The following is a 134,770-nucleotide window of genomic DNA, read 5'->3' as shown; positions in this document are numbered from 1 at the left end:
AAGTTTATGCCAATTTAAAATAAGCTACTTCGTATACACATACATTTACAGACTTATAGTTAGAGACAATCATTAGATTTACTCCTGGTATACAATACTTTTTTACAAATAACTTATTTAATAATTTAATGCCACACTGTTCACTCATATCTCACTATTAGTTACTGCACACTATACACACATTGTTTCATAACATTTCACTAACTACACACACACACACACACACACACACACACATTGGTGATCTCTGGGCCAATTTCTGTACCACAACTTCCCTTTTGCTATCCTGATAAACTGAGTTAGCATCCATCCCTCTATGATGAGTGAGATGTTGAGCTCAGAAAGAGGAAGAGGTGTTAGTACTGTGCTATGCATAGCTTGGGGGTAGGTATTTCTAAAAAGGAAAAAAGAATAAAAAAACATAATGTGAAAGTGTAATGTGGAATGCTGGATGCTTTATAATCGTTATTATTATTTATTTGTATAACATTTTTTATCAAATCCCTACTGTTTTATCTAAGTAATCCTTCAATGTATAAAATGTATTGCATAACAGGTACTTCTTAGCTGCCCTTTTAAATAAGTGTATTTTTGCAATTCCTTTAATCTCTTTTGGTAATTTATTGTATAGTTTTATTCCTTAGTAGAAAATGCTGTTTTGAGTTTTATGTTTATTTTTTCTTGGTAAATGTAAGTTGAGTCTAGCTCTTGTTGCATGGTCACGGACAGAGCTGTTTGTGCAGTAGTTACGAATGTTATTTTTGATATGTACATCTGACTGGTAAACATATTCACATGGAGCAGTCAAAATCCCTAGTGTTTTGAACAGATCTTTACAATGAGCTCGACTAGTGTTTTTGGTTATTATTGTTATGGCTCTTTTCTGGAGTTTGAAAATTATGTTCATATTTTGTGCATTTTTTCCCCAAAAAGAATGCCATAGCTAAGAACTGAGTGTACATATGAATAATATGTAACTAAAAGACACTGGATGTTAAACGCTGATGATAGGATTCTAAGAGCATAACAAGCTGATGACATTCTGTTTCCAACTACCTTTGTGTGTTCACACCAACTGAGAATCAATATTCGTTCCTAGAAATTTTGCAGTTGTTACACAGTCTATAAAGGTGCCATCTACATGTAATTTGATATTGTAATTTTTCCTCTTCCAACTGAAATTCATGGCATTAGTTTTCTTTATGTTCAGTGTCACTTTACTGCTTATTGACGAATCATAAACTTCCTTGAGAGTGTCATTTGCTTTCTCTGCAAGAAGTCCTCTTGTTTTCTCAGTGATTATAATATTGCTGTCATCAGTGAAGATAATTTTTTCACCGTGAGTAATACTACTGGGAAAGTCATTCATGTATATCAGGAACAGTATTGGTCCTAATATGCTACCTTGCAGAACCTCTATATTAATGTATTTTGGTTCTGATAAGTGTTTTACTAAATGTTGTGATCTATTTGAAGTGTGTGTTATTTCTACTCTTTGTATCCTGTATGCTAGGTAAGTTCGAAACCAGTCATTAGCTACCCCTCTTATTCCTAATGCTTCTAATTTATTTAATAGAATATTGTGGTCGACTGTATCAAAGGCCTTATAAAGATCCAAAAATATGCCTGTGACACACTCATCTTTATCGAGAGCATCAGGTACAACTTTTGTGAATTATACTATGGCTGACTCCGTATTTTTGCCACTTCAGATATCAAATTGTGATTCTCTTAAAAGATTGTATTTATTCAAGTAATTCATTAATCTGTCTTTCATAATGGCTTCTATTATTTTTTAGAATGGTGGCAGCAGGGAAATGTGCTAGTAATTTTCTACGTCTTTTGCATTACCTTTCCTGAGCAAAGGTACAACTCTTGCCTGTTTTAACTGCTCTGGAAATGTCCCTGGCCTGAAGGATTCATTTATTAAGGGGCCTTGTATAATCCCAATGCATTGATTCAGTACACACATTGGCACTTCATCTAAGCCTACTGACTTTTTATTTTTTAGTTTTTAAACAGTTTTATTGACTTCATCTCTGTGGTTGGAAGTAACATAATTGTATTTAGTGCAACATTATTTGCAGGTGTTATATTTCTTTTGGGGAATTTTTGCTTTAACTTCTCTGCAATACTTGATAAATGCTTGTTTACATAGTTTGCTAAGTGTTGTGGATCATTTATTACCCTATCCCTCTCCCTTAGCAGTATGTTATTCTGTGTTTGTTTGCCTCTCCCCATTTCCTTTCTTATTACATCCCAGACTACTTTGCTTTTATTCTCTGCACTATATATTATTTTGTCATTAAATGACTTTTTTGCAGCAGTCAGCACCTTTCTATACATCTTTTTGTATCTATGATAGAAATTTAAGAATTCTGGATCATTGTGAATATTTTCCAAGGAACAGAGGTGTTTAAGTGTTTGGGAGGACTTCTTAATACCTGCCGTTATCCATATGTTTTAGTTAGATGTTGAGACAGACATACCTACTTTTGGAAATGCCTTTTCAAAGTCCAGTTTAAACACTGTGGGTAATTTAGAGGATTTCATTTTCACATTAGTTTCCTTATACACTTCTTCCCAGCTTTGTTTTGCTAGTTCTTCTTAAAAATCTTTTATTTTGATTTCTGACAGATGTTGTATGTAGGTTTCTAGTTTAGGGAGTGATTCAATGCCTGATTTTACTTTGGTTATTTGACAGAGATGGTCTGATAATCCGAGATCTTTCACAGCTACATCACATTTTTCCCTACCCATATTTGTGGCCACATGGTGAATTACTGGTATAGTCATTGTACTAACCCTTGTTGCACTATTGACCAATAGGGACATGCCAAAACTTTGAAGGATATTTATGAAGGTGCTGCTGGATTCATTTATGATATTAGTGTTGATGTTAATGCCCCACACAGAATTATGTTGACCTTTGTACATGAGACTTTATCTAGAACTTCTGTTAATTTATTGAAAAAAATATCCACACTACCACTGGGAGATCTATACACACACAAAATGATTAATTTCTTGGTGATATCAAGACCTCTTAATTCAACAGCTGATATTTCAAAGTGTTTGTCTTCACTTACGGTACTGAGGTCATATCTTGATTTGTACTGTGTTCCTTTTCTGATATAAATGCATGATCCTCCATCCCTTGAAGCAATTCTGCAGTAAGAGTTTGCCATTTCATACAATGATAATACTACATGTTGGATCTCTGTGTCTCTACGCCAGTGCTCAGTAATACAAACTACTGTGCAGTTCAAAGATTGGAGCTCAACTTCTAATAGTTGTATTTTATTTCTTATTGATTGCATGTTTTGATGGAGGATTATTAAGTCTTTGAAATTCCCCATGGTTACACTTTCCAATGGTTTGTTTTTCTTTGTGACATCTGGTATGTGTGATATTTGAAGTGTTAAAATCTGTCTTCTGAGTGATTGTTTAAGTATTTTTTAAACTGCTGAAGATACTCTTTAGGCAGGGGAACCTGTTGTCTGGATTTATCCTAAAAAATACCTACTTTTCCTGCCCGACAACAGATATTTGACCATGTGTGACCTGAGTTCCACCCCATATACTTTCATGAATCAGCTGTACCAATCTTCCCTTCCCAGCCCTGTTTAAGTGCAGGCCATGCCTAGTGAAACCCCATCTGTTGATAGTCCTGACGGGCACCAGAGAAACGTGAGCAAAGTTGGTTGTCCTCAGAGCCATCCTTAAACCCACATTGATTCGCCTCACAGCTCCGCTAAGGTGTGGTCGCTCATGACGCCGGAACAGCTCAAAAAGTGTACGTTGGTGCCATGAGTCAGGGAAGCTATCTTGTCCAGGTCACCACCTATGTCATATGCCCCATCCCTGTCCAAACTGTTTCCTGCCCCACCCACCATCATTATATGGTCCTCTTTTGTAAAGTCCTTACATAAAGATCCTAAGTCCTCTATCACATGACTTCTCTGCATTTGGCTTGAAGATACTGGCGGCCTGCTACGCTGCCCCTAAACTTTCCTGTAACTGAGGGCCTACACCTCGCCCATGGCTACTACCTAGCAGCATCGCTTTCTTCTTCCTACCACTTTGTGCATTCCTAGGCTTCTTAGCCTCGGTTGAAGTGTGCTGCACATTTCCCGCTGCTCGTTCTACCTGAGGCTCTTCTCCACTTAACTCTGGTAGTGACATATACCTGTTTTTGGTGTTGATGATAAAACTGTCAGATCGCATTATCTTTCTTCCTGTCCTCCTACCAGCTGCCAGTTCCCAATCACCCTTCTCCCCTCTATCTCCCTTGATCCTTATCAGTTCCTTCCTTGCTTCCTCCAACTGTGCCTGAAGGACACAGATTTTCCTTTCCTGTTCCCAATCAAAATGTTCCTACTGCGTACTCTGCAGTTCCAGGAGAGAGCCTCTTCTGTTCTCCCAACATTATACCCACTTCAACCCCCCCTCCCTCCCCCCCAGTGAAAATATTTCCTACAAATTGGCAACAAATCCCTCTACTCACTACCATATGACAGCTTCCACATTTCTCATTCATGGTCAGTTTTGAAACAATAATTAAGTTTAAAGAATGTTTTAAATTTGTCAAGGACGCGAGACTGGCTGTGTGTAAACAAAAAACGACACAAAGGTCTTATGTGCGGTGGTTGTTGATTTTGTACTGATTTAGAGATACAATGACAGAAGAATGGATTTGTAATTACTTTGCTTTTAGAGAGTTTACGTTATCAAGCGTGTTTGATCAGGTTTTTACACGTTTATAACTCGGAAAATGTAGGCCTAGATCGCGTCTATCTAACTAGTAAACAATACGAAACGTGTTAGTTAAATACGATTTCGAAACGTTTGATTACAATTTTATTGCGACAATAGACACTGATGAAACTAGCATCTGAAGAAATTAATGCCTGTATCCTAAACGAATTTTGCACTATCAAGAAAACTTGAATAGAATTTTTTGTGTTTATGTCACGCAAAATTTCGGGCTATGTCGCGATTATCAAGATTTCAGATAACACAAAGTATTTTTCAAGAACAAGCTCTGCTGGGACGTTAATACTCAGTTGTGTGACAAGAACGGACACTACAACAGGTGTAAAAAACAAAGAAATTTTATATTTGACACTATTTCCTCTTAAATAAGTTCTTTTAGCGGACGAAGAAAATACCTGTTATCTCACTCGGCGGCCACCTTTAGAGGACTAAAGACATGGAAGGCAGGTTGAAGCCTTTGTATTGCTTGTGGAGCGAGTGCTTTTGCGCAAAAAGAGTTAGAAAAGGATTTTCTTATTCGGAGAAAGATCGTTCTGGAACAAATGATTTTCCACATTCATAAAGTCTCGATAACTGAAATATATTATGATCCGCTACCAGTTAACCATAATGCGACATTTGCATTCAACAAGTAAGGATCAGAAGCCAGGTGGAAGAGTAATGTTTGCTGTAATCCAAAGCAACAAAATTCAAAGGGGTAACTATTACTGCATTTTTGTTTGAACGTCATCAGTTCACTCATTGAACATTCCTATGCAAAGTTGTTAATTGGTGACGAGTTATACGCCTTTATGTTAACTTATTATAAAGAAATTAACGCCTGTACCATAACAAAAGACACATACTTGAGCAAAGGTCAGTGTGAACACAATATTTTGCGTTTTGTCGCTCAAAAAGGGTGTTGTGCATTATGAACTCCTCCGCAGGAGTGTGTCCATCGCAGCTGGTATCTGTTGCCAACAACTGAGACACCTTTTGGTGACAGCGTAAGAAAAACGACTGACAAAACTGCATCATGTGTTGCTACTACATGATAATGCAGTCTGCTGTAATGTGAGTGTGCCTATAACGGGATGAATTAGTAAGATATTACTCACTTTGGGCTTCGAAATATTCTGTGTTTACTTGTTGTCCTGTGTCATAATTAGTATGGAAATGTGGCATTTCATAAATAAAACTGTGTATTCACAAAAACTAAAAATTATGTCAGCAGAAGAGAAAAGAGACATTATCAACTGTGCAGCATCCTAAGCTTTTCGCACTTACACTATGAGGTAATGGAATTACCTCAGAGCTAGCGACTAGCTGCAGCATTCGTCTGTCATTTATTGCTCCAAGTAGTCGCTAGGTCAGGTAAATCACAACGCGAAAGATGAGATTAGTTGCAGTTTCCACATGGAAATGTGAAAATCTCTAGAGTTCTATGACTCAGACATCTGTTGCCATATTCCTCCCATAATTTACCAAGTACTTATGGTACCCACACCACACAGAGCAGCATGAGCAGCGATATCACGGAATGATAAATTTCTGTGTCGATGGGCGACGATCTTGCTGGTGTCGAATTTTAATCATGCCGGTTCATTCTTATTACATTAGTGGTTATACCATCTTCGCACAAAGGAAACAACATCCAAATGTTTCTGATTGAGAAACCCACTGCATAATTTTTCCTTGTGTATTGATTATAAATGGCATTTCTCCTTCTTACTTCGTACAGTTATGCTGAAATGCTAATCATTTGCATATCGAGAACTGAAGATTTGACGTTGTTGCTTGTCGACTTCATTGTGAGATAATTTTAACCGCCAGCAGTGTATTTACTTCTTTTGGCCAATGTGTTGTTCCTTCGCCACTGCAATAATTGTAACAGGGTGCGCTGTTCGAAACTGTTCACGGATAACACGATTACTAAGGGTACCGCGCAAGTTCGGTACTCCGAGCAGCGGGTGCGATCGCGAATGTGCTCTACTTCTTCTGCAGTGGGTGTTCGTCGACGGGAAATCATACGAGGCTATTACGACAGACTCCCTCGCAGTTGCATGCCATGAACTCTCCAAATGGCACCGCTAAACTGCCTGTGAATTTTCAGCACCAGTGCTAGCGCTTCATAAAGTTTCAGTACCACCGCCGGCGCTCTTCTGAAGCTTCAGTACCGCCGGTGCAAGGCTCACCAAGCGTCGACCGCTAGAGCTCTCTTAGTACACCGCACTTTCAACATAGAGAAAGGTTGTCAATAGGACAATAAGATTAGTTTTCAGTGATGATTTCATTAAAGCCGTTGTGTGGCGTGCATTTCGTCCTATATACTTTAGATCTAACAAATAAGAGCATTAGTCGGTGGAATAATCTGGTGCAACTGGCTCTCTCTATGAAGGTGAAAGCCCAGGCCGAATATATGTATGGGAAGAAAAAAGAAAGGCGCTTTAGTTAGGATGTGTACCCTGCGGCCAACAGCCTACAGGAAAAGGTGAAGAACTTGACTATCATAAGCTTGTATCCGCTGTATGTTTAGATGCCGCTTAATGTTAAACAAGGTGGGTTTCGTACAGTTTTGACAATGTGTCCATGAAAATGTGAAATAAGGTTACAGTTTCTTACCTCGGCGAATTTTTGTGGTCAGACTGCATTTCACCTGCGAGATTCGATAGACTCCAAATCAGTATTTGGAGTTTGCAGAATCACTGTGCATCACTCAAACATGAAAGGCAATTTCCAAACATAAATGCGCTTCGCATCCTATTAATAATAATGGTTTATGAAGATTTTTTTAAAATGAAAATATGGTCACTGATGTGACGTAACTAGTGATACTGCAGAACAGACTTCTTCCCAAATCAATAAAAAAAACTTCCGTTTCTTGAAGTTTCCTCCGTGGATCGAATATTCCATCATATTTCGAGAGTATATCCAGGATATTAGTTAACTCCTGAACCGACATTTAGGCTGATAACCATTTAGTCAGTCGCAAGGCGATTCACTTGCAAGATTTTTAAAGATTTTACAGTCCACAGTGTACAGTGCTTTAAAAATCTTGGAAGCGACTCACCTTGAGAATGGCTGAATTGTTGTATGAAATCAAATGCAAGAATTTATGTTCCACGTATAGCTCATGAAATACGAGCGTATGAATTTCAGTCCATCGTACTGAATCACACTGTACATGAAAAGCAGGCTTTAAAGGAAAGTCCAAAATTAAAAACTTTTGCGATTTTCTAAAAAAGGAAAGAATTACTGGCGTTTTTTCACTAGGGAATAGAGAAGCAGCAAATGGAAAGAATGGGAAAAATACGAGGAATAAATGAACAGCAAATACCAACTGAAAGAACAAATCATGAGTAAAAATAGAGATGGGGCCCCTCCACGCCCGCACCAACGTGGTGACCAAACCAAAAGTTCTACTGTCACCTCCGTAAAACATGTTAGTTATCTAGTAAGTGGATTACAGGATGCTGGGCTGTGATGTTGTCCGTGCGTCTGGGTAGGACTACGCATTAACACGGTCCATCAGGTGATAGATAGTGGACGAAACGCGAGTGAGGGTAGCGATTTCAAGAGCAGAGGGAAAAAAGTGCCATGGCTCGTGCCGTGGGAAAAAAACCTCTGCGACAGTGGGATGGGTAGTAAGAGCAGTAGTGGCTTACTAGCTGCGATAGCTCATGAAAGGTTGGATTTGTTAATATAGGTATCATGCATAATTACCGTGACAAGCGATGGCGATGTGTCGCAGTTGCTGCAACTGCTACGTTCCTGGAACAATCAAGATCGTTATACAGTAGTGGGAGATCGGCCATAGATCATCTCACTGTGTGGGGGATGTGTAGAGCTTGTTTGCATGCAGTGTACGGTACGGCTTCCCTGTGTGGTGCCAGTTATTCGGCAGTGTATTTCAGCTGGATATCCAGTAATGGCGTCTGATTAACAGGGGCTCGCCTGTGCCGTTATGTTTGCGTATGCTTGGCCATAGATGTTATGTTCTTAGAAGTATGTCTTTTGGTCTTTTATGTTTCCATCTATGGTTGTGGTTGTAGTTCCCCAGATTCAGAATAAACGGGTTCTGCGAATGTCTGGAGTTTCTGTATAGTCTTGTGGTGAGTTTGTGGATTACCTCCGTGAGAGTCTCAAGTCGGTATTCCCGGTGAAGGTCCGCGATGCGTGTGTATCGTGGAGCATTGCTTATGATTTTGAGTACTTTGTTTTGTATGAGGTGCAGACGGCGCAGGCGTGTAGGCGCAGCGTATCCCCAGACAGGAGCTGCGTACGTCATCAGGGGTCCGATAAGTGTCATGTACATGGACCTCGACACCCTTCTGTTCAGTGTGCTACGCCTGTTGAGCATAGGATAGAGCTGTTTGAGCCTCGCGCTAGCTCGGTTGGTCATGTGTTGTATGTGGTCCCCCCAGAGTAATTTCCGGTCCAGCCAGACACCGAGGTATTTGACTTCCTCGCGGAAACATATTGGACGTGCATGTAGAGTTATTGGTCTGCAGTAGCGGTGTTTGCGCAGTTGTAACTTCAAGATTTTCTCCATCCTTGCCGGAAAGACCATTGAGGATGGCAGTTCAAGCAACAAGTATTTCAGAGTACAAATCTGTGTGTGAAATCTTATGGGACTTAACTGCTAAGGTCATCAGTCCCTAAGCTTACACACTACTTAACCTAAATTATCCTAAGGATAATCCGAGGGAGGATTCAAACCTCCGCCGGGACTAGCCGCACAATACATGACTGCAGCGCCTTAGACCAGAGTACAAATCTCCCACAGCTACAACTGACTTATTTATTTATTTATTGTGCCGTAACTAGTTTCGACGCTGAAACTTTGTTTTATGTTCTTGCTAGTTAGGAATGAACGACACTCCCTAGGTGGCAGTTGGTGTCAGCACTGAGGAAGCGTTGCTTCTGTGCCAGAGCATCTGTGAAATTTCACAATTACCAAGCACAGCGCCACAATGGGACTAGGAGCAGCAGTTGAGTGACAGCGGAGTACGGGCTACGACAAGGAAGCTCCAGCAATTTGAGAGCCAGCATCTGGTGTCGTCGGCAGCAGTGGCATCAAGAGACTGGAGTGCCGGCCGTCCTGGAGTGGCTGGTTTAGAGACTTGGCCGGCGAGCAGAAGAGCCTGAGAGGATGGAGTCGGTTGGCTGCTGGCAGCCAGTGACAGTGGCCCCATGTTTATGGAGGGTAGGGTGGTTGCTGTCATCGTGGGTACTGGAAGCTAAAGGAGCGGAGATGGAAAGTATGCAGGGAGCCAGCGAGGAAGCACAACAAGAAGACAGCTGGACAAGATGGAGTGACAAAATTGCGAGGCCAGGATTGGGGTCAGTTCAGTTGAGTATGGGCCTGAACCTGCAGTGACTTGCTATCAATAACAGGTATCAGTTCCTGTTCCGGGTGAACGGACGGTGCCTGGCGTCTCAGCTCCATGATTCAGCTTGGGTGTGTGCTCTTGGACGGTGGTAAATGGGAAGAGTGTTACGCCAGTCGTGTTTGATGAAACACTTCGGTTGTGCAGATACCTGTGTCTGTCTGCGTTTCGTCTTGAGTTGAACTACTTATCATAATGCCATATTGGCAGAACTGCGGGAAGGCATACATCTATACTCCGCAGGCCAATTTGCGGTGTGTGGCGGAGGGTATATTGTGTACCACTGTCACTTCCACTATTTCCTGTTCCAGCCACAAATAGTTCGTGAGAAGGACAACTGCCAGTAAGCCTCTGTCTGGGTTCGAATATCTCTAATTTTTTCATTGCCTTTTCACGATATATACGTAGGACGAAGCAATATATTTGCTGACTCTTCTAGGAATGTACGCTCTTGGAGCTTTAACAATAGACCGTCGATCGACGGCTTGAAAACCCGCCTTCTCCTGCATACCGGAGGCAGACACTTAGTCTCTTCCAGAAAATGATCTGTTAAAACTACATATACCGTTCTACACTGAGGTGGCAAAAATTCGTGGGATAACGATATGCACGTATTAAGACTGCAGAAGCATCGCGTACACAAGGTATAAAAGGGCAGTGAATTAGCGGAGCTGTCATTTGTACTCAGGAGATTCATGTGAAAAGGTTTTCGACGTGGTGATGGCCTCACGAGGGAAATTAACAGACTTTGAAAGCGAAATGGTAGCTGGAGCTAGACGCATGGGGCACTCTGTTTCGGAAATCGTTATGTATTCCGCGATCCACAGTGTCGAGAGTGTGCCAACAATACCAAATATCTAGCGTTAGCGTTAGCTCTGACCACGGACAAGGCAGTGGCCGACGGCGTTCGCTTAACCATCGAGAGCAGCGACGTTTGCGTAGAGTTGTCAGTGCTAGCAGACAAGCAACAATGCGTGAAATATCCGCAGAAATCAATTTGGGACGTGCAAAGAATATATCCATTAGCATAGTACAGCGAAATTTGGTGTTAATGGGCTATGGCTGCACATGACTGAGACGAGTGTCTTTGCCAAAAGCACGACACCGCCTCTCCTGGGACTGTGAGCACATCGGTTGGACCCTAGACGACTGGAAAACCGTTGCCTGGTCAGATGAGTCCCGATTTCAGTTGGTAAGAGCTGATGGTAGGATTCGAGAGTGGCGATTTTCCCACACAGCCATGGACCCAGGTTATCAACAAGGCACCAGTGCAAGCTGGTTGTAGTTCCACAATTGTGTGGGCTGTGTTTATACAGAATGGACTGGATCCTTTGGTCTATCTGAACCGATCATTGACTGGATTATCTTCGGCTACTTGGAGACAATATGCAGCCATTCGCCGGCCGCGGTGGTCTCGCGATTCTAGGCGCGCAGTCCGGAACCGTGCGACTGCTACGGTCACAGGTTCGAATCCTGCCTCGGGCATGGATGTGTGTGCTGTCCTTAGGTTAGTTAGGTTTAAGTAGTTCTAAGTTCTAGGGGACTGATGACCACAGCAGTTGAGTCCCATAGTGCTCAGAGCCATTTGAACCATTTTTTTGCAGCCATTCACGGCTTTCAAGTTCCCAAACAACGATGGAATTTTTATGGATGACAATGCGCCATATCACCGGGCAACAATTGCTCGCCTTTGGTCTGAAGAACGTTCTGGACAATTCGAGCGAATGATTTGGCCATCCAGATCGCCCGACATGAATCCAGTCGAACATTTTACTATTACGAATAAATTCAAAATAACAAAAATCCATACCGAAGGAAAGAGGATATATTACATGATCTGTTTGTCAGAAGGGGACATTAAGGTCTGCGACCCTCTTGGTGCTATTCGAGAGCAATAGGCTATGTTGCGGCACCGGGTTTCACTCCCTCCCCTTTCTCATCATCATCCAAAGCGAACATGCCACCACACTGCTCACATCCTAACAGTCACCTACATTCGCCAGACACACTTAAACACATAGCTCTCACACTTCACGAAGGAATGATGCCACTGTATGCGAAGAGCAGACAACCCTTCCCAATTAGGCGGCTGAGCTTACCCTTCGGGGTTTCCCTGCCAACAGTGCTATACGACTTCATTTTTTATCAGTTACACGCCTGTCAACAATTAAAGGATTAATCCAAGGATATTCAAAGTATACATTATCTTCAAGCCATACCATTTTGCATACTTCAAATAGTTCAAATGGCTCTGAGCACTATGGGACTTAACATCTGTGGTCATCAGTCCCCTAGAACTTAGAACTACTTAAACCTAACTAACCTAAGGACATCACACACATCCATGCCCGAGGCAGGATTCGAACCTGCGACCGTAGCAGTCGCGCGGTTCCGGACTGAGCGCCTTAACCGCGAGACCACCGCGGCCGGCTTGCATACTTCCCAGGCTTTTTGTTTTCCATTTGTCATCTTTCGGTGGGTGGTCATATTCTCTCGCATAAAATATGTTGCTAACAAGGCTTTCGCGTTCATCCTGTTTGCACATGCTCCTGCCACCAGAATTGATGTACGCCTCACAGGTAACTGATACTTAAAATTTCCTTCTATTACATTTTTTAAAATTTTTTGACAGGTATACAATGCTCTGCGCACCGGTACTCTATTACAAATTCGGTTCACATATTTACTATTTTCGAGTCTGCTGATTTCCAGGTGTAATTTCACCCTTCATTACTCCAGGTGAAGCTTTGCCCTTCATTTCCAAATTTTATTGCATCTTTACAACTTTTAAAGCTGCATGATGAAGATGGTGATGATGATGTTGACGACGATGTAAGTGCTTAAAGTTTATTATTTAATAAAGCTTTGTATTTTATGTTAAACTGGGATTTACTCATTATGTATTTTTTATACAGAAGCGTTTGGTAATGAGATTATTTAGCTCGAAACTGTTTATAAACAAATAAAGAAGTGTGCTGTATACCTCGATTTAAATAACTTTATGAGTGATGTTTCAGCGAGCCTAATAACAGGGAGCAGCCATTTACCATTCGGAGTCCTTTCTCGAGCTCCATGTGCTTTTGGAGTATGCAGAGCCTCGTCTAGCGAGGCTGACTGCGTACCGTCAACAGCGCCTCCCGTCACTGCAATCTGTAAATCACAAAGTCACTCGTATTTTAATCGAAGTATGGATGTTGAAGTTCTATTCTTTGTTTTACAAGGCTACAGTTAGTGGGATTCCTTTACGAAGAACAAAAAGAGAAACGCGAGAGATGCTGTTCATTAAGAGAGATTCAGATGTTCGAAAATAACTCTGAACACGCAAGGAGACAGCAGCCGCAGATAATTTAGAGTGACGTCACCGAATATGTACCGGGGCTCACGACGAATACGAGCCTCGCAACGAACTTGAGCCGTCATACTAGTTGCTCTGCCCGACATACGAGGCGTGTTTTTTTAAGTAAGTACCGTTTTGAAATTAAAAAAAGATGGTCTAAGGTATCTCAATAATTTAATTTTTACATGAAAGCCTGTACCTTAATCTACGCACTGACGCCATTACAGTCTGCTTCTTCCTTGTTTACGTTGTGTGCTGAGTGTTTAAGATGCCTCCGATAATCGTGAGTCCCGCCGACTGTGAAGTACGGGCTGTTACAAAAAAATGGTTCAAATGGCTCTGAGCACTATGCGACTTAACTTCTTAGGTCATCAGTCGCCTAGAACATAGAACTAATTAAACGTAACTAACCTAAGGACATCACACACATCCATGCCCGAGGCAGGATTCGAACCTGCGACCGTAGCGGTCGCTCCGTTCCAGACTGTAGCGCCCAGAACCGCACGGCCACTCCGGCCGGCCGGGCTGTTACAAGATTTCTTAGTGCTAAAAGTCTAAAAGGGATCGATATTCATCGTAAGATCTGTGCAGTTTACAGAGAAAACGTTATGAGTGATGGAATGGTAAGAAAGTGGGTGAGAGCATTTAAAGATGGCCGCACAAATGACCATCATGAACAACGGAGTGGGCATCCTTCGGTCGTTAATGAAAGCTTGGTGCAGGAAGTGGAGAATAAGGTGAGAGAAAACAGACGCTTTACGATTTCCTCCTTGCGGGATGACTTCCCTAATGTTTCTCGTAGTGTTTTGTATGGCGTTGTGACAGAGCACTCGGATCACCGAAAATTGTGCGCACGTTGGGTGCCGAAAATGTTAACGGATGTGCACAAAATCAAACATTTAGACAGTGTATTGACTTTCCTTGAGCGGCACCACAACGACGGTGATGATTTCTTAAGCCAAATTGTTACGGGCGATGAAACATGGGTGGCCTACGTCACACCAGAATCAAAACAACAGTTCATGGAAGTTGAGCAAGGTCATCGTTTTGCTGCAAGACAATGCCAGTCCGCATGTGGCGAATCAGACCTAAGATCTCATCACATCTTTTCGATGGAAAAATCTAGATCATCTTCCGTACAGCCCCGATCTTGCGCCCAGTGACTACCATCTGTTCCTGCACTTGAAGAAACACCTGGGCGGTCAGCGTCTTCAAGACGATGACGAAGTCAAAACAATGGTGACGCAGTGGTTAACAAGTCAGGCGGCAGACTTCTATGAGGAGGGTTTTCTAAAACTGGTACAACGTTATGACAAGTGCCTTAAGATTGACGGAAATTATGTAGAAAAGTAGACTAAGGTGCAAGCCTCGTACATCGGACGTTCGGCTACGCCCGGGCCCCACAGAACATCATTATGTCAATAAAAAGTTCTTAACTTCGTCATGTGTTACCGAGAGCCCGAGTACATTTTAATACGCAGCTACGAAGTACCGAACTGGTCTGAAACAGGAACTCGCTCCCAGCGGAGACGGTCACTGCAGCTCGTAATACCAGCAGTGTCACGTGCTACGACGTACGCCACACGGCCCGTAGATCTCGTTGGCCACGGTATGTACGAGGGGCGTTCAGAAAGTAAGCTCCGATCGGTCGCGAAATGGAAACGACTATGAAACTCTGATAAAGCTTTGCACAGATGTGTTGGGTAGTGTCTCTAGTATAACCCCAGTTAGCATCACGTCGCTCTTCTCATTTCTGAGCTCGCAGTGAGTGCGTAAAGATGTCTAGAAAATAGTGTCTGCCGCCAAGTACGAGGGCCTGGTGAGAAATTTCGCCTGAAGCTATGCAGCTAACATTACATAACTGTCGTGCTGTTTCTTCTTCAAGACAATTCTCAGCCGCATTCTGCAGGGGCAATGAAGATGCTCCTGCATCGTTTTCAAATGGAAATGTGAGATTACCCACAATACAGTCCGCAATTGTCTCCCCCTGAGTTTCATCTCTGGTCACATGAACCGCTGTCTTTGAAGACAACATTTTGACACAGACAACGAGGTGTAGGCCAGCGTGGAGAATTGGCGGAAAGCACTGGCGGCTGCCTTGTATGATGAGGCTGTTGAAAAGTTGGTACAACGCTATGACAAAAGTCTAAGTCAGAACGGCGACAACGTAGAGAAGTAGCTGAAAGGTGTAGCTAATTGTTACAAGTAAAACATTTCTGATGTTCACTGTGGTTTCAATTGGGCAATCAATCGGAGCTTACTTTCTGAACAGGCCTCGTACGATGCGCATCACAGTGCGGCCATTTGAGGCACTAGGGACCACAGCGCGGCAGTTGGTTAACTTGGCACGGAGCCACGCATACGGGCCGCTCTTGTCAGGTGAGTTACTGTAACAGGGGCGCAGACATTTCACGTGACGTAAACAACACCTCCGCGGAGGGTATCTGCTCGTCGGGGGCAGTTGCGGGCGAGGCCGGGCGAGTGACACGTTCGAGTCGCGGCGATTGCACAGCTGCCCGCGGAGCCACCTACGGCGGGCGGATTTTGGCAGAGCGCCCGCGGAATCTAGGTCCCCACCAGGCTCCCTGCGGGAGTAATCGGCGCAAAGTAATCCGCGCCAAAGCGGCTGCCCCTGCATTAGCCTCCATGTGCACGGCAGCCGTGGCACAAGCAAGCGCCTCGCAGCACAAATAACTTTGAAATTAAGAAATAGTACTTAGGCCCAGCCTGTGATCACATTGCCAAACGAAAAATGACACGAATAAATCGCGACCTACAGGAATGTGCGGAAAAGGAGTTACGCTCACAGAGAACAACATAAATTTAACAAAAAAAAAAAAAATGGCTCTGAGCACTATGGGACTCAACTTCTGAGGTCATCAGTCCCCTAGTACTTATAACTACTTAAACCTAACTAACCTAAGGAATCACACACATCCATGCCCGAGGCAGGATTCGAACCTGCGACCGTAGCGGTCTCGCGGTTCCAGACTGCAGCGCCTAGAACCGCACGGCCACTTCGGCCGGCCATAAATTAAAAGGCTGGTTGAATACTTATTGCCATTGCCAGTAACATCTTTCCATTATGCCGGCCGAAGTGGCCGTGCGGTTAAAGGCGCTGCAGTCTGGAAGCGCGAGACCGCTACGGTCGCAGGTTCGAATCCTGCCTCGGGCATGGATGTTTGTGATGTCCTTAGGTTAGTTAGGTTTAACTAGTTCTAAGTTCTAGGGGACTAATGACCTCAGCAGTTGAGTCCCATAGTGCTCAGAGCCATTTGAACCATTTTTTCTTTCCATTATTTTTGACGTTGCTTCTCATTACCATTCTCTCCTTCACTCTCTTTTCTCCTGTCCTTCGAAACCACTTTCTTTTCAATAATTCTTTTTCTTCTTTTTAATTAGTTAAGTAGATTATTGTGGTGTTGGTTTTAAGAGCTGTACAGATAAGTATTTATAAAAGAAGGAAAGAATATACTGTATTCAAACATTATGAATCACCTCCAAGGGAACGATGTATTGATACGTAATCACCATGGTTTCAGAAAACATTGTTCTTGTGCAACGCAGCTAGCTCTTTATTCGCACGAAGTAAGGGCCGCTATCGACCGGGGATCTCAAGTTGATTCCGTATTTCTAGATTTCCGGAAAGCTTTTGACACCGTTCCTAACAAGCGACTTCTAATCAAGCTGCGGGCCTATGGGGTATCGTCTCAGTTGTGCGACTGGATTCGTGATTTCCTGTCAGGAAGGTCGCAGTTCGTAGTAATAGACGGCAAATCATCGAGTAAAACTGAAGTGATATCAGGTGTTCCCCAGGGAAGCGTCCTGGGACCTCTGCTGTTCCTGATCTACACTCCTGGAAATTGAAATAAGAACACCGTGAATTCATTGTCCCAGGAAGGGGAAACTTTATTGACACATTCCTGGGGTCAGATACATCACATGATCACACTGACAGAACCACAGGCACATAGACACAGGCAACAGAGCATGCACAATGTCGGCACTAGTACAGTGTATATCCACCTTTCGCAGCAATGCAGGCTGCTATTCTCCCATGGAGACGATCGTAGAGATGCTGGATGTAGTCCTGTGGAACGGCTTGCCATGCCATTTCCACCTGGCGCCTCAGTTGGACCAGCGTTTGTGCTGGACGTGCAGACCGCGTGAGACGACGCTTCATCCAGTCCCAAACATGCTCAATGGGGGACAGATCCGGAGATCTTGCTGGCCAGGGTAGTTGACTTACACCTTCTAGAGCACGTTGGGTGGCACGGGATACATGCGGACGTGCATTGTCCTGTTGGAACAGCAAGTTCCCTTGCCGGTCTAGGAATGGTAGAACGATGGGTTCGATGACGGTTTGGATGTACCGTGCACTATTCAGTGTCCCCTCGACGATCACCAGTGGTGTTCGGCCAGTGTAGGAGATCGCTCCCCACACCATGATGCCGGGTGTTGGCCCTGTGTGCCTCGGTCGTATGCAGTCCTGATTGTGGCGCTCACCTGCACGGCGCCAAACACGCATACGACCATCATTGGCACCAAGGCAGAAGCGACTCTCATCGCTGAAGACGACACGTCTCCATTCGTCCCTCCATTCACGCCTGTCGCGACACCACTGGAGGCGGGCTGCACGATGTTGGGGCGTGAGCGGAAGACGGCCTAACGGTGTGCGGGACCGTAGCCCAGCTTCATGGAGACGGTTGCGAATGGTCCTCGCCGATACCCCAGGAGCAACAGTGTCCCTAATTTGCTGGGAAGTGGCGGTGCGGTCCCCTACGGCACTGCGTAGGATCCTACGGTCCTGCATCCGTGCGTCGCTGCGGTCCGGTCCCAGGTCGACGCGCACGTGCACCTTCCGCCGACCACTGGCGACAACATCGATGTACTGTGGAGACCTCACGCCCCACGTGTTGAGCAATTCGGCGGTACATCCACCCGGCCTCCCGCATGCCCACTATACGCCCTCGCTCAAAGTCCGTCAACTGCACATACGGTTCACGTCCACGCTGTCGCGGCATGCTACCAGTGTTAAAGACTGCGATGGAGCTCCGTATGCCACGGCAAACTGGCTGACACTGACGGCGGCGGTGCACAAATGCTGCGCAGCTAGCGCCATTCGACGGCCAACACCGCGGTTCCTGGTGTGTCTGCTGTGCCGTGCGTGTGATCATTGCTTGTACAGCCCTCTCGCAGTGTCCGGAGGAAGTATGGTGGGTCTGACACACCGGTGTCAATGTGTTCTTTTTTCCATTTCCAGGAGTGTATATAAATGACCTGGGTGACAATCTGAGCAGTTCTCTTAAGTTGTTCGCAGATGATGCTGTAATTTACCGTCTAGTAAGGTCATCTGAAGACCAGTATCAGTTGCAAAGCGATTTAGAAAAGATTACAGTATGGTGTGGCAGGTGGCAGTTGACGCTAAATAACGAAAAGTGTGAGGTGATCCACATGAGTTCGAAAAGAAATCCGTTGGAATTCGATTACTCGATAAATAGTACAATTCTCAAGGCTGTCAATTCAGCTAAGTACCTGGGTGTTAAAATTACGAACAACTTCAGGTGGAAAGGCACGGGACAATACGTTGTGAATGTGGGTTTCGTGGGAGTCGTGCCAGAGATAAATCCCTGCAGTCGCACTATCATCTGTGTCCTCGGTGGCTCAGATGGATTATCCCGTCTGACTCCAGATCAGGAGGTTGCGTGTTCATATCACGTTGGGGTCATAAATTTTAGCCGGCACGGCAGCTCAGCGTGTTCGGTCAGAGGGTTAGGTGCCCTCTGTAATAAAAAACTGAGTCAACGGATCAACATTGAACTTGAACGGGTGTCATGGGACATCCGCACCGAACAATACAACGAACAAACAAAACAAAAAAAGTGAATAGAGCGTCTGCCACGTAAGCAGGAGATCCCGGGTTCGAGTCACGACGGGGCACACATTTTCATCTTTCCCCGTTGACGTATGTCAACGCCTGTAAGCAACTAAGGGTTTTCATTTCATTGTGATTTCATTCTAACGAGCTGCACGGTCACCGATGTCCGAAAGAACAGATACCATCTTAGTAGATATAAAGAATTTATTAATGTTTCAAGATATATCCGCCATTTGACTTGGCAAACTTCTTTATTTCACATTACTATCACGGTTTTAGTCGTAAGTCATAATCGAGCACAACAATGTTGGGTATAATTAGACTTCGTTACGTGAAGTCATCGTCAAGATCAACAATTGAGCCACAGGATGAAAATCAATACAGTTACATGTGCAGTGAATATGGTCTGAAAATATACTATGAAATTTACTAGTTGACTGGTAATCAAAGACGGTCTTTGTGTTGAGTATGCCAATACATTGTTTGCGAAGAGGTATCGACGAGCCTTTTCATGATGTTCCTGGCCCCCAGAATCCGATGACCAGGAATGTCCAGTACAGTGACTGGGGCCTGGAGCAGGGACTGATCTCTGACCAACAGTCAGCCAGTAACTTCCATAGCATGTTTTCATACCATATTCGCTGTAGATGTAACTGCTATATTGATCTTCATTCTGTGGCTCAATTGTTCTATGGCTGCTAAATATGTTTGCAACCTGTCTACTATATGTGTCGGTGATTTTGTACTTATCTACACGCTGGAACACCCAGTTCAGTAGATCTTGATGATGACTTCACTTAACAAAGTCCAATTATACCTAACACTGTTGTACTTGATAATGGCTTATGGCCGAAATCACGATAGTAAAATAAACAAAGAAGTTTGTACAGTCAAGTAGCGGAAAAATCATTCAAATACACTACTGGCCATATAAATTGCTACACCAAGAAGAAATGCAGATGAGAAACGGGTATTCATTGGACAAATATATTATACTAGAACTGACATGTGATTACATTTTCACGCAATTTGGGTGCATATATCCTGAGAAATCAGTACCCAGAACAATCACCTCTGGCCGTAATAACGGCCTTGATGTGCCTGGGCATTGAGTCAAACAGCTTGGATGGCGTGTACAGGTACAGCAGCCCATGCAGCTCGATATCACAGTTCATCCAGAGTAGTGACTGGCGTATTGTGACGAGCCAGTTGCTCGGCCAGCATTGGCTAGACGTTTTCAGTTGGTGAGAGATCTAGAGAATGTGCTGGCCAGGGCAGAAGTCGAACATTTTCTCTTTCCAGAAAGGCCCGTACATGACCTGCAACATGCGGTCGTGCATTATCCTACTGAAATGTAGGGTTTCGCAGGGATCGAATGAGGGGTAGAGCCACGGGTCGTAACACATCTAAAATGTAACGTCCACTGTTCAAAGTGCCATCAATACGAACGAGAGGTGACCGAGACGTGTAACCAATGGCACCCCATACCATCACGCCGGGTGATACGCCAGTAAGGCGATGACGAATACACGCTTCCAATGTGCGTTCACCGCGATGTGACCATCATGATGCTGTAAACAGGACCTGGACCCATCCGAAAAAATGACGTTTTGCCATTCGTGCACACAGGTTCGTCGTTGAGTACACCATCGGAGGCGCTCCTCTCTGTGATGCAGCGTCAAGGGTAACCATAGCCATGGTCTCCGAGCTGATAGTCCATGCTGCTGCAAACGTTGCCGAACTGTTCGTGCAGATGCTTGTTGTCTTGCAAACGTCCCCATCTGTTGACTCAGGGATCGAGACGTGGCTGCACGATCCGTTACAGCCCTGCGGATAAGATGCCTGTCATCTCGACTGCTAGTGATACGAGGCCGTTGGGATCCAGCACGGCGTTCCGTATTACCCTCCTGAACCCACCGATTCCATATTCTGCTGACAGTCATTGGATCTCGACCAACGCGAGCAGAAATGTCGCGATACGATAAACCGCAATCGTGATAGGCTACAATCCGACCTTTATAAAGTCGTAAACGTGATGGTACGCTTTTCTCCTCCTTACACGAGGCATCACAACAACGTTTCACCAGGCCACGCCGGTCAACTGCTGTTTGTGTATGAGAAATCGGTTGGAAACTTTCCTTATGTCACCACGTTGTAGGTGTCGCCGCCGGCGGCAACCTTGTGTGAATGCTCTGAAAAGCTAATCATTTGCATATTACAGCATCTTCTTCCTGTCGGCTAAATTTCGCGTCTGTAGCACGTCATCTTCATGGTGTAGCAATTTTAATGGCCTGTAGTGTATTATTAAATGACTCTGGATTATAACAATAATAATAATAATTTCTCAACAATCAAGTAGGATCTCCAACAAAGATCACCACAGCCACCTTCAGGTTGCAAAGATCATGATGGAACAACAGAAAAGACGTCCGCTGCCCCAGGCCCCAGTAAATGTACTAGGCCTTCCTGGTCATTGGATTCTGGGAGACCAGGAACATCATGAAAAGGGGGAGAGTCGGAGCTTCTCGAAACCTCTTCACAAACACTGTAGTGGCGCACTCAACACAAATCAGCTCGTCAAACTACACAAAGTTAAAGAGCTTACAAATACACTAAAAAATGATACCAAAATCCTTGCAATACATGAGGCGCTATTCATAGACGAAAACCACCTGGATAAGGAAAACTAGAGGATATAGAAAAGGAAATATGGCATCGTAATTGTAACACTGACATTGTTTGGCACAGGATTTGCAGTACACAGATCAGTCATAGACAACATCCTAGATTTCATTTCAATATCAGCAACAAAGTCCGAAAGAACAGGCACCATGCATTCATACAACTGATACGCCTAGCTGGGCAATGGATCCACCTTCTTCAGTGCGGATGCACAAATACGACCCACCTTCTGTGGGAATCTCAGAGTAGCGAAAATGGAGTCAGTGGACAGGGAGTGCGGATAGGTGGCGCTCGGTGGCAATGTGGATCGGCCGTGAGGCGAGCTGACAAACGTCCGCGCAGTTGCTCTAACGCTGCATCCCGGATGGCGCAGTGGTTGACGCACGTGTCTAGTAAGCAGGAGATCCTGGTCTGCAACACATTTTCGCTTGTTGCCACTGAGTCCGCTTAATGTCTCGCTGCAGCTGACAGCAGTGATCCCCTTCAATTTACATGTAATATCCAGAATAACCTTCAAATCAGGAAACAAGAGGTGCACATTCATCAAAGCACATGCACCTACGAATGATCAGAAAAGATAGAAAACGCAAGAAGTAGAAGACTTTTGGGAAGACGTGAAAGAAATAACAAACAAAATGCCAGAAAGACATGTTAAAATTGTATTAGGAGACCTCAGCGCAAACTAGGCAAAGAGAAGTAGTATAAGGAAATCACGGGCCCCTAAACAGCACAGAAATGTACGAACAACAATGGGGACCATCTCATTCATTAGTGTCAAAATGTCCGCCCCCAGTAGCTGAGTGGATTTTGGTCACAGAGGCGGTTGGCCTCTGTAATAAAAAACTGAGTGGAAGGATCAACAAACGAACTTGAACGGGAGTCATGTGACGTCTGCAACGACCAAACACAACGATCAACAACGAACAAAATGCAGAAAAAAAAGTGGTCAGTGCGACAGAATGTCAATCCTAAGGGCCCGGGTTCGATTCCCAGCTGGGTCGGAGATTTTCTCCGCTCAGGGACTGGGTGTTTTTGTTATCCTAATCATCATCATTTCATCCCCATCGACGTGCAAGTCGCGGAAGTGACGTCAAATCGAAAGACTTGCACCCGGCGAACGGTCTACCCGAGGGGAGGCCCCAGTCACACGACGTTTACATTAGTGTCAAAATTTTAGCTTAAAAATTTTGTCGACGCAGTTTCAAAAGCCAAGGCAAAAACGTGCCATTCGGAAAAAGTCCAAAAACATATGGGACGCATTCCAAGTAGATCGCATGCCCATAACAAATAAAAATACAAAAGAAATTCTGAACATGAGAGGAAGCAAAGGATTTTCGAAACCGACGATTACTGGATACAAATAAAGATTAGGTCTATCCCAAGAAGCAGAAAGACAACAAAGGGCAAAACTGATGCAACGGGCTCACTATACTTGAAGATAAATGAAGACAAAATTGTTGAGGAAATCAATCAACATACAACACAAAATTGGACAGACCTTGCGAAGACCATTCAGGAAGGAATATGTTGGAGTCGACCTCAGAGGAAACGCAAACATAGATGGTAGGACGCAACGTGAAATCAGGCCACTGAACGTAGACTCCAGGAAAGGAAGTAGTTTAGCAATAACAGAACAGAAACATGGCAGGATTTCCACAAAGACCAGAAACAATCCAAGAATGATGTATAAGAGTGAAAAGGGCATATGAAAAAAGAAGACTATGTGAAATCAAGGAAGACGTCAAGAGAAATAACATGAAAAATTTCCAGAGCATATTCAGGGAAAATATAAAGGGTTATCAGCCTCCAAATATCTGCTTCAAAAGAACAGACGGATCTCTAGAAACAAATACAGTAGAGCGTCGATTAACCGAATTTACAGGGGTACATGGGTGTTCAGTAAACTGGTTTATTCGGATAATCGAACTGTTTACTTTTGCTTACCAATTTACCGATAAAAATTACATAAATTTTTTTATGAATATGAATCTGTTTTATTACTACAAAGGCAAATATAGTAGGAATGTATGAAATGCTGGCACATTAATAATCGATGTAACCGCCAGAATGTTGGATGCAATTATGCAAACGTGCATGAAGTGTGTCGTACAGTTGTCGGTTGTTTGTCAGTGGGATGGAGTTTCCATGCCTGTTCTACTTGGTTGCTCGATACAGGGACGGTTAGTGCTGTTTGTGGATGACGCTGGAGTTGTCGTCCCACGATGTCCCATATGTGCTCAACGGGAGACAGATCTGGAGATCGAGCAGGCCAAAGCAACATGGCGACACTCTGTAGAGCATGTTGGGTTACAACAGCGGTATGTGAGCGAGCTTTATCCTGTTGGAAAACACCCCAAGAATGCAGTTGAAGATTGGCGGCGCAACATATCGAACCACTAGACTGACGTACAGATTTGCAGTCAGAGTGAGTGGGATAACCACAAGAGTAGTCCTGCTGCCATACGACTCACACCCCAGGCCATAACTGCAGGTGTAGGTCCAGTGGTGCGTCTAGCATGCTGACAGGTTGGTTGCAGGCCCTCAACTGCACTCCTAACCAAAACACGGACATCAATAGCACCGAGGCAGAACTGGCGTTCATCAGAACACACAACAGATCTTCACCCTAACCTCCAGCGAACTCTCGCTTGACACCGTTTAAGTCGCAATTGCTGGTAATTTGGGATCAGTGGAATGCATGCTACAGTGCGTCTGGCTCGGAGCTGCCCTTGAAGTAACTGGTTTTTGAACAGTTCGTTCTCTCATTGTGGTGCCAACTGTTGCTCAAATTGCTGATGCAGATGCAGAACGATGTGCCAGAACCATACGCCAAACACGATGGTCTCTGTTGGTAGTGCCACGTGACCGTCCGGAGTCCGGTCTAGTTGCGACGATACATTCTTGTGACCACCGCTGCCAGCAATCATGTACAGTGTACATTCCTGCTAAGTTTTTCTGCAGTATCGCAGAAGGAACATCCATCTTCTTGTAGTCCTATTACACGACCTCGTTCAAACTTAGTGAGGTGTTGATAATGGCGTCTTTGTCAACTTAAAGGCATTCTTGACTAACATCAACTCACCACGTCCAGTCTCAAGAGTAACTAACGCTCACGACCGTTTCAGAGAGTACTTAGAGCAGAGCTGATTTGCATCTTCACAGTGGCGCTACTAAAATGGCTCTGAGCACTATGGGACTCAACTACTGAGATCATTAGTCCCCGAGAACTTAGGACTAGTTAAACCTAACTAACCTAAGGACATCACACACATTCATGCCCGAGGCAGGATTCGAACCTGCGACCGTAGCGGTCTCGCGGTTCCAGACTGCAGCGCCTAGAACCGCACGGCCACTTCGGCCGGCTGGCGCTACTAGCACCCGTCTTATGCCACTGGTGCGAAGTTTGAATGGACATCATATTTCAGATGTGCAAAGACATCTACCAACTTCTGTTACGTCGCGGCCGGCCGCGGTGGTCTAGCGGTTCTGGCGCTGCAGTCCGGAACCGCGGGACTGCTACGGTCGCAGGTTCGAATCCTGCCTCGGGCATGGGTGTGTGTGATGTCCTTAGGTTAGTTAGGTTTAAGTAGTTCTAAGTTCTAGGGGACTTATGACCTCAGCAGTTGAGTCCCATAGTGCTCAGAGCCATTTGAACCATTTTTTTTTGTTACGTCGCGCAATTCCTTCTGGTGTTGCGATTTTTTTCCACCAGCGTGTGTACAGAATTGAAACAAAAAAAAATCCTGTTCTCGTTCGTCTAAGCAAGCATACCTGCTTACGAGCAGCGAAATCAGGCAGTTCTTTCAGAGAAGATATCAGATATGGTCGCTTTCAGCTTGAGCTTCAGACCATCACAAAGCGGTTACTAAACATGTAAACACTTCAGAAGCAGCTAGTATATTTTCATCTTCATTTTCAGGAAGACTAGTTGATGCGATTCTGGCGGTGTCAGTTTTAACAGTGACGAGGTCTACAATTTCGCAATCCTGCATCATTTGGTGCCCTGGGTCTGCATCGTCGACATTGAATCATTTTCGAACGTCTTTTCATCACATTCATGGCAATTGAGTTCTTTTGCATGTTGGCATTTCGGACATATAATTCTCTTCGTCGTTTTAAATTACGTTTTGAAAACTTTCCGCCGCTCTCAGAATTTTGTTCAGGTTTCTTTCATACTCTGTTCCTTTAAACTACGCCATGGTGCACCAATCACTTAGGACGCATCTTTCAAATCAATATTTTTATGATTTCTTAACAAACGTCCTTCTCCCTTCCCTTTCAAACAATAACTAACGTAACAACTCTTTTCTGCAGTACAGTTTGAAAACCTCAGTAACGCCTTGATCCATGGGCTGTAATAAGGAGGTTACAGTAGGTGGAACAAAGCTCACTTTTATGAACTCGTCCATTTACTTTAATAAATCACGTGATGGAAGAATTGGTGCGTTGTCAAGGAGTAGTAATGTTTTCTCCCATTTGTCAGTTTAGTGGTCTTTTACAAAGGTTTCAAAAACTTCCATACACCATTCAGTGAAAACCGCACTATTCGTCCAGGCACTCTTTTGTGAGATATAAGCAACAGGCATCGCAGACACACTAATGTGTTTGAAAAACTGCGGTTTCTCACTTGCATGAGCAATCGGCGGCTACCAGTAACATTAGCACAAGCTAAAGCAATAACACGATCCTTGCTTTTTTATGATCAGGTGCTGCTAATTCACGACGTGAAGCCAGAGTTTTTCTTGGCAAAGCTTTCCAATTGAACTAGTTTCGTTAGCATTGTAAACGTCTTCGAGAGAATAATCTTCTTCCCTCAATAGTCCCTTAGTTTGATTTTGAAAGAATCAGCAGACGGTTTTTCTCCTTGTATTTGAAGCTCACGAATGCTATCTATGTCTTGACAAACTGTTTAAACCAGTCCGTGCTTGCTTTAAAATTCGACAGCCCTCCAAGATTTTCATTAAATTGAATTGCCTTTCCACATAGAATGGGACCAGGTATACGTTCTCCTTGTGATCTTTTTTGTGTAAACTACTAGCAAGCAGATCCTCTACATCCATGTATCCATAATTGTCGATTTAACACCCCTGTGCTCATCAGGTAACTTATTTGCAGATTCACTTTCCTCTAAGCCTTGTTTAATCTCGCATTTATCTCTCATAAAAAGGACAAGGCGTATGTGTAGGCATTTTATATCGCTTGAGTAAAAATCTCTCGGTGTACATGCCGCGTCAATTCAGGATAAAACTCCAAGCTTTCGACCACTACCTCCATGGTCGTCGTCAGGGCTAAAACTGACTGTCGTGGACTAGCGAGGTTCCCACTTTTATATGCAAAGGACGGCTTCTGATTGGCTGGAATACGTCAGCGATATGGCGTGTAGTGAAGTGGTGCCCTCTACTTCCATAGATGTAGTTGCTATCCCGCGTTGCTTGCAGCGCCATCCCTTGAATCAGCAGGTAAAGTGCATGTACACCGAGAGATTTTTACTCAAGAAATACGTCGCGAAAGACTTCGTAGCCATATTTTATATCGCTAGTGTACTCTACGCAACAAAGTTGACACAAGTGCAGGACCGGATCGAGAACATCTTTCCGCGCACGCCCCCCTTTCCTCCCACACTTCTCCCTGGTACACATTCACCTATGTCTGTTTTCGCTACTAATTGCGATGAGCGCTGTATACGAATCGAATCCTGCACTTGGGCTATCTTTGTGACTTCCGTAGCTTAGCCGTTGACGCCCAGTATCACTTGGGCCGTATAACAGATCCTGTACAAGTGATCGTGACAGAGCGCAAGCGGTCACCAGTGTTGGCAGCTCGGCATTGGAGTCAAGACCTTAGCGGGAAGAGGGCGACACACGCGGGCGAGTAACAATTCGATTAGGCGGTCGTTCGACTGACCGACGTCCGGATTATCGAAGCACTACTGCAATAGGGAGACATGGCAGCTAAATGAATTGCTATTTTGTTAAGGACAGCACCAGCGTTCAAAATGTAGCTCATAAAAATATTACAATGACAAAGATATAAATTTATTGCTCAAGTTTAGTAGCTGCATTTCTTCAGGTAATTCAGTCTACAGCCACAGACCTCAACTACCATTAAGATTGCTAAATTAGTTATTTAATGATGTAACGATATATAATGTCTAGAACAAAGACTTCTCTGCTGCTTCAGCACAATGAACTACTTCACCCAAAGAAACGAAAATCAGCGTAAGGGAGCAATGAGAGAAGCGTTCGACAACTTTGAAAGTAAAATTTTGTCGATCGATCTCAGGAACAACCCTAAGAGGCTTTGGTCTTACGTAAAATCAGTAAACGGTTCGAAGTCTTCCATTCATTTATTCAGTTACCGAGTCGCACCGAAGGGAAGATAGCAAAGAGAAGGCCGAAATACTTCACTGCGGAAGATCATAATATAGTCCCTGCTTTTCAATCATCTACGAATCTCGGATTAGCAGGTACTGAGGTAACCGATCGGAGAACAGAAAAGCAACTACAACCGCGTAGCAGTGGAATGGTATCATATCCAGATGAGCTACCTATAAGATGCTACAAAGATTATGCGAAAGAACTCACTCCCTTTCTAGCAGCAGTTTATCGTATCACTGGAGCAACGAAGGGTATCCGGTGACTGGAAAGAGAGCGCAGGTTTTTCCAGTTTTCAAGAAGGGTAATAGAACAGATGCACATAATTATAGGACGGACTGTCTCGTTGGCTTCAGTCTGTTGTACAACGTGTTTCATGCTGAAGAATTATGACGTGTTTGGGGAACGAAAATCTCCTCTACAAAAGTCAACATAGGTTCCATAAACATAAATCTTGCGAAACTCAGTTCGCTCTGTTACTCCACGAGATCCACAGCGCTGTAGACAATGGCGCTCAGTTTCATGCTGTTCTGCTTGACTTCAGGAACACCGTCCCACACTGCCGTTTAGTGAAGAAATTATGAGCTTACAGAGCTTATCGGACCAAATTTGCGACTGGATTCAAGATTTACTTGCAAACAGAACTCAGCATGTCGCTCTTAATGTAACAAAATTGATAAATGTAATTTCCAGGTGAAGTTTGATAGGACCGTTGCTATTAACAATGTACATAAATGATCTAGTAGTAGGCGTCGGAAGCTCTTTAAGACTGAAACTTCCTGGCAGATTAAAACTGTGTGCCGGAACGAGACTCGAACTCGGTACCTTTGCCTTTCGCGGGCAAGTGCTCTACCAACTTTTTTTTTATTATTTAAGTTTGTTCGTTGTTGATCGTTGTCTTTGGTCGTTGCGGACGTCACATGACATCCGTTAAAGTTCGTTTGTTGATCCTTCCACTCAGTTTTTTATTACAGAGGCCAACCAGCTCTCTGACCGAACACGCTGAGCTACCGTGCCGGCACCAACTGAGCTACCCAAGCACCTGCGAATGCGCAGCAGAGCTTCTGTAAAGTTTGGAAGGTAGGAGACGAGGTACTGGCAGCAGTGGAGCGTGAGTCGTAGCTCAGTTGGTAGAGCACTTGCCCGGGAAAGGCAAACGTCCCGAGTTCGAGTCTCGGTCCAGCACACAGTTTTAATCTGCCAGGAAGTTTCTTATCAGCGCACACTCCGCCGCAGAGTGAAAATCTCATTCTCTTCAAGACTGTTTGCAGACGATGCGGTTGTCTATAAGAAAGTGACAACGCCAGAAGCCAGTATCGATTTGTAGAATGGCTTGCAGAGGATTAATTAATGGTGCAGGCTCTGACTCTTGACCCTGAACGTAAATAAATGTAACATATTGCGCATACATAAGAAAAGAAATCCACTACTGTACAACTACTCTATAGATGATGAATTGTTTGAAACAGTATTTACCGTAAAATACCTGGGAGGAACTGACCAGAGCGACCTTAAGTGGAATGACCATATAAAACAGATAGCAGGAAAAGCAGATGCCAGACTGAGATTCTCAGGTAGAATCTTAGGGAAACGTAACTCATCCACGAAGGAAATGGCTCACAAGGCGCTTGTTCCACTGAATCTTGTGTGTTGTTCTATAGAGCAGGGTCTATTAATCGTCAGCAGTTCAAATATACGGTGAATAATGGTACCCCTTAGGGAAATGGCAGCAAGGGATGAGAATAAATATTAGATACAGTCAGTGTTTATGCCTGGAGGCCTCATTCAGCATGCAGAAGAGGCTATTCTGGTACCCACTGAGGAAATATGGTGCAAACAACTACAGATTGTGGCGAATGTTGGAACAAATGATACCTGTCTTCTAGGCTCCAAGGTCATACTTGGATCATTCCAGCGACAAGCAGAGAAGGTTGAAAATACCAGCTTTGTTCACGGAGTTTCAATGAAGATCACAATCCGCAGAATTGTCACCAGAAAAGATTGTGCCCCTAGTTCTTTGTCGAGTGGAAGGCTTGAACCAGAGACTCCGACGGTTCTGTGATAAGCTGGACTGTGACTTCCTTTACTTGCACCATAGAGTAAAGTTTTAGAGTCCCCCTAAATAGATGAGGTGTGCGCTACCATCACAGGCAGCTGAGTGTCGGGTGCACACAAGGGTTTCTTAGATTAGGGGTATCTCCATCCAATACAGATAACGATAGCTGTGGGAAACCCAGAAGTATCAGTGTAAGATTCAAAGTAATGCCTCCCATAGATGAGAGTATCAAAATCCTATTGGTTAACTGCCGAAGCATTTGCAACAAGTACCACAGTTTGAAGCGCTCCTAAAATGCACTGAAGCTTACCCATTGTTAGAAAGCTAGTTAAAACCTGAAGTTGGCAGTAGTGAGATCTTTGGGGAAATTTAAGTGTATTCCGAAAGATAGGGAAATAGGATATGGAGGTGATATATTTGGTGCAGTAGACAAGAAACTGAAATCCACCAAGATATAAATTGGCGCTGCATGTGAGATTGTTTCAGAAAGACTCTGTGACAAGGCTGGGCAAAAAATTATAATTGGGTCTTTCGATCGACTACCAGATTCTCCTCCTGATTTAACTTAAAACATGAGAGAAAATCTCATTTCGCTTGTACATAGGTTCGCTAATCATATTGTAAACATTGGAGGAGACTTCAATCATCCAACAATCAACTGGAATAATAATAGTTTTGTCGGTGGTGAGCATAACAAGACATCTTGTGAAACAGTAATAAATCTCTGAAAACTACCTAGAAGAGATACCGTACTTCAGAACCTCACTGATGATGGAAATAGACGGAAAAATATTAGGTCTAATGGCAACAAACGGGCCTGACCTTATTGAGAAAGTCCGCATCGAAACAGGTATCAGTGACCATGAGGGAGTCTATAGCAACAGCGAATACCAAAACACAAAGAGCAACTAAAACAAGAAGAAAGATTTTATGTTCGGCAAACTAGGCGGAGAAACAATAGTTCATACCTCAATGAGCAACTTGAAACTTTCAGCTCAGGACAGGAGGACATAGAGGCACTATGATTCAAGTTTAAAAGATCAGTTGACCATGCACTGGAAAGATATGTACCCAGTATGACAGCTCATAATGGGCTAGATCCTCCATGGCATACAGTTGCTGTAAAGAAACTTCTAAAGAAATGGAGACTACTGCATGACAGGTATAAATCCAAGCCTAGGGCTATGGATAAAGAGATGCTGAATGAAACTGTTTGGCAGTCAAGAGAGCAATGAGTGAAGCCTTCAATGACTACTGCATCATAATACTGTCAAATGATCTTTCACAAAACCCAAAGGCATTCTAGTCATATGTGAAGGCTATCAGTGGCATCAAAGTTAGTGTCCAGTCACTCATGGGCGAGACTGGAACTGAAATTGACAGTAGCAAAGCAAAAGCAGAAATGCTTAAATCCGTCTTCATATTTTCCTTTAGAAAGGACAACCGGGGAGTATTGCCCCAAATTAAGTTTCATACCACTGAAAAAGATGAGGGAAATGAGTATTTGTGTCAGTGGTGTCGAGAAACAGCTGGAATCGTCGAAACTGAACAAAGCTACAGGGTCTGATGGAATCCCTATAAGATTCTACACCCAGTTCACAGCTGAGTTTTTCCCTCTGTTAACTATAATCAATTGTAGATCCCTCAAACAAAAAACTGTGTCTCATAGCTGGGAGAAATGATAGATCACACATGTCTACAACAATGGTAGCAGATGTGACCATCCAATATCCTTGACATGTATTTGTTGTACAATCTTAGAACATATCCTGAGCTCCAATTTAATGAGGTATCTCGAACAGAAAAACCTTCTCCAAGCCAACCAGCATTGACTACAAAACATAGTTCATGGTAAACCCAACTACACTTTTCTCACATGACATCCTGAATGTCATAGATCAAGGCAGTCAGACACTTTGCATGCTCTATCATCTATTAGTATACAGGGTGGTCCATTGATCGTGACCAGGCCAAATATCTCATGAAATAAGCGTCAAACGAAAAAACTACAAAGAACGAAACTTGTCTAGCTTGAAGGGGGAAACCAGATGGCGCTATGGTTGGCCCGCTCGATGGCGCTGCCATAGGTCAAACGGAAATCAACTGCGTTTTTTAAAAATAGCAACCCCCATTTTTTATTACATATTCGTGTAGTACGTAAAGAAATATGAATGTTTTAGTTGGACCACTTTTTTCGCTTTGTGATAGATGGCGTTGTAATAGTCACAAACATATGGCTTACAATTTTAGACGAACAGTTGGTAACAGGTAGGTTTTTCAAATTAAAATACAGAACGTAGGTACGTTTGAACATTTTATTTCGGTTGTCCTAATGTGATACATGTACCTTTGTGAACTTATCATTTCTGAGAAAGCGTGCTGTTACAACGTGATTACCTGTAAATACCACATTAATGCAATAATGCTCAAAATGATGTCCGTCAACCTCAATGCATACGTGTAACGACATTCCTCTCAACAGCGAGTAGTTCGCCTTCCGTAATGTTCGCACATGCATTGACAATGCGCTGACACATGTTGTCAGGCGTTGTCGGTGGATCACGATAGCAAATATCCTACAACTTTCCCCACAGAAAGAAATCCGGGGACGTCAGATCCGGTGAACGTGCGGGCCATGGTATGGTGCTTCGACGACCAATCCACCTGTCATGAAATATGCTATTCAATACCGCTTCAACCGCACTCGAGCTATGCGCCCGACATCCATCATGTTGGAAGTACATCGCCATTCTGAAACATCTTGTAGTAACATCGGTAGAACATAACGTAGGAAATCAGCATACATCGCACCATTTAGACTGCCATCGATAAAATGGGGGCCAATCATCCTTTCTCCCATAATGCTGCACCATACATTAACCCGCCAAGGTCGCTGATGTTCCACTTGTCGCAGCCATCAAGAATTTTCCGTAGCCCAATAGTGCATTTTATGCCGGTTTATGTTACCACTGTTGGTGGATGATGCCTCGTCGCTAAACAGAACGCGTGCAAAAAAATCTGTCATTATCCCGTAATTTCTCTTGTGCCCAGTGGCAGAACTGTATACAAAGTTCAAAGTCGTCGCCATGCAATTCCTGGTTCATAGAAATATGGTACGGGTGTAATCGATGTTGATGTAGCATTCTCAACACCGACGTTTTTGAGATTCCCGATTCTCGCGCAATTTGTCTGCTACTGATGTGCGGATTAGCCGCGACAGCAGCTAAATCACCTACTTGGGCATGATCATTTGTTGCAGGTCGTGGTTGACGTTTCACATGTGGCTGAACATTTCCTGTTTCCTTAAATAACGTAACCATCCGGCGAATGGTCCGGACACTTGGATGATGTCGTCCAGGATACGGAGCAGCATTCATAGCACACGCCCGTTCTTCATTTGGATCACAACAGCCATACATCAACAAGATATCGACCTTTTCCGCAGTTAGTGAATGGTCCATTTTAACACGGGTAATGTATCACGAAGCAAATACCGTCCGCACTGGCGGAATGTTACGTGATACCACGTACTTATACGACTGTGACTATTACAGCGCCATCTATCACAAAGCGAAAAAAGTGGTCCAACTAAAACATTCATATTTCTTTACGTACTACACGAATATGTAATAATAATGGGGGTTCCTATTAAAAAAAACGCAGTTGATGTCCGTTTGACCTATGGCAGCGCCATCTAGCGGGCCAACCATAGCGCCATCTAGTTTCCCCCTTCAAGCTAGCAGAGTTTCGTTCTTTGTAGTTTTTTCGTTTGATGCTTATTTCGTGAGATATTTGGCCCGGTCACTATCAATGGACCACCCTATATATATCTGTTTTTGTTGTGTTATTATTCAGTTTGAGATACTCTCTGGGCGGCATGCTACAGTTGGAGTTCATCGTCAGACCCCTTTACGTCACAAGTGTATCAAGCAACTTCCAATAGTGTTACTTAAACATCGATAGTTAACACATTCAATACTGTCGACATCAATAGAAAAAAATATCGATATATCGATTATTTATCATTTTATGCAGGTATATCAAACGAAAATTACTTTCAAAGAATTTTTTTATTGTGTAAAATACAACAATACGAGGTAAGTAAATTTGGTTTTATAAAAAGGAAGGTATTTAAATTCTTCTCCTTTACTCTGTTGCGTTTTCCATTATTTATTTCTCCTGTCTTGGAGAAAATCCTCTCTGCCGGAACAGGTCGCTGGACAGCACAAATATTTAGTGCCCATTACACGCAGCGTACCATTAGATTTTGCCCAGTATTCTAGTACACAATCATGCTTGTCTACTACAGGTTTTTCAAAATATTGTTTTATGTCAATTATCTAATAGCTGATTGGTGTAACGACATCGACACTGTGCTGTTGCTGATTGGGCAAAAAAAGTAGATCACCCGATTTCAAGCTGGTGGACATGTCAGTAGACATATCAGCACTACTCATGGATGCTTCCGTTTCAGGTCTTATTCTTGGTATTGATGCGATGGCAGCAGCGTACTCTTTCTGAAGTAATTGTGCAGCGTTGTTTGCCTCTTGAAATGTCCTGAAGCAAAGTTTTTCAACCTAGCATCTAATGATGTCAGAAGCAAATTAACAGTCCACGTGTGAAATGGTTTCAGTCTTTCATTGACCGATTTAATCAAGGTATCTAGAACACTTCGTGCCTCATTAGTTGTTAAGGTGCTTTTCAAGCCTGACAATTTGCAGAAATATCTCGTATAAAATGTATAATTAAGGAAGCAATGACGTATGACTCCCCTGAGATTGTTGTTGTTGCTACTTCAAAAGGCTCAAGAACACCTATTATAGTATGAGCTGTTCCATTGAGTCAGCACATCTTGTATGAGTTTCAGTTCTTTTTTGTCTCTTTTTTTAAATTACCCAGTTTGTCACAGGCTACTGTAGAGTTATGAAAGAAAGTCACATAGCCTTGTTATCAGTAAAATTTTGGAAAATGTTTCTGCTTTGAAACAGTCTTGTACCGTTAAGTGGGTGCAGTGAGCAAAACATGATGAATGTCTAATTCTTAAGATTTCGCCATTTTTTCGTAACTTGCAGCGCTCTCTGTTACCACTACTATTGTCTTATCAAGAATATTGTATTCTAGTAAGATTTGATCGATGACCTGAAAAAAAATCTAATTTCAAAATTAACTGCCAATGTCCGAAATTCTCAAATTTTTTCGCAAAAATATTTTTTTCAACATCTTGTTATCTGAAAAGTTACTTTCATACATTAAAAAAATAATTCTCAGAAAAATTGGGCTAATATATTACTTGTCGGTGCGATGTTGAGCTCCAACGTCTTAGAAGTACAGAGAAAGCAAGGAGAGGAAGAAAAGGATAGAGGAAGGTCACCACGAGGAACAGGGATGCGAGAGGGGAAATGTTTACTGGTCTACCATGTAATACTGCCGCCTCAGGTGAGCATGCTTACTGATGAACTGAAACTGATATGGTATAAACTGCGCATGGGAATAACAAAATTTATTGAAAGCACAATGAAGAGACCGGGGTGACTTCGTCGCTCATTATGTTTTTTCTCAATACAAAACAACAGGCCCATCTCGCTGCTACATTGCTGAGGACGGCAGCACACGTTATGTTACTTGCAGTGTATAGTTTGTAGAAGACTTCTTGGGAGTTTTCCGTTCGCCGAGGGAAGCACACGGAGCAGTATAAAAGGCATAATAGTAAAGAAGGGTAAGTAAAGGTGTGGGGAGAGAGCAGCACCTTCACTCATCATATCGGTGTATTCCTATAATATACCCGAGCCGTTCAAAGTCTGCACTTGACAGATCCAAGCATATAGTGTTTCGTCGGCTTCATCGTAGTTGCGATACACCACCTTCCATTGCAGAATAGCTGAAAGTTTTCCATTACCACTGGAAAGTTTCGATTTGGTTAATATTTGCAACTTGCTATTATTAGCATTTTTCGACGAAATTAATACTGACGCCATTTTACCGGGTGATCAAAAAGTCAGTATAAATTTGAAAACTTAATAAACCACGGAATAATGTAGATAGAGAGGTAAAAATTGACACACATGCTTGGAATGACATGGGGTTTTATTAGAACAAAAAAAAAAGTTCACAAAATGTCTGACAGATGGCGCTGGACAGCAAAACATCAGTGACTGCGCATGACAATCGTGTATAGAAGGAGCTGTAATGAGAGAGAGAATCAGATGTACCAGCAGTCACAGCATGTTGACGTTACCTGAAAAGGTGCTTTTAGTGAAGCTGTATTATCAGAATGGGGAATGTGCTAGTTCAGCGTTACGATCCTATCGCCATAGGAAGGGGATTAGAACGGGTAAAGGTCCGTTGACAAATGCAGCTGTGGCGAGAATGATTTCGAAGTTCGAAGCCACGGGTTGTTTAGACGATAGACCCCGTAGTGGCCGACCGAACACAAGGCGTAATGCTGCTGAGACAGTTCAGGAAGAAACGGAGACTGTAGCGTGCTCATCTATGCACGGGGAAGTCAGCACTCGTGCAGTCGCACGTCGCACCGGCATTCCATACACTACTGTTTGGTTGGCACTTAGGCGTACCCTCCGATGTTATCCGTACAAAATCCATCAGCATCATGAACTGTTACCTGGCGATTTAGTGAAGCGAAGTGCATTTGCGGTGTGAGCGTTTCAAAGATGGTGGAATATGACGATTGGTTGAGTAACGTGTTGTGGACCGACGAAGCTCATTTCACGCTCCAAGGGTCTGTCAACGCACACAACTGCAGTCTCTGGGGTACCGAAAATCCTAGAACTGTCGTGGAAACTCCATTGCACGACGAGAAAGTCACGGTATGTGTTGGATTTACCACATCTACCGTTATCGGGCCTTTTTTCTTTGAGGAAATGCGTGATTCTGGTTTTGTAACTGCTACCGTGACAGGTGAGAGGTACGCCGATATGTTACAGAATCGCATCATCCCCAGCCTGGCTGATAAATACCTGCTGGAACGTATGATGTTTATGCAGGATGGCGCTCCACCCCATATTGCTAGACGCGTGAAAGATCTCTTGCGCGCGTCGTTTGGTGATGATCGTGTGCTCAGTCGCCACTTTAGTCATGCTTGGCCTCCCAGGTCCCCAGACCTCAGTCCGTGCGATTATTGGCTTTGGGGTTACCTGAAATCGCAAGTGTGTCGTGATCGACCGACATCTCTAGGGATGCTGAAAGACGACATCCGACGCAAATGCCTCACCATAACTCCGGGAATGCTTTACAGTGCTGTTCACAACATTATTCCTCAACTACAGCTATTGTTGATGAGTGATGGTGGACATATTGAGCATTTCCTGTAAAGAAAATCATCTTTGCTTTCTTACTTTGTTATGCTAATTATTGCTATTCTGACCAGATGAAGTGCCATCTGTCGGACATTTTTTGAACTTTTGTATTTTTTTTTTTTGTTCTAATAAAACCCCATGTCATTCCAAGCATGTGTGTCAATTTGTACCTCTCTATATACATTATTCCATGATTTATTCAGTTTTCAAATTTATACTAACTTTTTGATCACCCGGTATAATCACAGGAAGTTTTAATTCTATTTCGATTCGCTAACACAGTGGAAACATTTCCGTGTAAATTGTACACCAGGGTACTTATACTCGGGACTCGGAAGACAGCAACACACTAACTGTAACGCTGCAACCAGTTGACTTTGCTAGGCTGTATTAATTTCGGTTCAGACGGTGTTGGGGTTTGCATTCGTTTCTCACTTGTTACCATGTTATTGTACAAACTCTTACATGTAAACTTTGGGTGGTCTGCTATAAATGTCGAACAGAAGTATCAGTGTAGGGGTGGGAGGGGATAATGTGTTGCTGTGGGAGTGAGCAGGGACATCGTGGGGACAGGATAGGTCTGCTGGGTACAGAGTCGGTGGCTGAGATGGGGGAAAGAAGATAAGAGATGTAGAGAAGGGCAAGACTGGCAGGTGCATTGGTGGAACAGAAGGCACACACACTGCTGGAGTGGAAGCAGGGGATGGGTTGGAGTTCAGGGACTGGTGAAGATTGACGCCAGGGCAGGTTAGAGAATGAAGGGTAAGTGGTAGAGAGAGTTCCCACTTGCACCATTCAGTTGTAAGGAGGATTCAGATGCCACAAATTGTGAATTAGTCATGGTGAAGTGCTCTGTGTATCAGTTTAGTGATGGCCGTTCAAGAAGACAGCCAGCTTGTTAGTTGTCTTTCTACACAAAGCAGCACAATGCCGGCAGCTTAGTTTGATCACATGGGTACTTTCACAGGTCACCCTGCCTTTGATGGGATAAGAGATCCTTGTGATAGGACTGGAGTACGTGATAGCGAGAGGATGTATGGAACAGGTCTTGCATCCACATGTATTGCAAGGATGTGTGTCATGAGGCAAGGGAGTGGGAGTGGAGTGAGATATTGTGTAGGCTCAGTGTGTGGTGGAATACCATTGTGGGAGGGATAGTGAGAAGTACATTCCTCATTTCAATTAAAAGGAAGGTCAGTGTTGGCCATAATATTGATGTTTTATTGACAGCAGAATCGATTTTCGATCACATGGTGATCATCTTCAGTGCTGTACAAATTAAACTCAGACACTGGTATCAAGTTATCAATAACCAAAACTGAGAAGTGATCACAATAACTCATTTCAGTTCACGACATTAGGTTGTAGAAACCATGGCAGAGTTGCTCCAGTCCTGGGGGTACTGTGTCATGAGAAGAGTGCTTCTCCAACGGATACTGGGCATATCAGAGTTGGTGGGTGACAGGAGGGACATGTCATGGGAGATCTGTTTCTGGACAAGTTGGGAGGGTCTTAGTGAGACCTTCGACATGTTTGGAGAGGAACTGCTTGTCACTATAGATGCAACCTCGATAGGTAGCTATGCTGTATGGAATGGATTTCATCAATATGGAATGGGTGGCAGCTGTTGAAGTGGAGGTATTGTTGATGGTTGGCAGGTTTAATGTGGATCGAGGCATTGAAATAGCCATCCTTGAGATGAAAGTCAACATCGAGGAAGGAGGTTTGTTGGGTTGAGGAGGACCAGGTGCAGTGAACGGGGAAGAAGGGGTTAAGGCTCTGCAGATATGTGGATGGGGTGCCCTCAAACTAAGTCCAGACTATGGAGAAGTCATCAGTGAATCTGAACCAGGTGTGGGCTATGGGATTCTGGTTGGTTAGGACAGATTTCTCTAGATAGCTCTTGAAGTTCCACGGATAGGTTGGCACAGACCGGTGCCATGCGGCTGCCCATTGCTGTATCAAGGTTTTGTTCAAAGGTGATGCCTTCAAAGGAGAAGTAATTGTGGGTGAGGGTACAGTTAGTCATGGTGACCATCAGGGTCTCCACCAGCTGTCAGGTATGTCCACCTACAAACCCCGTCACAGTGACCCCATTCCAGAAATCCCACAGGATCTCCAGTCCCTCCTCAAATACTTAGGTCCATCCCAGAGCCTCACTCCCATGTCCCTTCCCAACCCCACCACTCTCCAAACTCCTACCTTCTACATTCTGCTTTCTAAATTCCTGGTGACCACTGAAATATTATGCTGAAATGAAGTGTACATACAGGTACAGTGATCTTGAAACTAACCGCAACACAAAATGTCTTGGTTGTAATTTCTGACTACTTCTCTTTGATACTATACACCTTTGTCTCACTCCACATCACTTGTTGTTTTCCTTTCAGGCAGTATCTATGGAACTCGATAGATGAAGGAGTCTGAAGGTCTGCTTTCACTCTCATCCAAAAATGCATTTCAGTTCATTTCTCTTCATCAACCAAAATGTAGTGTTATATTGTGGCATTCTAAGGTAACTATTGCAGATTATGATGTGAAACTGGCAAACTAAGAGTTACACAATTTGTCTTTGCACCAGTATAAGGTATAATCACAGTCTCATCGTACATGATTTTATGAATGAAAACAATGTGATTAATTCTCAATCTTCACACTCACAAGAAAAATTACTCAACTTTGAGTGATTTCTTTGTGTTCTCCAAAATGAAACCCATTAAAAAAAGAAACTCAAAGATTTGAGACTGTCTTGCATATTCGGAAATAACTGCAAGCACTCTTCCTCAAGTTTGAGATAGAGGAATTGTGGGGATATCTGATTCACAGCTGTGCCTGTAGTGGATTACTTGATCCGTATGGAACTAACTAGACTCGTGATGTTAATAGATAAAGTACAAGGATGGTGAAGTTCTCTATGGAGAATACAAGATTTTTTGGTAGTACCTCAGATTTAACACAGAAGGTTATCCCTAGCCGATGCTGTCAATAACAGTCACAATAAATTGCCAGAGTTAATTTTAGATTAGTTTCTTTATTTTCACATAATACAACAAAAATAGAATTCATATGTTCTCTCTCTCTCCCTGTCAATCTCTTTATATTAATAACCAATTTTTATGCACAAAATATCACTGGCTTTTGTGAGATACTTAGAAACCCGTATTTAACTGGAAGACGTAATATTGCGCATTTGACGGACGGCTGCAACGAGTCGGGGAGCTGCACATCCTGAGCTCCGTGTCTGGTACTCATCTGGTGACAGGCGCAACAGAGACGACATCTGAGTCAAGTGCTCAGACAGTGCGAGACCAAGATCCTCCAGGACATTGCCAAGATAATCTGCCAGAAAAGATATATATTCCAATAGACATATAAGAATAATTAAATCAACCATTAATAGTAAATGGCACCTGGCAAATCATGACAATGTAATCAATTTACTCACTACTGAAATTTACTATAGTAAAATAAAATACAAAACAATACAAATATGGCACACATTCAGTATTAAAGACTACCCTGATATGTAGGAAAGATTGTCAACAAGTCACTATTCCCAATAAATTGCTGGCAGTTTGATCAATACTCACAGTTACAGAAACTGGAATAAGACTACTTTTGCCACCATCACTTGATGGCAGAACAATAACAAGCAGAATAGTAATTACAGAAATTATGTGACACTGAAACTTGATCAAAGAAGTGGCGAAAATGAATGTTTACTTATGAACCTCTTTGGAATCAATGATAAGTCATATCAATACAACATGTTTAGATGATCGAGTAGTGCTCATCCTGTTGAGTGCCAAGACATTTGTTTCTGCTTACTTCCATAATGTATAAGCCGTATTAATGTATAAAAGTCAACTATGAGAATTAGTGTCATGCCACATATTTTTATAGCTGTGTTAGGAGTATGGGAAGGAGTGTAATGTGCTGTTTAATAAAATGTTAGAGCCAGCATGTTTGATGCATACATAGCAACAAATGAATTCTTCATTCTGCATTGGAGTATTTTCAGACTGCCTGACAGATTAAAACAAAAGGCAAGGCTCTAGGTTGAAGTACTAGGCCAGCAAACAGTTTTAATACACCAAAAATTTTAAAGCTCTTGTTTTTCTCACCTTGCACTTTCCACTTCTTTGCTTTCTTGCCTCACCCTTTCTAACACAATGAATTGTTTGCCTTAAGTTGTATCTTTGATTATAATGCAATGCATTTTTAAAAAGAAACCTCTTCCCTTTAAGAAAATGCTCTCACGTAACATCATTTTTGTTTTCAGAGAAGAATACTTTTGAGGATCACATTTGAATAGCAAGATGTCTTAGAATAACATTTATAATGCACAAGGAGTAATCAGTTAATGATTTTCCAACACAAACTGGCAAGAAATAACAGTTGTCCAATGTAATAACGGTCCAGTGTATTTTTCTATGTTTGCAAAGATATTTTCAGATTCTTTTAATGTATTAGTACATTCAATCCAAATAAATGTTGTTCATGGGTTGCTTCCTTTTATATCTGGTATCAATTAGAAATGTGATTTTGGTTCTCATTATAAACAAAATGCTGCCAAAATTATTATACTACTCACCAATAGGGGAGACACTGAGTTGAAGACAGACACAACGAAAAGATGACCATAAATTTTAACTTTAAGCCTAAAGGGCTTCTTCTGAAGTAGAAAACCCATATACGCATTGAAAACACACACACACACACACACACACACACACACACAGTCTCTGAGCACTGTGGATGGAATGAGTCATTGGGTGAGCAAGGGGGTGGAGGATAGAAATCCAGTATGGGTGATGGAGGTAAGGAAGAGGAATGGAGTGGGGCAGGGGGGAGGGGGGGAATAGCAGGGCAGAGTGCGGATAGGTGTAGTGCTGCTTGTGGGAGTGTGCAGGAGACAGGGACAGGGTGGGCGGGGTGGGGTGGGGGGGTGGCGGGGGGGGGGGGGGTGGAAAAGGAGAGAAATAGAGAAGGGGAAAAGGACTAGTGGGTGAGTACATTGGTGGACAAGAAGAATGTGTTGGACTAAAGAGGGAGGAGGGAAGGAAACAGGCAAGTGGAGGACAGTGACTCGGGAAGGCTGAGGCCAGGGGGTTTACAGGAACATAGAATATCTTGCAGGGAACATCCCCACCTACACAGTTCAGAAAAGCTGATGTTGGTAGGAAGGATCCACGCAGCACATGCTGTGAAGCAGTAACTAAAGTGTAGCACATTGTGTCAGACAGCATGTTCAGCAACTGGGTGGTCCAGCTAGCTCTTGGCCCTAGCATATAGATGGACATTCATGCTTACAGCCAGCTTGTTAGTCTTCATGCTCACGAAGAAAACAACACACCGGCTGCAGCTTAGCGTGTGGATCACATGACTGCTTTCACAGATAGATCTGCCTCTGATGTGATAGGAGATGTCTGAGACCAGACTGATGTAGCTGGTGGTGGGAGGTTGTATAGGGAGGTCTTGCATATAGATCTGTTACAGGGATATGAGCCATGAGGAAAGGGATTGAGAGCAGGGATGGAGTAGGGATGGACAAGAATATTGCATATGTCTGGTGGCCATCAGAGCACCACTAGCCGGAGAGGAGGGACGGATAGAAGGTAGGATATTCCTCCTTTCAGGGCATGATGAGAGGTAGTCAAAACCCTGGTGGAGAATGTGATTCAGTTGCTCCGGTCCCGGATGGCACTCCTTTTGTGGCCAGACAGTACGTATGTGGGACATGTTAGGTGGTAGGAAGACAAGGCACGGAAGATCCATTTCTGTTCAAGTTGGGAGGGTAGTTTCAGTTGCGAAGGCCTCTGTGAAACACTTTGTTTATTTGGACAGGGACTACTTATCACCGCAGATGCAACAACCACAGGTGGCTAGACTTTATGGAATGGAATGGAATGGGTGACTGCTATTGAAGTGGAGGTTTCCCTAGAAGATGGTATGTTTGATATGGACAGATATACTGATGTAGCCATCCTTGAGATGGAGGTCCACATAGTGGAAGGTGGCATGTTGGGTTGATAAGAACCAGCTGAAGCAAATGAGGCACAAGGTGATGAGGTTTTAGAGGAATGTGGATAAGGTGTCCTCACACTTGGTCCAGACCGTGAAGATGTCATCAATGAATACGAATCACATGAGGGGTTTGGGATTCTGGGTGCTCAGGTAGGACTTCTCTATGTAGCCACGAATAGGTTGGCAAAGTATGGTGCCATGCAAGTTACCATTGCTCTATCATAGCTTCTTTTGCAGGTGATGCCTTCAAAGGGGAAGTAATTGTAGGTGAGGATACAGTTGGTAATGCTGCAGGAAGGAGGTTGTAGGTATAGAGTCCATTGGGAATTGGGAAAGGTAGTCTTCAATAGTGGCAAGGCCATGGGCATTGGGGATGTTACTGTGGAGGGAGGTGGCATCAACAGAGATGAGTGGAGTGTAATATGGTAGAGGAACAGGAACTGGGGAGAATCAATGGAGCAAATGGTTGGTGTCTTTTATATAAGAAAGCAGGTTATGGGTAACAGGCTGAGAGTGTTGATACAAAACAACAGAGATTCTGTCATTGGGGGAACAGAAACCAGCCACAATCGGACATCCTAGGTGGTTGGGTTTATGAACTTTATGAAGCATGTGGAAGGTAGGGCTGCAGGGGGTGAGAAGCGAGACAGACACAAGGGAGTGGTTCTGGGATGAGCCTCAAGATTTAAGGAGGAACTGGGGATTCTACTGGATTTATGGAATGGGGTCACTGTTGCAGGGTCTGTAGGATGACGAATCTGACAGCTGGCAGACTTTCTCCGCCAGGTAATCTCTACTGTTCAAAACAACGGAAGTGAAGCCTTTGTCGGTAGGTACGGTTATGATGTTGGGATCAGTTTTTAGGTAAGGTTAGTTTCCACATAGAAGGATTTGGGAAATAATCGTGAGGCAAGGTTTGAGGTTAGGAAACTCTGGAATGTTAAGAGGGAGTGATTTGGAGGCAGCTGTGGAGGATCAAAGTTGGATGAAGAAGTGAACTGAGTCAGGCAGGGTTCAATATTGGTTTTCGGTTGAGTCTTATTGGTAGGATTGTGGCAAAAAAAGTGTGTCCACTGTAAGGACTGGGAGTAGGTCTGTAACAAGTTCAGCATGATAGAATTTGTAGAATTTGGGAGTGGGACAAAGGACTGATACTTCTGTGGGACTACGGCTTTTGGAGGAAAGATTAATCACTTTGTTTTGGACAATATATTGTCATTTTTCATACCTTCCTGTGCCACATGAACTTGTTGAACCTCAACCGTATATACTCCCTCACTTTCTCTCTCTCTTCCCTTATTCCAGCATGTTTATTCTATCCTCATCTAATGCATTTACACCTGCTGTTCCTTCTTCAGGTATATTCACCCACTGACCTGCATCCCTCTATTATTGTCTTTTTATTTATTTTTCTGTTTCATCTCACTGTGTTTCCACAACATTTTAGTTCATTTTTGCCTTTCACTATCAGCACTACTACCTCACTTGTCACCTGTTTTCCCCATACTTCATTTGTCCCATCCGTTTTGTGAGTTTATCCTCACAAAATTTTATACACTATTGCAATTTTTTCACACTTCTTTGTGTATTTTACATATTTTTAGGCATTTTTTAACTCTCCACTACTATGGACCCTTGCTCCTTCCATATATGCCAATACAGAAAACTTTTCCTATCCCTACAATGACCCCTATATTTTTAAATTCCATCAGTCCATAGCCCTCACCAATACAGTCCACAGTTAACCATGTAAATCAAGCTCAAATCTCCTTGCAATACCTCCTCTCCATCTGTAAAATTCTCCTGCTCTGCAATCCCAAAACGCTGCACCCCATCTCTCACACAAACTCTTGCTCTCCAGAAACTAGGGCAGCATGCACAACACTAACTCGAAAAACTCTCCAACCTGTTCATGTCCCACTCCTGCCTTGGACCACCACCACCCACCACAGCCCTGAAACCTCCCTCATAGCCGACAAACACTACCTCGCAGGCCTATTACGTTTACTACACCCTCAAAACCTCCTTCCCACTGGCAAACAGAACCCAAAACTTAAACAGACTCAAACCACACTCATAAACTTTCAACGAAATGCCTTAGTCCCGTGGAAGTATCAGCCCTCTCTAAAAGCCTTATCTTTTATCCCTCTCCTAAACTCAATCCTGCTGGACTTGTTAGAGAACTTCACTCTTTCTACCAGCCCCTACAGTGAAAACAATTTCCTGTAGCCAACCCTACCGTTACACCTAACCCAAAACCAATACTGAGCCCTGCCTGAAGGAGTTAACTTTTCCGTCCAACTGTGACTCACTCCCAGCACCCCAATGTCATCCTCCACTAACATTTCGCAATTCCTTACCTCAAACCTTGCTTCTTATTATTCCCCAAATCCTACAACATGGAAACCAACTTTGCATCTGCAAAAAGAACAGCAATGCACCACCTAAAAACTTATTCCAATCTTACAAACATATCCACCAACAAAGGCTCCATTATTGTGGTTTTGAACAGCAGGGATTACCTGGTGGAGAAAGTCCACCAGCTGCCAGACCCGTCATCCTACAAACCCTGCCACAGTGACCCTATTCCAGAAATCCATCAGGATTTCCAGTTTTTCCTCAAATCATTAGGCCCAACCCAGAACCACTAAACTGAGTTTATCTCTCTTCTCATCCCTACCACTCCCCACACACCTACCTTCCATAAACCCAACCACCTAGGACACCCCATTGTGGCCCCCAGTGATGGAATATCTGCTCTCATGGACCAACATCTTCACCCTATTACCTGTCACCTACCCTCCTCCCAACAAGCCACCTTCCTCAGTGTTGACCATCTCAAAGATGGCAACTTAAATACCCCCACCCATATAAAATCACCAACCACCAGCAATACTTTTTCTTTGACAGCTGCCACCCGATACATACCAAGAAGTCCCTTCCATAAAGCCTAGTCACCTGTGGGCTTCACATCTTAAGTGATGAGCAGTCCCTTTCTAAATATACCAGAGGTTTCACTGAGGTCTTTGCAGACCAAAAGTACCCTTCAAACCTTGTACAGAAACAGATCTCCCACACCTTATCATCTCTCCATTCACCTACCATCTCCCACATACGTACTGTCAGGCCACAAACAAACACTTCCCTGATGACTCAGTACCACTCAGGACTGGAGCAACTGAATTAGATTCTCCACCAGGGTTTTGACAACCTCTCATTATACTCTGAAAGGAGGAATAGCTTACCCACTATCCTTACCACCCCTCCTCCAGTAGTATTCTGCCACCCCCCAAACTTATGCAATATTCTTATCCACCTGTACTCCATCCCAGCCCCCAATCCCTTGCCTCATGGCTCATATCCCTGCAATAGACCTAAACACAATACCTGTCCCACACATCTTCCCTCCACCTGCTATGCACACAAGTCTGGTCACAAGCTTATCCTACCTCATTAAAAGCAGGACTACCTGTGAAAACAATCATGTGGTCTACAAACTAAGCTGCAATCAGCATCCTGCTTTCCATGTGGGCATGATGGTTAACAAACTGGCTGTCCATATGAATGGCCATTGACGAACCGTGACCAAGGGCCAGTTGGATCACTCAATTACTGAACTGCTACCCAAAATGATGCGCTTCACTACACATGACTGCTTCACAACCTGGACCATCTGGATTCTTCCTACCAACACTAGCTTTTCTGAACTGCACAGGTGGGAACTCTCCCTGCAATATACCCCACATTCCCGTAATCCCCTGGCCTCAGCCTTTACTAGTCCCTGTCCTCCACTTACCTATCTCCTTCCCTACTCCCACTTCAGCACAACAAATTCTTCTGTTTTACCAGCACACCCACTAATCCTTTCACCTTCTCTCCTTTTCTACTCCTCACCCCCCCCCCCCCCCAAAAAAAAAAAAAAAAAAAAAAAACTACCTACTGCATCTAGCAGCCTTACTCCATTACCACAACATCCCTGCATGCTCCAATAAGCGGCACTACACCCTCTCCCACCCCAACTTGTTATCCCCCCTCCCTACACCATGCCACCTTCTCACCCTCATCACCCACACTGGATATCTGCTCCAATCAGCCACAGTGTGGCCACAGAGGACAGAGACAGTGGTTTAGTGTGCATGTGTCATGCTTGTATGAATATACACATGTGAATGTGAGTGTGTGTGTGTGTGGGGGGGGGGGGGCATGGGTTTTCTACTTCAGAAGAAGACCTTTTGGCTGAAAGCTTAAATGCGTAGCAGACTTTTTGTTATACCTGTCCGTGACTAAGCGTCTTGTTTATATGGTGAGTAGCAACCTATTTTTTTTTTCATAATATAGTTTTATTCCATCCTGGACTTTCCATTGTCTGATGCTGTCAAGAAAGTCATGTTAAGTGCCAGAACTAATGAGGAATCTCAAATTGGTTTTGTGTGAAATTTGTGCACACACGATTTATTGGTAGTTATAGCAAAATATAAAAACTAGCCAAATAAAATGTCAGCTGATGCAGTATTTGGTTTTTAATGAGAACCTAACATAATTACAGTTTTCCACTGACAGTGAAAAATAAATGAAAAAATCTATGGTCAGTCACTGCTTATATATACTGACTGACTCTCATATATGAAAAACAAAAACCTCAAAAATATTAAAGAAAAAAGCTTTTTTACCTTGTATTTTGCATGTGGGCAGTATGTTATCAGGCATTTAAATTATGTGAGACTTTTGACAATCCACCCCAATGCTGGAGACATGATGGCTGTGAGTTACACCAATGAAGAGCCTATTTCCCCTCCCACTCATCCAAAAGGCTGGCACATATAATGCATCCTGTTGTCACTCTGTCACCAAAACAAAAGCATATGCTGACAAGCATGGCTTCTGTGTCCCTCTGCTCATGTGAAAAGTGTGTGTGTGTGTGTGTGTGTGTGTGTGTGTGTGTGTGAGAGAGAGAGAGAGAGAGAGAGAGAGAGAGAGAGAGAGAGAGAGAGAGAGCACACTCTGATTTTTCTAAATGGCTGTCTACTATTCAGCAAACACTGCTTGTTCTCTTAGATTAATTTGATCTATCCTCATAAACATACATATTACAAGAAATATTTAATTTACTGACCAATATCAGTAGCAAGCTGCCTGCAGCCACTTGTTGACAGCTCACATATGCCCAGAATGTTCTCACAATACATCTGACATGTGCCACGAGCTATGATTCCAAGTAAGGCATCTGCAACCCCTGCTTCACTATTTTCATACATAGCTTGGTACTCTGAGTCAGCAACACGTAATGCCAATGTCAGTGATGGATTGTCTCGTAAAAGAAATGGCTCCAGGTGCTGAGGCAGTGTCATCAGATATTGGCCTATCTGAAAGTTTCATAAATGTAATAATAAATTGAACATCAGGGTTACATGCTACAAATCTACATTGCTACAAACTGACAAAAAATTAGGGCCTAACAGTCTGTGACAGACAAATAATGCACAGGCAATTTGCAAAACCAAAGAAAATAACACAAAAAATAAATGAAAACAGTTATTTTCTCTATTAAGCTAAAGGCACATTTTCACCATCCACGGTATACTTTTTTTTTTTCATAATCAATGATAAAAATGCACAATTTTGTGTATGGAAGGTGCTGATATTTGTGAAAGACACTTAAAAGTCAAGAGTCAAAGCATATTTTCAACACAGCTGCATAATCAACGAACCTCTTGCAACTTTAAAATGATAAATCTCACGAGTTCAAAAGTGGCACCTTTTTTTTTATATTAAGAAAATGAGATTAATGACATACAACAATCTTCCTTATCAGCTGAACACAAGAGAGGAGGGACAGAGAAACTGGGAAAGTTTGGTATTGAATACACCACTACACTGAAAACAATGACAAGTTGTCATTCTGCTTAGGCTGTACCAAAATATTTATATATCATGATCGCAATTTCGATAATTTATCATCATCACATGGTGTGTGGCAATGGTACCCACTTAACAACATGAAGTTCTCATGTACAGCAACGTGGTACCCAACATTATACAATCAACAATGTATGGTGGCCCAAGGTTAGAAAGTGACAAACACTTGACATTATGAAAAAACTATGCTCACAACAGAGACATAGGAGAAGACCATGTAACTAGCATATGTGGTTCTTCGCCCCCCCCCCCCGTCCCCTTCACCACACTGGTTACATGGGTCTTGTCTTATATCACTGTTGTGTCTTTATACACTAGATATGGTCTTTAATTTCAACGTGCATTCAGCTCCCCAACTGAACTTCAACATACACTACTCGTCATTAAAATTGCTACACCATGAAGATGATGTGCTACAGATGCAAAATTTAACCAACAGGAAGAAGATGCTGTGATATGCAAATGATTAGCTTTTCAGAGCATTCACACAACGCTGGCATCGGTGGCGACACCTACAACGTGCTGACATGAGGAAAGTTTCCAACCCATTTCTCATATGCAAACAGCAATTGACCGGCATTGCCTGGTGAAATGTTGTTGTGATGCCTCCTGTAAGGAGGATAAATGCGTACCATCACGTTTCCGACTTTGATAAAGGTCAGATTGTAGCCTATCACAATTGCGGTTTATCGTATCGCGACATTGCTGCTCGCGTTGGTAGAGATCCAATGACTGTTAGCAGAATATGGAATTGGTGGGTTCAGGAGGGTAATACGAAACGCCGTGCTGGATCCCAACGGCCTCGTATCACTAGCAGTCGAGATGACAGGCATCTTATCCGCATGGCTGTAATGGATCGTGCAGCCATGTCTTGATCCCTGAGTCAACAGATGGGGACGTTCGCAAGACAACAAGCATCTGCACGAACAGTTCGACGACGTTTGCAGCAGCATGGACTATCATCTCGGAGACCATGGCTGCGGTTACCCTTGACGTTGCATCACAGACAGGAGCGCCTGCGATGGTGTACTCAACGACGAACCTGGGTGCATGAATGGCAAAAGTCATTTTTTTGATGAATCCAGGTTCTGTTTACAGCATCATGATGGTCACATCTGTGTTTGGCGACACTGCGGTGAACGCACATTGGAAGCGTGTATTCATCATCACCATACTGGCGTATCACCCGGCGTGATGGTATGGGGTGCCATTGGTTAGACGTCTTGGTCACCTCTTGTTCGCATCGAGGGCACTTTGAACAGTGGACGTTACATTTCAGATATGTTACGACCTGTGGCTCTACCCTTCATTCGATCCCAGCGAAACCCTACATTTCACCAGGATAATGCATGACTGCATGTTGCAGGTCCTGTACGGGCCTTTCTGGATACAGAATATGTTCGACTGCTGCCCTGGCCAGCACATTCTCCAGATCTCTGACCAATTAAAAACGTCTGGTCAAGGGTGGCCGAGCAACTGGCTTGTCACAGTACGCCAGTCACTACTCTTGATGAACTGTGGTATCGTGTTGATGGTGCATGGGCAGCTGTACCTGTACTCAATGCCCAGGCGTATCAAGGCCGTTATTACGGCCAGAGGTGGTTGTTCTGGGTACTGATTTCTCAGGATCTTTGCACCCAAATTGCGTGAAAATGTAATCACATGTCAGTTCTAGTATAATATATTTGTCCAATGAATAACCGTTTATCATCTGCATTTCTTCTTGATGTAGCAATTTTAATGGATAGTAGTGTATTTTTACCCAACCAACCTACCCTCCCAGCCAACCTCAGTTGCTCCGAGTAACAAATTTTGTCAACTCTTTCTTAAACTTCATTAATTTTCCTCGTGGTGCACTAATTGTGCATTACTTTATTGTTAATTCTAATTAATGTTCAGGGAAACTATCACAGTTGCTCTGTTCACTTTTCCTGTACTTTAATGGTATTGTTCAGAGTTCAATAAAAAAAAAAAAATGAAAAAAGAAAGACACATCATTAAATTGAAGGTAGTTCAGATGAGACCTGTTTGTGTGTAATCCTTCTTCATCAAAGTTTAAAAGGTTGGAGATCTCTTCCATCATGTCAACATATTACAAAATTACTCCAAAGTATTTTAAAGATAAGTCAGGTCATAGAATCTTAAAATTTGTACCATATTCACCCCATCTCCTGCTAAACATAGAGCAGACCTACAGGTAAACTAGCCTCTGTCTTCATCTGAACATAAAACACACAGTTATAATGTGGCAGACTACAATCTGTATACCAAAAGCACCATGCACTGGAGAACCCACTCACAAGATCAAAAAGCCACACGCCATCAAACTGTATGTTATCCTTTAACGAGTGAAAAGAATTTCTCTCAACTGATTGGGTGGAAGAAAGTAAGTATACTGTGGCGAAACTGTTGATTTTATTAGCTGTAGCTTAACTCTCATCAACTGCAACCACTATTCTTTCCACTGATGTGTGACTTTGTGCCTCTACAGTTAGGTGTTAGCATGTAGGGGGATGGTCACTGAACCATGTTAAATTTAACATGCCACACTATCTGCCACATGTGCTAACTCATTTCCATGTGCTCTGCTATCCAGCAGAATTATACCTCACTAACTGTTCAATTGATTGTGTGTGGAATGCATACAATCATATTTAAAACAGATGACACTCCATCCAGTCAAGATAAATGATGTTGAAGGAGGTTCCAAACTACCACACAACTTCTGATAAAATTGTATTTGCATTTGGAGAAATGGCAGTAAGAGTCTGATCCACTACAAAAAGCTGAGGGGCCAACAGAATACTTGGAACAGAGAATGGGCTAAAACCAGAAATTTATAGCTGTAAGATCTTTGGAGTAAATGAAAGTGTTCTCCTTAAATACAGGCTCCACAGAATGGGAGCTGGTGTGTGTATAGGAATAGACAAGAATCATTAACGAACTGAAGATGAAATTGAGTCTACATGTCAACAAATAATAATCATAAATGTGATAAGCATGTGATGAAGTGTTGACAATGCATGTCATTAATGAAATTCATCACATACATAAAAGACACACAGTGTAGAAGCTTCAAAGTCATAAAAGCTGACTTCAAAAATTATGAAGAGCACATGTATTGGCATCCTCTTCTTAATGGAAATAAACAAGACTTGTTGTAATAAACAGATTTGAGGACTTTAAGGATATTCGCACAGAGACTGAGATCAGTAAAAACAATGAAATTGTAGCAACAATGGACACCTAGATATAAACAACTAGAAAAATGAGTACAAAAATCTGTATGTTCACTAATATTAATGGGGAGGAAATTCTCATTTCTCAGAGAGGAATTAAAATCATTTGACTCTAGTAGTAAACAATTACATTAACTGTGGCTCATGTTCAAATGAATAATCATCTGAGCTCCACAAAGGGTGCGCTTAGCAGAATAATTAATGACGACAGAGATCCCCTGGTTATTGTTGTTGTTGTCTTCAGATCAAATACTAGTTTTGTGCAGTCCCCTGGGCTGGGCTATATATCTGCATAACCAACCAATGAAAACAGCATGCATTTCAACCTGCTGACAGTACTCATGCCTAGGTCTGCCCCTATTTATGATTATTTCCAAATTGTAGGGACCCAAAAAGGTAGCATTTATTTTTGGCAATATAAGCAACTATTTTTGACAAAATGCACATCTACATAGAAGAACTTTTTTTTTCTTTATAAATGATTAGATGTACACAACGAAAAGGTTATACGCTATATACCTGAAGATGAAACTTTTGTCCTTTGAAACAGACTGGAGACAGAAAGAAAGAAAGAGGGAGAAGGAGAAATGAATGGTGATTTGCGAGCTTTGTGACTCGAAAGTCTGCTTCTGGAAAAACTCTTGAGAGCTTTTTTTCCAAAAAGGTCTATGCTTGTTTTCTTCTTTTAGTTCTCTTTAAGCTTTCAACAGTAAACTGTTTCTGTTGACAAGCAACATCATTTTTATGACTGCCTCCACTTTAAAGTGCTTCTAGAAATTAATTTTCTTTTCCCACAGAATTCGATAATTACAAAATCTATAGAGTATTGATTTTGACATTTTGTGGACATCTATAGCCATGCGACCCATTCTTGACTGATAGAACCGACAAGGTACTTAGTATAGAAGTTGAACTGAAAGAATTCTGTTTCCACGTTATGGGAAGATTTCAAGCTTGGTCAAAATAAGTTAACAGATTTTTTTTCCATTTATGCTATAGTGCAGAGTACAGACACTATAAATTGGCTGTCAGCTGTGAGCATAAACAAACTAAAATTTTGACCACAAGAGGGGAGAGAAATGGTGCGGGGAAACAAGCCCTCTCACAGGGTAGCCAGCCTACTTCCATGTTCTGGGTTTCTGCGATAGCAGAACTTGACACACAGTCATAGGAATGGCCAGTCCTTTCTGGTGTTTTGACGACCTTAATCAAATTCTGTGATGGACCAAGATTAGTTTCTCGAATCATTTCAAAATAAGAAAAGAAAACAATGAGCAATGCACAGCATTCGGCAAGGTTATTGCACACCACCTTGTTGATGTTGCCAGTGTCATAATCTTTAAGCCAGACCTCTACCAGTATTTGTTGCAACCACATTTCAAAACACCTGCCACCTACAATTGCCAGTTAAAAGTGTCCACATTATATCAACTTTTGAGTTTTAGCTAGCAGACAAAGATATGCATTTCTTTGTTATAATGTGGTTGGTCCCACAGTTGAGTCCTGTGTTGCATTATATGGCTTGTATCTTGTTCGGATCATTCAAGTGACCAGAATAGGCATGACACCAGAGCATCAAGCACAATGACACGTCATTATATTCATGCACATTTTATTTTACAAAAATGCCCTTAGGCATATTATTTTTAGAAATAGCGCTTCACTATATGATTTTCAATACCAGTAACCAAAAACAGATAATATTTTCAGTATTTACAAGAATAAAATACAGCTATTTCAAAGAATCTCTGATAAAGTGATTCTTCTGGATACAAATCACTATGTTATGTCATATCATTTACATAATTTATATCTAAAAACAAAGATGATGTGACTTACCAAACGAAGCGCTGGCAGGTCGATAGACACACAAACTAACACACACAAACACACAAAATTCAAGCTTTCGCAACAAACTGTTGCCTTATCAGGAAAGAGGGAAGGAGAGGGAAAGACGAAAGGATGTGGGTTTTAAGGGAGAGGGTAAGGAGTCATTCCAATCCCGGGAGCGGAAAGACTTACCTTAGGGGGAAAAAAGGACGGGTATACACTCGCACACACACACATATCCATCCACACATATACAGACACAAGCAGACATATTTAAAGACAAAGAGTTTGGGCAGAGATGTCATCTCTGCCCAAACTCTTTGTCTTTAAATATGTCTGCTTGTGTCTGTATATGTGTGGATGGATATGTGTGTGTGTGCGAGTGTATACCCGTCCTTTTTTCCCCCTAAGGTAAGTCTTTCCGCTCCCGGGATTGGAATGACTCCTTACCCTCTCCCTTAAAACCCACATCCTTTCGTCTTTCCCTCTCCTTCCCTCTTTCCTGATGAGGCAACAGTTTGTTGCGAAAGCTTGAATTTTGTGTGTGTTAGTTTGTGTGTCTATCGACCTGCCAGTGCTTCGTTTGGTAAGTCAAATCATCTTTGTTTTTAGATATATATTTTTCCCACGTGGAATGTTTCCCTCTATTATATTCATTTACATAATTTTGCATTTTGAGACAGAAGTTGCATCTATATTTGCATTTATTGTGGATTGCCAATTTTTCAGGTCCCTACCAATTCAACTATTCCTCGGTGCTTCAGAATGTGTTCTATCAACCAATCCCTTCTTTTAGTCAAGTTGTGCCACAAATTCCTTTTTTTCCCCAATATGATTTAGTACCTCATTAGTTACTCAATCTACCTGTCTAGTCTTCTACAGCATCACATTCCAAAAGCTTCTATTCTCTTCTTGTCCGAATGCTTATCACACACATTTCACTTTTGTACAAGGCCACACTCCACAAAATGCCTTAAGAAAATACTTCTTAACACATTGCTTTATATTAGCTGTTAACAAATTCTTCTTTTTCTGAAATGCTTTTCTTACTATAGGCAGCCTGCCTTTAATAACACCTCTTGTTCAGCTATCATCAGTTAATTTTGCTGCCCAAATAGCAAAACTCATGTATCACCCTTAGTGATTCATTTCCCAATCTGGTGACTGCCCGATTTAATTTGAGTACATTCGTTTCCTTTGTTGTACTTTTGTTGAGATTTCATGCCCTCCAACTCTTATAACTGCATTCTGTTTTCTGCACTTGTTATAAATGACCATTCACCCCCTGTATTTTATACTCATTAGCTTCAAAATTTCATAGAGCGTAGTCCAGTCAGTCAACATTATCAGAAGCTCCCTCTAAATCTACAAATGCTGTAAACATAGGTTTGCCTTTCTTTAACCTATCTTCTAAGATAATTTGTAGTGCCAGTATTACTTCGCATGTGCCTACTTTTCTCTTGAATGGAAACTTATCCGCCCTGATCTTGATTTCTACCAGTTTTTCCATTCACATCAATATTTTCTAGACATGACTTATTAAATGTGGTAATATAAACACCAGTTCTTTTCAAATGGAATTATTACATTCTTCTTCAAGTCTAAGAGTGTTTTACCTGTCTCATATACAATATCTTGGAACCAGGTGAAATAGTATTATGATGGCTGGCTCTTCCAAGGATCTCAATAATTCTGTGGCAATTGTGTCCACTAGAAGTGGCCTTGTTTCTGCTTATGTCTTCCACTGCTCTGTCAAATTCTTGTTACATTATCATACCTTCCCTCTATCTTCATTTACTTCACCTTCTCTTTCTATAATACCATCCTCAAGTTTGTTTCCCTTATACAGACCTTCCACATATTCCTTCCATGATCCAGCTTGCCCTTCTTTGCTTAGAACTGGCTTGCCATCTGAGCTCTTGATATTCACAAGCTGTTTCTCTTTTTTCCTACAGAGGGTACCTGTCTTTCCCCTAGTCATTCACATTTCTACAACCTTGAATTTGTCCTCTAGCCACTTCTGTTTAGTCAGTTTGCATTTTCTGTCAATCTCATTTTTAGATGTACATATTCCCTTCCACCTGATTCATCTGCAGCATTTTTATCTTTTTTTATCTCATCAATCAAAGTCAGTATCTCCAATGTTATATAAGGATTTCTTCTGGGTCTTGTCTTTTTATCTATGTATATTGTGTTGTCTTCACCATTCAATCTCTCACAGGAAACCATCCATCTTCTATTGTATCCTTTCCCGTGTTTCAGCATAACATTACTTGATGCTCCCTCTGAAACTCAATACAACCTTTGGTTCTTTCAATTTACACTAGTACCTTCTCCTTAAATTCCTAACTTTTTGCAATTTCTTCAGTTTTAATTTGCAAGTCATAACCAATAAATGATGGGCAGAGACCACATCTGCTCCTGGAAATGTCGTACAGTTTAAAATCTGGTTTCGAACTCTCATAATCACCATGAAAACTTCCAGTGTCCCCAGATCTCTCCCGTGTATACAACCATCTTTGATGATTGCTAAACCAAATATCAGTAATGATTAAATTGTGCTTGGCACTACATTCTGCCAGGTAGCTCCCCGTTTCATTCCTTTCCTTCAGTCCAAGTTCTCCCACTATTTATCCTTAGCCTACTACTGAATTCCAGTCAGCCACCACAATAACATTTTTGTCTCCCTTAACTACCTGAATAATTTCCTTTATCTCATACTACATTCTTTAAATCTCTTCACTGTTTGCAGCACTACTTGGTGTATAAACCTGTGCCACTGAAGTGGACATTGGTTTCATTCTCTCTTGGCTACAATAATGTGTTCACATACTCAGATACTGCAGGGACAATTTGTGAAGCCTCCAATAGCAGCTCAAGCAAAGTATTATTACACCACATCACGAAATTTTGGGCATCTATTATATGCACATGAAACTGGCCCTGAAACTGAAAACAGTGAAACAAAAGCAAAACTGCTGAATTCTGTCTTCAAATGGTCCTTCACAAAGGAAAATCAACGAATGTGCCACCATTCAGTAGCCATACTTATACTAACATGAGTGACACATTAGTCAGTATCAGTGGTGTTGAAAAGAAAAATAAATCACTAAAATTCATCAAGTCCTCATTGTCCTGGACTTTCTGTACAGAATAAACATATGGATTAGCTCAACACTGCACTGTAATCTATCACATATTCCTTGAACTGAGATGTGTTCCTCATTGCTAGAAACAAGCACATATAAAATCTATATATTTAAAGGAAAGTATATTTCATCCCCATGACTACTATTCTGTGTCACTTGCACCATCATAGACCAAACATTATGGCTTACCTGACTAACCTTTTCCATGGAAATCAGCATGGATTCTGAACCCATATCTCTTGCAAAACCCAACTTGCACTCTTCACACATGTTATTCTCAGTGCCATGGATAATGGAAACTAATATGACTCCATATTTCAAGACTTCTGAAAAGCTCTTGTTTAAGTGCCACACTTGACACTTTTCTATGGAAAAGTTGTCCCTATGGGATATCCAGCCAGATTTGTGGCTGGATTAAATATTTTCTAGCATGTACCAGAGCAGTGTAATGCAATAGTTGCTGTTCATATTATGTATTTATGACTTGGCAGATAGTATCCGTTGCAAATCTCAGGCTTTTCACATGTGATGCAATTTTTTGTGAGAAAGTTCTACTTTGTAACAATTGCAATACATACATTTAGATGTCAACAAAAATCAAGGCAAACCTGAATCTGCATGGCTAGATGGGCACATGAGTAGCATTTACATGAGCACAGTGCCGCAGTACTGTGTCACCTCACTTGGTGTTACCAGAAGTCTGATAATATAGAATTACTCATCATGAATAGACAGTACCTAAGTTAATGACACTGGAATAAAACAGATGTACAGAATCCAGAAATGGTAACCTAGAACCACTTCAAAGATAATGAATGCAGCCCTGATAAGCAAACTGTCCATACCTGAGTGATGTACTCTTGGGGTGTGAAGCTGAAGTCTGGCAAGTCAGCAGCTACACTAGGTGCACCGCCACTGCTCCATGCAGGTGCCTTTTGTACGTGTTCAAGCTGAGATGAAATAGGCTCAAATATCACTTGGAAGGTTGTGTGATGTACATCACTACACAACTTGTTCAGTGAGGATATCAGTGGTTCTACAATGGATATCTCACCACCTTGAACAACAAGGTCACTTTATTAAATAACCAACTATTGTTATTTCAACACATACAGAATGCTATGTATACTAAGCAATTAGTTTTCTTTGTCTATGTCTCTTTTACTGTTTGTCTATAACTGAAAGACCCTTTTTACTGGTTGAGGCAGTTCCTGACAGCAACTGCAAAAAAGGACTTTCATATCATGGCCAAACAGTAATTACAATGCAGTGAAGGAAGATTGCTTGGTTTATGAATTTGCATATTTGTTATATGCCAGTTTATAAACCCTTATTTCTACATTGTTTATAACAATATATAAATTAGGTTTAAAATAAACAGTATCAAATAAAACATGGGTCCAGAACAAATAACTTACGTAGGAAATACAAAATAGTTATAATTTAACAGACAAAGGAAATAATCATTAAAATAGAAAAAGCACAGTAATTACAAACCATAGGTAAGTGTTCTCTCATTGTAGGAACCAACCAATTTCCAATGAAAGATGGAAGATGCAGAAAAAAAGATGAAAGTAATTAGATGGAGAATGGCTTGATTGATATAACTCTGTTTAGGAGTCAGAAAAAGCACTATGTACATAAAACTATTATGATTTCTGTTACTGCAGTGTGTCTTTCAACATAATTTCTTTTACAGCTACTATGTGAAACAGCCAAGAGTATAATTGGCCTAAGAGCTGATGGAGTTTTGACAATGTAAACTGGAATTCAAATATGCCATAACACTATGAACTATTGAACAAAAATAGCTTAAAATCAATAAAGAAAGAAAATGATGACAATGAAATTTGTGATACATTATACATGAGGCTAATGACAATATGTTAAAATGTAACAGTTGCTTCCTATAAATGCAACAGACTGCTTCTTGGTTATCCTTCTACATGGGGAGAGTAAATGAGGAATGCTGAAACATGGTTACATTTGCAAACATCTCAGTATAGCATTGTTGTTGTGGTCTTCAGTCCTGAGACTGGTTTGATGCAGCTCTCCATGCTACTCTATCCTGAGCAAGCTTCTTCATCTCCCAGTACCTACTGCAACCTACATCCTTCTGAATCTGCTTAGTGTATTGATCTCTTGGTCTCCCTCTACGATTTTTACCCTCCACGCTGCCCTCCAATGCTAAATTTGTGATCCCTTGATGCCTCAAAACATGTCCTACCAACTGATCCCTTCTTCTAGTCAAGTTGTGCCACAAACTTCTCTTCTCCCCAATCCTATTCAATACCTCCTCATTAGTTACGTGATCTACCCACCTTATCTTCAGCATTCTTCTGTAGCATTACAAATCCTAATTCAACTTATCAATCCATAAAACCCAATCACATCTTCATTACTTAAGATGTTACAAAAGCATACACTGTTTGGAAAATTAATAAATACCACATGCTGAATGTTACTTTAACAGAGTCATAATAATTTTCTTGTATGCTTTGACAGTGTCATAATAATTTTCTTGTACTTTGTGCTTTCATAACACCATTTATTACAAGTTTTTTCTCCTCTTCACATATGACTACAATGGAAAATCCAGGATGGAAAGTAACTATATTAGAGAAGGAAAGTTGCTACTCACCATATGGCGGAGATGCTGAGTCGCGATAGGCACAACAAAAAGATTCACACAATCATAGCTTTTGGCCATTAAGGCCTTTGTCAACCAAACACACACACACACACACACACACACACACACACACACACACACACTCATGCAAACACAACTCGCACACACATCTGCAGTCTTAGTGCAGTTTCAGTTCTCTGAGACTGCCGACATGTGCGCGAGTTGTGTTTGCGTGAGTGTGTGTACGTGTCTATGGTTGACAAAGGCCTTAATGGCCAAAAGCTAAAACTGTGTGAATTTCTTTGTTATGCCAATTGCAACTCAGCATCTCTGCTATATGGTGAGTAGCAACTTCCCTTCTCTAATATTGTCATATATGACTACACCCCCCCCCCCCCCAAGAACCATGGACCTTGCTGTTGGTGGGGAGGCTTGCGTGCCTCAGCGATACAGATAGCCGTACCGTAGGTGCAACCACAACGGAGGGGTATCTGTTGAGAGGCCAGACAAACGTGTGGTTCCTGAAGAGGGGCAGCAGCCTTTTCAGTAGTTGCAGGGGCAACAGTCTGGATGATTGACTGATCTGGCCTTGTAACACTAACCAAAACGGCCTTGCTGTGCTGGTACTGCGAACGACTTAAAGCAAGGGGAAACTATGGCCGTAATTCTTCCCGAGGGCATGCAGCTTTCCTGTATGATTAAATGATGATGGCGTCTTCTTGGGTAAAATATTCCGGAGGTAAAATAGTCCCCCATTCGGATCTCCGGGCGGGGACTACTCAAGAGGACGTTCTACGGATCGGAGCGTGGAATGTCAGATCCCTTAATCGGGCAGGTAGGTTAGAAAATTTAAAAAGGGAAATGAATAGGTTAAAGTTAGATATGGTGGAAATTAGTGAAGTTCGGTGGCAGCCGGAACAAGACTTTTGGTCAGGTGAATACAGGGTTATGAATACAAAATGTAATAGGGGTAATGCAGGAGTCGGATTAATACTGAATAACACAATAGGACTGCGGGTAAGCTACTACAAATAGCATAGTGAACGCATTATTGTGGCCAAGATAGACACGAAGCCCACGCCTACTACAGTATGTACTACTGTAGGAGGCGTGGGCTTCGTGTATATCTTGGCCACAATACTTGTACAGTTTATATACCAACTAGCTCTGCAGATGACGAAGAAATTGAAGAAATGTATGATGAAATAAAAGAAATTATTTAGATAGTGAAGGGAGACGAAAATTTAATAGTCATGGGTGACTGGAATTTGGTAGTAGGAAAAGGGAGAGAAGGAAACGTAGTAGGTGAATATGGATTGGGGCTAAGAAATGAAAGAGGAAGCCACCTGATAGAATTTTGCACACAGCACAACTTAATCATAGCTAACACTTGGTTCAAGAATCATAAAAGAAGGCTGTATACATGGAAAAAGCCTGGAGATACTGACAGGTTTCAGATAGATTACATAATGGTAAGACAGAGATTTAGGAACCAGGTTTCAAATTGTAAGACATTTCCAGGCGCAGATGTGGACTCTGATCACAATCTATTGGTTATGAACTGTAGATTAAAACTGAAGAAACTGCAAAAAGGTGGGAATTTAAGGAGATGGGACCTGGATAAAGTGAAAGAACCAGAGGTTGTACAGAGTTTCAGGGAGAGCAAAAGGGAACAATTGACAGGAATAGGGGAAAGAAATACAGTAGGAGAAGAATGGGTAGCTTTGAGAGATGAAGTAGTGAAGGCAGCAGAGGACCTAGTAGGTAAAAAGACGAGGGCTAGTAGAAATCCTTGGGTACAGAAGAAATACTGAATTTAATTGATGAAAGGAGAAAATATAAAAATGCAGTAAATAAAGCAGGCAAAAAGGAATAAAAACGTCTCAAAAACCAGATGGACAGGAAGTGCAAAATGGCTAAGCAGGGATGGCTAGAAGACAAATGTAAGGATGTAGAGGCTTATCTCACTAGGGGTAAGATAGATACTGCCTACAGGAAAATTAAAGAGACCTTTGGAGAAAAGAGAACCACTTCTATGAATATCAAAAGCTCAGATGGAAACCCAGTTCTAAGCAAAGAAGGGGAAGCAGAAAGGTGGAGGGAGTATATAGAGGGTCTATACAAGGGCAATGTACTTGAGGACAATATTATGGAAATGGAAGACGATGTAGATGAAGATGAAATGGGAGATACGACACTGCGTGAAGAGTTTGACAGAGCACTGAAAGACCTGAGTCGAAACAAGGCCCCGGGAGTAGACAACATTTCGTTAGAATTACTGACGGCCTTCGGAGAGCCAGTCCTGACAAAACTCTACCATCTGGTGAGCATGATGTATGAGACAGGCGAAATACCCTCAGAATTCAAGAAGAATATAATAATTCCGATCCCAAATGGTTCAAATGGCTCTGAGCACTATGCGACTTAACTTCTGAGGTCATCAGTCGCCTAGAACTTAGAACTAATTAAACCTAACTAACCTAAGGACATCACACACATCCATGCCCGAGGCAGGATTCGAACCTGCGACCGTAGCGGCCACGCGGTTCCAGACTGAAGCGCCTTTAACCGCAAGGCCACAACGGCCGGCTCCGATCCCAAAGAAAGCAGGTGCTGACAGATGTGAAAATTACTGAACAATCAATTTAATAAGTCACGGATGCAAAATACTAACACGTATTCTCTACAGACGAGTGGAAAAACTGGTAGAAGCTGACCTCAGGGAAGACAGTTTGGATTCCGTAGAAATATTGGAACACGTGAGGCAATACTGACCCTACGACTTATCTTAGAAGCTAGATTAAGGAAAGGCAAACCTACGTTTCTAGCATTTGTAGACTTAGAGAACACCTTTGACAATGTTGACTCGAATACTCTCTTTCAAATTCTGAAGGTGGCAGGGGTAAAATACAGGGACCGAAAAACTATTAACAATTTGTACAGAAACCAGATGGCAGTTATAAGAGTCGAGGGGCATGAAAGGGAAGCAGTGGTTGGAAAGGGAGTGAGACAGGGTTGTAGCCTATCCCTGATGTTATTCAATCTGTATATTGAGCAAGCAGTGAAGGAAACAAAAGAATTATTCAGAGTAGGTATTAAAATCCATGGAGAAGAAATAAAAACTTTGAGGTTCGCCGATGACATTGTAATTCTGTCAGAGACAGCAAAGGACTTGGAAGAGCAGTTGAACGGAATGGACAGTGTCATGAAAGGAGGATATAAGATGAACATCAACAAAAGCAAAACGAGGATAATGGAATGTAGTCGAATTAAGTCGGGTGATGCTGAGGGAATTAGATTACAAAATGAGACACCTAAAGTAGTAAAGGAGTTTTGCTATTTGGGGAGCAAAATAACTGATGATGGTCGAAGTAGAGAGGATATCAAATGTAGACTGGCAATGGCAAGGAAAGGGTTTCTGAAGAAGAGAAATTTGTTAACATCGAGTATAGATTTAAGTGTCAGGAAGTCGTTTCTGAAAGTATTTGTATGGAGCGTAGCCATGTATGGAAGTGAAACATGGACCATAACTAGTTTGGACAAGAAGAGAATAGAAGCTTTTGAAATGTGGTGCTACAGAAGAATGTTGAAGATTAGATGGGTACATCATATAACTAATGAGGAGGTATTGAATAGGATTGGAGAGAAGAGAAATTTGTGGCGCAACTTGACTAGAAGAAGGGATTGGTTGGTAGGACATGTTCTGAGGCATCAAGGGATCACTAATTTAGTATTGGAGGGCAGCGTGGAGGGTAAAAATCGTAGAGGGAGACCAAAAGATGAATACACTAAACAGATTCAGAAGGATGTAGGTTGCAGTAGGTACTGGGAGATGAAGAAGCTTGCACAGGATACAGTAGCATGGAGAGCTGCATCAAACCAGTCTCAGGACTGAAGACTACAACAACAACGACTACATCATCTTAAGCTCAACAGAACTGCTCAAACTGATTTGTCTGTCAATGGAGTTGACAGCCCAGTGGATCTGCAGTCAGCAGATTAATGAACAATAATGGTACACATATCTGTTTTCAATGGAGGGCAGGAAATGCAAAAGAAGATTCCAAGATGTACAACGTGTAAGCTTCACACAGGTACCGAAGCGTTATTCATCAACCTTCCAACTACTCCGATGCTGTGTTTCACTTCTTTCTGTCTTGTGTTAATCTCTTCAGCACTGCATGCTACACCTAAACTGATCTGAGTCACATTTTTGGCCTGCTTTGCTTAAAATCTCTCCTTCACAAAGTCAGACAAGCTAACTACAGACAATTTTCGCTTCCAGGTAAATATTTTCTGTAAATTATTTCTTGCTAAGTCTATTCATAGCAACTTATACCATAATTTACCACATTATTTATCATATTCTACAGCAGTATATGTCAACTATTCCTCTTTAGTTTCCTAAATGTTCATATTCAAAGTGGACAAGTATCATTTACAGAATTCTTGGTAATGATTGATAGTAGATTCTCTTGTTATTGTATCATCTCCAATTTTAGCAAATAGCAGTTTAATTTTATTGATTTGCTTATCTTCACTTGTACTTCATTAAAGTTTCCATTGAGCTTAATTAAAAAACAATTGTAGTGTTCACAAATTTTCTAGCCCAATGTTAATTTTTATCTTTTATACCAAAACAGCGTCTCTATGTGCTCCAGTACAAAAGAAATGTTACAAATCGATCTGCATAGGCCTCCAAAAGGATAAAATACAAAAATGGTATATGTAGTCATACCTAATTACATTCTAATACCAGCTACTGCAACTATGTCTGTCACTCCCTAGCCAATCATGTTAATGATTTTTCTCCTTAACAAAGACAGAGTGTATCTCACCTTCTTGAATGCTCAACACCAAATTGTCAAGTTCTTTTACACCATCTGGACTGAGGAGAAGCTGTTTGTACCGCATGAAAGGTGAAGTGTTCTGGGCCTGTAACTTTTGAGATGTGTCCTGTATGCTGCGCACTAAGTCTGCCCCCATTTGCTTTACTTGACTGAGTAGTTCGCCTGCAACAAACATAGATCATTTCTTTTAATTTCTCTTTATATAAAAGTTGAAGACATACTTTTGAGAAAATTTATTTTCAAACACACTAAAAGCAAAATATCAATAAACGAAACAGTTATTCTCTGAATGAGACGTTTCTGAAAAGATGTGAAAGATATGGAATAATGACGAATATAATAGATACGACAATATTATGAAAAGGATAGATTGCTGCTCACCATATAGTGGAGATGTTGAGTTTTAGACAGACACAACAAAAAGAGTGCCAAACAAGTGAGCTTTCGGCCAAAAAGTGTTCCTCAAGGCAACACACATTCACACAAGCACAATTCACACATACATGACCACTGCCTCAGGCTGGCGAGGCTAGAATCTCTGGTCTGAGACAGTGGTCATATGTGTGTGTGCACGTGTTATGCTTGCGCGAATGTGTGCAAAAGCTCACTTGTGTAGCAGTCCATTTGTTTTGCCTGTGTTCAACTCAACATCTCCACTACATGGTAAGTAGCAATCTATCTTTTTAAATATTATGAGAAGGAAAGTTGCCACTCACCATATAGCAGAGATGCTGCGTCGCAGATAGGCACACCAAAAAGATTTTCACATTTAAAGCTTTCAGTCAATGGCCTTTGACAACAATAGACAACACATACGAGTGCGCGCGCGCGCACACACACACACACACACACACACACACACACACACACACACACACACACACACACACACACACACACACACACACACACACGACTGCAGTCTCAGGCAACTGAAACCACACTGCGAGCAGCAGCACCAGTACATGATGGGAGTGGCGACTGGATGGGGGAAAGGAGGAGGCTGGGGGCGGGCAGGGGAAGAGATAGAATGGTGGGGATGACAGACAGTGAAGTGCTGCAGGTTGGGTGGAGAGCAGGGGAGAGGTGGAGGAGGGGGGGGGGCGGAATAGCGAAAAAGGAGAGATATAAATAAAAAAATAAAATACAATAAATAAAAAAGACTGGGTGTGGTGGTGGAATGATGGCTGTGTAGTCCTAGAATGGGAGCAAGGAAGGGGCTGGATGGGTGAGGACAGCAACTAATGAAGTTTGAGACCAGGAGGGTTACGGGAACATACGATGTATTGCAGAGAAAGTTCCCCCCTGCGCAATTCAGAAGAGCTGGTATTGGTGGGAAGGATCCACACAGCACAGGCTGTGAAGCAGTCACTGAAATGAAGGATATCATGTTTGGCAGCGTGCTCAGCAACAGGGTGGTCCACTTGTTTCTTGGCCACCGTTTGTCAGTGGCTATTCATGCGAACAGACAGCTTGTTGGATGTCATGCCTTCACAGAATGCAGCACAATGGTTGCAGCTTAGCTTGTAGACCACACGACTGGTTTCATAGGTAGCCCTGCCTTTGATGGCACCCATCCAGCTCCTTCCCTGCTCCCATTCCAGCACTACACAGCTGTCATTCCAACACTACACCCAGTCTTTTTTTATTTATTTTATTTTTTTATTTATTTTATTTTATTTTTATTTATTTTATTTTATTTTATTTTTTATTTATTTCCCTATATTTCTCTTCTCTTCCTCTACTCCCCCCCCCCCCCCTCCTCTCCCTTGCCCGCCGCCCAACCTGCAGCACTTCACTGTCCGCCATCCCCACCACCCCACCATACTATCGTTCCCCCAGCCTCCTCCTTTCCCTGGTGCTGCTGCTCACAGTGTGGTTTCAGTTGCCCGAGACCACAGTCGTGTGTGGCGCGCGTGCGTGAATGTGTGTCTATTGTTGACAAAGGCCACTGGCCAAAAGCTTTAAGTGTGAAAATCTTTTTGTTGTGCCTATCTGTGACTCAGCATCTCCGCTATATGGTGAGTAGCAACTTCCCTTCTTATAACATTGTCATATTCCATCCTGGATTTTCCACTGTTTGATTAAACTATCCTCATCATAATATTGTCATTATTCTATGCTGTATTTTCCATAACTGATATGAAGACTTAACCCTCCAGCCAGTAGTGATTTTGCGAATTTTCTATATAAATCTGCTCACAGGCACAGAAGCTATAGATCAAAGTTGGTGCTATAATTTTGTTCTTCTCCTCCTAAGTAACAACTTTACCAAAATTCAGAATGTCAACAGACATAACCAAATTGCAAATCCGTAGCAAACAAGAAAGAAATTTCAAAATTTTGCATGGTATAACAGACTTATCAGAAAAAAGTGATTTTTGTCACTATTAATATTGTAGGGTATGTACCAGGAAAGACAATCACTTTTGATAATGATGTATGAGGCAACTGACTCATTTCCCAATACACTACTGCCACAAATTAAAACTTAAAATGCACACTTTTGAGGGGTTTTCACTTTATATTCACCTCGAAAACAGCAAAAATTTATAGCCTACATGGTGAAATAAACTCAAAACTGTGAAACACGATGAAAACTGCCCGATTACATCTCGGATGTTTGTGACATCTTGAATGTTTGTTTTCCACCTGCAGCCATTAGCTGCATCACACTAATGCAGTGGTTCTAGCACATAGAGTGATAAACAGCAAGCTCACTTGGCAGCTTGTTCCAAAGGATGGCCGATTTTTTCGATGTATAGCAAACTAAGTGACCGTAGTTTCCACTTAGGTTTAATTTATATAGTTATACTTTGGAGCCCACTTCACTATCACGCATCACCATAGTTCTGCTAGGAGCCTATTCACAGAATTTGGACTATATTGTGCCTCTGCTATTGTGCCTCTACCAACTGTAGCCAACATAGGATACTCCATTTGCGGCACCACAATTAACAGAATGTGTTCAGTGAACAGTTGTGTGATGACTTGTTCATCTTTGTTGCAGTCAAAAATTGTGTTTAATGCATTGTGATGGCAGACAGATTATTATAGATGTAACAGATTTCAAGGACAGAGAAACACTGAAATAAAAAAATTGAAACCACAGAAGGTTTAACTTTATTTCATATTCATTGGTATAAATAAATAACACACATGAAGGAAAACTCAAGTGTATATATGAACTTTTACAATGGCTGCTGTGTTAACATTACAGCAAGCAATGAGTTTGAAGTGCAAACGGTGCATGTCGGCAATACTGCAGAACACTCCACTTCGACCACTCAGTACAATGAACAACGAAAAGTTTATCAAGCAATACACTAGAGGTCACTGCACTCACATCATCAGAGTATACTGCACTCCCACTGGCTACAGAAGGAAAACACCACCCCTTCCCCACGTCAGATTCAGATGCCTTTCACGGTACTTCACAGTTTTCAGTTTAATTAACCAGTTCATCAAGTTTTGCTTATTTATGGGTGAGCACACAGAAAAGAGCTCTCAAAAACACATTTTTACAAACAATTTGTGGTCACAGTGTTGTGGCGTAGTAAGACAACCACGCCACTCTGAAGTAGCCGAAAGGCACGCGTCAAACTCACGCAGGCTAGAGATAGGTCTGAAACAGGATACGTACTGCTGAATGCTATAAAGAAAAGTACGTAGCTTCTGGAATACTTAACTTTAATCCATCCTTGTGGTACATCGCTCTTGACGATTCAAGTGAGACTCTTTAGATACACGCTATGTAAGGCTAATGGCGTCTTGCTAGGTCGTAGCCATGGACTTAGCTGAAGGCTATTCTAACTATCTGCTCGGCAAAGGAGCGCGGCTTCGTCAGTGTAGTCGCTAGCAAAGTCGTCCGTACAACTGGGGCGAGTGCTAGTCCGTCTCTCGAGACCTGCCGTGTGGTGGCGCTCGGTCTGCGATCACTGACAGTGGCGACACGCGGGTCCGACATGTACTAATGGACCGCGGCCGATTTAAAGCTACCACCTAGCAAGTGTGGTGTCTTGCGGTGACACCACACATAGCATGTTGGAAAATATGCTCGGCTACCTTGTACCCAGAAACTAATTTCAATTTTTTGACAAGTTTTTGCTTGCTGTTACACATCTGTGATTTTTTAAGAACTGATGAAATTAATTACTGCAAATTATTGTATAAACATTGTATTGGAGAGGATCACCCTTTTTAACCATACATACCAATTACACTTGTTTTTGCTCGTATTTTGGAGGTATTATCATTTTCCTCGATTCTACATCTTCCTCAATTTTGCATTTTTTAAAGCCTGGACCACATGAAAACTGGGTCTGCCTTGGGATGCACGGGCACACGAGGCTGTTGTTTTACTGCTCAATAGTGTTTGACATGCATGTCTCATGGGATGTCATGCCAGTGGGGCGAGTCAAATGTGTATGGCCGTCTCATGGAGGCACTTGTGTCCTGGAGTGGAACCTTTGAACTAAAGAACCTAGCAATCTTTTTTCAATGTGCCTTTCTGTTACTCAGTGCCTCCTTTATGTGTGAGCAGCAATCTGTCCTTTTCAAATCGTTGTTACATCACATGTTGTGAAAAGTATGTTCAAAATATGAAAGGAAACAATTATAGAAAGCAAATTTTAGACATGAGAGGCCATTACATTATAAATTGATAAAATAGGCAACTGGAGCAGAAAACACAGAAACAGATGTGAAGAAATGGATTCCGCAATGTCAGTTTTCGGAATATTCAACACTTCGATCATCGAGACAAAAGAGCAGTTGGGTAATAAGAAAATTTAAAAGTAAAACGTGCAGTTTCAAGAGAACTTTCTTTATATCATGTTTATCCTTTAAAAGAGGTTTTCCTGTTATAACGTCAAGTTTAACAAATACATTTCAGAATGACACAACACATATAAGTCACAGAGTAAGTTGACAAGCAAGACATGTGTACACGTTAGCATTCGAATGAGCACTGAGTCCCAGTCTAGCGGCCGCTGCTCGGCTGGCCGCTTAGGTGGCGCAGCTGCTGCATGGCTGGCAGACAGCGCCACACGTAGAGGACGCGCGTAATTGCACGGCGGCGCTTTGAATGATCGGCGAGTCACAACACTTTTCCCCCCTTTGAAATTGTTGCACTGGTCTTGATGGAGGTGTCCTGGAGATGGCTAAAGTCCATAGGCGTTGTTTGACTCGCCGTAAAGTCTCGAGGAGGAGGCTTCCCGTACAGACGGAAGTGTCCCCGATGACAACGGGTCGAGATGACAGGTGACGTAGGGGTCGAATCTGCTGGGGCCCCCTGCACCAATCTGCCCGTTGCGGCAAGTCCAGTTGATATGACAGGAGACATGGGCGATGTGTTGGCATCCGTTGGAGGAGGAGGCGAGTAGATTTGCTCTGACAGAGGATGGTCATCTGGTTCCTGCATGGGCACGTCTCCTGGTGGCGTCCGTTCTTGTGCTGGTATCGCGATGACGGTGAGAGGGCTGCATTGTGAGTATTGAGAGATGCCAAGATCCCGAGCGTCAGGTAGGGCCAAAAGTGGTGTAGCGGCATTTGGAACAGGCGTTGCTGGCACACGAGGCCGAAGCTGGTCCGAATGACGCACTGCAACACCCGTGTCCGTCTGAATTTCATACAGGCATCTGCCACGGTGTCTTAAGATGCGGCCCGGGCTCCATTTTGGCCGCCTGCCATATCCCCGTACCCAGACGAGGTCGTCGGCGGTGAACCGGCCAAGGGAAGGCACCCGCGGCCGTGAGGCCGCAGAAGATGGAGTAGCGTGCGGGGCTGTCGGCCATGTAAGAGCTCAGCCGGGCTGTGGTCGCCCAGGGGGGTGAAACGGTAAGACGTCAGAAACTGGAGAAGCGCATCATCAGCAGCAGAAGAAGTCATAAGTTTCCACATCTGAGCCTTAAATGTGCGGACCAGTCGTTCAGCCTCACCGTTGGATTGTGGATGGAACGGTGGGGCCGTGACATGCATAACGCCGTGACGAGCACAAAAATCCGCAAATTCGGAAGAGGCAAATTGCGGACCATTATCAGTAACAAGAGTAGCGGGGAGGCCTTCCAAAGATACCACTGGAGGCGGTGTGCAGCCTTGTCGGGAAGTGACGTTGATGGATGAAACAAGGAAACAAGTGGTTTGTGATCTGTAACAAGATAAAATTTTGAGCCATAGAGAAGAACACCAAACTTATGAAGAGCATAAATAATGGCCAAAGCTTCTTTTTCAATTTGAGAATACTTTTGTTGGGCATCTGTGAGCATTTTGGAGGCATAAGCAATGGGTTGTTCCGAACCATCAGAAAAACGGTGCGCAAGGACTGCACCGACCCCGTATTGAGAGGCGTCTGTGGCAAGAACAAGATGTTGGCGAGGTCGATAAGTAGCCAGGCACGGGGGCTGTTTCAGCATAGTCTTCAATTTCTGGAAAGCCGCATCGCATGACGCGGACCAGTGAAAAGGCACGTTTTTATGCAACAGGCGATGCAACAGCTGAGCCACCGAAGCCGCAGACAGTAAAAACTTGTAATAGTATGCTATTTTCCCCAAGAAGGCCTGCAGTTCCTTAACAGATGTAGGGCAAGGAAGGGCATCGATCGCAGCGACAGTTTGCTGAAGCGGACGAATACCATCCCGAGAGAGTTGAAACCCCAAGTACGTGATAGATGCCTGAAAAACATGTGATTTCTGAAGATTACACTTAAGACCAGCAGTCTGTAAGACATGAAAAAGTGTGCGGAGATTTTGAAGATGGTCTCCAGTGGTGGAGCCAGTGACAACAATGTCGTCCATGTAATTGATACACCCAGGGACAGGGAGCAATAATTGTTCCAAGAATTGCTGAAAGAGAGCAGGGGCGCTAGCAACCCCGAATGGCAAGCGTTGGTATTGATAGAGGCCGAAAGGCGTGTTAAGGACCAGAAACTGCCGGGAAGCAGCGTCGAGAGGAAGTTGATGATAAGCTTCTGACAGGTCAATTTTAGAAAAATACTGGCCTCCAGCAAGTTTAGTGAACAGTTCTTCAGGACGGGGCATAGGGTAAGGGTCGATGAGGCATTGAGCATTTACAGTGGCTTTGAAATCGCCACAGAGACGAATATCACCATTTGGCTTAGCAACGACAACGACAGGAGAGGACCACTCACTGGAAGTGACAGGAAGCAAGACCCCTGAAGTAGTGAGACGATCCAACTCCCGTTTTACCCGATCACGAAGGGCCATAGGAATGGGCGAGCCCGAAAAAACTTAGGCCGAGCAGTGGGTATGAGTGTGATATGAGCTTCAAAGTCGTTTGCATGGCCTAACCCAGGAGAAAAAATGGGACGAAAATGTCGTCGACAAGGAATCCAGTTGAGCACAAGGAATAGCATCAGAGACAATATTGACAGAGTCATCTATGGAGGACCCAAAAACGCGAAAGGCATCGAAACCGAAAAGATTTTCTGCATTGCTCTGGTCGACCACAAATATGGGAACAGTGCGAACGACGGATTTGTAAGATACCTCAGCATTAAACTGTCCCAAGAGAGAAATCTTCTGTTTATTGAACGTCCGTAATTGCCGAGTGACAGGTGACAGGAGTGGAGAACCCAACTGAAGATACATCTGAGAATTAATTATAGTGGCAGCAGAACCGGTATCCACTTGCATGCGAACATCTCGACCAAGGATTTGGACAGTGAGGAATAACTTCCCTGAAAGGGAAGAAGTGCAATTGACAGACTGCACAGAATCAGAATCAGTGTCACGTTCATTAACATCATGTATGCGGTCGGATTTGCAAACGGAAGACACATGACCTTTCTTTTTGCAATTGTGACACACAGCCCAACGTTGGGGACAATCCTTGCGTGAATGTTTCGTAAAACACCGCGGACATGAAGGAAGTTGCCGGGGGTTTTGCTGCAGTTTCTTAGCGGGTTGTTTACGGCTAGGCCGAGGTTGCGCGTGGGAGCGCACTGCGGCCACATCGGCTGGCGGGGACGTGCCGCACGCGTCGTCAACAGCGCACAGGGGTTGTATTTCCCCGACATCACCCCACACCTCTATTTGCGCCCCAGCGGCGCGAGAAATTTCAAAAGACTGTGCAATGGAGACAACTTCATCTAGAGTCGGATTCGCCAACTGAAGGGCACGTTGCCGAACTTCTTTGTCGGGCACCGACCAGATAATAGCATCCCGTACCATGGAATCGGCATAGGATTCTTTGTGAACGTCAGTAACAAATTGACACTTTCGACTGAGGCCGTGAAGTTCAGCAGCCCAAGCGCGATAGGATTGATGTGGCTGTTTTTGACAACGATAAAAGGCAACACGAGAGGCTATCACATGCGTTTGCTTTTGAAAATAGACAGACAGAAGTGAGCACATTTCAGCAAAGGACAAAGGTGCAGGATCCTTCAAAGGAGCCAATTGCGACAACAACCGATACATTTGAGGTGAAATCCAGGAAAGGAACAGAGACTTACATGGTTGTTCATCCGTGACATGAAATGCCAAGAAGTGCTGTCGAAGACGTTTTTCATAATCAGACCAGTCTTCCGCCGTCTCGTCGTAAGGAGGAAAAGGAGGTACAGTCAACGACGAGAAACGCCCCGCATTTGACGCCGCGACGAAATCGTGAATCACCACTGTTAGAAGCATTTGCTGTTCAAGGAGATTTTGCAATAGTTGCTCGACAGTAGCCATGGAACCCTGTGAGTCAACGGTGAAAAGGAAAAATCCACTACCTCGTCGCCAATTGTTATAACATCAAGTTTAACCAATATATTTCAGAACCACACAACACATATAAGTCACAGAGTAAGTTGACAAGCAAGACATGTGTACACGTTAGCATTCGAATGAGCAGAGTCCCAGTCTAGCGGCCGCTGCTCGGGTGGCCACTTAGGTGGTGCAGCTGCTGCATGGCTGGCAGACAGCGCCGCATGTAGAGGACGCGCGTAATTGTGCGGCGGCACTTTGAATGATCGGCGAGTCACAACATTTCCTTTCCAGTAGGATCCATGTGTCTTTTTCCTTTTCACTCATTTTTGCTGACTGTCCACAAGACACACAAATGTGTAGATGTTTCAAATGTTTTGCATACAATGCCCATTTGTGTGTGTGTGTGTGTGTGTGTGTGTGTGTGTCCCCACACCACTGCTACACAAGTTATTCATATTTCAACAACTGGTAAGTAGGCATAATTGCTCTGAATCAAAAAGGGCTACTGTGAATAATCAGTTATACATTTGGTGTTTTAGATCTTTCACTTTTAACAGAAATTATGCATTTTTCAACAAATGGGCATGGAATTTTATGCTTCTCAATTCCACCCATAAGAGCAAAAAGTATCACTGACCACTCTTAACGGTCTAGTATTCATCACCCACCTGCATTCTTAACTGAGTATGTAACTTACCAACATTCTGTAGCAATGTAAGACACATTTGGAACATATTCCAGTGCTCATGATCGCCTTTTTGTTGGTCTAGGCGTTTAAGGGCTGCACGATATCTGTCCAAGTAATCACCAAGGAAGGCCTAAAATAAATTATTCAGTTATTATATCAACCATTGGTTGCGAAAGCTTGAATTTTGTGTGTATGTTTGTGTTTGTTTGTGTGTCTATCAAATTGCCAGCGCTTTCGTTTGGTAACTTACATCATCTTTGTTTTTATACACTCCTGGAAACGGAAAAAAGAACACATTGACACCGGTGTGTCAGACCCACCATACTTGCTCCGGACACTGCGAGAGGGCTGTACAAGCAATGATCACACGCACGGCACAGCGGACACACCAGGAACCGCGGTGTTGGCCGTCGAATGGCGCTAGCTGCGCAGCATTTGTGCACCGCCGCCGTCAGTGTCAGCCAGTTTGCCGTGGCATACGGAGCTCCATCGCAGTCTTTAACACTGGTAGCATGCCGCGACAGCGTGGACGTGAACCGTATGTGCAGTTGACGGACTTTGAGCGAGGGCGTATAGTGGGCATGCGGGAGGCTGGGTGGACGTACCGCCGAATTGCTCAACACGTGGGGCGTGAGGTCTCCACAGTACATCGATGTTGTCGCCAGTGGTCGGCGGAAGGTGCACGTGCCCGTCGACCTGGGACCGGACCGCAGCGACGCACGGATGCACGCCAAGACCGTAGGATCCTACGCAGTGCCGTAGGGGACCGCACCGCCACTTCCCAGCAAATTAGGGACACTGTTGCTCCTGGGGTATCGGCGAGGACCATTCGCAACCGTCTCCATGAAGCTGGGCTACGGTCCCGCACACCGTTAGGCCGTCTTCCGCTCACGCCCCAACATCGTGCAGCCCGCCTCCAGTGGTGTCGCGACAGGCGTGAATGGAGGGACGAATGGAGACGTGTCGTCTTCAGCGATGAGAGTCGCTTCTGCCTTGGTGCCAATGATGGTCGTATGCGTGTTTGGCGCCGTGCAGGTGAGCGCCACAATCAGGACTGCATACGACCGAGGCACACAGGGCCAACGCCCGGCATCATGGTGTGGGGAGCGATCTCCAACACTGGCCGTACACCACTGGTGATCGTCGAGGGGACACTGAATAGTGCACGGTACATCCAAACCGTCATCGAACCCATCGTTCTACCATTCCTAGACCGGCAAGGGAACTTGCTGTTCCAACAGGACAATGCATGTCCGCATGTATCCCGTGCCACCCAACGTGCTCTAGAAGGTGTAAGTCAACTACCCTGGCCAGCAAGATCTCCGGATCTGTCCCCCATTGAGCATGTTTGGGACTGGATGAAGCGTCGTCTCACGCGGTCTGCACGTCCAGCACGAACGCTGGTCCAACTGAGGCGCCAGGTGGAAATGGCATGGCAAGCCGTTCCACAGGACTACATCCAGCATCTCTACGATCGTCTCCATGGGAGAATAGCAGCCTGCATTGCTGCGAAAGGTGGATATACACTGTACTAGTGCCGACATTGTGCATGCTCTGTTGCCTGTGTCTACGTGCCTGTGGTTCTGTCAGTGTGATCATGTGATGTATCTGACCCCAGGAATGTGTCAATAAAGTTTCCCCTTCCTGGGACAATGAATTCACGGTGTTCTTATTTCAATTTCCAGGAGTGTATATATACTAATTAGTTATAGACATGAATATGATCTCAAAGCACTGGAAATATGTATCTCACAGAAATTTTGGAGTAATGAAAGGCATTTTAAACAAAGTTAAAAATTTGAATTTTCATTTCCATGAATCTGGAAAAGCGTTTGAGTAAAAATATAAAACAGATGTAACAAAAAATCAAGCTATTGTATATTTATTGGCACTACATATTTAAAAGACAAGTTACATTACCAGACTGGTGATCAATGAATTTTAAGTACATAAGAAAATTGCATGCAATCAGAAAAATTTGCATTACAAAACCTGTGACTTCTGATATGGAGACATGTAATCTGGTCACAACAAAACACACGACACATCATATTAAACTACAGGCTGAAGTCAGAGGAATCAAAATCTTATGATGAATTTGTAATTAAGTTTCTGTAATGAAAAGTAAACAACTACAACACTGGCAATAAATCATACACAAAACAAACAGGAGATAACACACACGTTGCTTTTTGGACCTGGGGCCATTTCATTTGGCAAATAAGAAAGAATTAAGAGAAATAACAGCACTCAGTGTGGGGCACGAGACACACAGCATATCAGTATAAAAGGAAGTCATTTCAAAAGGACAGCCTTAGAACACACAGCAGGAAAAGGCACTAAATGATACACAAAAAATTTCAATTGAGGGTAAAAATATTAAAAAGTGAATAAATAAATTTGCCCATCAACCTTATCCATTCTCGCAAGGTCCTGGGAGACTCCCCCTTAAACTCCCAAATACTTTCATTTCCTTCAGTCATTTCTTGTAAACTGATGAGAGAAACATTGAGCCCTAAAGCCATTACTTGTGTCACACTTTGAATGTCGTTACAATTTGTTACTGTCTGTCTGACCAATTTCCTTGAAGAATTACAAAATCGATATTAAAAAATATTCAAAGAACTTTAAAAAAACTTTACCTTTCTCATCTTGAAGTGCAATTACAATCAGAGAAACAATAGTGAAGCAACAAGCAAAAACACCAAATTCCTTTACTATGATACTTTCCCTCTAAAGATAGAAAACTTTAAAAAAAAAAAAAAAAAAAAAAAAAGAGGTATGGTAATAGTGTGACAGAGTTGGACAATGCAGCAATTATGAACCTGGCAGCCAATATACTACAAAAAAACGTTCAACTGTATACAGGGTGTACCATTTATCTTGACCACCCAACATAACTGTTTGTCCAGGTGCAAATGTTCTTTAGCTGTCAGGGGGACATCAATCAGCATGACTGCCTTTGTTGCAGCTTTGTATTTTACAAAGATATGACCATCGGTATGACTTTTTTAAATGGCACCCTGTATTTTTTATTCAGTAATTCATTTCCTCTCCAAAACATCTATTCAAAAATGTATCACAGTATACCATTCACAGAAAAACAACGTTATTAATTACACAATACAACACTGATGTTGATGCTCCCAGCGCTTAGTGCAGGTACTCGGGGTAATGGAACACATCCACATGCTGATGTTGACAGAGGACAAATGTAAACATAAGTAGAATGCACACCCATCATTCCGCCAACCATTGCCAGTTGAAGAGTTATGTGAATGGAATGTACACCAACGCAGAGAAGGTAGAAAAGCTACTCATCTATGGGGAACGTAAGTTAGCAGAGCAGTAATTGCAATACTGTTTTCTTATGTACGGGTACATTTAGTACAGTAGTTTAGTGTTGTGTAGAGTAGGCATACAGTAAAGGCTGTCCTTCCTACAAACTGCATCGACATAACGTTTCTTTTATTGTTGTTGTTGAAGGTAGGCGAAATGCTATGCAGGCAGTGGAACTGTACAGAGAGCGATATCCCGACAAAGAACCCACCCTCCCGACAGATGTTTTCTCGTCTTGCTGCGATGCTTCAGAAAATGGGAAGTTCCAACCCACGACAACGCAATCGTCGTAGCACACGCACAGATGAATCTGCCGAAGTTACTGTTCTCGCTTCTGTTGCTATGAATCCACATGTGAGCACATAACAGCTTGAACATTAGATTGGCATTCCTAAAACCAGTGTACATTGTATTCTTACACGTCACCGGTTCCATCTTTACCATGTATACCTACATCAAGAATTGCATGGAAATGGTTTCCAGAGTCATGTACAGTTCTGTCAGTGCGCACAGCAGCAAATCCTTGCCAACCCAAACTTCTTCTCCAATGTTCCTTCTCAAACAAAGGACAGGTAAATACAAGGAACACGCGTTAATGGTCCAGCGACAATCCATGAATGCTTAGACAGATGGAACATCAGCGTCAATGAAGAGTTAACGTTTGGTGTGGGATGCTTGGTACTACAATTATTGGTCCTTATTTCATCAATGGTAGTCCAAAAGGCACAGTGTATGCCATCTTCCTCAGACGAATTCTTCCTCCTCTTCTGGATGAAGTGCCACTAAGAACCAAAATGCTTATGTGGTATCAAAATGATGGGTGTCCAGCACAAAATGCCTTGTGTGCACGTTGCGTTTTGAACTGATGGTATCCTGCCAGATGGATTGGTTGAGGAGGAACAGTTACTTGGCCTGCTAGGTCTCCTGAATTAAATCCTCTGGAGTTTTTTTTTTTTTTGGGGACGCATTGAAGACATTGTCTATCGCGATATTCCAAAAACTCCGGAGGACATGCAAGAACATATTGTGCTTGCTTGAAATTCTCTTCAGCAGGCAACACTGGAAGCAGCAGTAAATAATTCTTTCATTCAACTAGTGCACCAGTGTATCGGTGTCTAGTGTCATCACTTTGAGCACCTTTGAATGTTCTACTCCTGGGCAATGATACAGGAGAGTCGAAGTCAATTTTGTATTATGTTTTTACTTGGTTTCCATTTGTTTTCTGACAACACCTGCAAGTGGACAAGTTTATGATCCCACGCTCAAAGTCAATGTTGTGTTGTGTAGTTAATAACATTGTGTTTCAGTGAATAGTACACTGTGGTACATTTTTGAATAGGTCTTTAGTAGAGGAAATGAATTACTGAATAAAAAATACAGGGTGCCATTTAAAAAAGTCATACCGATGGTCATATCTTTGTAGAAAACAAAGCTACAATGAAGGCTATCATGCTGTACCCCTGACAGCTACAGATTTGCTTGGAACAGTTTGTAATTTGCATCTGGACAAACAGTTATTTAGGGTGGTCAAGATAAATGGGACACCCTGTAAAAGACATGGTGTTGATGAACATGAGAAAAGAATCTCATAGGGCATCTGCTGCAGGGTAACAAAGCCCATGTTATAGAGGACAAGTTTCCCCATAAATTTGATTGATTGTGTGCTAAACTGTTGGCTAGTAGACAGTGGGAGTACCTGGGTTGCCTGCCGAAGCTGTAGAAAGATGTTTCATATTGTTTGGTGAAAAAATGTCTGCTTCAAATGCAGATTTTTGTTGTAATAATTGGGAGTTTTCTCCACATTAAGCAAGACTCTTCCCTAATTCATTTGAAGCAACAACATTTTACTTCCATCACTGAATAACATTCACTAATAAAAAGCCCTCTGACGTTAAGTTCCCACTTAGTGCCTCCCTTGCATGTCCACGCTTGTGGTGAAGCACCGCCATGCAGGCTGTGACATCAGACACCAACAGCTCTCTTTATTGGCCAGCATACATAGCATTCAGAGAATCTCACAATGAGAATAGCACTAGAGCTATCACCTGAGAAAATTGGAAGCCTCCTGCAGGCAAGCACCCTAGCACTCAACAGTGTCTGCTTGGGAGCTATCACGTGAGCCATCAAATAGTATATCAGCAAATCTTGTTCCATATGACATGAATTTAAGGCACAGGACATAAATTGTACATACTACATTGACACAGATAGATAAATACATTACAAAATTGTAACCATATCTCTTTATAGTTGTGTGTTATGTTCATGTAATATACAGCTGAATGTAATCTAATGTTCGACATTCTTAAATAATTCTACAACTTTAATAACTTTAGTTCACAATAAATTTATCATGGCTTATCCACTACCACAGCATTTTAGTGTTTAGTACAACTATCGAAAGAACCAGTGTGAGACAGTTGTGTCACTGTATTAGAAATACATATACATGCAATAAGTGTAAACAATACCTGTATTGCTTTGATGAAGCCGCAATAACCACATCCCTCAGTAAACTGTAAACATCTCTTATTGGCTTCAGAAATGATAGATACTACACGAGGAATGGACTGGCCAAGCTCTTGAATGGTGTCCATAAGATCTTGCTTGTTACTTTCTATGGCTGATAACTGGGCCGAAAGAGTCTGTTGCTCAAATGTTGAATATTTCGCAACATATGTCACATACGGTAAGTATACTGCCTGCGCCAAGGAAAGAATGAGCTCTGCTTCACTGGACTCGTCTGCTTTAACTAAAACACATGCACATATGACCATTATTAAACAGCAAAAGTTTAAGGTACATTACTGAAGTAAAATGCTGGGAAGCGAACAACTCCAGACTGATGAAGCAGCTAGACTTGTCAAAATAAAACACAGAAGTACATGGAAAATTAAAATATTAGCAAAATACTTGTCTTTCAAAAACAGAACTTAATTTTTTCTGTGGCCGTGTAGAAAAAGGGAAATATGTAAAGGAACAAAGGGTGGATAAAAGCTGAACAAGGCTATTTATGGTTTATGCAGAAATAGAAATCAATAAATTTTTTTAAGCTCCACAACACAAATAATAACATTGCTTTCGCCTTCTTTTGTCTACTTTTCAGTATTGATGTTCATAAGATTTCAAACTCTATCATTACATACTTCGTTCAAAATAGTTTTTTCTGAGAGCTCAGGAACGTAGTGGTAAGATAAGTTAACTTCAACAACTCCAAAGAACTGTGTAACAATGACAGGACTGAATTGCTAAACCGTATTATATTAAATCTGGTTGTACAACAATGTGCTGTTTACCTTCTTTAAATTCTTCATTAGAGAAATTTTGTTTGTGCGAATTTTTAGCATTGTCATGGATGCTGGTAGATTTGCTTTCATACATTGTTACTTGAAAAATTCCATTAAATTTCTGCCTATCGCATATTCTTTTTGAGTGCAGGACAGTCACTTGCCATTACAACCACAGAACAGGGAACTCATAACAACTGGGAAGGTACCACCCTGTCAGTAGCAAATGGGAACTTAAAAAAGGATTTTGTCAGAGACAAAAATTTATTCTCAAGTGACTAGAGGTGAGAAGAACTTATTTCAGGTACAAATAATATTTTTGGCTTGCAGTGATCCATTGGGGCCTTAAATAACATTTATTTAAAAATTTCATTCAGATCACGGTTTAACAAGCAGTGGACTCTTAACGTGGGCGTCAAACTACATAAACCTGCTTAAGGGATTTATGGTTGACAACATGAAATTGTGCAAGAGCAAAAAGCAATGTCAATTTAGTAAACGAGAGACAGAGGTATAATTTCTGTGTTGCATGTACACTGTTAGTATCCAAAAGGTGTGCAGCATTCTGCAACACAGATTTACAATAAGCTTCCGCAAGAGTTGAAAGCTGTTAGTGCCAAGCTGCATATTGTCATAGTCCAACTGCATGTTTTTCGAAACTTCCTGGCAGTTTCTCTCCTGACAAAATTCCTTATATTCCCAACAAAAATACTACTAGGTGTTTTAGGATAGTAATTGATTTGTCCGAGTACCATTTTAAAATGAAATAGGATTTTTTTAGCTTAATGAAAGTTAAAGCACAAGTCATAATTACAGACGTGTGAATATACAAATGTTTAATAACGAGAGGAAATAGGGTCAGCTGCAAAGGAGAGGTGGTCAGGCATGACCTTGTTCAAGGGTAAATCTGGGCATTTGCCTTAAGTGATTTAGGGAATTTTACATGAGGATGGCTGGTGAGAGAGGTGAAATTTCCTAAAACATGTAGATTTTCTGTTGCTATAAGGAATAGAAAAATCATTCCTTAATTTAATGAATTATGAGAAAAAAGAATCTCTCTCGTGGTAACATGGATATGACCTCATACCTATAATGGAAGTTAACAATACACATTAACAGCATGTCAAACCAATGAAGACCACACTGACAGAAAAGGAAACACACACACACACACACACACACACACACACACACACACACACACATACACACACCTCACAAGCAAGCACAGATTTCACACACCAATGACCGCCGTCATCTCCAGCAGCTCGGACTGGCATTTGGCTCTGAGTTGCTGGAGATGGCGGTCATTGGTGTGTGAAATCTGTGCTTGCTTGTGAGAATGTGTGTGTGTGTGTGTGTGTGTGTGTGTGTGTGTGTGTGTGTGTGTGTTTCCTTTCCTGATGATGGCTGTGGCTGAAAGTTAATGCGTAAGTATCTTTTAGTTGTGCCTTCCTACAACTTAATGTGTCATCTTTACAGCAAGTAGCAATTTATCCTTTCCTTATATTGCTGATATTCCAGCCGGGAGTTTTGTTCAATGAAGATCACAGATACCTTGTAACAAAGGCACTTAAATAATGAAGCAATAAAGCCATATTCTCTTATTTCACGACATTTTTCTGGGGAAAAAGAAAATCCTTGATGAAAGTAAGTGGCTGAGGAAGTACTTGTCTTGAGAAGGGGTACTTATCTGTGTCTCTAGGCATGTTCTTTAACCTTTATGTAAACCTCCCCTCCCAACTTTTGTTTGTTTTTTATGTCCAAGTTTAACAGGTTTTATTGGGATGTAGCACATCAAACTAATATGAAACTGGTTTTCTCACAGCAGAAGAGTGTGTTGAGCACCATAGTGAAAGTGAAACAAGAATATCTTGTAAGAGTCTATTTGCTAACTTTAATACTCTAGCAATTAGTGTCATGTGTATGCCATAAACTATTACGTTTTTGAAAGAAGACAATGTGATCATACATAGGAACATGCAAATTCATAACCACAAGAAGAGGTGTAAAATAAACTTTCATATGGTTAACAGGGGATTAGAATTAACAGCAATATGCAGATAGGTGTAATTTCTCATAATTTGCAAGCAAATGATCTGAAGATGATGAGTGGAGGTGCTTTTAAAAGACAACTTATGCAGTGGTTTATTCTTAAATCTCAGTATAACTTGGAACTAAGATGAAATATTGTAACAACAATTGTAGTACTAAACTGCATATAAAATACTATGGACTGAACTAATGTCCAATGAATAAAATTACTGTAAAATTGGGTAAAAAACTTCTGTCTGCGCACAAATAGTGCTGTAATTTTTCAGTGTTGATGTTGATCATGCATGTAAAATTGTATGTTTCAGGCATAAACAAAATAAAGATTTCAAACAAAATTTTGCTTCATTCACAAAAATTATGATTAATAGGAGACTGTCAACAGAAATATGCTACAGAATACTATGTTTCCTCGAGCTGACATTACTTCTAGTTCATAGCAGTTTCTCTTTAAATAGTTCACAAGGGCCCTGGCCTTTACTCCTTTATTTCTGTAGCTGGAGGAAGATGAAAGCTAAAGACCAGAGATATTTCTACTATTTTTTTGATATGCTAGCCTCACCACAATGTAAAAGGTTTTAAATTTTTGAGATTTCCATGAATGTGAATGTGCTACTAACAGAAAGGAATAGTTTAATCATGTTGTGGAGCAACAATGTCATGGTGAGAAGTGGATATGTTCTAAAGCAAACAGTTTCGTACAGAATACATTTAGGTTCATCTCAAAAACATACCTGCGGGTGCATCAGTGACAGAATGCAAGTTATTCGCAAAGTGTGAAGTAAGCTGCTTGAGTGACAGAAGGAAGCTTAACTGGTCAGATGGCGGCCGTTGTTTCAACGCTGCATCAATGCATAGGTTTGGACTCGGTTCCAAATTTGCTAATACATCTGCAAACAGTGCAAGCAAGGTAGAGCGAGCAGGTCCAGCTCCAAAGACCTGAGGAACAACAAAACAGTGGATGTCAGCTGATAATGACAAAAATTCTGTCTAGTCTGTGAGAGAACATGTAAAAATAAACATTGAACCACAGAAACTGATTTTAATAATAACAAATGTAATGAATATAATAATCTCACTCCTGCACAATACTGTGAAAATATCTGTCATACAATGATGTGCCACAACAAATTGTGAGTCCTACTGGTGGAAAGTACTGTCTTTCAATATACATGCTAAAGGCAAGGTGGGTTTAAGTACTGAGTTAGGTAAAAAAACCTAAGTTTGATCAACATTTCTGTAAATCATTCAAGGTGATTTTTTTGGTTATCAACATTAATTTTGGTTTGATGCAGTTCTACAGTCCTACCACTTGCCAGCTTTCCTTTTCGTTTCAGAATACTGCTGCATATACTCATTTCTAGGACTGTCACTGTGGATTATTATCATTATTATTCTTGTTTTGCTCCACTGTTCCTTGAACTACAGTTCTCAGCTACAACTCATGTTATAATTTGTGTCCAATAATGCTCCCTCTTCAATTTTTATGTTATTTAATTGTCACTTTTTTTTAATTTGTTGGATGAAGCCTTCATTCTTTATTCCACCTGATCTTCAACAGTTTCATAAAATACCACATTTCAAAGGCTTCCTCATTATCAGTTCTCACATCCTCACCAATATACACTCCAAATAAAGCTTCCAAATAATATTTCTTTGGGTTTTAAGTTTTATGCTTTTGAATGTTAGCAGAAACAGTTTCATTCTGTGGAAAGCCCTTTTGCCTTGTGACAACTGTTCTACTAAGCTTAATTTGGATCTTCCTTCTCAATCTATTTTACTTCCAAAATAGCAAAGTTCACCCTCCTCCTTAAAAGCCTCTTGTTCATGTGTATCAATTATCCATCCTGCGTGGTCACCTGCTAAAAAACAACTATTATCTTAGCTTTTTTTGTTATAGTCATCAGCTAGCACACACTGCATTTCATTAAGCACCTAACTCAATACCTGTTCACTTTGTTGAACACTTATTTCAAACTGTATCATAATAATTTTCTGTCCATGATAAACATATTCCACATCTAGCTAGTCCTGTACAGTGCATTAACTGTAAGATGGTAGAGTTGCGAGGGGAGTGCGGGGAGAGGAGGAAGCAAGCATTGGCGGCGAGGGGAGAGGAGCCGTTGGGGGAGGGGACAAGGCACGCCTACCACTTGCAGTGCTGGCACTACAAATTGCGCGTCATGCTTACACGAAAGCAGACAAAAGGCTTGGAAGTAAAACTCGCTTTAAATGTTGTTCGTAAACGAAATTTTGATTAGATAAATCCGACACTTGCAGCTATCAGTCTTCTCGATGAGCTCCCCCATGCAGTGACACCAACGACACTCTCTTCACGTAAGTCACCCTTCCTCTGCCAACATTTATTAAACGTTAAGTTATTATCGAGCCACGATTCATCATGATAAAACATTTCTCTGCCTGCTTCCCTGAAGTTCTTCATGTCAACAATGAAACGAGATCGCCAGTGCACAATGTCTGGACGTTCTAACAACACATTCCTCTTGTTTTCCACCTTACGCCATATGAATCCCATAGACAAAAGTACTTTTCTCAGCGAGACAATACTCCACTTCCAGCCTACTTTGTCGTGCAAAAATGGAAGCAGTGTTCACAGGCTCGGCACAATGTTCCGCACTGAATAAAATTCCACTATCGTGTCGCGAATGACACGCTGATTGAAATCATCGATCATTACTTCAATTTCTCCACTTCTTTTCCTAAGTTAAAAGAGAGAGAAAGATTTATAAGAAAATGCCTTCTGCACTGCATGAATTTTTTTGAATTTGGAAATGTACTGTAATATGAATGTGTTTCGAAATAATACAGTAACCAGTGGTGTTTCCATACAAAGCAATACGGCAGCAAGGAAAAATGGAATATAAGGTAATTCGGACGAAATAGGGGGCTCCTTCAATGTGATCGCGAACAAAATATCTGAAATGGAAACTCTTGCCAGGCGTTTGTGGTGATACGCCATGATGATTCTTGGAAAACTGTTTGAATCTTCCAACGCAACGCATGCTTTGTCCCGTGTATGTAGCAGCTCTCACTGAAGATTTGTAAACGGGGTGAAGCAATTTTTTCTGCTCCCTTTCCCTTTCGCAGCATTCAATCACACGCAATATAATTTTGCGAGCATTGCTACATAATACTGGTTTCCTTCTAACCGTAGGCCTACCGGTAGGGGTTGTTGGCGACTCCCGAGATGGGCCAGCAAATGCCTCTTCACTCATTTTGATAATGTTTAGCACAACTGCACAATAAAAACACGCAGAAGGGTACAGCGCAAAACAATAACGAAGCAGACGACAATGGCTACCTTGTACAACACAGTCAGCTACGTAATGTTGGCAGCAGTAGAAAATGCGTGCCTACCGAAGCCTCCCGACGTTTACCGACTTCTACAGATTCAGGACTAGGGAGAGGTCTGCCATCTAAAAGTTTACACACTGTACTATACTTGTCTCATTGCCCCTTCAATACACAAATCATTCAAGGTAAACACTTATCTTTTCAGAAATCAGGACAATCCACTGAATAAAAAAGAAAATCAAATTTCATAAATTTATTTTAATTGGGTAATCTCAATAGATTACCCATTATCATTCCTGCTTTCCTTACCATCTCATTAAGTTTACACGTTAATCCAGTAGTTATCACTACCATTAAATAAAGTACTTGCCTGAATATCTGAGAATATGGAGAAGATATTGGCCTTAGTCTCATTTTACGGCTTGACTTACTTAACACATGCAAAAGGCTCAAATTTGAAACTGTAAAATAAGCGCTTCTGCTAAGCCATTTCATTTAAAGAGAAACAATGCTATGCACTGGGGATATACAGAACAAATTATTTATAGTGTGTGTGTCCCACTAAGAATTTTTGAAAGGTATGTGATGACTCAGCATAGCATAAATACATACAGGATATTTCATTCCATACATTAGATCGTCTTGATTTTACACTGCTTAGAAGTAAAAGTCGCTTTAAATGTTGTTCGTAAACGAAATTTTGATTAGATAAAGGCTTGTGCTGCAGCGGACCCGCGTTTGGTTCCCACTGCGCGCAATTTTTTTTTTCTATGTACATAGAAACCACACATAGACCTCAAAACCTAACACAAATCAGTGTCAAAGCAAACATTACATACTTGCTGATTATATAGTAATTTTTTGAATTCAAACTGATGAGGCAAATGAGAATTTTATTTATGATGGCAAAAGGTGGATATATTAAAGACAGGTGTAGTTATAGCCCCCACAAATTTGTTATTTTTCTGAAGACTGTTTTCAACACCTTTGTAATTTATTTGGGATATAGAATTAAATTTATATTTGGATAGAAAATAAATATAAACAGTGGTGCTAAAGATACTTGAATACAGAATTTAATACACATGAAGACATTCACAGTAACTGCGTTCTATGTACATAGAACTAACAAACACAATGTTACAGTACAATTTTGAAGCCATGTGACAGTACCCAAACACATTTTTTTAGCCTTAAAAATGAACAATGCATCTGCAACAGTGAACTCAAAAGTGACAAATTAATGTGTATCATGAAAACAATGGGTACTGAATTCTGGTGTTGGCTTTTAAATAATGACCTGGAGCAAAACAGATAACTCAAAATTGATGTAGCTTTCCATCATGATACATAAATAAATTATCAGCCATGTTCTCACTTTGTGGAGGAGTTACTGGAGCAAGTGGACACCCAAATACTGAATCTGATAATTTTGTAACTCATATAGTAACTCAACTACATACCCAATAAATAATTCAAAAGCCTGAGATTCACTATTCAGTCTCAGGACTTTTTCCTGATTCTTAACAATAATTCACAATGACGTGTGTAGCTGTAAACTGTGCCATAAAATGTTTTTAATTCCCCTGTACGTGAGTGAGATTTTTTTACAGTTCAGAGGGAAAGAAGTGCATACTGTTTCGAACAGGGTTATCTCCAGTAAAGTATTGTGGAGTCAGTAATAGCCTTGAGCAGACGATTTATTTGCTTTTTAATTATTTCTGTTCATTTTTTAAATGTTCATACATTTTTCTATGAAGTCAGCAACAATCTATCTATTTATGCATAAAACCAACTTACATAAATTAGCCCCTTGTTTACAATAACTTCAGTTTTACACATGCACTTAGCAGCTGGGCTAGGTGGCTGTGTCATCAGAGTCATTGAAGAGGAAGACTAAATCTGATACAACAAAACATACTACCTAGTTAAATAACTTACGACACAAAGGAACTATAGACATTGGCTGCGAGTGGGCATTGATCTAAATCAATGAGGAAAGTTGAAAATTTGTGCCAGACCATGATTCGAAGCCAGGTCCTCTGCTTACTAGGCAGATGTGTTGACCACTGCACCATCTGGACACAGTGGTCATTGCAACTGCATGGACTACCCTAACACACCACCCATCAGACCTAAATTCTTAACTTATCCACATACTACTAATGTAGTGCCCCTTGTTCATTATTGTCATTACACACAGCATTTCTCTGATTCCTGTAAGAGTTCAAGCCTGCTGTGCATCTGCACTGGAGAGATCATTGACTGACCTCACTTTAATTATATACAGAGTGAATCACCTAAAACTTGCACTGCAAATGCTGCAGAAATGGAAAGTACTATTGAAGTGTAGTTTTCACAGAATGTATTGGTAGCCAGAGGCTCATACTGTCAGCCAATAAATAGATAGTGATAACACTTAGAAAGTGTATTTTGGTGTAAATATACAGTTTTTTTTAATGGAACAGTGCCATGGACATTAACAAACTACAAATAAGGTAAATTAAACACTGGACAATCCAGGATGGAATGTAACAATATAATGAAAAGGATAGTCACTACTCACCATATAGTGGAGATGCTGTGTCGCAGGAAAGCACAATAAAAAGACTGTCAGAAAGTTAGCTTTTGGTCAACAAAGTGTTTGTCAAAAATAGGTCTCTCACACACACACACACACACACACACACACACACACACACACACACACACACACACACACGCGCAATGCAACTCACATGCAAATGACCACAGTCTCTGCCAGTTTGGTCCAGACTGCGAGCAGCAGCACATTACGCGAGAGGCAACTGGGTGAGGGTAATGAGGAGGCTGGGGCGGGGAGGGGGAGGGATAGAGAGTAGCGGCGGGGATGGTGAAGGCTACTGGGTACATACAGGGATGAGATGGAGAGTAGGGCAGCTATGTGCAGTCGGGAGGTTAGATGGAGGGCAAGGGAGAGAGGGGGTGCTGGAATGGGAACAGGGAAGTTGCTAGATGGGTAAGGACAATGACTAATAAAGGTTGAGGCCTGGATGGTTATGGGAATGTAGGATATATTGCAGGGAGAGTTCCCATCTGTTGGTGGGAAGGATCCAGATGGCACACACTGTGAAGCAGTCATTGAAATGAAGGACATCGTGTCCTTAAGTGCTCAGCAACAGAGAGGTCCAGTTGTTTCTTGGCCACAGTTGGCCATTCATGCAGACAGACAGCTTGTTGGTTGTTTTGCCCACATAGAATGCAACACAGTGGTTGCAGCTTAGCTTGTAGATTGCATGACTAGTTTCACAGGTAGCCCTGCCTCTAATGGGATGGGTAATGTTTTTCACCAGACCGGAGTACGTGGTGGTGTTGGTAGTGGTGGGAGGATGTATGGGACAGGTCTTGTGTCTAGGTCTACTACAGGAATATGAACCATGAGGCAAGGGGTTGGGAGGAGGGGCTGTAAAGGGATGGATGAGGATATTGTGCAGGTTTGGTGGGTAGCAGAATACCAATGTGGGAGGGGTGGAATGGACATTTCTAATTTCAGTGCATGACGAGAGGTAGTCAAAACCCTGGCGGAGAAAGTAATTCAGTTGCTCCAGTCCTGGGTGGTACTGAGTCATGAGGGGAATGCCCCTGTGGACAGATGGTGGGACTTTGTGAGGTGTTGGGTGAGTGGAAAGATAAGGTATAGGAGATGTTTCTGTACAAGGTTGGAAGGGTAATTACGATATGTAAAGCCCTCTGTGAGACCCTTGATACATTTCGAAAGAGACTGCTTGTCACTACAGATGTGATGGCCATGGGTGGCTAGGCTGTATGGAAGGGACTGCTTGGTATGGAATGAGTGGCAGCTGTTGTAGTGGAGGTATTGCTGGTGGTTGGTAGATCCGATATCGAGAGAGGTACTGATATAGCTATCTTTGAGGTGGAGGATAACAATGTGGAAGGTGTCTTGATAGGCTGAATACAGCCAGGTGAAGCGGTTGGGGGAGAAGGTGTTGAGGTTCTGGAAGAATGTGGGTAGGATGTCCTCAACCTCAATCCAGATCACGAAGATGTCATCAATGACTCTGAACCAGGTGACTTCCATAGCATAGGGTGAGGGATAGCAGTGTAGGGGTGGGGGATGGTAAAGAGCTACTGGGAGCGTGCAAGGACGAAGTGGAGAGTAGGGCAGCTAGGTGCAGTTGGGAGGTTAGATGGAGAGAGGGGGAGGGCAGCAGAAAAGGAGTGAAGTAAAAAAAGACTGGGTGCACTGGTGGAATAGAGGACTGTGTAGTGCTGGAATGGGAACAGGGAAGAGGATAGATGGTTTGGGATCCTGGATGTTTAGGAAGGATTCCTCTAGATGGCCCCTGAATAGATTGGCATAGGATGGTGCCATGTGGGTGCCCATAGCCATATCCCAGATTTGTCTGTAGGTAATGCCTTCAAAGGAGAACTAATTGTGGGTGAAGATGTAGCTGGTCATGGTGACTAGGAAGGAGGTGGTTGGTTTGGAATTGGAATGCATTGGGCATTGGGAAAGGTAGTATTCAATAGCGGCAAGTCCACAGGCATTAGGGACATTATTGTAAAGAGAAGTGGTATCAATAGTGACATGTAGGGCACCGTGTGGTAAAGGAAAAGGAACTGTGGAGCCAGTGGAGGAAATGGTTGGTATCTTTTATGTGGGAGGGTAGGTCGCGGCTAATAGGTTGAAGGTGTTTGTCTGCAACAGCAGATTCTCTCGGTGGGCGCACAGTAACCGGCCACAATGGGGTGTCCTGGATGGTTGGGTTTATAGACTCCAGGAAGGATGCAGAAGGTAGGAGTGTGGGGAGTGGTAAGGGTGAGAAGAGAGATGGAGTCTGGGGAGAGGTTCTGGGATGGGCTTAAGGATTTGAGGAGAGACTGGAGGTTCTTCTAGATTTCTGGAATGGGGTCACTGTGGCAGGGTTTGCAGGTTGATGAATCTGTAAAGCTGGCAGAGTCCTTCTGCCAGGTCATAGTAGGGTAAATCAGAATGTCAGTGTTGTTTGTTGCAGAATTCATTTAGAAGATATTGTATTTTGAAAAGTTTCCACACTGACACCTGTCTGTGCTGTTCTGTGCCGTTCAACTTGCGTAGTTACCATGTACAATGTTGTTATGTTTGCTTACAGGGTGCTTGTGTGTTCCACGAGTGCACTGTGACACACCAGCCAATTAGTGTATGACAGTCCAAGCAATAGTTTGTGAGTGGACAATGGGATTTACCAATGCAGAAAAAGCTTAGATGCTCGTGGTGTATGGAGAGTATAGGATGAATGCAGTTTGTTCTTGTTCAGTGTATGTAGTGGGATATCTCAACAGATGTTAACGATCTCAGCAGTTATTTACCAACTTCTTCAACAGTTATGTGAGTGGTAGTGTAGCACATAGACAACGTAACAGAAGGAAACAAGTGATGACAGAAGATGGGGAAATTAATGTACTTGCTACTGTTGCATTTGATCTGAATGTTAGCTCCTGACGAGGAACTAGCATGAGTCAGGCAAGTGTCCTACACATTTTTTACCAATGAAGGTTCCATCCCTATTACATCTCTTCCCATCAAGAGCTGTATGGGAACAATTATTAAAATCGGGTTAACTTGTGTACATGGGTATTAAGACAGGATACTCAAGATATATCATTTAACTTGTTTAGTTATGAAACCACATTTGCCTATCATGACCAGGTAAACTGCTGAAACATGCACCATTCATCTGTTGACAATACCTGTTGGCTTTGTCAGGTAGAACGTCAGTGTCCATGGAATGTAAACGTGCAGTGTGGGATAGTGAACCATCAGCTAATAGGCCCATTTATCATACGTGGATTGAAGAATGCGCTTAAGTATATTGCAGAATTCTGGCAGATCATCTTCCACAGATGCTACAAGATGTTCCTCTGCAAACTAGAAGGAAACTGTGGTACCCACATGATGGCTGCCAGCCCACTGTGCACGAAATACTACAGTATGTCTTCATAAACTGTTTACAAATTGTTGGATTGGACATACAACAGGACCTGTACCTTGGCTGACCCATTCCCTGGATTTGATGCCTATACACTTATTTCTGTGGGGAAAGCTGAAAGACTTTCATCTACAATAGTCCAGTAATTGCGTCATCACAAAAAAGGCCCTTTGCTTGCAGAAAATGAGGTAGAAGATTTTATTTTTCTATCTTTCAAATATAGTTGGGATTATGTTGAATCCAAGTTTTTGACTTCCGATACCCTCAGGACTTTTTATGGCCAAAAAAACCATTATATCTTGGCACTTTTTCGGGTTTTTGCCTATTACACAGAAACTAAGCACCCTACTGAAAATTTTACCATTACCAAAATTAAAGAGCATTAAATTTTGTGTTGAATGAGTGCAGCCTTTTGGCCACAATCAGTTGTCAAATTTCATTAATTTTTACCAACTTGCTAAAAATTGGCTCCAATGCCTATATCTCTAAAACAGCTACTTTAAATGAAAAATGTCAAGTTATCAAAGTTGTAGAGCATGAAATTTCGTATTACCAAAGCATTTAGTTTTTCAGTTTCAGACACTGCTAAGTGTTCATACACTTGAAAGGCAAAGTAATTCCAATTTTTAAGTGAAAGTTATACAATGAAATGGAATTTCCTGGGGGAAGACATCTCTCTAATAAGCTCACACGTTTTCTGTGTATGTCGTTTTAATGGTCTTCACTCATGTGTATTTTTATTCATTTTTATCCATGCCTTTAACTGGTAAGAGTGGTTTGCTAAAATAAAAACCAAGTACATAGTAATGGCCAATATATATTTATGTGTAAGTAATATAAAAAACGGTGCAAATGGAGAAATAAAAGGGCATGACAATATTACAAAACATAATTTAAATACGAGAGATTCACATTTTATCAAATTTCAATTTCATCAAGGTCATTTGGAAGACTGCAGCATGTTCCGGTCGTCAAGCATCCCATCTTCAGGATCCGTTGCGGCACCTTTACCAGCTTCCTCATCCCACAACATATCTTCCTTATCCTCCTCAAGATCTATTTCTGGAGCATTCTCACAAGTTAACCCACAACAGTGTTTGCATGTGGAGGAAGAGTTCAGTTCAGGTTTGTGACATCCACATATTGCTGTGCATCCTTTTTTGCATGAGCAGGAAACCATCTTCAGTAGCGTGTGTGGTGCCACATATTTCATCACCATCAAAGGAAACAAGCCTGATAAGTTTTTCTTCCAGCTCCACTGGCAGGGATCAATTTTCTTCCCCAGCCAAGACTGCACTTGGTGGTAGGATTGTAATGAATGCTACCTTACTGCAACTGATGTTGGCGATAGCCTTTCAAGTCTGAAAGACTTTCTCGGGGCAGACTTTACAAGAAGCTCTTATCTGAGCTCATCCAACATCGCACAGTTGGAATTTCCCTACAGTGGTAACATCAGCTGTTCTCCTGCCTGTGCTATTACATTTCGAGAGACTGAGGGTTTAACAAATTCACAGCTTGCACTTTGAAGTGTGGCTGTTGTTCCACGGGTTTAGTAATTTCCCTTTAACTTGACCAAAAAAATAAGGGGATGTAGTATTACATCCTGTGAAGGCACAGTTGAAAAGGGCAAATGCAGGATCGAAATTGAAAGAATGACTGGAGTACCACACTCCTGCCAATTCCCCTCTTCTCGATTTATGGAAGTACAGGTTGCTGTTTCCTGTTTAGGAGCTTTCAATGTCATTGCTCACAATTGCCACACTGTCAGACTCAGCAACTTGGGAAACAGCTGTTTCCACACTTAATGAATTTGCATCTTCTTCTACCTTTAGCACTTTAATACCTCCATCCTCAAATTTCCCCATAAGCACCAAAATTAAGCAGTTCTTGTAGGTCTCATTTGCAAGAAACTTCTGTGCAACTGCAGCATTTGTATCTTCACTGAAAATTATACCTGATAAAGAACTGGGTGCCTTCAAATGATATCTTTCAGAAGACTTTGTTCCTCTTTGTGAAGCATCACTTGGGTACCCATCAAAATATGTGATCTTTTATATTTCATACAGATGGCTCCAAACTTTTCTCTGATTTGCCAAACAACCTTATAGAGCAGATGACCACCTGCTTAATAGCATGTTTGTCCGTCTTTGGAACGAAATACATGACGGATTCTGTGTATCAGTGATCCAAAAATTTGTTGGTAGGTTTGTGGACGTATGCGGCACTAGATGTCTACACACAAGTCATGTAATTTACATAAGTAAAGGGCCACTAATTTGCGTATGCAGTGAAAGCACCTGACAGCGACCCAGATGGGATCAATAGGATTTACATCAGGTGAATTTGGTCACTGAGACATCAACATGAGTTCACTATAATGCTCCTCAAACCACTGTAATATGGTTACGACTCTGAGGCATGGACAATTAGAGTGCTGAAAGATGATACAGCCGTTGGGGCAGACATCTAGACTGAAGCAATGCAGTTAGTTAGCAGCTGTCAGCATGTCTTCGATTACTACCACAGGTCCCATGCAAGTGAAGGAGAATGTCTCCCACAGCATAATAATAATGCTCCCGCCAGCCTGCATCCATGGCACACTACATGTTTTGAGCCACTGTTCACCTCAATGATGGTGTTTGTGGAAACGACAATCAACCTAGTGTAGCAAAAATGTGATTTAACTAAAGAGCTTACACATTTCCACTGATCGACAATTAAATTCCAAAGGTCGTGCCCACTGCAACCATATTTGATGACATTGTTGGGTCAACATGTGAACACACACGGGTCGTCTGCTGCAGAACTCCACGTCCAACAATGTACAATGAACAGTGAGCTTGGAAACACATGTCCATGCACCAGCATTGTGCTCTTTCGACAGATATACCACATATCATCTGTCCCACTGTACAAAGCGAATAGTCGTGGACGTCCAACCATTTAGCACCTAGTGGTGGTTTCACTGGGACTTCTATCTCTTACCGTAGATGCTCACGATGGTAGCACGTGAATATTCAACCAGCTTTGCTGCTTTGGACATACTTGTACATAGGCTTTATGTAATAGTAATCTGTCCTTTGTCAAAGTCACTTATCTCAATGGATTTCACCATATGTAACTCATATCTTCGCTAGGCTGAGTCCCTGTCCTCATCTGCTTCACTTTTGTACTTTTGTTACCATGCCCTTGCACAACACAGGAAGACTGGGCACAGATAACAACAGAAACAATATCAGTGGAAAGGATGGGATGGCAGCCTTGGCTGTTTATGGCATGTCAACCGAGGGTGATCTATATACACCTCTACACCTGAAGGTGTGACAGATTTATGTCTTCCTATTCAAAATTTCATTTCATTGAATAACTTTGACTTACAAAAAACCACAAAATGGAATTACTTTGGCTTTCCATTGTATGAACATTCAATAGTGCCTCAAACTCAAAAACTAGATGCCTTGTAACATGAAATTTCAAGCTCTACAACTCTGATAACTTGACATTTTCCATTTGGAGTAGCTGTTTTTGAGTTACAGGCATTGGCGGAGACTTTTTAGCCAAGTTGGACGAACTCTGACCTCTGATTGCAGCCAAACGGTTGCACTGATTTTGATTTTTAAGTAGATCATTCAACACAAAATTTAAAGCTCTTTAATTTTGGTAATGGTAAAACTTTCGTTGGGATGCATAGTTTCCGAGTAATAGGGGCCAAAATTTTGTGTGTTTTTGGCCACAAACAGTTGTCCCGAGGGTATTGGAGGTTGAAAACTTGGATTTATCATACTCTCAAGTACATTCACACGATCTTCTTTTCCATTTTTAGCAACCAATAAGTAACCCGTAACTGCACTGCAAGGACATACCAATTACACCTGATGATGAGTAATGAAGTATTAGTGCAGTTTGCTTGGACATCACCACTGAAATTTTAGCATGTATGCACCAGTTGTTCCATACCAGAATGAAAGTGTGCATTGTCACTGCTGGTGGTCATTTTGAACACAACCTGTGATGGTCAATTGTCTCGCCGCTGTTCAGGATCCACGTAACTACTGTAAGCACTCATATTGTTCCTTATTGTGTGCTACCACATAAGTGTCAGTGTGGGAACTTTTCAAAATATGATAAATGACTCACTCTATATTCCTGAAACAAACACCACAGGCATTCTAATTTACCATACTTCTTGTCTGTTAATGTCAATAGGCACTGTTCCATTTTAAAAAGTGTATGTCTGCACAAAAAATACACTTACTAAGTCTTATTATGATCTGTTGATTGGCTAAAAATACAAGCCTCTGGCTACCAATCCATTCTGTGAAAACCATATGTCAATAGCATTTTCCATTTCTGCAATATTTGCGGTGCAGGTTTTAGACGATTCACTCTGTATATGTGGTGTCTATTCTTTTGGACATGTCCGAAAGAACAGTCACCACATACATATATTAATTTACATTACAAAGCAAGTTACTTCTCAACATTTACAATTCCAATAACTGCTTAGAAATTGTGTCAGTTAGTAGTTCCTGATATTACGTTGATATTAATTTCTGCATTAGCAGGTGTAGTATATTAAGTAAGCAAGTAATATATTAAATAGACAAATCAACAATTCATCAAGAAAGAATTGTTTAAGAAAGACGAATTAATTACACTATGTTTCATAATCAATCTCCATCAAAAGTATGAAAATCCATCTGCATGACACTGTGATGTCTGAACGACAGACTAGTGGACTGTACCTGTGAGCACCACCGCAGCCGCTCATGCCACCCAGATAGCAGAGAGTCGTAGAGCTGGCGCAGCCACTCATGAACACCACCATCCTCGGCTTCGACTAGAGACGCCCACTGATGCAGAAGTGCACCCCTTTGGCATTTATGGTAATATTTAAGCAGCTGTGGGAGCCGACCAATTGATGTGAAAATTTGTACGTAGATTAGTGATTGGTCTGTGGATAGCAATAGAAGTAGAGGACAACTTCAGATATTAGCATATATATTTTACAATCATGTTTAATTTTTAAAAGCAAAACTAAAAGCTCCTTTTACTCATTTTGTATAAATAGTGAGAATGTGGCTACTCATGAACACTGAAGGTACTTGTGACAATGGGTAGCTAATAAGACTACCATGAATAGGCAAGTTACACTGTAGCAATGATTGAATGTTTCCGTATGAACAAGATGCTGTCAGTTTTTGTTATTATTTGCTGTGCTTCATAAATATGTACATCATCTACAAACTACCCTTGTATTCACCTACATGTACATGATATAATTCCAGCTTTTGTCTCATTTCATTATTCCTCTCTCTGTCTGCATCCTTTCATTTTTACTGATGGTCGTCAATTTTGTGAAACCAAAACTGATAACCTCCAACACTTTACACTGCTGTGAATCACTAGCAAAAAAGGTTTAATAACCATAAATTTATATGTTCTTAGTATTCATAGTTACTGTCACATTTCTCATGCCTTATGCACACAGTACAAGAACAAGACAATAATAAACTGTTATTCTGAACATCCTCCCGTGAACCCTGGACCTTGCCGTTGGTGGGGAGGCTTGCATGCCTCAGTGATGCAGATAGCCATACCGTAGGTGCAACCCCAATGGAGGGGTATCAGTTGAGAGGCCAGACAAATACGCGGTTCCTGAAGGGGAGCAGTGGCTTTTTCAGTAGTTGTAGGGGCAACCGTCTGAATGACTGAGTGAACTCACCTTGCAACATCAACCAAAACAGCATTGCTGTGCTGGTACTGCGAACAGTTGAAAGCAAGGGAAAACTACAGCTGTAATTTTTTCCCCAAGGGCATGCAGCTTCACTGTATGGTTAAATGATGGTGGCATCCTCTTGGATAAAATATTCCGGAGGTAAAATAGACCTCCATTTGGATCTTTGGGTGGGGACTACTCAGGAGGACGTTGTTAGCAGGAGAAACAAAACTGGTGCTCTGCGGATTGGAGCGTGGAATGACAGATCCCTTAATCGGGCAGGTAAGTCAGAAAATTTAAAAAGGGAATGGATAGGTTAAAGTTAGATATAGTGGGAATTAGTGAAGTTCAGTGACAGTAGAAACAGGACGTCTGGTCAGGTGAAAACAGGGTGATAAAATCAAATAGGAGTAATGCAGGAGTAAGTTTAATAATGAATTAAAAAACAGGAAAGCAGATAAGCTACTACGAACAGCATTGCAAACACGTTAATGTAGCCAAGATAGACATAAAGCCCATGCCTACCACATTGGTACAAGTTTATATGCCAACTAGCTCTGCAGATGAAGAGATTGAAGAAAAGTATGACGAGATTAAAGAAATTATTCAAATAGTTAAGAGTGAAGAAAATTTAATAGTCATGGGAGACTGGGATTCGACAGTAGCAAAAGGAAGACAAGGGAAAGTAGTAGGTGAATATGGACTGGGGGGTTAGAAATGAAACAGGAAGCCGCGTGGTAGAATTTTGCACAGAGCATAACTTAGTCATCGCTAATACTTGGTTTAAGAATCATGAAAGAATGTTGTACACGTGGAAGAGACCTGGAGGTACTGGAAAGTTTCAGATTGAGTATGTAACGGTAAGACAAAGATTTAGGAACCCGGTTTTAAATTGTAAGACGTTTTCAGGGGCAGATGTGAGCTCTGACCACAATTTATTGGTTATAAACTGAAGATTAAAACTGAAAAAAGTGCAGAAAGATTGGAATTTAAGGAGATGATACGTGCAGAAACTGAAAGAACTAGAGGTTGCACAGAGTGCAGAGGAAGCATTAGGGAACGATTGACAAGAACAGGGAAAAGGAACACAGTAGAAGAAGAATGGGTAGCTTTGAGAGGTGAAATAGTGAAGGCAGCACAGGACCAAATACGTAAAAAGACAAAGGCTAATAGAAATCCTTGAATATTATATTGAATTTAATTGATGAAAGGAGAAAATCTAAAAATTCAGTAAATGAAGCAGGCAAAAAGGAATACAAAAGTCTCAAAAATGAGATTGACAGGAAGTGCAAAACAGCTAAGAGAGAATGGCTAGAGGACAAATTTAAGGATGTGGATGCTTTTATCACTAGGGGTAAGATAGATGCCACCTTCAGAAAAATTAAAGAGACCTTTGGAGAAAAGAGAACCACCTGTACGAATATCAACAGCTAAGGTGGTAAAACAGTTCTAAGCAAAGATGGGAAAGCCAAAAGGTGGAAAGAATTTATAGAGGGTCTATACAAGGATGATGTACCTGAGGGTAATATTGTGGAACTAGAAGAGGACATACATGAAGATGAGGTGGAAGATAAATACCGTGTGAAGAATTTGAAGGAGTGCTGAAAGACCTAAGTAGAAACAGGGCCCTGGGAGTAGACAACATTCCATTAGAACTACTGATAACAGGGTGTATATGTGGACAAGGAAAAAAAACTTTTTCCATGTTAAGTGACAGTATATTTTTCTTCTGAACTGCAAAACTTATCTAAGCTGTGAATGGTTATGGTTTTATACATGGGCGTAGAATTTCCCGAAACTTTAGAAAATGGAACTTAGGGAAAAAGACACGTTTTGGAAATATCTTTGATGTGCAGCAACATGTACGCTGCGTATTTTCATATTATGAAAGTATACATTGGAATTCCACCAAAAACTGCTTGTTACTTTCCGAATCATTGAAATCAAGATTGCGATGCGCTTTTGTGAGCCAGTCATAGCTCATGTCACGTGATCTCACCAGCCGATGACAGTGGATATTCAGAGCACAGGACACGTGATGTAGTCAGCCAACAGCAACATCAATGTTAAGTAGCACTAACACACAAACACGGAAAGTTAATAGTTTAAATTAATATACATTGTGTTGTTACAAGAAAACCAAAGCTTTCACACATAAAATTGTGTCTCTAAGGTTAATAAGCTGCAAGAGAAGCTAAGTTTTCGCATAGAATGATGATCTTTTTTGTGCATGTTACACTGTAAGATATATCACACAAATGTGCCAGTAAAATTTTTAATAATGACATAAATGTCTGATCTTCAGGGTTCAAAATTCTCTCTAAATGGCTCGTCATCAAAGAGTTGAGTTTTAAATGAGAATCAAACGCTCTTTGATTTAAGAAATTCATGGTACATTCTCGCACATAGTCCAACTTATGTAAAAGGATATTTACTTTGAAAGTAACGCTTTTCAAACCACTAATCGCAATTTTTCCCATGACATGTTAGGAACAGGTTCATTTCAGCAGTTGCCAGAGAGCGCCAGATAACAGGCGCTGAGTTATGACGACGCAGGAAGCCCGTATGTTCTTACGTATAAAACATTAAAAGATCTTACATTATATCGTAAAAGAAACAAGACATCAGAGGATACTGCAAGAGCATCGGAATTTCGTGAACCCTACTAAAATGTGCACATTTAAACTGCATATTTAAAGTGCACATTTGTATGTCCAGATTTCCAATGAAGTAGACCTCAATCTAATATTAAGCTTTACAGTGTGGTTTTCGAGACATAAATTTTCTTGGAGCATCAGCACTGTATTATATCATGTTTGGTTCTTTATTGTGGTATAATGCCATATGTGCTAGAAGACGAAAACGTGCACTTGAAATGCAGCGAACAGTTGAAACTAGCCAGTACTGTGGAATTAAAAATTTCATTTCAAATACATTGACTGCCTCTGTGGAAAAGGTTAATAAAAGTCAAATTTCTTTAGCAAACTGTCAAAAATAAATTAATTGTTCTGCAAGGTGAGTAATGCTTGATTGTTCTGCAAGGTGAGTAATGCTTGATTGTCAGAATGGTGGAAATAAAATAAAATCTGAAACTAATACCCGGCCACAGATATCCGTTTTGTTTTCATTTGATGTGAGAGTAAATGAAGGAGAAAGAGCAAAATCACTAAATGTAAACATGGGTCACTTGGAGACTACCCACTATAACTCTGAATGCTCTGCGCATCAGCCCCGAATCTACGATATTTGCTAATCGGGTCAATACTAAAAAAAAAAAAAAAAAAAAAAAAAACGAATTTTCAAAAATATGTTCATCTTGTAGCGAACATCTTTCTGAAAAGTCTGAAACGTAAAACATGTGTGTTTGAGGAAATGTAAGACACGTTGTCTGGTCTTAAGTGTGTCAAAGTGCAGTGCCACGCCTCTTCATACAGCATTCTTCTATAGCACGTCACTGTATTTCACTCTGTGGAATTGAAACATGTATATTTTGTTATGGATGCCATCAAACCTACACAGGACAGTGGAAATTGAAATGCACTGTGGTGCCTCTCCTGCTCCCAGTCGGTCCCTTTGACAGCCTGCCCCTCTTTAAAAAAAAAAAAATAAAAATAAAAATCGCAATTAATAGCGAATGGGATTATTTATAATCGGGAGAACAAGAACTCTTCAGAAAATTTGCACTCTTTATTGTCTATTAGCTAATAACTTACTGTTTTGTGTGACATATAGGATACATAAAACCAATAATGACAAGAGACAAGCAAGAAAGTACACATTCTCCTAGCATTTTTTTCTCTCAAATCTTGCTACAGCTTAACATGGCGTGCTTTCCTTTCTGCGAAAGAATCTATTACCTCATCAAAGTTCGTCAAATGTGTTGCCACATGAAAAATCGAAATGTCATTATGTAATACTGAAAAAGTTGTTAATACAAAAAATACCCAAGACTGGTGTGGTTTCTCTATCTGATTACGTCTATTTTGTCACTGTCTGCTAGATAAAACAAATAGGCCTTTCTAATATTGCAGCAATTTTGTAACACACACAAACTAAACGAGACTGTTTTGGCACCAATGGTCATTTTTATAACACAACAGAATATAATTCACGACGTACCAATATCAAATGCCTACAAGGCCTACTACAAGCAAAAATCTTTATGTTAGGAAATAGTTTCACATTTCATTCATACGCGCCAGTTTCTCAAGCACGAGATCGAAAAGTAGTATTACGAAACTTTTATATAAATTAGGAATCATCTTCTTCTTCCATAATTTGTGTGATGTCCTCGTTTCTTCTCCTTCCTCATTCTAATAAAAAACAATCTTGTCATCAAGAATTCTGTAACTATTCCTGCCATTGTCAAAATTTGTTCACCGATTAACGTCACACACCCCGTCAGAATCACAGGTTTAGTTGTCCTGCGATTATTCTCCGGTTAGGCGTTGTTACCTATTCATACAACACATTTTCTGCATTACTTCCAGAACAGAAATTAAGTGGCTGCTAGCCGGGGACTGTACAACTGGTCCGTACTAGTGTAGCAATCTGGCCAAAAATTTTCTGCCAAAATTTCATTTTCTTGGATACACTGAGAAGATAATACATAATCTTTCTCGCCTGTTATTCCTGTTAGTCATTTATTTCCACTCTGGTAGTCTGAATCTATGGATTTCGCTAGTGATTATAACAACGCTCAATATTTGAAAACCCAATCAACCACATAATCAGACAGCAATTGGCGGTCATCCAATCAGCTTTACTCCACTCAGCTCGTGTAGTCCCGTCCCCTTTTGTCTGCGGAAAGTTTATTTCTACGTGCAACGAGGATTCCCCTGACAGAAACATCACGTACACTATGCACGCATTCAAAAATCAACTTGTGGTTCATTCAGAAATCAACTTAAAATGTGTTCAAAAACCTACAGGGATGCGTTTCAAAATCATATGAATAATCGATAGACCAACATGCACTGGATGCTAGGCACTCTGTGAAACAAGTTTTTTTTCCTACAAGAATACGAATTTGGCACCCCCTTTTCCCGGTAGCATCTAGCTGCTTGCTCTGACTGCTTGCACGGCCAACAGCCACATTCCTGTAGCCATAAGTGGGAGAATCTACAACTAAAACGCGACTCAACTGCGCATGCACATGAGCCCGCTCGTAACTGCTAAAACTAATCTAATGTTAACAGTTGTGACTTCACGCTCATCAGATGCAACTTGTTGTTATGAAGCATTGCATAGTCTTCTTAAGCCTTTGACACATTTTGCTGCTGGCACGCTTACATGAGCACTGGTGTGTCGTCGTATATGGCGCATTTCCTTTGCAATTTAAGTTATTTTCGTTTTTTATCTCATTTATGTTTTATTATTGAAGTATTATTCTGCAGTACGGGGATACAGTAATAAAACTGAAAACTTAAACAATGAAAAATTACTGGAATTCTAAAAAATTCCCAGGTTTTTCCCGGATGAAGAAAAAATTGCTGTTTTTCCTGGATCTCCCGGTTGTCCCAGGTTGTATACACCCTGGATAACCTTGACCAAACTCTTCCATTTGGTGGGCAAGATGTATGAGACAGGCAAAATACCCTCTGACTTCAAGAAGAATATAATGATTCCAGTTCCAAAGAAAGCAGGTGCTGACATGTGTGAAAATGAATGAACTATTAGTTTAATAAGTCACGGCTGCAAAATACCAACACTAATTCCTTACCAACAAATGAAAAAACTGGTAGAAGCTGATCTCGGGGAAGATCAGTTTGGATTTTGTAGAAATACAGGAACACATGAGGCAATACTGACCCTACGACTTATCTTAGAAGTTACGTTAGGAGAAACAAACCCGACATTTATATCACTTGTAGAGTTGGAGAAAGCTTTTGACAATGTAGACTGGAATACTCTCTTTAAAATTCTGAAGGTGGTAGGGGTAAAATACAGGGAACAGAGGGCTATTTACTAGAAGTCAATTGTAAGAGTTGAGGGGCACAAAAGGGAAGCAGCGGTTGAGAAGGGAGTGTGGCACAGTTGTAGCCTATCCTCAATGTTATTCGATCTGTACATTGAACAAGCAGTAAAGAAAACCAAAGAAAAATTTGGAGTAGGAATTAAAATCCAGGGAGAAGAAATAAAGCCTTGCGGTTTGCCGATGACATTGTAATTCTGTCAGAGACAGAAAAGGACTTGGAAGAACAGTTTGAACAGAATGGACAGTGTCTTGAAACAAGGATGTAAGATGAACATCAATAAAAGCAAAATGAGAATAATGGAATGTAGTCGAATCAGATAAGGTGATGCTGAGGGAATTAGTTTAGGAAATGAGACACTTAAAGCAGTAGATGAGTTTTGCCATTCGGGCAGCAAAATAACTGAGGGTGGTCGAAGTAGAGAGGGCACAAAATGTAGACGGGCGATGGCAAGGAAAGTGTTTCTGAAGAAGAGAAATTTGTTAACACTGAGTATAGATTTAAGTGTCAAAAAGTTTTTTCTGAAAGTATTTGTACAGAGTGTAGCCACATATGGATGTGAAACGGACTACAAACAGCTTAGGCAAGAAGAAAATAGAAGCTTTTGAAATGTGGTGCTACAGAAGAATGCTGAAGATTAGACATGTAAATCATGTAACTAAACGAGGAGGTAATAAAATTGGGGAGAAGAGGAATTTGTGGCACAACTTGACTAGAAGAAGGGATTGGTTGGAAGGACACGTTCTGAGGCATCATCAATGGATCGCCAATTTAGTACTAGAGGGGTGCATGGAGGATAAAAATCATAAAGGGAGACCAAGATATGAATACGCTACGCAGATTCAGAAGGATGTAGGTTGCAGTTGTTACTTAGAGATGAAGAGGCTTGCACAGGGCGGAGTAGCATGGAGAGCTGCATCAAACCAATCTTTGGACTGAAGACAACAACAACAACACACTTTGAACATAATTAAAAAGCATGGCAGTAGCAAAAATAAAGTGGAATGTTTCTGGATCTTTCAGATTTTAAGTATATTTTCATGGAAGTCTGAAACAAACCATGCAAAAATTAAAATTGAGCACCTTTTCTGTGTTAGACTGCAAACTTTCTTCAGACAGTGTCAAAACGCAGACATGAAAGATGTTTTGAAAGTAAGTGTTGAAACAAATTGGACACTTCATTCACACATATCATCATGGACATTCCATCACATGATGCATTATAGGGGAGCTAAGAGTGTGGATTCTCATTTAGGGACAGCAGAGTACAAATCTCAAGTCCTGTAGCTCCCTTAAAATGATTTAGGTGAATTTTATATGATTCCTTCCACAAAGGAGTGAATGCACTTGACAGTCTTGACAGCTGCTGAAAGATTTAGGGAGTAGTTTGAGAACACATGTAATGAACGTTTTGTACACCAAATGATGCCCATGAACAACAGCATCTGAAGATGGCTATTGTTGGCTGAAACTGGTTACAAGTGTGTCATAGACAGTAATTTTATCTAAAACAAAGAGAAGCTCAACTTAGGGTATACCCCATACAAATATGTAACAAGAGATGCTCAGTGACTTAAATGACAATCTTTCACAGAATTGTGACATTGTTCCATTGAAACACTGTTAGATAAATTTACAGAATTGATATTTGAGATAGACTGGATGACATCCTGCTACCCCACTTGTGCATCTCATATAGAATCAAAAGAATAAGATGAGAGAGATTAGGGCACATCCAGAGGCACATAAAGAATTATTTTTCTCTTGCTGGAGCTAGAGATTACGACAGCAAACTGCTAATATTTCGATGATGTGCCTACCACCATGCACTGTGAGGGGACTGTGGTGTATATGCATAGATGTATAGACTGCTCGTACCTTCCAAATTTCTGGTACAACTCAGCTAACAATCTATGTACATAAGTGCTGTAGGAAATTCTCTCTAAGGAAGAGGAAGAGGAGGAAGAAGAAGAAGAAGAAGAATAGTGAATTACAATTTTATCTAAGTTTAAGCTACAAATAACAATTTTAAAGCTATATTAGATGTTCTGCTAACAATTTCTTAACATCTATTATTTCGATGGCCTAAAATTTGAGAAAACTGCAGCAAAAAGGATATACATGATTGAAGTCAACTTTTTCTGCCATATTAAGTAAATGAAAGTTTACAAATGATTGAGATTACAGAACCATTCATTATCTGAATTTGAAAATTAAGTGCCTCTAAACATTGTGATAAGGAATTAAGGAAGATCTTGTTATTTGTATGAAAGTACCCAAAGCATCAACGGTGGTCACTGAGAACTGTGACAAACAGAAAGATTCTCACCATCCATACCCAAAACCATTTAATGGCCAACATGTGCTATGAACATTTGGGTTAATGACATAATAGTATCACAGAGGTTGCCAAGCGAGCATCTTAACATTCTTGTGGATGTCAGTAAAGGGCACATTAAAGTCTGCCTAACTGAAAACTATTACAATCTACAACTCAGCACACAACTGACAGCATTACCAATTCAATTGCAGTCTGAGGCACTTGTGGCTTCCATGCAATGGAAGCTGTATGTGGTGGCTACTCATAAACATGGAAGGTATTTGTTACAACGGGTAACTAACGAGACCAACATGAGTAGGCAAGTTACCTGGCTACAATGACTCATGAACATTTCCATATGAGCAATATACTTTAATCTCTTGTTATTGCTTGCAGCGCTTCATAAATCTGGACACCCTCTACCAGCTGCTCTTGCATTCACCTATGTGTACACAAGTACATTATTTTTCCTTTCCCTGTCTACATACTATCAGTCTTACCGCCAATAGAAAGTGCAAAAGTGCCTCACTGTCACTATGCCAAGTTTACACACTTAGCAGTACTTCAGCTTTGAGTAATAATGTAGATGATGCTGAATGATCCATTATGACCACATGGACAATATGCCTGTCACCACATTGTCTGCTGCAATGCTTGCTTGACTTTGCATACTGCTCTCTTCCATTTACTAGTTCCACACAATTAATACTGTTGTAGCAAAAAGCAGAGATATCTATGACAAACTAACTTCCCTACTATCAAATATTGTGCATCATTAGAACACACTTTACACATGCATATTATATATTGTCCCCATTTCGTCAACGAGGCATAATGGTACATGTTTCTACATCATCTGATGGCTCTTTAGTGACAGAACTGCTGTCAAGAACATGTACGCAGTTCCTCCATAATTTTAATGACTTGCTGCTCGTACACTATTCAAAACATCCTACGCGTTTGATTCATTGCAGCCATTCGTTCTAGGTGTCACAGTTTTCAAAATGTTAATGAACGCAAGGAAAGAAACACAATGTATTGACAAAGTACGAAGAAATACTAATATAATAAGAAATATTGTATACTAAAGGTAAAAAAGCATAGGTCAATTGGGTAAATGAACAGCATTATTGTGAATATTTAAAAGTTCAAACTGCATTCTTATTCTTTAAAAAATTAAATCTTCCAAACTATGATGAGGGCTGTTTTTATGCAACAAAACTTATCCCAATACTTCCACAATACTGTAACTTTTCACCTTAATTTCAGTAAAGTGACTGAGATATGTAATTTTTTTGTAGTACTGTATGCAGAAATTGTAATGACTATGTATTTAATTATGAGAAAATGGCAAGGTACTGCCAAAAAATAATTGTCTTGAAGAAAAGACTATCTTCACTAAACAAGTAACTATTAAGCCAACTGTTGCAAATGTGACTTACCCACAGAACTCGAAGTGAATGCTTGAACCAACTGAGGGCTGGTCAAAGCCTCAAGTCTATTCTTCAGACCTTCAAGCTGCAGCTTCCTGTCTTCATAATCAGGAACATTAGCAAGTACAGCAAGTGACTGCTGCATGCTGACTAGCTTACTTGCAATTCTTTCCATGTCACCAGACTCAAATGCCTGAAATCAGAGTTTTATTTTGTGAATGATTGTTTTTATTAAGTATTTTCTTAGTTATTTTTGTTTTGTCATATCACTTTTTCACAGTTATAGTGCTGTCTAGAGCAATACACAGAAGCAGTGTCAATATCTTAATATTCTTTTACTAACTTAAGCAATCTCTACAGACATGTGACGAGTTACATGTAGAAAGGCATAGGTATGTTTACTAAAAAGGTATCACTGAGCAACAGCCAGTGCCTTGAGTGAGGCCATCCATTTTACACATGTCTGGTGAGTGACAACAGAGTTTAGCTTCTTACCAAATTGCAATTCATATATTAAGACTTTGCAAATTAAGGTGTGACCAATCTGCAAAGAGGAGGATATGTGGGGTGACAGAGGCTAATTTATTTCCCTTTTACAATATGTTTGAACATTTAAAAAATGTAGCATATTTAGAAAACAGTGCACTATGGTCATGATAAATGAGATAACACTACCAGTTGGAGACAGTATCAGGCAGAATTTTTTTTTAATGTTTGTGCTCCCTGCAAATGAACTAATAAAAACAAAATCTGCCACTATCAGGATGAAGACACTATGCTCAGGACAATTACAACATTGTTTACAACTTACGATCTTATTTTTAATATTCAAACACAGCTTTATGTGTGAATGTAGTATGCCAGTCGTGGCTGATTTAAGCAGTGTTTAAGGGGTGCATATCTGTTCAATACTACCTAAATCAGCCATTGGCTAGAGCACAGCTAGTACTCTCCATCCACAAATGAAGCAGTGTGTGGGCATTAAAAATGAGGGCTTCAGCCAAAATTGTGGAAATTGGACTCTCAGGTACAGATTATGCCTATAACGAAAACAAAATGGAGGTGGTGGGGCATGTAGCAAGGTGAACGATTGGTAGATGCACCAAAGTTCTTAGTTGGGCATCAAGAGATATGAACAGTCAAGATGACATTCAAAATATGCATGAACAATGTGAATGTGTACAGCTTTTATGAAAAAAATCCACAGGCAGATGTTATCAAATAGTGGGTATCAGATGATTGGTGTGTGTGTGTGTGTGTGTGTGTGTGTGTGTGTGTGTGTGTGTGTGTGTGTGTGTGTGTGCGCGCGCGCGCGCGCGCGCGCGCGCACTGGATTAAGTTTCCTCGCCAGAAACAAGTAGTGATGTACTTACAGTTCAGTGCTTTTCATTCAAACAAAAGGAACTTTTTTGCACTGTACAAATGAACACTTTATGAGTATATACTCAAAAGGGTCAAAGAAAAATACAAAAACTGTGAAACAGATTTATTAATAGATTCCAGAAGTGCTTTCTTTTATTTTACTAATATTTATCATTCACGACTTGATATGAAGAATATGTGAGTTGGAAAGCTATTAAAAGAGGAATAAATAATAGTCAAATGCAGTATTTCAACAGAAGAAGAGATAGAAAACATTTATATTCCTTTTTTTTTTTTTTTTTTTTTTTTTTTTTTTTTTTAAGTTTCAGTGGTTTAGTACATTATGAATAAGGCTTTCATTACAAGGTATTTCCATCCTTCTTACTGGGAGCTGATTGTAGGGTAGTTAATTACATTATTAAATATGCTATTTTATTTTTATGCGAAATCAAACAATGGAAACTCCAGGTTAGAATGTCAGTGCAGCAAAGATAGACTGCTACTTAGCATAAAGATGACACATTAAGTTGAAGACAGTTCCAATTAAAAGACACGTACACATAAGCTTTTGGCCACAGCATTCATTAGAAAAAGAAAGAGAAAGACACACACTATTTATTCACACAAGCAAGTGCACTTCACACACACATGACCGCCAACTCTGGCTGCTCGCCAATGGCATTCTGGTCCGAGCTGCTGGAGTTGGTGGTCATGAAGGTTGTAGCAGAAACCTTATGAGTAAATGTCTTAATTGTGCCGGCTGCTATTTGACTTGTCATATTTGGGATAAGTAGCAATTTATCTTTTCTACATTGTGTTATTTTCATATAAGCCTTTCAAAACTGGTTTTCTATCTTTAATCGCTTCAGAAAGTAAAAAATATATACTTCTTCCATGTCAGTTGCAAGAATGGTCCAGTTGTCTGCTTCATGAAGTGCTTGTTTTGCAGCCTGCAATTGTGTTTTTAAATGGTCTATGTGCTCCAGTGTTGCCATTGACTGTCCTGTGTCCTGTTCAACCTGTGAAAAAAGAAACACAAATCATATCAATCATGTCAGGCTACAGAATGGGCAAGACCAGACAAGAAATAACAGAAAAACAATCATAATAACAGGAGGAACAAGACTTTTGGTCAGGTGAATATCGGGTTATAAATACAAAATCAAATATGGGTAATGCAGGAGTAGGTTTAGTAATGAATAAAAAAATAGGAGTGCGGGTAAGCTACTACAAACAGCATAGTGAATGCATTATTGTGGCCAAGAAAGAAACGAAGCACATGCCTACTACAGTAGTACAAGTTTATATGCCAACTAGATCTGCAGATGACAAAGAAATTGAAGAAATGTATGATGAGATAAAAGAGTGAAGGGAGGCGAAAATTTAATAGTCATGGGTGACTGGAATTCGATAGTAGGAAAAGGAAGAGAAGGAAACATAGTAGGTGAATATGGATTGGGGGCAAGAAATGAAAGAGGAAGCCGCCTGGTAGAATATTGCACAGAGCATAACTTAATCATAGCTAACACTAGGTTCAAGAGTTATAAAAGAAGGTTGTATACAAGGAAGAAGCCTGGAGATATTGACACGTTTCAGATAGATTATATAATGGTAAGACAGAGAATTAGGAACCAGGTTTTAAATTGTGAGACATTTCCAGGGGCAGATGTGGACTCTGACCACAATCTATTGGTTATGAACTGTACATTAAAACTGAAGAAACTGCAAAAAGGTGGGAATTTAAGGAGATGGGACCTGGATAAACTGACTAAACCAGAGGTTGTACAGAGTTTCAGGGAGAGCATAAGGGAACAATTGACAAGAATGGGGGAAAGAAATACAGTAGAAGAAGACTGGGTAGCTTTGAAGGATGAAATAGAGAAGGCAGCAGAGGATCAAGTAGGTAGAAAGACGAGGGCTAGTAGAAATCCTTGGGTGACAGAAGAAATATTGAATTTAACTGATGAACGGAGAAAATATAAAAATGCAGTAAATGAAGCAGGCAAAAAGGAATACAAACGTCTCAAAAATGAGATTGACAGGAAGTGCAAAATGGCTAAGCAGGCATGGCTAGAGGACAAATGTAGGGATGTAGAGGCTTATCTCACTAGAGGTAAAATAGATACTGCCTACAGGAAAATTAAAGAGATCTTTGGAGAGAAGAGAACCACTTGTATGAATATCAAGAGCTCAGACGGAAACCCAGTTCTACGCAAAGAAGGGAAAGCAGAAAGGCGGAAGGAGTATATAGAGGGTCTATACAAGGGCAAGGTACTTGACGGCAATATTATGGAAATGGAAGAGGATGTGGATGAAGATGAAATGGGAGATACGATACTGCGTGAAGAGTTTGATAGAGCACTGAAGGACCTAAGCTGAAACAAGGCCATGGGAATAGACAACATTCCATTAGAACTACTGACAGCCTTGGGAGAGCCAGTCCTGACAAAAATCTACCATCTCGGACTTCAAGAAGAATATAATAATTCAAATCTCAAAGAAAGCAGGTGTTGACTGATGTGAAAATTACCAAACTATCAGTTTAATAAGTCACGGCTGCAAAGTACTAATGCGAATTCTTTACAGATGAATGGAAGAACTGGTAGAAGTTGACCTCGGGGGAAGATCAGTTTGGATTCCATAGAAATATTGGAACACGTGAGGCAATACTGACCCTATGCCTTATCCTAGAAGCGAGAGTAAGAAAAGGCAAACCTAAGTTTCTGGCAATTGTAGACTTAGAGAAAGCTTTTGACTGGAATACTCTCTTTCCAATTCTGAAGATGGCAGGGGTAAAATACAGGGAGCAAAAGACTATTTACAATTTGTACAGAAACCAGATGGCAGTTATAAGAGTCGAGGGACATGACAGGGAAGCAGTGGTTGGGAAGCGAATGAGACAGGGTTGTAGCCTCTCCCCAATGTTATTCAATCTGTATATTGAGCAAGCAATGAAGGAAACAAAAGAAAAATTTGGAGTAGGTATTAAAATTCATGGAGAAGAAATAAAAGCTTTAAGGTTCGCCGATGGCATTGTAATTCTGTCAGAGACAGCAAAGGACTTGGAAGAACAGCTGAACGGGATGGACAGTGTCTTGAAAGGAGGATATAAGATGAACATCAACAAAAGCAAAACGAGGATCATGGAATGTAGTTGAGTTAACTCGGGTGATGCTGAGGGAATTGGATTAGGGAATGAGACACTTAAAGTAGTAAAGGAGTTTTGCTATTTGGGGAGCAAAATAACTGATGATGGTCGAAGTAGAGAGGATATAAAACGTAGACTGGCAATGGCAAGGAAAGAGTTTCTGAAGAAGAGAAATTTGTTAACTTCGAGTATAGATTTAAGTGTCAGGAAGTCGTTTCTGAGAGTATTTGTATAGAGTGTGGCCATGTATGGAAGTGAAACATGGACGATAAATAGTTTGGACAAGAAGACAATAGAAGCTTTCGAAATGTGGTGCTACAGAAGAATGCTGCAGATTAGATGGGTAGATCACATAACTAATGAGGAGGTATTGAATAGGATTGGGGAGAAGAGAAGTTTGTGGCACAACTTGACTAGAAGAAGGAATCGGTTGGTAGGACATGTTCTGAGGCATCAAGGGATCACCAATTTAGTATTGGAGGGCAGTGTGGAGGGCAAAACACGTAGAGGGAGACCAAGAGATGAATACACTAAGCAGATTCATAAGGATGTAGGCTGCAGTATGTACTGGGAGATGAAGCAGCTTGCACAGGATAGAGTAGTATGGAGAGCTGCATCAAACCAGTTTCAGGACTGAAGACCACCACCACAACAACAACAACAATCTTTTTGCACAAAAGCGAATCAAATTTATTTCAAATACTTGCTGTTACTACTGCAAACATAGCTAAGTTGTGCGCTTTAACTTTTTATGGTATGTATCATGACGATATAGTCATCATGTCAGTACTCTCTATCCTACTGCACAGTCTGTTTCCAAGACATTCACTGCATTAAACTTTCTGTGCCATACTGGCACAGTTTTTGGGCCAGTTCTATTGTAACATTTTATGTAACTTGCACCATGAAGTTGCTTCTGCCACATATGATGTCTCACTCTCTTTTGAGAGCATTATCATGTCAGATAGGTTCCTGATTTGTGCCAATATAATCACTGGTAGTTTTAATATATTTCACCTTTCTTGGCCATTGTAGATCTTGGATGGCAGTTACAAGAATAAATTAACAAATGTTTCCACAGAACTGGCCAACTTCCACCAGCTTAATGTTGCTGATGCAGGAGTGACATTTTGAATATACTTACCATTGCTAGCATTATCCTATACACATGTGATTCAATACATAAGAACAAGTAATTGAGTGTATCTGATTTTGTTGCTATAAAAAATAAAACTCCTTGCAAATGATCTTCTGAGTTGATCTGCTGAGTTGACCTTGTAACAGGGAAATAAAAGTGCAGATAATAATAAGCACTGGCAAATGCAAAATAAAAGAGTAATCTATAATGAAAATAGTCACTAGTCTACTGTTATGCTCTACAGTCACCCGACAAGAACTATTTTTCTTCTTTCCATGTTATTTCACTAGTTTCTACTAAGCTTAACTTATCAATCTCTCAATTCATGTCTTCCACCTCCTTTTTACATGGTACATCTAACATCCTGCCACTCCAGTGACATGGACAGTCTTGAAGAGTGGCAGTGATGATAATTTCATGTAGAATACGGAATCAAGTACCAGTAATATTAGCACAGTTGTTCATAAGAACTGACACTTTACACTGAAAATACATGTCGAACTGCCTGTCTCACCAGTGTGTCGTATTTCTACATAAATAGGGTGATATAGCCATCCACAAATAAGTAAGTACTCGAACCTTCCAGAAATTACAATCTCTTAAGGATAAATAATTGAAGGAGGTGGGGGGAGAGGGGGGGGGGGGAGGATTGAACTGATGAGCCTCATGTCACTATCAGTGACTATAACTGCAACTCCATGGTGGACAATATGCAGCAAATGGCAATATTTATGTAGCATACAATTCTGCTTTACCTGCTGCAACTCCAGGGGTCACGCAGATATGTCACATGGGGACCCTCTAGAGGAGATAAATATCTGTCCCAACAAACCTACATTTTTAGCATTTTTAGATTAAAAGGAAGTTTTTGACAATTTTAAATGGAATACACTCTTTCAAATTCTGAAGGTAGCAGGTAAAAAATATAGGAAGGGAGTGAAGGTTATCCACAATTACTACAGAAACCATACTGCAACCGTATGAAGCAAAGGGCACAAAAGGTAAGCTGTAGTTGTGGAGGGAATGGGACATGGTTCTAGCCTCTCCCTGATGTTATTCAATCTGTATATTGAGAAAGGAGTACAGGAAACCAAAGAAAAATGTGGAGAAGGAATTAAAAAATTTAGGGAGAAGAAAGAAAAACTTTGAGGTCTGCCAATGACACTGTAGTTCTGTCAGAGGCAGTAAAAGAGATCAGTTGAATGGAATCGTTAATGACTTGAAAGAAAGGTTATAAGATGAACATCAACAAAATTAAATTGACAGTTATCAAGTGCAATCAAATTAAATAAGGTGATACTGACAGAAATAGAGTAGAGAAAAAGATACAGGAAGCAGTTGATGATTTTTGCTAGTTGGGCACAAAAGTAATTGATGAGGACTAAAGCAGAGCAGATAGAAAATATATATTGGCAATAGTAAGAAAAGTATTACCAAACATGAGAAACTTGTTAACATCAAAAACAAATTTAATGGTTACGTAGTTTGTTTTCAAGTCATTTGCATGGACTGTGCCTTCTACAGAAGTGGAAAAAAAAAAAAAAACAATTAACAGTCCAGACCAGAAGACAATACAAGGTTCTGCATTGTGGTTCCATGGAACGATGTTGAAGATGAGATGAGTAAATAAACTAATGAAGAAGTTTTTAATCAAATGATAAAAAAAGAAATTTCTTGTACAACTTGTTTCAGAGAAGGGATTGGTTTATAGGACACATCCTGATGAAATGATAAATTTGGCAACAAGAAGTATAAGAGTAAAAACTGTAAGGGAAACCAAGGCTTGTGTACAGAACCAATTTTAAATGGACATACATTGTAGTAATTATGCAAAGTAGGCTAGTGTGGAGTGCTGCATCAAAAAAGTCTTCGGACTGAAAACCACAACAACAAAATAAAACTGTAAATTGTTTTTCTGCCTATTTTACGCAAGATTGAAAGAGGCAGTTCCTTAAGAATGTGTGCATACTCTTAGGTACATTATCATATGACCTGATTATCATTTGCAGCCGTATGGTTAAATTTTTAGATCTAAGTTTATGCCCCTTCTTAGCTCTTTGGGTGGTGTAGATGTGATTGGCATACACTGTGTTGAGATCTGTATCATTATCACAAAATCCATATAACTATGTTGATTTGAAGTGCATTCAGGCTGCCACTTAAAACTGAGTTACTCATTTGCAACCTATCTCATCTTGTGCTGAATATTTATCGAACAATGACAGAATGATCTTTTCTGTTGCTCTGAATTATATCATGGCCAAGATACAATAAGTACAACAGATGTAAAAATTATTCCAATATTCAAGCTTCTCTGCTGATTAGTTACTGTTCTGTCAAACTCACAGATACATTACAACTTTTTCCCTGGCTATGAAATATACCTTTATTAGCAGTTTTTGACAATTACAGTTGCATATAATGAAATGAATATTCATTTCTTATTCCTTGTTCCTGTTGTGCCTATTCATATTTGCTATTGTGCATGTATTTTTCACTGTGCTAACTCATGAAATCTGTTAACAACTAAGTAGATATTTGTGCTTTAGGCTTGAAGGGTTGTGACTGTCAGCGAAGACCTTAGCAACGCCTTTAGCATATGGTACTAGATGGCATATTGCTTCTTATTACAGTCTAGTGACTATGGATAGCTTTGACTCGACTTCTTTGTGCTCTGAAATGAGGAACATTCTTTTCACTTCGCCCAAAGTCGGTTTCTACTGCCCAAACAATCTACAAACTATTTCTGTCCAACCGTATATACACCTGGTCCCAATCTCTTGCCATCTGAGTTACATACAATTGAAAGTCATAGGTGCGAGGCCTACTCTATGTGCCCACAGAGCACATGTTATTCAATTCATTTCATTTATTCATCCAGAAATCTTGTTGTTATTACACATAGATGTAGGATAAGTTACATTTAACATGCTTTGATACATAAATATACTTATTTTGTAGGTATTCAGTTACATGCATAAGTATAGACATTCTTAAGATACACATTTACATAAATTATATGCTGTACATAGAGAATCATAACTTTTTTGGTATGTTACATACAGTCATCAGATAATGATTACAGAGTAACACTATTTACATTGTGTTATCATAGGTGCAGATGAGCCATAACAAGGAACAGTTATATCTGTGAATAGAGCCAAATAAGTCATTTGAAAGTAATATTTTAATACACACAGTAAAATACATTACAAAAATTGTTTTAGATTACTATTCATAAATTCTTCCACTGAATAGAAGCAGTGCTTCTGTAGGATTGAGTTTGTTTTGGGTCTGAATCCTTTCTTGCAAGACCTGACATTTTCAGGTAGCTTCTTGTACAGAAGTACTCCCCTGTGCCTTACACTACTGTGCCCTTTATGTAGCCGTTGATCACCTATAAATATGTCATTGGAATGACGAGTATTATGATAGTCAACATCTCTATTTTTTGTAAATATATGGAGATTTCCATGAATAAAACACACTGTTTCATGAATATAGATACAAGGCACTGGCAAAATACTGAGCTCCTTAAAGAGATGTTTAGTGGCGGAAGACAGGGGTACTTGTTTCATTGTCTTAATTATTTGCTTCTGCATAACAAATACATTCTTATGGGAGAAGCGCCATAAAGGAATGCAATATGTAATTATTGAGTGTACTAATGCAAAGTAGGCACATTTTAGTGTTTCGATATCACAGATTTTACTTAAAATACTAAAAGCATAGCACAAACTGTTCACTTTACTTAATAATTTATCTTTATGTATGTCCCACTTTAGTGTGTCATCTATCCACACTCCAAGGAATTTTGTGGCTCTTTCTCGCTGTATGGATATATTCTCAATCCTGTGATCATCTATCACAGACGATACCTTTTGTGTTGAGTGGAAATTTATATACACTGTTTTATCTTTATTTAGGAGAAGTTTGTTTTTGTTCAACCAGTTTACCTTGTATCAGCAATTGTGGAGTTGAGTTGATGAGGACAGTGATTTGAAAACAGTACATTGGCGTTGTCAGCAAACATTACCGGTAGACCTTCCTGATTGCTTTGGGGCAGATCATTGATTAATATTAGAAATAAAAGGGGACCAAGTGTAGAGCCTTGGGGAATACCTTGTCTTACAACTTGCTCCTCTGATTGAGCATTTTCACCAATTTTTGATGTAATCACTACTTTCTGTACTCTGAGAGATATGACCTAAACCAGTCACTGCAATTTCCCCTAATCCCATAATGTAGTAGTTTCTCCAAAAGTAATTCATGGTTGACAAGACCAAAAGCTTTAGTGAGATCAAGAAACACACCTGTTGTGTGTTTTCTATCATTGAGTGCCCTATAGATTTCATTTAAAAATGAGTATAATGCTCCATTTATTGATCTCCCTTTCCTAAACCCAAACTGGTGAGGACTTAGTATGCAGTTACTTTCCAAGAAATTTATAACACTGTCATATACTGATTTTTCGAGGACTTTTGATGAGCTTGATAAGATTGAGATGGGTCTGTAGTTGTTTACATCACTCATTTCCCCTTTTTTAAACAGAGGAATAACTTTTGCTGCTTTAAAAATTCTAGGAAACTGACCTGATGATAAAGAGCAGTTTATTATACCTGACAGTGGTTCACACACATGATGGCAGACTCGTTTTAAAAGGCAATCAGATATACCATCAAGACCACAGGAATGTTTGTTTGGTCTCTGCCTTATAATATTGCAGATTTCATTTGGCGTGACTGGGCCAAGGAAAACTGATTGTGGGAATACTGCTGAATCTGAGTGAGTGCAGGAGTCTTGATTAAAGAAGAAAACTTGTCACCAACATTTGTGAAATGGTCATTAAATATTTCACATAATTGCTTAGGGTCAGTGATAACACCATCCTGGTCTTTAATACAGGTTATTGAGTGTGTCTTGTCTTTTTTGCCAACTGTTTCATTTATCAAATCTCCACATGGCTTTTGATTTATTACTTGAGTTGATAATGAATTGCCTATTATACATTTTCTTTGCTTCATGAATTACCTTGTTTAGAATTCTTTTATACTGCTTTAAATAGTTACGGAATACCTCACTGTCTATAGTTTTACTGTAGGCATATAGCAGTCTCTTATTTCTGCAAGAGGTTTTTATTTCTGGTGTTAACCATTTATTATTGGACAGTTGAGATGTGTATTTTTTAGCTGTAAGTTTGATTGGGAATGCCACTTCATAGCAGTGTTGCAAGATACTCATAAATTCATTAGCCTTTCTGTCAACATTGCTGGCACAATAGACACCTTTCCAGTCAGCTTCATGGAGCAGAAGAGAGAAATGTGCTATACTATTTTTATTGCCAGTTGATCTTTTGTAAGTCCGTTGGGGAGGTTCTGTCTGTCTATTTGCATCTTGCGTAGTCATATTCAGTATCAAGCAGTTGTGATCTGATATACCATTGGAGATGTTGTCCAGTCTGCAGACAGATGACATGTCAGTGTTGACCAAAACAGCATCTATTGCAGAGGAATTGGTATTAGTTGTTCTAGTAGTTTTTTTGTTAAGTTTATCATATTATAACATTGTAATATATTCACTATTTCTCAGGAAGCAGTGGATTCTACTAGGAAATCTATATTAAAGTCTCCACATAAGATAATACTGGGATATTTTAAACTATACTGTTGTAGTAGCATATCTAGTTTGGAGGTGAATATTTTTATGTTACCATCAGGTGGTCTGTAGATACATATAACAATGGATTACATTCTACATTTATCTCCGGCAAGTATTAGACAGCCATCTCCCTTTTTATTAGTTCTGCAAAAATTGTTAACCATTTGATAGCCTGTAAGGGAAAAATAAGCAGCTTCATTATCTTTAAGCCAATGCTCGGCTATACAAAGCACATCTACAGTGTCTCCAAAGCTTTCTAAAAATATTTGTAGTTCTTAACTTTTGTTCCTTATGCTTTGCATATTCTGGAAGAAAACACAAAATTTTGACTTTTTGTGTGAGTACACTGGTTTTTCAAGGGAGTGGGGCTCGGGCACATTACTGGGTACAACATTTACTCTGTAACTCTTTTTGTTCTTTAGTCCAAAAATGATTTCCTTTGAGAGTTAACTGTTGCAGGAATAGGCAGCTGTGATAAGCAATCACTAGTTTTATCTATATTAGGTGTGCTGAATTGAGCTCTGATGTTGGTTCCATCAGAGCACATTCTATTCTAGTTGCATTCCAGAGGCACAACCTACTTTGTCAGGGCAGAGCCACTTGCAAAAGGAGTCATGCTATATACCAAATCGGCTGAAACTTCTGCAAACAAATAAGCTGTCCACCTAAATCACTACAACCGAACAATGCCCAGGAGCAAAACTGAGCACCCAGTGGCACTAATGCTGCTGTGTTTTGCAACCCATGCCATTGAAACAACACCCTCTCCAAATTTCAATTTCCCTTAATTTCATATATGTAATTTGTCCTTACAATATATCTGTTGTTCCCATAATACTCTTGGCCCAAATGTCTGCTGTGGTGTTGTGCACATAAACAAGCATGTCTGTCTGTACACACAGAACATTTAGAGTTGATTTTCATACTAGTTTAGGTATGATGAGGATACTTAACAACTGTAGGTTTTTTTTTTTTTTTTTTTTTTGCCATAACACAAACATGACAAGTAGTACATTAAAAGTGACAGTCTCATTTTTTCAAGAATATAAATGTTTTGTAGGGATAGTTAGAAGCAGAAACAGGGACCCAGTGTGGTGCTCACCCCAGCATTGCCAGTTATGAAGCTGGAGTGGCTGGCAGTTTTGCAAAGTATTCTCCAGTTCTCCCTCTCTCTGCACAGAATGCACCAAACAGCTGAATTCTTAGTTGCACATCATAATAGCCCCTGTCGCACACCCAGGTCCATCCCTCTCATGCCTCACCACTTGTCCACTTCACCATGTGTCACTCTCAATGTCCTCTGCCTGCATCAGTCCAAGTTCATTGGTGCCACACTCCCGTACTGTTCTCTTGGTGCCTCTCCTCTCCAACCACCAGCGTGCACTCCCTTCACCCTTCCCTGCCATTCTCCAACTCCCTTTTCCCCTCAACCATTCCGCCCGGCAGCCACTCACTACAGTCAAGTCACAATACAGGGACAATATAGCTGTCAAGACATTGTAGCTGCACATGTTTATGTGTCGGGAAGTCCAAAAAAAATGGCTCTGAGCACTATGGGACTTAACTTCTGAGGTCATCAGTCCCCTAGAACTTAGAGCTACTTAAACCTAACTAACCTAAGGATATCACACACATCCATGCCCGGGGCAGGATTCGAACCTGCGACTGTAGCGGTCGCGCGGTTGCAGACTGTAGTGCCTAGAACCGCTCGGCCACTCCGGCCCGCCGGGAAGTCCAGATGACTTCTTTAGTTAGCTGTATTGGCCTGGCACAGCTGCAAGATTTCCACTGCTACATAAAATGAATTACAATAATACCCTTCATCAATTGGCTGTGGCATTTTGTTTTGGCTACTCTAGTGGGTTGCTACGCTATTGTGGCAGATGTTTTTAATGTTTACTAAGACCTTGGATATGTATCTGCAAACAAGCAAAGTATTAATTATGTAACTTCATACTTTCAGTGGCATAATTAAAACTTTATGATCATCCCTAAAGTGTGTGTGCTTTTTTTTTCTTTAAAGATAGGCCTGAGGTAGGACACTGTCTGAAAGTTTAGCTTCTGTTTCTATCACATCTATATGCCCATCAACTGCTCAATGCCTAAGCTATATAGTGAGTTGCTACCATTATTCCTTCCATTATTTATATTCCACCCAGGACATGACCCATACTTCAGCGGACTTTGAATGCATTCAGCCAACCAACTCAGATGTTTCGTTGTTTAGCCATCCTCCACCTGAATTAATATTCCATCTGTAATTACTTTATGATTTTAGGACATTTAATGTTGACATTCTGTAACATTGTTACTATGCAGAATGTATTTTTCTTCAACAAACATGTTGATTTAGTAAGTATTCAAATCCATTTAACTACCATGGCATCTGATTAGAATATTTAATTTAAAATTGACAATCATTTAACACTGAAAAAACCGTAAAACTGATCCTTGTATTTATGCAGTCACAGAGCAGTCATTCTGTGCATAATGTGCTGTCAGCTGTAATGAAAAAGGGAGGGCAAATGTGAAACAATGAAATTGATACAGGAAGAAAAACAGGACATAATGGGCCAGGGAAAGCTCAAAAGTAGTTCATTTGATATTACTGGAAACAGGACACAATGGGATAGGAAAAGCACAAAAGTAGTTTATTTGATATTACTGGCTAGGATATCAATTATAGCAGTTAAGTTAATTTAGCAGGACCACTCTTTCTCTCCTTACTTCTGTTAACTGCATTACTTACCTTTTCAATATCTTTCTTCACAGCATTCATTTTCTCCTGTAACAGCATGGCTTCCTGTTGTAAAATCTCTGTATCTCGCATTATTCGTGGCAGACTCTGCAGTATCTGTTAAAGATTGTAAAATGGGAAGTTACAAATGAAAATATGATAACATAACAGTAATGAATTAGGGGAGTAATCTAGAAAGTAAGTTCTGTTGGCAATTATAAGAATAATAAGCAGTGGTCATCAGGTAAAAAGACTTGTGTGCTTTTTCTAACAGATAGCCATGGCAAAAAACCATTTAGTATGTTTCAAGAAATAAGACATAGTTCTGACTATTGAAGTCAAATGTGGAGTAAGAACTAACATGTTGCAGGCACAGGCATTCGTACGAAAACCATGCAAAAAAATGACTTTGTAGTAAGCGTAACAGGGTCCAATGATGTAGCGAAAAATGAAGCAGATGTCTGTGTAAAAGCTCTACAGAATTTTCTAGCACAGAACAAAACAAGAAAGACAGTAGTTACTACAGTGCCACATAGGCACAATATAATCTATAGTTCACGCATAAATAATGAAATTCAAAGGACAAATATTAAAATAAAGAAACTGTGAGCTGAATATGCAAGATGTGATGTGCTCCATATTAGTAAACTACTGCATAGCCTTCACACCAAGCATGGCTTCCACCTAAACTGTGAAGGGAAGAAGTTTGTGTATGATTGTGTCAGTGAAATAATTCAAGAAAGACTAACAGAATAACAATGTCTATGAATGTAGTGGTTTGAATAATAACGGAAATGAATTAGGATAAATTGACTTGACAGGCAATAAACCTTTCAGAATGGAGCTAGACACTAGAAGGAACAAACAAAAGAGTGAGTGTTTACAGACAATAAACAATAAACCTAAATCTGGTACTGTAGATCAAACGAACATTTGCTTTATTAGGAATAAAATATTAGAACATTTTTGTAATACTGAAAATGTTGGTGTTGCATGTGTAACAGAACACTGGAGGACTGATCAGGTAGAATATTTTATTCCTCAAGGTTATACTGTTGGTGAAATAAAGTGTATACATGAAAGAAAGAATAGAGATGCACTAATATTTGTTAGAGATACTACAATGTTTTCTAAGATAGATGTTAGCACGTAACATACTGAACTAGATGGAGAATTAAGCTGTATAAGAGTTAGTGCAGAGATTACCATAACTGTTAGTTTATATAGATCTCCAGGAGGAGATGTGAACATATTTTTTGAAAGATGTGAACTGATTATGAGGAAAACTTTGAAAACTAAGATAAACGTCATTATTTGTGGCAATTTCAACACCGAAATGACCAACAAGGATGAACATGTTACAAGAAATTTTTTTAAACATATTAAGATCTCTAAATATTCACTGTAGAAACTACACACCTACATGGAATAATGCCTGCTTGGAGAACATTACAGTTATTTTTTCTGAGATATTTATGATTTCATCCTTGTTAGAGGTGCACTAGTAGACCATGAACCCTTAATTTTAATATTTTGCTGTTATCAGTTGTTTAAGTCAGACACATCAGCCAGCATGAAATCCAATGCTAAATGGTTAAGAGACCAGAAAGGTGAATATATTATTCTACTTATTGACAGATTAGCTGATGTTAGCTTGATTAGCTAAATGCAGCACTGGATCCTGAAGAAGTAAATGATTACTTTATAAACTCTGTGAGTAGGTTGCGAGACAAAATTAATCAAAATGTGCTGTAGAACCTCTTGGTGCTGAGTCACCTAAGGGGTGTGCCTTTCACTGGGATGTTGTCACCCCCAAGGATATTATAAAAGCTGTGTCAAGGTTCTCAGACTCCAGTGTTATGACTGTTATTGGTTCTCCAATTACGTGAATAAAAAAAAAACTAGTACATACTATCTGTCAACCTCTTACTATCATCTTTAATAAGAGTTCAGAATCTGGAGTTTCCCTTGGTGCACTCAAAATTGCTCAGCGACACCAGCCTTTTAAAAAAGGGGGATACACATTAGCCCCAAAACTAGCAACCAATTTCTGTTGTCAAATTTTCTCCAAACTTTTAGAGAATCTAATGTGCAAGCAGCTAAATAGCAATTTTGGAAAGCATGATCGCCTCTCCAACACACAGTCACAGTATGGATTCCAACATGGCAAAAATACAACTGCTGCTGTCACTTAAATTGTTAACCATGTGATAACTGCATTTGAACATTGGGTTCTAGTATCAGTTGTATTTTGTGATCTCAGCAAAGTCTTGGGCTGTACACCATTTAACATCCTACTTGCAAAGCTGGCATATTATGTCGTACACAACCCATCTTTAGATGTAATCATGTGATATCGAAGCAACAGAAAGCAGTTTGTATCAGTCAAAAACAGATGTTCTTCCTTGAAGGAAGTCTGGACTGGAGTTCTATAGGGCTTAGTCCCTTTCCACTCATCGTTACAGTAAACAATCTGCCAAACCACATAGGAGCAGATTCCACAGTGTGTTGCGCAGATGACATAACACTGCTAAAACCCACCATGACATGACAGCACTGCATTTAGCAACACAGGAAAGTTACAACAAGCAATGAATTGGTTTTCTTAAAATGAACTCCTATGCAATCCTGATAAAACACAGGAACTAATTCTGGGTGTGGAAAGTAAATCAGTAAAGCTTTAGGCTTTCACATTGATTCAAAATTAAACAGGGAGTAACATATTAGCCATGTCTGCAGAAGAGTACCAACAGTAAGCTATCTCGCGTGGAAACTGACAAATACAGTCACCGGTGAGTATCTAAAGGTTGCATATTTTGGCTTATTTCAGTCACACACTTCCTACGGCATACTGTTCTGCAGACATTCCAGCTTTTCAGTGAAATTCTGAAAATTCAAGGGGGGGGGGGGGGGGGGGAGTAATCAGAACAATGAGCAATGTGACACCTAAGGAACACTACCATCCCTCTTTATCAAGCTCCAGATATTGACTGTTGTTAATCTATACACAGTGTTGCATCACAAATGAGTTCAGCACCACAGAGATGATACACCCTTGCAATACCAGGGACAGACTGAATCTTGATATAGTGAGACACAGACTCACAAGAACTGCAAACTCACACGAAATAACATACTTAAAACTTTTTAATGAACCTCCAATAGCTTATCAGATATTATCCCTTTATATTTTCAAATTTAAGATGTCTGATTGGTTACTAAAACACCCATTTTACAAGATAGCCAATGTATTTGAAATACACATGACTGACATTAGTAGTTAAGGATGTTTTTGAAAGATATGGAATCAAATTGTAAAAACTTCACTGCAAAAAATAGTCTTAATTGAATATCTGATGTTCAAACCTATTCCACTACATGCGGTCAGCAGTGAATAAACTGAATAAAGGGTGTGAAACATTGATTCAAATAGTATAAACCAGCAAATGTACATATCTTTCACTATTTTTCTAAATTTTACTCTTGAGGGTTTTATAATAGCATGCAATGAGTTTGTGTAGTCCTTCACTGCAATGCCATAAATTTCACAGTCTACATCACAGCCTGCACAGCGCAAATCCTGCCACATAATGTATAGGAAACACTAAACAGGCAGATTAAGACATTCTAACATGACTGCCGAGAAACCCAATGGTATTAAATGGGAAAACTAGATGATAGGGTCACAGATCTCTATGAAACGTGCTCCTATGAGCACCAGAGTAAGAAAAGCTCCTGCTGCTCAGCTGCCAACTGGCGTAAGTCAAATGAACAACAGGGGTGCGGTTCATGGATGTTTCAAGTCAAATCTGAAGCTTTAACACCATGAAGACTACAGAAAGATACAAAACACGGAGGGGGAAAAAAACCACACACACACACACACACACACACACACACACACACACACACACACACACAATGCCAGTATCACACTCACAATTCTGTGAAAGAATGTCAACTCGAATTTTCAATTAATAAAAAAACAACCAAGATCATGATACTTAGACATCAATCAGGTACTGATGTACTATATCAGAATATGAAAAAGTTGGTCACTTTTGTCTACTGGGGCTAAGTATTTCAGAAAGACGGTGGTTCTACACAGGAAATACGATGTAGAGTTGTTCTAGGTAGGGATGCTGCATCAAAGCTGACAGTGATTTGAAAAGACTGAGTACTAACCAGGCATGCTAAACTGAAAGTGCTGAAGTATCTGGTGTTTCCAGTTTTCCTTTATGGTGCTGAAACATGGACAATAACTAAAGGGGACCGGAAAAGAATTGATGCTTTTGAGATGCAGACATACAGGACACTGCTGAGAACATCACTAATAAAAAAACGGACCAACAAATCAATCCTTCATGAACTCATGGTGGAGAAGAGGTTGTCCAGTATGTGTTTCCAGTGAATCCTGCAGTTCTTTGGTCACATACTTCGATGACAGGAGGATAACTTGAAACAGATAATCATCCAAGACAAAGTCGATGGGAAAAAGAGTGCTGGGAAGACCATCAAGATGATGGAGAGATCAGATAAACAAGAAGACACACCAAACATAGGGCTAGCTACTCCAAGAAGCAGACGACCAAGAAAAATGGAGACAGACTGTTAAGAGAATTTTGAAATGGGTCACCAACTTTTAACTATGAAAGACAGAGTGTTGCTGTTGTTGATGAGGATGATGATGATTGAGAGGTTTAAATATCCACCATTCAGTAAATTTATGAAAATCATTGCCCAACTCATATGCAGATGTGGCTGTTTCAATTCTGTTCATCTTTGAAAACACAATATACACACATGTATTAACTCGCATAAATCAACCAAGTGATGGATGTTTAAACCTCTGAAGTGCATAAGAAAATAAATCATGACCGGTCACAGTAAAATCGTAGTTTCAACTGATATTGCAATGTTTTGGACTTTATATAGGGTCCCATGAGGAACGATCAATATTTAGGGATATGACATGAACAATCATTCAAAGCAAAAATGTATAGTAAACATGCACTCTAAAATGCATACCTTAACAGCCATGAACACTTGATCAGTAGAAGACACATGTTACATGGTAGTGAGGAAGAAAAAGTACTCTTAGCTCGTAAGATATGCTCTTTAGAGCGAATGTTTGCTGGACTTTTTTCCTGTTTTGGTCCATACTACCACCTCAAAGTATGGGGAGCAAAGAGCTTGCAGTAGAAGGATTAGTCGTTATCTACTATACTTTTTTGCTTTGAATGACTGTCTCTGTCATATCTCTGAATAATGACCACCCCTATTCAATCAGCCAACAATATGCTGATTTTGTACTGTCATGATGTATCGGTAAACTCAGAAAGCCAAAAACCGGAAGATAAATATAAATGGAAGGTGGTGACATACAGCAAAAGGAAAAACAAGGCGACAGATACGCAACAAAAGGAAAATGAATTGTTAATATTTGGCGATTCGCTGCTGAAGAATATCACTGTCTCCAATTGCAAGATCAACGTATGACCTGGAATTAGAACGCAACAATTCGGTAAACATTTTAAAAATATGCAAGACAAGCTTCTACAAAACCAGATTCTGAAACCAGACATAATTGTAAAGGGGTGTTTATACATGTTGGAACAAATTCGTTAAGGAGCAGCAGTGAGGAAGAAATGGCAAACAAAGCAAGAAACTTGATTCTTTCTGCAAGAAATATGTATGCAGGATCTCGGCTGATACTTTGCGGAAGCATAAACAGAAGGTCAGTGAGTGAAAAATATATCACCAAAATAAACTGTGCTCTTAAAGAACAATGTGATTGTCCTAGGGGAGTTTTTATAGACACAAACAAATTCCTATGTGAAAATTCACTAGTGAATGATGGCTTGCATTTAAATAGACTGGGGTCTGTAACATTCAGCAGAATGTTTGCAAATGTCTGCAAAATCATTAGCAGCAAGGGAAACTAATACGGCCTGAAGGGGGTGAAAAATCACACACTCTAGCTGGAAAAGAAAAATATAAGCACTGTACAAAAAAAGACAATGCTAAAGAATTTGCCTCAGAATACAGCTCACAACATGTAAGCCAACAAAAGAAAAATTACATAAAAGTACTTCATCAAAATATTCAATACTTTGATAACAAAAAATTAGAAGCAGTACTCCTGAGTGAAGTAAGACCAGACATATTATGCATCAGTGAACATGGACTAGCTGAAAGTAAAATAGGTAATGTTGCAATAAAGGACTACAAACTAGCTAGTTACTTCTGCAGATCTGAATATAAGGTGGTGGCGTTTGTATATATATTAGAACAGGTACTCTCCTAAAGAATGTAAACAGTGAAGCCGCTACATTGCCCATAGCTAGAGGAAAAGACTTTGAAGTTACTGATATAATGACAGAGGATTTTAGAGTGTTTTGTGTGTCCAGATCACCATGTGGTAATATTAGCATCTTTCTGAAAAAAATTGCTAGCTTATTGAGAATGAATATGAAGAGAAACCTTATTATATGTGGAGACTTCAACATTGACATGGGAAAAAGACACAAAAATATTACAGGATTTTGAAGAATTGTTAATACAGCATAACATGAAAGTAACAATAACTGCACCAACAAGAGTGACTTCACAAAGTGAGACAGTTATCGACAACATAATTACTAATATGTGTAACTATGAGTCACATGTAGCTCAGACAGAAATATCTGATCATCATGGACAACTAATCAGCTTTTGCAGAAGTAATGACACAGCATCAGAACCAAAACAAACAATCAAAGAAATTAGGGTAATTAGTGAACAAAATATCAACATCTTTAGAACAATGTTCAGTAAGGAAACCTGGAATGAAACCCTACAGGCCCAGAGTGTAAATTAAAAATATGATGCATTTATTTCAACAATTAAATACCATTTTAATGTAGCATTTCCCAAAGTAGAGACACAAGAAAGGCTGAAAATTCAAACACAGTGGATTACCAGTGAAATACCAGAACAGCGAAGGAAGCTGCAGGATCTGAGATGGATGGGCCAAGCTGAAAACTATAAAATGTTAAAAAAGAAGTATAGAAAAACAAAAGAGCAGTCTAAGCAAAAGACACCACCATAACGAACTCAAAAAACAAGGCAAAGGAAGCTTGGAATGCAATTAATGCTGAAAGAAAGCAAAAAGATGGGCCAAACATAGAAGAAGGTATTAGGTCAATTAAAATAGACAACACAGTAGTCACAGATGGTATGGAAATAGCAAACATACTGAATAATAACTATATCAGTGTAGTAGAAAACTTAAAATTGGAAAGAAATAGTAAAAAATAGAAGAGTATTAATGTACCAAAAAGATCATGCTGTACTATGTTCTTAAGACCAGTCACGGAAGATGAACTACGGAAAACGATACAGAAACTTAAGTCCAAGAAATCAGCTGGTGATGATGAAATATCAAATCATGTAATAAAGCTGGTAAGTGAGCAGATAATAACACCACTGCTGAACATAGCAAACTGTTCTTTCAGAGATGGAATTTTTCCAGAAAAACTGAAGATAACGAAAGTGGTGCCAGTGTACAACAAGAAAGGGGATAAGGACGACCCCAACAACTACAAACCAGTTTCACTTATATCAGGTTTCTCGAAAATCCTAGAAATGCGTATGTATACCAGATCACTTGATTATTTGGACAAACATAACATTCTCATACCCTCACAACATGGTTCAGAAAGGGTACATCTACAGAATCAGCAATTGCAAGTCTAACAGAATACATTTTACAGTCCTTGGATGAAAAAACGGTTGTCTCTGCAATGTTTCTGGATATTTCAAAAGCATTTGACACCATTTACCATGAAATGTTGATACAAAAATTAGGCAACTATGGCCTTCGAGGGCAACCAGGTGAATGGATAAAATCATACTTGTGCAAACGCAAGCAGTATGTATCATTAGGAAACTCGTACCAATCAAAAACCAAACCCATCAAATATGGAGTGCCGCAGGGTTCGGTAATGGGGCCATTGTTATTTAATGTGTTTGTTGATGATAAAGGTGTTGAGGAGGAAGAAAAGAAAATACTGTATGCTGATGACGTGACAATACTAAATAGTGACCAAAATATGGAACAGCTTAAGAGTAGAGCATATATATCTGCAAATGTCACAGCTCAATTGCTGTTGGAAAATGAACTGGTTTAAAATCTAAAAAAAAAAGACTATGTATGCAGTGTTTAACGATGCAGCTATCACAGTATTCAGACAAGAACCTTCTGTGTACAGTGTATCATGGACTTTTCGAACCATACTTACAGTATGGAGTGACTGTATGAGGAAACTCAAACAAACAATAGACAAAACGAGTGTTCACATTTTTAAAAAATAGCCATTAGGACCATTTTAAGAAGAAAGACTTCTGAAACGTGCAGAAACTGTTTCAAGAAGTTAGCTATCTTAAATTTTCCATCATTGTATATATACAAAACAATAATGTACATCACAAAAGGTGGTGGATTAGAAATGCACCCACAATACAAGAAGGAAGAATGAAGTACGGAGCATACCCCACCGACTGGCAATGCTAGAAAAAGGACCCCAGTACTCTGGTATCAGACTACTAAAAAGTCTGCCTAAAAACCTGCCCGATAGTGTACTTGACAATGACTTTCCAAAGAAACTTAATGACTATCTAATTGAAAAAGAGTTTCACAGTGTTGCAGAATACTTATACCATTAAATTTGTATATATTGTTATTCATTATCAATGATGTAAAAATGTAAGCTAAACGGATAGAAAAATAAGTGATAATCAATGTTACTAATTTGACATGTCTTATATTACACGTACATTTACTGTACACAATGTAATCTAACAGGATCAAATAAAATTCAATTCAATTCAACACATGCTGTCACCACTAATGCAAAGATCCCAACTAAATGAAACTGCTATTTAAGCCCTAGAAAATCAAGAATGTTTGAGTGTTGCATGTACAATAGGGTGGTTGCAGTGCAGTGTACCTAATATTCTCATCAACAGACTGTACTTTCCATGTAACCTAATGTATGTAAGCTTTTTAATTATATAGGATAATGATCACCTCAATTACTCAATAACAATAAATTATGTCACCTGCTGACTTGTGTCTTCCAAAGCACTGTTGACTTGTTGCACATACAGCTGCAGTTTCATGACTAATGAAGATGCAAATGCCTGGAAATGTTAAAACAAATTAACATTCTGACACAAAAGATAGAGATTTGTCAGAATTTATACAAACTTATGAGATACTTCCATGACTTACATCTCTGTTTTCTTGGGCTTCTGCCCTTCGAAATGTTTTGTTTATCCATTCCTTAACATCAAAATTGTCTTCAGAAAATGCTGATATATCCTAAAAGAAAAGGAAAATATTAAATTACAGTAGTAACTAGCCATCAACGCAACATCAAATGTTCATGCAAAATACCTCCATGGAAATGCCATGGCATCACTAATTCCATCATAATATGAACTTAATTTTCAGTTTGAATTATCAAAAATAACATAAAAGAACCACAGCTTTTAAATAGACTATGAAGTAAACAATGTATAATGAATTGTCAACATGAAGCCCTTTTATTGCTGTGCGTGATATTACAGGAGCGAGAGAGAGTTCTCTTGCGAAATTGTCTGTCTGAGAAAGCTTACGAGTTAGACAACCTCACCTTTTTGAGGTGTTTTAACCTCTGCCAGGACAATGTGTTGTCTGTGTAAAATTGTTTGTCCCACTTGTGAAAGGGAATGCTGCAGCAACAACTCATCAAATACATCTACGTATTTTTCCAGGTGTTCTATAGAACACTAAACCCCCAATTGCTCCAAGAAAAAATGATGATTAATAGTCTATGAGTAATTCTAACAGCTAAAAATAAGGCGCAAGCAAGACGGAATGTTTTACAGTCCGTAATAGCATTAAACACTATCTAATACAAATGTGGCATTATGCTACATTGGCAATCCAAGAAACAGGTGATTCCACTTTCATCAAAATTGCCCATCTGAGAAACAGATGACTCCGCTTTCATCACACAAAAAGGTCACAGTATAAAAGAATGCCCTCTTGATGAAACAGGCAACTCAATAGTTCAAGGATAATACATCAAAGCTAAATGATAGTAATGCAGAACATTACTTTCCTCTCTCATAAATCCTGATACTGACCCACACAATCTCGAGGAAAAGTCAGTGAAACTGTTAGGTATCAATCTGAACAATAAGTTCTAGTGGTATATCCAAACAGAAAAAGTATGCAATAAGTTATCAAGAGTAGTGCACCTGATAACAAAATTAAAGAACTATATCAATCAAGACCTACTCCTGATGGCCTATTAAGCAATTTTTCATTCACACGTGAACTATGGGCTGATAGATACTCTGGGGAAACTCTGCTGGAGATAATAAAGTTTTCCTCTGGCTGAAGAAAGTAATACAATACATTTTTGGTCTACAGAACACCTCTTGCAAAAAATACTTCACCGAACACAAAATGCTTACTGTTCCCAGCTTGTACATAAATTCAAGTTTTTGTCTACACTACAGAGAATTACATTTATATAAACTAGCTTATGTCTAGACTTATGAAACCAGTAACAGAAATCTGGACTAGACTATTTAAGACTAAGAATAACTTTGCACACACTGGAAAGGTGTTTCTGAACAAGATACAGCCAAATGTGAAGATATTCCCACACAATAAATTTAAAATGGTGATGTAATCATGGCTAAAAAGAAAGACCTGCTATAATGCTAAGGAAATCATACATAATAGTGTAAGTGATTTTGCAACTTACTTATGGTGTGAAATAAATGCTGTACAATACACAAGGGCAAACTATCATTTGCATAAATTAAACATGTAACACTATATTCAGTTGTAATATTGTATGTCATAAAGAAATAACTTGCACTAGATGACGTATCCTGTGACAGCAATATTGTCTTCAGGCATATAAAACGATTTGGTTTGATATCAGCAAAATTGCTAAGAATTCTTTGAGCAGGCCTCGTATTATGCCACATCCATTCAGTTCAAGAGGGTAGTGAAGGAAAAATGACAAGAGGATTTCATATGAATTTAAGTTACAATAACACAAATAGTTTTCAGCAGTTTAACAATAATGACGTACGGTAACATTTTCTGAAAATCATACATGCTGGCAAGTGAAGTATTAATTTGATAATTAATCAATTTAATAATACTTCCTCCTCTCCGTCCTTGTCAAACTAGGCCAGTATTAAGTAGAGGACGATACAATCAATGGTACTATTTCTCACAAGATTGTAGAAATACGGGTGTAATCAGATATTAGTACCTACAAATGAATTCTTAACTTAAAGGGCACAGTTTTTATGCCAGGTATTGTAGTACGTGTATTTTATTGTGTGATACAACATACGATGGGCGAAATGCATGATTTGTACTTTGATGCAACAATCCCTTACTGTGGTACAACACCTACAACGGGAGCAAACAAGGGCTACCTAATCCAGTGTGTAAAAATCAAAACACAGCCATACCATCCCTTCGTGAATACAATGCTTACTTTCTGGTGTGGAGTAAAGTACAGATGTCTGAATAATGCGGCGAGCAATTCAAAGATCAAAAGTATACAATTTGACTTGGCACGTTAAAATGCATATTGTACAACAGAAATGACACTACACATTACCATTGTTGTATGCAATGCTTTTGCAGGGATATGCAGTGTCCGCTAACAACTGTCTTCAACATTTGAAGCTTAGCATTGTTTGTTATGATTTTGAAGTGTCGCATCACAACCACGCTCGACCACGTAGACATCGATAAGATCGACATGTATAGCGTAATGATATTCGATTTTTAAAATTGTTACGATATGAAATGCTAACTGGTGATAAACAAAATATCAGTATATGAAAACACGTAAAACGCAGTTCTAAGCAAAGTCCAATAAATATCTATTTGAATAGAACCGTAACAATAAACTTAATAATAATAATGCCATGATTGCAAAAAATCTGACAAACACAATTCTGTAGCAATTATGAGCAAAGATGAGTAGTCGACAACACTAAAAGACTGATTTTCTTTTCTGAAAACAACGCAACTGAGCTTAAAGAAGATCCAATGGTAGAATTCCAAACTTCATAAGCAAAAATGGTTAATAAATGAGATCAACCTAAAACCCATAAACTTCATGTTCCAATGAGGGATGTTGTTGATTCTAGAAACACTTCTTCATTTAAAATTTTTCTGTTAATAGAACGAAATTTCGAAGCAGAACTATACGTTTGATACGTCATAGTTATTTAAGAACAGAAGTGATGTAATGACTACAATTAAAGATATTGAAATTGTAGGAGATATTACGTTTGCTTCTTTTGATAGATAACTTAATTTACAACTGTACCAACTGAAGAAATAATAGAAATAAGTTTTAAGAAATTATAAAAGGAAAAAAAATTATCAATTTCAGAAATATCTGCGGTCAGTGGCATGTTGC

General features: G+C 40.7%; 1 protein-coding gene across 1 annotated transcript; it reads right to left on the bottom strand.

Annotated features, from left to right (window-relative positions):
• Window positions 1-40,796: 40,796 nt before the first annotated feature.
• On the bottom strand, window positions 40,797-134,099 carry LOC126253101 (conserved oligomeric Golgi complex subunit 7). Its single transcript, XM_049954210.1, has 14 exons — window positions 133,958-134,099; window positions 131,551-131,640; window positions 131,379-131,459; window positions 122,289-122,393; window positions 110,483-110,614; window positions 108,243-108,426; window positions 97,532-97,740; window positions 84,237-84,441; window positions 80,635-80,915; window positions 74,834-74,954; window positions 65,417-65,590; window positions 58,792-59,003; window positions 48,926-49,175; window positions 40,797-41,124 (listed from the first exon to the last, which is right to left on the bottom strand). The coding sequence occupies exons 1-14, from the start codon at window positions 133,958-133,960 to the stop codon at window positions 40,949-40,951; spliced, it is 2,223 nt and encodes a 740-aa protein (XP_049810167.1). The 5' UTR covers window positions 133,961-134,099; the 3' UTR covers window positions 40,797-40,948.
• Between the last annotated feature and the right edge of the window lie 671 nt (window positions 134,100-134,770).

This window comes from Schistocerca nitens, chromosome 1 (assembly GCF_023898315.1).
Source record: "Schistocerca nitens isolate TAMUIC-IGC-003100 chromosome 1, iqSchNite1.1, whole genome shotgun sequence".
Lineage (NCBI taxonomy): Eukaryota > Metazoa > Arthropoda > Insecta > Orthoptera > Acrididae > Schistocerca > Schistocerca nitens.
The sequence above is the reverse complement of the archived record's forward strand: the minus strand, read 5'-3'. Positions and strand labels throughout refer to the sequence as shown.

Excerpts from the sequence above, each read along its gene's own strand:
- LOC126253101 (XM_049954210.1), bottom strand. Across the intron at positions 131,460-131,550 it reads AAGCCCAAGAAAACAGAGAT|GCATTTGCATCTTCATTAGT; the intron begins GTAAGTCATGGA and ends TAACATTTCCAG. Across the intron at positions 74,955-80,634 it reads GCTTCATCAAAGCAATACAG|GCCTTCCTTGGTGATTACTT; the intron begins GTATTGTTTACA and ends AATTTATTTTAG.